This window comes from Sinohyriopsis cumingii, chromosome 2 (assembly GCF_028554795.1).
Source record: "Sinohyriopsis cumingii isolate HCF-2022 chromosome 2, ASM2855479v2, whole genome shotgun sequence".
NCBI classification, from domain to species: Eukaryota; Metazoa; Mollusca; class Bivalvia; order Unionida; family Unionidae; genus Sinohyriopsis; species Sinohyriopsis cumingii.
The window spans coordinates 36,774,995-36,919,173 of record NC_142962.1 but is presented as its reverse complement, the minus strand read 5'-3'; the positions used below and the strand labels follow the sequence as shown (position 1 = coordinate 36,919,173).

The window sequence follows — 144,179 nt, the reverse complement described above, 5'->3', positions numbered from 1 at the left end:
TTCAGAGGAATACGTATTAGAAAATGGTACTCCCCAAGGAAGTGTGTTAAGCCCAACATTATTCAATATAATGATCAATGACATAGACAGCACTGTCAATCTCAGTAAAAACGATTTATTACAATTTGCCAACGATAGTGGCATATGGAGATCAGGCAATCCACACAGTTAACAATTAATTACCGATCTACAAACTAATCTAACAAAACTTGGCAAATGGGCTGCCAAATGTGAGTTCAAATTATCGAAAAGAAAAGCAACAGGAATTATATTCTCTCCGAACCCCAGATACGCGATAAAACCTCCAACCCTGTACATACTATTCGAACCCATCATATTTGAAAAAGTAACAGTTTTGGGGTATGTATTTCGACCAACACGACACACAGAAACACCACATCACTGAATTAATACGCAAATGTACTGGGGACTTAAATCTCCCTAAAAACATCAAAGGATTAAAGTGGGGGAACAGAACAAGACACACTTGTAACGCTCTAGAGGGCCTTAATTAGGTCAAAACTAGACTAAAGATGTCAGATCTACGACTCAGCCAGACCCTTACTCCTCAAACGCCTTAATACAATCAAAGCCAAAGCGCTACGAATATGTACAGGTTCACTAAAAACACTTTCAAAGAAGAACTACAGATCCTTAGGGGCGAAACATCATTAACACTGACAAGAGAAGAACTAACCCTGAGATATGCAGGCAGAACTTCCGTACATGACCCATGTCACCCCGCAAGAGAATCATCAAAAAATGCGACATCCCATTTAGTCAGAGACTCGTCCCCTTTCCGGCAATCCGGGAAAAAGATCCATTCATTATGCAAAGAACTCAAGACTGACTGCTTGCAAGCGGAGTCCATCCGGTATCCAGACCGCGCACCATGGGCAAGCAAAAAACCAAGCATCAACACTTTAGCAATAACCTTTGTCTCCAAACAAGAGCAACCACTTGAAATAGGATCAAAAATCCTGACAATAATTGACATGTCATATAAGGAATTTGTCAAAATTGACACAGACGGATCAAAATCCAATGACCCAGACAGAACTGCTGCATCCCTCAATATCCCGGAATTAGGAAAGGAATTGGGAAGCAGACTCCCGGATAAGTGCTCTATATACACAGTAAAATTTAAGGCCATATTTGAAGCATTGAAATTGGCAAACCATCTAAAATTCCAGAAAACACCAATAATAAGCGCTTCACTCAGTGTTCTAAAAACATTAGAAACCAGAAACTCAAAGGGGCGAGAAAATCTCCTAAAAGAAATGAATCGGCTAGTCAGAACCATGGAAAAGTAACACCAAATTGTAGAATTCATGTGAGTGTCATCCCATATATTAACATCCCCGGCAATGACAAAGCAGACACTGCAGCAAAGAACAAACTCAATGATCCAAATCCAGTCCAGATAGAGTACAGCATGCCAGAATTATACAGCGTGATATCCAAAAATATTATCTACAAATGGCAAACTGAATAGGATTCATGCAACAAATGTCGTACGCTATATTCGACACAAAAAACAGTGAATCGCAAGATCAAAGCCCCGACAACAAGCAACAAGCATAATCAACGGATCATAAACCGGATCGAAACTGGTAAGACACTACATGCAGGTAGTATGGAGAAATATATTCAAGCTAATAGAGAAAAAGGAGCAAGCTGTCGCATTGTCCCACTACTGAGGATCTCCAACATGTATTCTACATTTGCCCTATATATAGAACACCAATAGAAAAGCTAGATAATTCTCTTAAAAGCATTGGTTCTCCCTACACTTATCCCGAATTTTTATACCAGACAGCAGCAGAGGGGGTGAACAGACCTTTGCTTGAAAGGCGTCGAAACGTCGAAAATAAACCTTCCTACGAACGATTGAAAAATAAAAAGCGTCGACAGAGTTAAAAAAAGCGTCGACACTTTACTGAGAAGAATCTCGGAATTTTTCTAATTAATATTACTTTATTGTCGTTGGTGATTTTTTCTAGTTTATTATGCATGCTGTTTACGCAATTACGCCTTCACTGAGGTCATCACCCCCTCTGCTGCTATTAATTTATCCAAATATTTTATCAAGTCCAATACGATATCTTGTTCTAGGATCGTGTAAATTTATTGTTATAAACCCATGCGGAGTAGCTTGCGCTTGTGAAAAGAAATTTCTGAATTTAATTATATCCATGTCACCGCTGCACCAGGTTTGATGAATATTTCGCAACGTATGTGTGTCTACGCCATTAAACACAACTAAAATATTACAGTTATCTCTGATCACTTTTGGTATCTGTGTGTATCGTTGAGTAACATAAATAACGTCGGTATTTTTATGTCTACCTCGAGAAAAAATCCTGGCTGGGTTTGATTGTTTGTCCAGCATCACATCGTCGTATACAACTAAATTATTAATAAGTCCGTCTATGGAATCAACTGATGGTGCTTCATCAATATCGGTTATAAACTCGATAACGTCGTTAGCGTTTTCATTAAAATCCTTAAGCACATTATAACATCGCTGATCATCAACTGACGGGGCTACCAAATATAATTTATCCCATTTTAACCATCTCATTATAAGATTAAGTAACAACTGTGTCTTTCCACTTCCAGATGGTCCTATTATTATCATTCTGATGGAATTTGGTAACGCAGGATGGTGCTTGACAGGTTCTTGTTTTCTTGTCGCTGAGAAATCAATTATATCCATGTTGTATAAAATATCTATGAATTTATATTGCTTGCGCTGTAAAGTTAAAACTCCAACCACTGATTTAGCTACGGTTATAACAAAAAATAAAAAAAATAGCATACGGTGGAAAATGTTCTATATGCGGTAGAAAGAAATTTTCGTTTTTACCTAACAGGCGCGGTGGTGATATTGCAAATTTGATGTCAAAGTTTCCAGGTGCTCCATGGGCTAAATACAGCGGAGAAAAACATCTACCAGGATATAATTATTGCGGTCCTGGTACTCGACTCGATATCAGGCTTGATAATCAGGATCAACCAAAACCCGGCGAGGAACCAATAAACGCTATTGATCGAGCTTGTCATGTTCATCATGTAGCTTATAAAAGTCAAAATCTACAAGATAGACATATGACAGATGTGAAATTAATTCATGCATTAAATTCCATAAAAAATAAAAATATTAGAGAAAAATTAGCTAGTTGGTTAGTAAGATCCGCGATGAAAGGTAAATTAGCGCTAGGTGCTGGTAATTAATAATGGAATCGATTTATTATTCACCAGTTGGATACTGGAAGGGTAAAGCAGCAGTTGGTAAACTCGCTGATGCAGCAGCGGTTAAACATTCTACTGCTAAAGCGTGGTTATCTAAACAGGCAATATGGCAAATTTATCTACCACGTCCTAAGCAAATTCGATTTGCTCATTTTAGTGTCAGTGTTCCTAATGAGGTTCATCAAGCTGATATTCTGTTTTTACCGCATGATACTGTGCGTGGAAAAACATACAAATACGCGCTAACTGTTGTTGATGTTGCAAGTAGATATAAAGATGCAGAGCCGTTAACGACTAAAACAGCAACTGAGGTAGCCGACGCGTTTAAACGAATTTATCAACGTGGTGGTGGATCACAAGGTGGTCTACAATGGTCACAGCTGCTACAGGTTGATCCTGGCAAGGAATTTCTTGGTCCAGTATCATCGTTGATGAAACAACATAATACCAAAATACGACGAGGACATACTGCAATTCATCGTGATCAAGCAATTGTTGAGCGATTTAATCGAACACTCGCTGAGCGGTTATTTGGATATCAATACGCGAGGGAATTTATTCAGGATACGAGATCTCGTGAATGGGTGGCAAGATTACCAAACGTGATAGCTGCATTAAATAATGAGATCACACGAACAACCAACATGAAACCCACTAGCGCAATTACGAAAACAAATATACCAACACAACGAAAAGATGTTGAAAAACAGAAAATATTGGGTGATGTCACAGTCAGGTATTTATATGAGCCTGGTGAACTTGAAGGTGGTAAAGCGAGAGCGACTGATCCTATTTGGAGTGTTACCACACACAAAATATCCACCGTGACAAGATCCTCAGGTAGACCTGCAATCTACAGATTAGATTCAGCTGCTCCTCAACGTGGATTTACACGTGAACAACTACAAATAATCCCCACGGATACACAACTACCACCGCGATCACTTAACTAGCACTAGCGCCAAGGGTGCCAGCACCCAAGGCGCTGGCGCCTCTACGTCGATTACATTCAAGACAGGTCAACATTATATTTTCTCGTGTATGACCAAGATTGTTATTTTTTCTATCTACGGTAAATTGTCTTGGATCATTTTTCAGATACCGCCATAGCATTATACAATTACAACTTGCGCAATGATTATTCTGTTGTTGTTTCAGCGCATTAATAAAATCAACATCAAGATCAAAATTGCGTTTATTTTTTTATCACAATGTTCATAACCAGATAATTTTTTTCTTATTATATCACATCGATATTCATCGAGGTCATCACTAATCACTGACGAGTCCATGACGATTCGTCTCAATTGAGATATTTTCCTAACTCGAGACACTGCGAGATAAACCAAGTTCGACCATTCGATGTGATCATCAACGATCCAAACAACTGTATCAGTAATAGTTAATCCCTGAGATGAATGAATCGTCATCGCGTATCCAAGCGTCCACGGGGATTTATCAGCACGTAGAGCATCTTCAACAACATCAACATCAACTGCAACAATATCATTCAATACAAGATTCTGTTTCCTCTTTGACTCTCCTGGTATATCAACGTCGATATTTTGCCGTCGCGTATCTGCTGGTCGATAACATAACGGAACTGACAACGTTGGAAACTTTTCTCGTTGTAACTGAAACAATTCCCGTTGAAGTTTATCACGAACTATCTTTCTGCTTGCAACTATCAAATCGTTTGGTCGCCACGTTTGCAGAAAGTCTTTCATGGGTGTTTCTGAAATTATTTCACGCATTATTTCACACTGAATTTTATTCGGTTGTAGTCTGATCAATTTTTTAAATTCCTTCAACGCTGCATCAAGTACTCTATGATCATCAGATACTTCTTCAGCGTGGTCAACGAAATTTTTCAGCCAATCATGTGGAGATGGTCCAGCTACAGGTGGTGGTTGACCATGATCGCCGCACATTATCACGGCAGTATTTCTTGTTAACAACCAATCAAGAAATGTTTTTAATGTTTCTAGCGGTACAGTGCATATTTCATCCCATATTATGATCCTTGGAATGTATTTCTCTCCCATCCTTGAAGATGTCCATGCATCACCCTTCCATCGGAAAAAGCTGTGATAAGTACAGGAATTAACACCGCGCTGTTTCATCTCTCTCGCTAGTCTATGTGTAGGTGTTAGTACAATCATATCTGAATTCTGAAATAGTTCGATAGCTCGAGTGGTTTTACCACTGCCGCCAGGTCCGTTTAGATAAACTGTTTTGTGTCTGGTTATTGGATCGTATACCGACGGTAACAACGAAGTTGTCAACGTTTGACATTTTTTACAGTAAATATCTTTAACCGCAACATCAGCGGATTCGGAATAATCGAGCATATATTCATTCTTTATTCTCCACGAACCCCACGATGTATGAGTGCCTATATTTAATCCTTCTAACAGTGCTGAATGTTTTTTATTTATATAAAACGAATCAGTAGCAACTCTGACGGCATGCGTAGAAACCTTATTTGTCATCGATAATAGATTTATTGAAACATACGCGAGCATAGATGATCTTAAATGAGTATACTGAGGTGACTCACCGTCCATGTAGCTCACAATTGTACCTAATTTATTTCCACTTGACAAGAAAACTGTTTCTCGACTTATAAACGTGTTCTTGTTCATTGTATCAACGATTATAAAATCTAACTCAGTATCGTCCATGATCAATCTTGCACAATGTCGCCTGTGATCATATGCTGCTCCTTGTGTAAACTTGCCAATTATTTTTCTACCAAGATCCTTCGAATCGGTTTCGTCCGAATGTGGTAACCAAACCTCGGTTTGTTTTCGATATGATATAATTGCTTCACTTACAATCAACCGTGTTAATATCGTATAATCAAGCATATACCGTAATAGTACTATTGGTGTCCACATTTTTTCTGAAAAATGTTTTCCAAACCAAACATAACAAATTGGATGAAGTCCTTTAGACATTTCGAATGACTCGATACGAGCGAATCCAGTTAGGTCAAAATCCGGTAATGGTCCATTTATCGATACTCGCGTCATTTCATGCGTCGGATGACCGAATCGTTCAAAATGCACAGAACAATCTCCGTATCCAAGAAAACTTCCGGGATAACACGCAACCATATCAACTGAAATAACATCTCTGTGATCGTATTTAGTATTCCACAATCCGCCGTGTCCATATTCGACGCAGCTAGATACTATGTCATTGAGAAAATCAAACCGAGTTGGTTTCCACGAATTTTTCTCCCTAGCAAAATGAGCCGCAACTGACGGAACAGTAAAACAGCTACTCAATAATTCGTCAGCGTCATCAGTATATTGCAGTGCAAGGTTTTTCATTTTCTCGTGAAGAAGATCTGTTCGATAAATAACGCCATTTGGCCTCACAAACTGATCAAATTTCATATCTGATTCGTCGTTAGAACTCTGAAATAACCATACTGACACAGGATCGTTTTTACTTATTTCGTTAATAAAATCAAACATACCTCCGGGATAACATTTAACAGTTCGATTTCGTGGAAACACTGTTACTGCGTTAGTCCACGCGTGTGCGTTATGATCAATAATTGTAATTGAGGCTCCTTTTGATTTATATTTTGATTCATACAAAATCTCCCCTGTTATCGTCGCTACGGTTATTGGAAATTTTAATATTTTTCCTAGCCCAGCTACATCTTTGATAGACGCACCGGTATCTTTAACCATATCTCCCCACGTGTTTATTATTTTACGTCTTTTATCCGTTAGGCCGTTTCCACGAGCCGCGTTTGTAAAATGTTCTGTTACTCGTTCAGCCACACAATTTATTTTTGAAAGTTTCATCGGTGATAGTTTATCAACGCTGGGTTTTTCATTTATCACATAGATTCCATAAATAACCGCGGTCACAGGATATGCTCGTTCATAATACGGTTTGTCAATGCCAGTCAATAGGCCTGGTTTGGAATTTCTACTTAGTACGACAGTTTTTTTATTACCGTGGACAGGATCATATTTGTCACGGATAATCCAATCATCTGTTTCTGTCAACACGACGAATTTTATTCTGAAAAGATACTTGCGATTATCAAGATAGTTAATGATAGTTGCTGCTCGTTTGTCGTTCATCATAGCGTTAATGGCGCCGTTGCGTATAATCTTGAACGTTGACCAGACATGAGATGCACCATCTGTGTGAAATTCTTTCTTGGCGTCGTGAATTTTATTAATCAAACCTCTGTTTTTCGGATCAACCAAATATTTCATCGGTAAGTCAGAGGATATTCTGTCAAGATTAAATCTATTTCCACCCGAGGGTTTTATTCGGGATAATCTATCGAATTCGTTCATATATATCAAACAAATATTTAAATAAAAAATATATGTATACAATGTCTCAATGCAAATGGTTGATGATCGGCTCAGTAAATCGATGCAATAAATCCTGTAGAGGTGAATTTTGTTGGATGCACTTACAGGGCGTACGGCGGGGAAGTCTAGGACCAATACCATGTCTGCAGTGTGGTGTTGGAGTGCGAGACAAAACAAAATTATGTGGAAGGTGCGGGGGTAAACGATTCAGAGAGCTTAAAAGATATTATGACAAAAAAAATAATAGCGGTGAAAATGCTATAAAATCCGTGGAGGATTATATATCAAGATTTCCTGACAAACGATGATTTAAACAAATAATATTATTATAATGGAGCAAAATATATTTATCCCACATCCTGTCATAACAAACTATGAATCAAATATTAATGGTGTCATCAGAAATTGCAGGTTGAAGAGACCAGTTGGTTATATTAATAATACTGGTTATCTAATGTTCACATGCGAGGGAGAAAAGAAACATTATCTGTGTCATAGATTTACGTATGAATGTTTCTTCGGAGTGATCAAAGACGGTCTTGTGATCAATCACACTGATGGGAACACTCAAAACAATAATTTATCCAATTTACAAGCTATCTCTCACAGCGAGAATAATACACGCGGCAATACTGGAAGATGTAAGACAATCGGAAATAGGGCGGTAAATTCCACAAACACAGGAACTGGCGAAGTAATTATATTTCGTTCGATGTGTACTGCTGCGAAATATTTTGATATTCACTCACATTCAGTACAAAAAGTAGCAGAAAATATATATAAAACCGCCTTCTCGAAAAAATATAAACAGAAAATCACCTTTCAGTATTGTTAACTATCATCACCACCTCGAATTAATTTTTAAAATGTCATAGTATTTCCCCCATACACTACTTATTTTTGACTCATGAAGGGAGGTAATCATATACAACATCCAAGGTCTGTGATGCCTACCCGTTTATGATTTCTAACTTACAAAAATGTACAGTTCGTGTATTTTTCTGTTCTATTCGTGAAACATTTAGAACAACACAACACATAGACAGCAACATTACAGAAAACCGTCATGTATATTCCAGCTTACTGAGTGCAGAATCCAGCGTCTAGTCTGTATCGATCGTGGGGTTACAGTACAGCATAGGGATCCTGCGTGCATTTACTCGATTACAGAAATACGTGCAGGAATTAAAAATCAGTTGCATTTTCTTTGTTCAGTGCAGAAATTATGTACGTGTGTGTGATTTGGATTTTTAACGTAGCTTTAACAATTTTTCAGTCATATCGCTACGATGTCTGCAATGTGGCAGTTAGCAACTAAATACTCCCTTGACTATGACACGGATTTACGAGTGGGAAATCTCGTACATATTTCTCCACCGAACAGTTATAGAGAGGACTGAAAATCTCGTATAGTCATAGGAAGGATGAAAACATTTAACAGTTGTATAGTAAATAATCCAGCTTTTATAAATAACTTGTTTGGTGAAAACGTATTTCTTGAACTCAGAATTGTATTGGTTCCTTAGCTATATATTAACTTCCGAAACATATAGTGTTAGAAAAATTCGATAGCTCAGTCAGTATGGTATTGGACTGTGACGCTCGCGGTCCAGGATCGAATCCCATGACTGACAATTGGTCGGGTGGTTACGCATATTAGCGATTTTTATAATTAATTGGGGCACCGCCAGCCTCTCTCCGCGAGAAACACCACCCATATATCAACTGGTGGTTGATACATGTTTTGTACCACCCACGGGTTGATTATTTGGTGGGTTCTCAGCGGAGAAAATGGCCTCTTCATTCATTCATTTCATTTCATTCATTGCATACTTAATGAACCTGCTAAAAGACTCGAATAGAGGTTCATTCATTGTATATATTCATTTCCTTAATTAAGTTATATGTTTGTGCCGTCCAATGCATAATCTGAGCTCGCTAATACACTCGATAGGGGCTCTTCATTCATAATCTGAGCTCGCTAATACACTCGATAGGAGCTCTCCATTCGAAACATCCCGACGAACTCGCTAAAGACTCGATAGGGGTTCAGGGATAATTTTTTTTTTATTTTAAAGATTTATATACTAAATAATGAACCATGAAAATATCAATGATGTAATTATTGCTATCAAAAAATTGAAAAAAGATGGAGTTAATATATCTAATGAACTAAATCCTGAAAAAATAGTTTCTGATTTTGAGATTTTACAAGAACGTAAAAACCAAGGAATACACACACTATCATCTGAATACAAGCTCATGAAACGGATTCAGGCGGCAATGTTTCAGTCGCTAGCTACCGTAGAAGATAATCAGGTGAAGGAATTCATTCCTCTCTCTGCCACAGTAGAAAAAATTAGATCGTTGTTATCCCACTAGTACGAGGAAAAGAAAACAATTAGTACTCGCATAAGACTATTGAGAAAACTTATGTTAGCGAGCAACCCCGTCCAAAGTAATAATTCTGGTGAAAATAACTATCTCTGACCACGTGCAGATTATATTTATTTCTGAAATTATATTTATTTCTGAAATTTTGATGGGTTAGTTGGTACTTAGATTTATGTAAAATGATCAAATTTGTAATTTTGATGGGTTAGTTGGTACTTAGATTTATGTGAAATGATCAAATTTGTAATTTTGATGGGTTAGTTGGTACTTAGATTTATGTGAAATGATCAAATTTGTAATTTTGATGGGTTAGTTGGTACTCAGATTTATGCAAATCAATCACCTTCGCAATTTTGATGGGCTACTTGGTACTTAGATTTATGCAAATTAATCAAATTTGCAATTTTGATGGGTTAGTTGGTGCTTAGATTTATTATTTATTTCTGAATTATTATTTATTTCTGAATTATTATTTATTTCTGAATTATTATTTATTTATTTCTGAATTATTATTTATTTACGTAAAATGATCAAATTTATAACTCTGATGGGCTACTTGGTACTTAGATTTATGCAAATCAATCACCTTCGCAATTTTGATGGGCTACTTGGTACTTAGATTTATGCAAATCAATCACCTTCGCAATTTTGATGGGTTAGTTGGTACTTAGATTTATTTCTGAATTATTATTTATTTCTGAATTATTATTTATTTATAACTCTGATGGGTTAGTTGGTACTTAGATTTATTCTGAATTATTATTTATTTATAACTCTGATGGGTTAGTTGGTACTTAGATTTATTCTGAATTAATTTATATTTCTGAATTAATTTATTTATTTACTGAATTAATTTGTTTTTTTACTGAAACTTAACAAAATTGTACAAATTTCTTAATTTTGAGTACCATTTACCCCATCAAAATGAAGAATTTCTTAATTATTTCACAAAATACAACAAAATTGTGCAAATTTCTTAATTTTGACTACCATTTACCCCATCAAATTTACAAAATTGTACAAATTTCTTAATTTTGAGTATAATTTACTTTATTTTACAAATTATTTATTTACTGAATTAATTTATTTATTTACTGAATTAATTTGTTTATTTACTGAATTAATTTGTTTTTTTTTTACTGAAATTTACAAAATTGTACAAATTTCTTAGTTTTGACTACCATTTACCCCATCAAATTTACAAAATTGCACAAATTTCTTAGTTTTGACTACCATTTACCCCATCAAATTTACAAAATTGTACAAATTTCTTAATTTTGAGTATAATTTTACAAATTATTTATTTCTGAATTATTATTTATTTCTGAATTATTATTTATTTCTGAATTTGATGGGTTAGTTGGTGCTTAGAATAGAAGATTCTTATTTATGTGAAATGATCAAATTTTCACAAAAAAATAAAATATTTTAAAAAAGATGAATTACCTCATCAGATATTTTTACTTATTAATTATTTTTTTAAGTTGATCGACTGTGCCTGATCTCTGTCACAAATGATCTCGACGGAGTTCATCTAACTGTTCTTGTGTTAATAAGAAATCCTCGCTTCTGTATTCATCAATAACTAAATTAACGTTAAATTGTTATGTGTTTTGTGAAAACGCTGTTCTGATGGCGTTTTCAGTGCTTCGTATAAAAACCCTCACGTGCTGGTACATTATATATATTTATTGGATTAATTTAGAATCGAAGATTCTTGATCAAAGATCTAAGACTTTACATATAAATTTATCACAAGCTCTTCTCCACGCAGGTCAATTAAGCGATTAAGGTGGTCTGTGAGTTTGAAATTTATTCGTGACAAATACTGATTATGCGTGCGTAAATAAACAGGATTGGTTGGTACTTGCACGATCAAATTCCCAGGGGGAACTTGTGGTGTAAATGTATATAAAATATATCCTTGTTGAGCTTGATTTGATTTTCCAAGATCTATTTGATAACTGCCTTCTATTACGTCACAAACTAGATTAATCGCGATTGTCGATGTTATATTAACGATTCCCGGAGATACGTGTCTTCCACCGCCGAGTGGATCACTATTATATCTAAGAACAGTTGATGGTGGGGTTATTTTTCTCCACACATCGAGTATTTTAGGAAAATTTTTCGTGATAAGATTCTTGATTAATCTTATCGATTCGCCGGTTTCAAGTGCTGGTAGTGTAAATTTTAATAATTCTGCTTCAGTTATTTTATAATGATCAATATATGCTTGTTTGATAGTATTTTTTCCTACATCTATATAATCACCAGTATTTATTACCTCAATAATGATCTGATTAAAATATTTAAGATCTAATATAATTTGATTTAAATGTTGTATCGTTGCAATGATCTGATGTTTTAGATCGTCATTAGGATACTCCAGGATATAGTTTTTAAACAACTGTGATAGTTTCGTTAATGAAGCTGCGTATTCAGCTCTAATTCCTCTAACATGAAATCTGAGATTTGCTTCGTCAACGACATAAGTTAAAGTTTTTTCATCAATATTGGTGATAAAAAACGATATTGGAAGATATCTTTTACCACCCCATGGATACAAATCTCGGTATTCTGGAGTTGTTATAAAACTGGCTTCGTCAGTAAGAAATTCAATTAATTTTGGTTCTGGTGGTCCTTCATATACCGGGGGAACATCAGGCCAACCTAGTACGGATCTGATTGAAGATTGATAAATATCAACGGCATAATCAGGAGAATGTATCTCTATCGTCGAGGACAGCGTCGGCTCATGAATATTAATCGATATTTTTGCTTCCTTTCCTGTTATTGATTTTATTCTACGTTGAAATTCATCATTGATTTGTTCGATCTCATAACTACTAGTGGGTATTCCAACATCTATCCAGTCAGGTGTTCCATCGGGTTTGTTTTTATCAGCAAATACGAGCGAATTATTTGCTGGTGTACCATGAAATGATTTTGATTTGATATTTGGCCAGCTGTAATATACCCGTAATTGCGCTAGTGCAATTTCTTTTACTGGAATTGCAGTAGGAAAGTTAATACTAAATTCAGGATTAGTTGAACTTGCCGAGATCATCGTTATCTTTGGCGGGGTTGTGTTAGTCACGATCTGCTGGAGTAATTCCGTCATTATTAATACTTGTATCTTTAATACCGATACCTTCGTCGTATATTTTGGTAATCATTGAAAACTCGAAATCAGATATAATTCCATCACTGAGACTTGCTGATAACAACGAGGACAATTTCGAGTATGCTACCGTCGCTGTGTGTAATTTTATTATGAAATCGGATAATTTTTCATTCGTGCAAGTACATATTTTTTTTGCAATGATATTAAGTACACCTGCAATTGTTGTTGCTGCTGAAATACAAATAGTTACAGCTACTGGTGCCATCATTGTTACCGTGGATAATATTATTCCAGCTCCAGCAACAACAGTGGATACTGAATAAACAATCACGTCGACGATAACTAATCGTCGTCGGTATTTTTTTACTTTTACTGTATATTGTTCGACTTGATCCTTTAGCGCCGCCTGCCATTCACGCGCTTGACTGTACCTGTATTGTGCACCGTCCATATATTTTTATGCAGTAACCAATTGAGGTGTTTCAGCTACAAATTCCAAACACCACCAGTAAGATGTTGCGGTTAATTTCTCATCAGCTGCTTCCAGAATAAATACTTCTTCAGTTCCGTTATTTAATATAACAGATGCAACCCCGGAAAACCTGTCGGTGGAATGACGCCATGGAAACGTTGTGAATATTTCAAATTTTGCAGCACTAAACACGGACAACCTGTACACGCCAGTGACTGTTGCGGTATATTTGATAGTATTATTTTGCTGCGACCATGTTGCAAATCCCGATGATACCGTGTATACGATGTTCGTGATATGTCCGGAAGTTATTCCGGCTGGGATTTTAATCAGACTGATTTTATTGACGACCTCAGCAATCCCCGCTACGATGTCTTGCTGTGTTCGTTTGATCGTGTCTAGGTTAGTTTTGATATCAACGAGTTTCATGTCAATGGCGTGCGGAGTGCCGAAGAATTCATCTACGGCATCATCGGTTTTTTGAAAATTTCTTCGAAATCTTCCAAAAGCGCCTACGTGAACATCATACTCGGCCCGTAACGTGGATAATTTACCATCTACGGTGTCGACGTATTTTTTTGTTGCTGCGTCTTCGTCAGATGTTGGATCTCTTAAAACTACTATTTTATTTCCGTTCATGCTAAGTTCACCTGTCATTGTGTCACCGGTATTTTTTACGCGATTAGCAACACTTTTTGCAATTTCATCTCTGATGGTTTTAATTGACATACTTGAATCCCTGATTCTGCCGCTGTCAGTAAACACGGGTATATTATCCGTAACTGCACCAAGTACTCGTCGGATTATATCATTCCATTTGATATTGTTTGTTTTTAGTTTACCATGTCGATCTTGAAAAATAACAACCTCATCTGGGTCAACTCCAGCCAGGTTCATAACGTCAGCGAGGTCATCCTTAGTCGCGTACTTTGACAAATCAACATCGCCGGATGCTCTCTTAACACGTGAGGATCTTCTTCCGTAAATATCAACCATTATAATAAGACCTGTTGTTTAAAACGCTTTACGCGCAACGAATCGGTTGCTTGTATAATCATGCACGATTTTATGTGGCGGTTTGGATGATTTTGATATAGCGTTAAGTACATTAATTACTTCACGGCCGCATATTGGTGGATCTGTCATTATTTGTGTGGGTAACGTTGAATACCAAACTCTGATTGTTGCGTGGAGTGGTGCGACATACTTGATAAATTCAACTGGTGGAGCTAACCCGTACGAATCCACGTGGATCAACCGCGTATGATACCCAATGAGTACCAGGTCCAGAACGTTCATCGAGATTAATAATACCTGTTTCTAGTTTGTTTGGTTGTTTTGGTAATTGATCTCGCATGAAAACACCTCTGAAGTTTTTTATTTTTGATCGTTTAGCAGCATCAAGTAAATCAAAATTTGATGCTGGAGCGTCTAACGTGGAAGCCTCAGACCCTTTCCCCAACGAGATCCTGGCAATCTTAAGCCGCGTCCCTTTTTTTTGTATCCTTGCCCTGTTGCTTTCTTTAGAGCCATTCCAGCAGCTGTTCCAACAGCACCTAACGCGGCTGCTTTTGCTACGGCTGGAGCAGCAGCAGCTATTAACGCTGGAATAGCCGCAAGAAGTGGAAATATGCCACCGGTCTTAACCATGTCTTTGATGGCGCTCGGGGAAAGATGAAATTGAACTCCAGTTTTTGATTCCAGGGCTTTATTGAAATGTTTAATCTGATTATTTGTCAACGATAATTTGTTTGGACCACCACCAATTTGATCTCGTTTTAGTGATATTTTAGTTCCACATTTGTTGGTGGTTTTTGATTGAAGTTTTTTGACCTGACCAGGAGTCAGAGTAACATTAACATGACCATATGACATTTTTATATAAAATATATTTTTCTAAATAATACGATTACAGATTTTCCACCGGTGCATCAACGACCCTCATTCGACCACTACCACCTTCAAGTAACATGGCTTTATCGCTAAGTATGACCGCGATTGCTCTGTAGAAGGCACCACCACCAGGTGGATTAGTAACACGAGCTCGAAAGTGTATATCAACGACAGATTGTTTGGATAAATCAAGATGCTCCAGCGAAAAATAATAAATCGGATATAGACTTGTAAAATCTAATTGTGATATTTGCAAACCAGTATCTATATTTTGATCACGTCTCATGAATGACATTAAACGATGATATGCGCGCGCTACATGATTTTGACCAAAATTTAACAATATATCCTCGGCTGGTTCTTGATGTCCATTTATCCGCAAGAAAACTTCATTAACTCCAAGGTTGTCAAATATCATATGTGAATGTTCTTGATTATTCGTTCGGCCAATATTTTGCAGCGCAATAAAAATATGTCGTGGTGAAGAAACACCCTGTTGTGATGCTATATGCCATGTAAATAAACCATTAACATTACTTTGAATAGCATCTGTGGTTACTGTTAACCATGATAGCAATGATTTACCGCCTTGATCCATAAAAGAAAGTAATTTTTGTTCCTCAGTAATAGATGGAGTCATTACTGGCATCCATAGTGAAAGTTTTGATATATTTACTTTACCATCAGCAACACCAGCACCTCGCCAGATTGCATCATTATCATCACCTTTTCTTACGAGCACAATTGTGTGTTTAGCTCCAAAGATGACCTTTCTAACATTTCTGCAAAATCCAAAGATGTGAGATAATGGAATTGCACATGAAAAATTTCTATCATTTCCTGACAATACCGCTCGACGTGTTGCAAATCCTAGGTTGTAAGTCGCATTAACGCTTCCTATAATATCAAAAGCAGCACCTGGTCTGTCTGCGTGCTCAAAGTCAGCCGGTTGTGGATCAGATGCAGTATCTGCTGGTGTCCGTATTTTAATATACTGAACATGATCAGCGTTGTTGGTAATATCTTTAGCAAACATCATTGTTGGACCGGCTGATCTTGTGTAATCATCAGAATATCTCGCTAGACCAATTATTGTTGTAGCAACATCAACATCCTTCTGAATCGATTCGATATTTTTTCCATCAATCATGTATGTGGCGCTATCAAACAACGCCATAATCCCGTTGTTGACAAAACCAACACGCATTAGCAGCATATGGCGTATTAGCTGCAACATTCGTCACAAGTCTACCTTCTACTTCAATAAACGCCTCAGCGGGCAAGAAATATCTACTTGTATCATGAACCTTTAATTCGATTCTCCCCCGCTGATTTGGTTGTATTGCGTCATAAGAATAAAACTGATAATCACGTATAGATTCATACTTGAGGACAGGTGCCTCCATATCAAATGCTGGGTCTGATTCACGCCTGAACATTTTTATTATAATTACCATTTTTCCAAATGATGATCATCGTCGACGAAGCCCGCTTCCTGCTATTAAATTTGCTGTTATATTTTTTTCCGCTTCTTCAGATAATTCCGCTAGTTTTTGATTTGCAGCTTGATTTATTATTCTGCTGACATCTGCTGGCATCACCTCAGTACTTGCCAGTTTCACAGGTGGTTGTTGTTTTCGTTGCATTAATCGTGCTAGTCTATCTTTGATCGCCGAGATCACCTTACCAGCAACATTGACAATTGCACCAGGAGCTTTTTCACGAACAATATCGATAGCTCTCATCGATAATTGTTTTGCAATAGGTGCTGCTTTTGGAGCTATCCTTGTAAATAATCCCCGCACAACATCACCAAGTCCATCTCCGTAAGTAGCTCTGTAGATTGGTAATCGTGAGTTCACCGCTCTGACCGATACGGATTTACGATGATTATTGTGTATGATCATCTTATTTTATTTACCATTTATCTAATCGCGGTGACTAATCATCAACGAGCTCATCAATAAGCTCTCGGTAAACGCCAATATCCATGACACCACCTTGAAATAATCGCCGACAAATATCAGATGCTTCATTAATTATTTCTGGTGAATTATTTCCGGCACGTTTTCCCCCTATAAGAACTTCTAACCGTGACACGTCATTGAGGATATTATCAGGACAAATAAAATTATTTCCCAGACCACTGCCAGTAGCTCCTTCGTCTGATTTCTTAGATGGTGTCATTCTAAATAGCTTTTTAAATTTTGACAGCGATGAAGAAGATTGTTGTTGTTCTGTTTGTTGCAGAGGTGGAGGAAGTTGATACTGGGAGAGTTGTTCTTGTTTTAGTTGTTTCAGTCTCTCTCTAAGTTTTTTTTATTCCTTTATTAAGATTTTTATATTCTGGACCTCTAGCTTGTCTTTTGTTGTAATATACGCGATATATCCATTTAATAAAATTATCATCATTTATTTTTTCATGACCAGTTTTTAAAATACTAGATTTATTGAGCATACTATTTAATATTACCTCGGGTAATTGTTCTTCTTTAGTATTTCTAATTTCTTCAACAACTCCTTCCTTGAATCTTGCAATCAATTCTAAGTTTTCTTCTGCTGGTTTGGGTTCAGATGCAAGTTCTTCTCTCACGTCGGCGACTTCAGTACGAAGTTTTCCAATGCCTTCAAGTATTTCCTCACCAACAGGTGGAGGTTGAGCTGCAGCTATTTCCCTGGCTATGTCAGGTGGAAGATCTCGTAAAATCTTCCTTGTCTGTCTAGTTCTTCTTGCTATTTTTTTAGTTTGTGCTGCAGTTTGTTTTGATACCGGAAGAAGATCTTCTTTGATGACAGTTATAACTTTCTCAGTAGCTGCAGTGACGGGCTTAAACAGTTTTTTAGTTTCTTCTTCGTACTCAACTTGAGCTTCTTGCTGCGCTTGTAGATTTTTTCTGAATGAGTCTCTGACAGGAAGAAATTTTTTAATTGCTTCTAATCGTTCTCGAGCTATTCTTGCAGTATGAGATTCCGGATGTACCATTTTATTATAAAATAATGATTTAATTATAGCAGCAGAGGGGGTGATGACCTCATTGAAGGCGTAATTGCGTAAACAGCATGCATAATAAACTAGAAAAAATCACCAACGACAATAGAGTAATATTAATTAGAAAAATTCCAGAGATTCTTCTCAGTAAAGTGTCGACGCTTTTTTAAACTCTGTCGACGCTTTTTATTTTTCAATCGTTCGTAGGAGGGTTTATTTTCGACGTTTCGACGCCTTTCAGGCAAAGGTCTGTTCACCCCCTCTGCTGCTCAGACCAACCCAAACCCTAATCTAACTAATGAGGCCATACTAATTTTCCTTAGGGAAATATATAAAATTGGAAAAATCTAATCCTACCTCTCATATTTGGACCAGTTTGACAATTCATCAATCAAATATAAAGCAATGTAATGCAACTATTCTTGACCCCTATACTTTTTCAAATATACCCATAAATATCCACCCTAACCAACCTCACCACCCCACTGCTTGTCTCGATAAATGAGACAACAAAGTAAGTTAAAAGGGTTAATGCGGCCGACCACGATCTATCAGATGCCTTATGGATGTGATTGGGTGGGGAAGTGGTTGCAGGGTAGGTATACGGTTTACCACCCAAGTAGGGGTGTGTTCCAGCCAGTGCGCGGGGCGATACTGCACCTGCACCTATCACCCAATACAGCAACATGGGATGATCGGGGGCATGAACCTCTAAGCAATGCAATGGAGCAATAGGTTAAAAAGGTGGTTTGTAGCCAAACTACACAACTTCTCCACAAACTCCCCATTTTTTCATACAGTCGGACATGAACCTCCCAGACACCCTTGTGGACCTAACTGGGTTAGAAATTGGGTGCAGGGTGGTATACAGTTTACCACCCAAGTGTGTGTGTGTGTGTGTGTGTGTGTGTTCCAGCCTGTGCGCGGGCCGATGCTGCACCTGCACATATCACCCACTACAGCACTATGGATTGACCTGGATTATTATCCACCAAGCAATGCAATAGAACGGCAAGTAGAAAAAGTTGCTGGTAACCGAAATTCCCAGTTTCTCCCCAATACAATTACTAACAGTCTATTACTTCTCTCTTCTACAACTTTTGATAAAGGGGATCATTTAAAAATTAGAAATCACAACTAGCCTATAAACTAGTTATTATAAGGTGGCTTAAATTTCAGCCATCAGGACCTGCTGAACAATACGGAAACAATTTGACTTACTAAGTTTACTGTAGGACCCCGTATTAGTTCTATAAGGTTTCTAAAAGCCCAAAGCCATCGGGCCAAACCGCACAATGTGGCACTCAAAATTTTACAACTAAGATTTAAGACCCCAAAATTAAATATTATAAGGTGGCTAAAACTCAGCCATCAGCCCCCTCCCCGCACAAGGCGGAAAAAAGTAAAAAATATAACTAGATCTCATAAATAATAACTGTCTAAATTAACGAACACAAAAACAGATTAGGCAAATCCACTTTTCTACAAACAGCACAAATAATGAGTTTCAAAATTAATAAATTCGGCAAAATGACACCATTTACAATTCGGAACACTGGGAGCAAAAATAAATAATCCCGGATGTAAACCGCCTCCCTTCTACACGGACAGACAACCCTTGCCTCTGCCAGACATGTATTATATGAATGAGTGCAGGTGATCTACTCCCACTCACCAGGAGCCCGTGAGACAACATTGTCTCGAAAACGGACTAATCAAATAACATAGTGTGTGCAATAAAGCGTTGGGGGACGTGGCAGTATTCCGCCCCTCTTAAATAATGACCAGCCCTCTATGAGGGCAACAACCGGTCGCACATGCCCAAAGGGCGAAAGTGACCTAAATTGAAATAACGAACGAACGAACAGATGGCCACCTCATTCAACCAGGGGATGTCGACCAGTAAACATAGCAGAGCACTACGTTTGAGCCTCCACGTGCGGCCATGGCCATTTAGAAGGGAGAAGATGAGCCAACAGCCCTACAAGGACAGTTGTTTGCCGTGGACAGCAGAGATTATTGCAGAATTAGTTCACTGGAGACAGGGAACGTTGCAGGAAATCTTCACCGGAGCGCTGGGCACTATATCGACAAGGGAGGACGACGGGAGTGGAAAAAACATGCTGCACATGGGCCGTGACTATCCAGTAAAATTGAAGAAAAGGAATCATGGCCATACACATGTGTAGCAGCCCATGGCGACCTATCTACCTACCCATCGAGTCCGAAGACTAAAAGGTTCGGATAACAACAGTGACTGAGTATACCATTAGTCCAGTATTAACACTGAGACCGAAAAGTGACCATGATTGTCAAAAGGGAATGGCGGACTTCATCTGGAAGAGGCGAACCTAAGTTGTCGCCTACGGATTAGGAACACGCCAACCCGTGTAGCAGTGTATACCATTTCTGGACCTGCCTGGACGACGTTTCTGAACTTTATATGAAAAGGTCGACGAATAATCATATTGCCTGGTTGAATGTATATGGTTCTCATTTTTGCTTGATAACCAATTTTGATAATATCTTTATTTTAGTATCCTAATTTGATTCGTTTTGTTACCGCCATCAAAACTTTTATTCTCCAATTTTTAGTATGCGTGATACAAACTATGCATAAGTCATTTTGACTTTACTGATTGGTTTTTAATTAGTTTATCGGATGTACACTCAGTACACTAAATTCCAACTCTACTAATAATCATTTCGAAATTTTGTGACTCAGTTGTTTGGTTAATTGCACACGTGGCTTGCGCACAATTGGTACTTTTATTGTCCATTAAAATAACTGGACTAAATTTGGTTAAGCACGGGCTGAAGTTTCAGGGCTCTGTGCGTTTGCGCCTGCTAACGGGTACCTCTCCTCCCTTGCCTCTCCCGGACAACCTGTACCGTGACGGAGATGTGGAAGCATTTCCACCCGTCTAAACCGTCTAAACCCGCCTTTTAACATTAGTGCATGTTGGGTTCATTCCCACTCATGAAAGCCCTATATTCAGGTTGTTAGGGACTCTAGCCGACGGGTATTAGTCTCACGACCTGATGGATTAATTAAATAGTGCTTTAAGAGCACAGTAATGTCATGGTATGAGGCTCAATTCCTTCCCATAAGATGAATTAAATAGTCCGTATCGGACGTTAACTGTACGCACATGCTCTCTGAGCGAAGGCGTCCTAAATTCAAATAGTCAGTCAGTCAGTCAGCTTGGCTACGCATCAACTTGAAAAATGAGTAAACTCACCAAGCTTCTGGAACTTCAAATGCACCGGAAGTACACCGCCGCCTACTGGATGAGCTGGTCATGTTGGTCATAGACGAACGTGCAAATAGATGAGGAAGAGGTGAAGAGAAAAAAGAAAGAAGAGCAGGAAAAGAAAAGACCTATTTTACCTCACCTCATCCTGAGACAGACAAGCGAAGTCAAGTATGTGGTGAGGACACGCCCCAGCGACAAGCACCACATCCACTACCACCACCAAGACCCGTGGCTCCCCAGATAGAACATTGGGACATAGAATTGGAGAGGCAAAGACTAGAGTAGGAACCTCAGCGACCACAACATCCACGGGTGCAGAATAGACGAAGGAGACAAGAACAGGTCTTCACACTATCCCTCAAACGGAGGAGAGGGATAGTAAAGCCACTCAAGACCCGTCTGCGCTTCCAACCACAACAATCACTTATACAGCTCCACGACTTTTTAGACTGGATTTTCCATTGTCCGAACAGCCCCCTATTACTACTGGTAACACGAGCAGGCGAAAAGATTTCGAGGTCCTCACATTATCGGAATCCTAGGATTCAGCTCCACAAGAAGTGGTAGCAATGGAACCGGACAGTCTCCAGACGCGAGAGATCTTTTGCCTAAACACAACTCTTCAATCGATTCGTATCAAACAACCTCGCGAAGCTTACATTGTCCTATTACCAGTTCTCACTAGAAGAGATAAAGTTGCCCGAAGCACAGGACGAACATTGACCAGAAAATACAATATTGTATGGTATGGCAAACATTTGTATTATGTGCGATGGGGAAGTGGATTATCCAACAATTTCCATGTAACCAATGGGGTGATAAATCATACGCTGGGTCAGTAATACGTGGGGTTACGTATGCCACCAAATGTGTTGTTTCTTAAAAATATTAGTTTTGCTGATGATATGTCATTGATAAGTCCTTCTATCACAGGTTTAAGGAAATTAAGATATCTGAACAATCCGCATTTGAGAATGATATCATATATAATACAAAAAGTCTGTATGCATGGTCTTTCAGCCAACTTCTTTCAAATTACCATCTCCTCCCTCTGTACATCTTAACGGCAATGCTCTTACGTACCTCAACAGTTATACGTATTTGGGTCATATTTTGAAATCCAGTCAGTCAGACAAAGAAAATATGAAACATTACCGATTTTTGTGTACTCTAACAAACATGCTTCTATGTAAATTTAAGAATTGTTCATTGAATAACAAAATTAGATTATTCAAATCTTATTGCTGCCCTATGTATTGTGTTCCTCTGCGGACAAACGTTAGTGAATGCATGAAAAGAAAACTAGTTGCTGGTTATAATAGTCTTCGTTTTCCATTAGGCCATCCTAGATGGAACAGTGCCTCAAACATGTTTGTATATTATAATGTATTCAGTTTTGATGAAGTAATGAGAAAATATGTATTCTCAATGATGACAAGAATATCTAATGGTAAGAACTGTATATTGAAATCTCTTTGGAACTATGATATTCATGTAAGTTCTTATATTGTTAGCAGATGGAATAAATTACTCTTTAAATGTGCCACTTAATTTCATTCTTAACAATGCAGGGCGCATTTAGTTGTGTTGATGTATCTGTATACTTGTACGTATGATATATATGTTCTTTTATGTTTACAGTGTTTTTACTTTATATCTATATTTTAATTTAGGTGTACGGACTATGTAGTCTTAAATAAAGAATTCTTATCTTATCTTATCTTAGCTTAGCTTAGAAAGCTGAACAAGATTATGAAAGTCTCAAACAGCTCGTATTACTTGAAGAGTTCAAAAACTGTGTCCATAGTGACATTAAGACTTATCTTCACGAGCACCAGATTGAAACCTTGGAAAATACTGCTCCTGCTGCTGATGAGTACTTTAACTCATAAAGTTCATTATGTAAATAAGACTTCCACTCAACAGTCTTCTGGCAGAAAAGTATTTCAGCCTATTACAAGCCTGTCTAAATCTCAAACTGGCACAACTTTTAAAAATCAAGCTTCTGATGAGCTTGACCAAAGATCATTGTCTCTTTCTACGTGTACCTATTGCAAGAAGAAAGGACACGTTATTTATGATTGCTACAAATTGAAAAATAGGAATCAGAATCAAGACAGACCTATTCCAAATGCTTTTATTTTTATGAGGTCAAGGTCACGGTCATGTATTGGAAGCAATAGATTTGTTGGGTCTAATGCACCCCAGTCTAATTTTATTATGGAGAATTATGAAACATTCATATCGAAGGGTTATATATCACTCTTGGGTGATTCGGCCAATCCTATCCCTATTAAAATTTTAAGGGACACAGGTGCTTCTGAGAGTCTTTTACTGTTAGGTACTTTGCCTTTTTCTGAGAAGTCTTCTTCTAATGAGAGTGTTCTTATTCAGGGAGTAGAGTGTGGCTTTGTTAATGTTCCTCTCCATTGTGTAAATTTGTCATCAGACTTAGTCTCAGGACCCGTGACAGTCAGCACAGTGTCTGTTTTACCCGTTGAGAGCATTCATTTATTACTAGGCAACGACCTAGCCGGAGACAAGGTTGTAGTTAATCCACTTGTAACGGATAAGCCTTGCTTGGATCAGAAAGTTGATCCAATTTAAAAGATAATTCCCTGATTTATTCCCAGCTTGTGCCGTTACCAGAGCTATGGTAAAGAAAGCTCTTGAGAATGATGTTGATAAAGAAAATATTCCTTTTGCTGACACATGTATTGGTCAGGCTTTTGACGAGGTCACTTTCACTCCTTATTTGGAAGAATCATAGGGTATTGATCACAGTGATCCTCTTTTAACGACTTATTCTCTTTATTCTAATCAGGGTGGCAAACGACAATCACTTGTCGTCTAACAGGAAAAAGATGATGAGATCTGTTTGTTTCAGAGGGCAATTAGTGAAACTGAAGCCACTGAAGTTTCTGTCTGTTTTCATTAAAAATGAAATTCTTATGAGAAAATGGAGACCTCCCGAGGTACCTGCTGGTGACGAATGATCAGTGAACTATCAAAGTGTAGCTGCAAAACCTTACAGAGAGGAAATACTTAGTGTGGCCCATGAAACTCCTTTGACTGGTCATTTTGGGATTAATGAGACTTGGACTCACTTCTACTGGCCAAAAATCAATACCTATTGACCATTATGTGTGCGTCAACAAGGTTTCTAGAGGCAACCCCTTTGAGGAATAGTAAATCTAAAATCATAGTACAATTTTGATAAAGTTCTTACTCAATGTGGCCTTCCCAAATCTGTCCAATCGGGTCAAGGGTCAAAGTTTAGGTCTGCACCTTTCCAGCCTATTATACTTGAATTTGGCATCCAGCAATTCAAGTTCAAAGTGAAATTATGGTTTGACAGAACTGCAATGGAGAGAACTTCTGAGTCTGGTAATAGAGTTATCTCTCTCTCTCTCTCTCTCTCTCTCTCTTGCTCATTCTTCAAAATTTTCTACAGATTAGATATTACGGCCCTTGCAAAGTATAAAAGAAAATGAATGAGTTAAATTATGTTATCAGTGCTCCTGGGATCTAAATAAATTATAGGAGTACCAATATATTGAAAGAGATAGCCAGGTTAAACATGCAATTAATTCAGGTGTACCTGCCCCACTCACTGAAGATTTAAGTGAAGGAATATCATCGGGTTCTTTTGATAATGGAGTGAAAAATCGTCGGAATTCAGAAATTATAAATGATCTGGACCAGAAACTTTCACATTTGCAAGAGCAAGAAAGAAATGAACTTAAAAGTTATTATTTGGATATGAGCACGTATTTCTAGATGTTCGTACTAGAACCAACAACATTTTCCATGACGTTGAAATTGTAAATTCCAAACCTGTGAAACAACACTTGTACAGGATGAACCTTCTCAAACAGGAATGCTTGAAAAAAAGCAATTCAGTATTTACTGGAGAATGGTTTTATAGAACCCAGTAAAAGTGACTGGAGTTCACCAAGCATTCTTGTTCCGAAACCAGATAAAACTTTCCGTATGTGCACTGATTATAGGAATGTGAATAGTGTGACAAAAACAGATTCATTTCCATTATCAAGAATCGATGACTGTATTGATAAGATCGCAAATGCCAAGTATGTCACCAAATTTGACCTTCATAAAGGAATTTGGCAAATCCCACTAACAGAAAAAGCGAAGAAAATTTCTGCATTCATGACTCCAGATGGACTTCATCAATATAAAGTAATGCCGTTTGGGATGAAAGGGTCACCAAGTACTTTTCAACGTCTCATGAATATGATCACTTCTGGTCTAGACAATTGTGATGTTTACATCGATGATGTCATCATCCCTAACGACACCTGGAAAGAAATTTAGCAAAAATTTGGAAATTCTTTGACAGACTCACAGATGCAAGTTTGACAATTAATTTATCCAAAAGTGAGTTCTGCCGTGCTAGTGTAACTTTTCCAGGACATATCTTGGGACATGGACAAGTTAGACCTATATATGCTAAGGTGAAGGCTATCTCTGAATTCCCTGTGCCTGTTAATAAAACGAAACTTATGCGGTTTTAGGCATGGCCGGATACTATCGGAACTTTTGTTTCAATTTTTTATAATTGCTGAACCCCTGACAAATTTATTGAGTAAGTAAAACAAGTTCCTTTGGACTGAAAAATGTCAGGAGGCTTTTGACAAGTTCGAAGCCATACTTAAAAGCGCGCCAGTTGTTACAGCTCCAGATTTCAGTCAGTCATTTAAACTGTCTGTTGATGCAAGTGATGTTGGTGTTGGAGCAATTTTGATTCAAGAAGACGAAAATGGTATTGATCATCCAGTGTGCTACCTTTCTAAGAAATATAAATAAGCACCACAGAAATTATTTAACAATCGAGAAGGAATGTTTGGCTTTGATATCGGCATTAGAACATTTTGAAGTTAACCTTAGCTCAGCTCCTTCTTCGATTATTGTGTTTAGTGATCACAACCCCCTTACTTTCATCGGCAAGGCGAAAAAAAAAATCAAAGACTATTAAGGTTGAGTTTATTGTTACGGGAATATAATATTGACATCAGGCACATCAAGGGAAAAGACAATTTAATAGCAGACGCACATTCCCATGTATAGCAATGTATTATTTCTTGTACAATGTGTATAATTTATAAGAGTTTTTTTAAAACCTCATATATAATTAATATATGGTAAAAAGAAAGCTCTATTATATATATCTTTCTTTTTCTTTATGAGGTAAGTGTTACGTATATTTGATTAAATTTATAATTGATTTAATTTAATTGTTTTTAAGTTTTAAAATCTTTTTATTTTTAATTTCATTACATGTCGAAATAAGGTATTTTTGTTTACTAGGAACTCGATATTTGTTCAGAAAATATTTTGATCTTGACTCTACAGTTGTAAACACCTAAAGCTGACTTAGTTCCCGACTTTAATATAGAAATCAGTGAGAGAAATAAACAGCATCATTTTATTTGTTTTATTCCCGTATTAAAATGATTGGTTTTTATCAAAGTCATACTGGAGCAAAGTTATTTTTAAAAAAATATGTAAACATCCTCCATTTCGCAATTCTTGGCTTTCATAATTGCACATTAGTTAGTTTTCATAGTGATGCTTAGAGAGATTTCTCAGTAGGGCTTTTACACTGGAATGTGAGTGTTTGTGATCAGTTTGGAGTTATATTTTAATTTATATTCAAATTATTTGGATTCAAAAGGATTAATTCTTTCCCCCGGAAATATTTGATTGCTCATACAGAATTCTTGGACAAGGACATTTCATTAAATTTTATTCGGAAATTCAAACACCGGATTATTGTTTGTAAATAACACATAACTGAGAACCTTGCAACACCATAAGGCTACAGTATACGTCATCGCCTTCCATCTTGGATTTTCGTCGGGACTCGAATTTGAATTCATTAGAACGTTTCATTACTAGGACTTCTAAACTTTAATTCATGAATTATTCTTGGATTATTTTTGGATTTGATTCTTCAAACCGTAATTTCTTACTTTTGCATGTTTACAGTGTCTTTTTTCCCCAGGGAAATAAATTATTTGTTAAATTTTACAAAGCTTGTTCTTTTCATTCTTTCTTTTGTTACTGTTTATTCGAGCCTAAACGCGTAACATAAGATTAGTAATATTTCAGATTATGAACCTTCATCCCCCAAAAAGTGTGTTCTTCATCGCAATAATATTATATAATTATATTTTAATCTATGCTATATATCTTGTATAGTATAAAGGTAAATACTAAGACGACCCCTTTGTATTTGTCTTACGAGAGTTACAATTCAGTGTGAAATTTAGGCAATAAATTCAGAAATCACTTAAAACATTTGGCGCCGCTTAAGACTAAATTATAAAATTCGGTGTACTCTTAACGGCACATATGGATAGGAAAGTTACCTGATTTAATTTAACCCGAGAATGATTTATTTGTCCAAGTAGGCTAATAAAATCAATATTAACTGGATTAGAAGGTGGTGGTGGTGGTGGTGGGGACAGAGAAGAAAGGAAAGAAAAAAAAGTAAATGACATTGAAAGAGCAGATTTATCGCAAATTTTGATACTGCGAATAAAAAAAATAGAACGCTACACCCATTCTTACCTAAACATTTCGTCTTGTGTTGTCCGAAAAATAGTCCAAGACGATGTTGTACTTCTGCATTGAAACAACAGGTACCTATTGAATTAAAACTTTATTCATTTGCAGTAGCGTCCCTTTTGTCACAGCTCTACGCAAAACAATGTCGGACTCGGAAGATGATTATATGTCCGAATCTTTCTTGAAAAAAATGTAATAATGACCCCATTTACCATTTGGTTTAGTGCCCATAATATGTTAATGCAAGATATCATTGTGAGAGGGCACGAATCTTTTTTAGACAATGTGTTTAAATTTTGTTTACAAATTTCAGTATCACCTTATTTCGAGGATCGCTTTTTAAACCAAAACACTTGAATTTTAGGTATCCCTTCATAAAATAGTTACGTCTGATGCAAAATGAAAATGAATATATCCATCAAATACTATAATTGGTCAACTTGCTTATACGACACTAGTACTGCAGTGTAAGACATCGACCCAGATATTTATGTTTTGGTGGACGAGGTTTTACTGCCAGAATAATGGTGTTATGTAGAGTGTTCTAATGTTCATTAAGATCAGAATGTCTCACACACTTGGCAGACCATATCAACACTTTTCTACAAATTAAGCCGTAATGTTTTATTCAGACTTAAATGTTTTAGTCAGACTTGACTTACTTTGATGACATTTTTTAAATCCAAATTCGCACACAAACAAATCGGATTAAGTTGAAGTATGTTTCTTTAATGAAACAAAAATGTATTAATATAGAAGAAAGTGTTTAGATAGCTTCATTGCATTCAAGATACTTATCATCCTTTTAACCAAGTTTTGCGTTCCTGAGTTTCATTGCATTCATGCCAACTGAAACGTGGGCCAAAGGAACTTAAAAACACATCCGTTTCTTGAAAATTTGACTTCTTGTTCCAATGTTAGTTGACACTGAAACACACAACACAGTGCTGTTATTTAGGCAGTAAGATCTCGTCCCCCAAAAACGTCTTACATTGTAGGACTTATAGCACACAATCTCTTTAGACATATTAGAGACATTGAGACCAATATATCCTGAATTACCTGGTTTTTGATACACTTAAGCACTTACTTTCACCTTTTCAGAATTATAATTCTTTCACAGTGATATCTTTTATTAATTTGGAAAGATTAGTTATTTTAGCAAAGTTTGGGTAATAAATGACTGATATATTCTCACATACTCTTCTTAATGAAGTTTCATCTGGACAACCCTTTAAAGATCGTGTAGTACATCACTTATTTTGATGCACCACACAGAAGTCTATATTTTCCTTCAACACCATTGTGCACAAGATCCTGACAAAATAATATATTGCAGAGCAACAGCAATAGCTTATACAAAACAAGTTTTAGGAAAAATGACATAAAAAAATTTATTTAGCATCTCTGAACTTTTTTTCTTACATTTTTGATAATCTTGATTTTGTTACAGTTTTTGTTACTAAAGATAAAATAATCAAATTGGGGAAAGTCATGTTTGTATTATAAATTATAATAAATATGTTTACTTATTATTTAAAAAAATTGATTTAGTGTATGGTTGTTTTGCAATCGTTAATTGGCATTGTTAATGTACAGAACCTCAGTCTTTGAATGTACTTTTTGTTAAACTTTAAAGCTAGTTTGGATCCTTCATAACTTAAGTTTCTGAAAGTTCAGATAATGAGAAACAGAAGACATAATGTTATAAGAGCCGTTTTTCATGTATTGTCATTCTTACCATTATCAATTATTTGTAAATAATGGTTCAAATAAGTTAAATATCAAGATAATATAAAAGGCTTATTGAACATCTACTATTAAAGTAAAATGTATTTTTTATTAGATACAAAAATCCTACTACATTGTTTTAAAAAAAGAAATAATATATAGGATGCTGATTTAATTATGAAATATATCATAAAACTATGTTTTATCAGGGTTCCTTGAATCCTATCAGGGTTCCTTGAATCCATAAAAGCCTGGGGGAGGTGGCACCATTCCCTTCCCCAGGAACAACTAGCAGGCTGCGGTGCAGTCAGAAAAAAGTGGCACATGTACAATTGTGCGCATGCCACTATAATTAAACTCAACAACAACAAAACTATGTTTCATGTAAATTTCCACAAATAACAAAGAAGCGCCTCACAATATCACTCATGACAGATCCATATAAAACTTCATCACGTTGTACACCATTCTGAACAGTTACTGATACAGGTATCAGCTGTGAGAAGCATGACTAACATGTTGAGTGGCAAACTGTATACGTATTATGGTGGAGATTTGATTTCCTGGTCAGAATAGCTTATACAGATTAGAAAAAGAGAATTAGTGAAATGCAGTTTTAATGGTATTGATCTTTGTTTCATTTCACAAATGAGAATAATAGGATTTTTGACAAATGTTTCTGTCTGGGTAACTTTATGTTGATCACTGTAAACAAATGTTTCAGTCTGCATGACTCGATTTTGATCAGTGTAACAAATGATGTGTTTGTGACATCAATGAGAGACACGTTCTCTCAAAAATTGTGATTTTATGACATTGTGTCAAAACAGGAAAGTGTCAAATTAGTGTGTTTGATGATACAGTGTATAGGTGACATAGACTTTCTTCATGTTTTACATAGCAGCACAAATTATATGCTCATGATTGAGGCCCATTTTTAAAGAAATTGGTATTTTTAAAAATTCAGCTTAAGAATATATCTTTTGTTGTTCTTATCTGTTTCAACTATTTGCATAAAAGTTTAAGTAGAAAGATTTTGAGTACTGAATCTGCACGTGTAAATGTAATATTTGGCCAAAATAAGCAAGGGTTTGCACAAAATTTCCAAGTGTTCACTTCTGAAAATATTTCTTTTTTGGACAAATGCACAATATTTGGACAACAAGATGCAAAAAGTTTAGTAGAAAAGTACCCAAACTTTGAAGAAATATTGCAGTTATTGTATAGAACAGGTTCTCACTCTTACAGAAAGTGCATTTATTGTCATTTAATATGTTCATTCTTTTAAAAATATTATTAGTGACAATCCTTCTGTGAATTAATTTAAAATTACAAGAGATCAACTTTATATCCTTAGTACAAAGTGTTTTGATATCCTGATGCAAGCAGCTGGGTCAGTACCTTGCATTGACAGTGCCATTATGTACTGATTAAAAAATATTCGTCAAAATCAGATTTAAATATGTACTACAATTCAAATGAAAGAAAATGATGTTGCTTTGGAGTGGAGGTTAGCTGTTTAGGTTAGGCTCACTGTTCACATGTTGGTTTTCTTTTGTTTTGTATATCTAAACTTTTAGTATCTCTTGGTACATGATTTTATCTCATTTTTGAAATTTTTATTCATGGTTTTAAGTTGCACAGATAGTATTTAGTTAGATTTTGCCTGTATGACTAGGGTCTATTTTAGGAATACTAAGAGCATAAAATTACATAGGATCTATAAATACACTGTAGATGCTTAAATATGTGCTGACAATTACTAATAATAAGACTTTATGGCAACGTTTGGTTGATTTCCGATGGGTTGATTGGGTTTGGATGGTCTAGAAAAATTTAGTAACTTCCTGTTGGTTGGGCTAGGTCACATGAATAGGAAATTTCAGAGTAAATTGAGAAGTAAGAACTCTCGTGTGGTTTATATTGTTAATTATAGTCATAATAGAAGGTGTGTGTAAGGAGAGATCTTAGCACTCAGATTCATTTCTATTTCGAAGTCATCCTCATTTCTTGTGTTCCTGTCGTAAGTCTCCAGGTGTATTATGTTATCTTGTACTTAGATATTATTAGAGAGGAAAAACATTCATTTAGACTGTTCAGTGGAAATAGAAATGCTCATTATTTGGAATGTAATATTACTCTGAAATTGTTATAAATTATTCAAAGAAGTTCTGGATGATGCCATCTTGATGACATCACAATTCTTAGCAGACCAGTATATTTCCAGTCTTGAAACTTATACAGAACTTTTCATTCACTTGGACTTTCATAGAACTTCATTAGGATTATTTTGGATTCACTTCATAATACTGTAAATTCCTGTCACATTTTCATTTAAAACATTGATAATTAAATTGTTTGTTAAGTTTTGCAAAACTTGTTGTTTTGCTTTTTTCTTTTAATTAGTTTATGACAATGAGTCATAACACTTTAGTGGGGCCCCGAGTGGCCGAGTGGTCTAAAGCGCTGTCCATTATGGATCACTGCCATCTCACCTCTGTCTTCGTGGGTTCGAGTCTCGGATTTGGCCAATGTGGGTATGTGAGATAGCCTGCCAGTAGCTTCTCGTGGGTTGGTGGTTCTTTCCATTGTTTTTCCCAGGTTCTTCCTCCACCATTAATACTGGCCGCCATGTATTGCCATTCGTGTGTTGAAAAATGGTGTTAAACCTGACAACAACAGCAACATAACACTTTAGCTATTTATAAGTAGGAAATCCATGGCAGAGATGTTAATGACAGTAAAGGCAGTGCAAAATCTTGATTACTATAGCATGTACTTCTTATACTGTATCATGTTGGGAAATTTAATCTGGAAAATTGTACAGAACAAAATATTTAATTGAAATATTTTAGGGGGGAAAAATCTTTTTTATAAAATAGCATGAAAAAATTTATTAAAATTCCCTACATATTTAAATATGATAATTTTATTGAAAGCTTTAAAAAAAAAGTATTAAAAATGCATCATATTCATTTCTTTGATACTTTTGTCATTTTATTTATAAGTGTTAAATTGAAGTTAATATGCATTTGAAAATAAAAAGAAATTTCTTACAAATGCAAATATTAATAATATCAGATATCATAAAAATTGATTATATATCTTGTCCTTATTGTCACATACCAATCTTACATCACATAGCATATTGAAATATTTCTATGACACAAACCAGGGACATACTTCCGAAAATAGACAAATTTTGACACACTTGGAGAAATAGTCACTGGCAAAGAATTTGGAGAGTTTATAAACATTTTTAAACCCTGAATATGTTATATGGCAATCTTTATACTTTCATGCAATATTATAATTGTTGCAAATCGTGTTAAGGGCATGAAACCATGGCATGTAGAGGATACTGATTGGACTTAATTCAGGTTTTGTCCAAAGATGAATATCAGTGAAGTCTGGGTCAATTTGATTCTCAAAACTTTCAATAAATATTTCACTGAGCCATTCCGTTTTTTCAATTGTGAGTTACATTGTGTTTGAATCATTGCCCATTTCTGATCCCAAATTAATGAAAATTTAAAAAATGAATGAAGATTGAACAATCCCAAATTATCTTCATATATACTTGTTTCTTCAATTTTGCAGGTTCTTTGATCCTGCAGTATTGACTATTTCCATTGTAAATTGATCATTGTACCATCTCCTGGCTCATTATAAGAATAGTTTTGTTATTAAGAAGTATTTGATCATAACTGATAACAAATTCTTAAACAATGTTTCCTTTTCTCGAAATAAATACAAAACTAAGGAATCAAGAAAAAATTCATCAAAGATTTACTTTCTTTTCTATGTCACCCCCATCATAATATAAATCTCCAGCATCTCATACCGATAACCAAATCACATCCTGTTGAATAAAGTAATTTAGTCACATAACTGACCATGCTTACATATCCCTTGTCACCAAAAGCAATGGTCTTGGCATTGAAAATTTAACATTGTTCCACTGTGTTTAAATTGTGTATGGATCTTTCTGTTGATATATTTATTGATATGTCAAAATATATAAACAAAATTATTTTAAGTTATTGATATTAATTATTACATTACAAGACAAATTTATAATGAAAGAGAAATTTCAGGCAGAGAAAATCAAAGGGCGTTGTTATCAGAAAATGTAAAAACTGCTTTTAGAAAGTACAGAATCTTACTCTTTAATATCATGGCCATAAATTTAGGCAGATAACAAATATAGTGATATACTAAAATAATGAGGACAAAATTGTGTACAGAAAAACTTTTTTATAAATGAAAACCAAAAATAAAAAGCACGAAATCATCTGTAGAAGATCATGTACCATTTGAAAAAACACAGTAGCAATGTGTATGAGAGCCAAAGTAAGAAGAGTAGAAAGTTGATGATCCAATAGCAATGTGTATCAGAGCCAAAGTAAGAAGAGTAGAAAGTTGATGATCCAGTAGCAATGTGTATCAGAGCCAAAGTAAGAAGAGATGAAAGTTGATGATCCAGAGAAGCTGATCATTGTAAATAAAGGAAAATGTGTTGGACTCGTTAAACTTCAAATTTCAGTATTGATGAGAGCATGTGTTTTTTGGCATCCACATTACTTCTCCAGAAAATTACTGGGTATATATTTGTATAGACTCTAAATGATTGCAAATATTTAATACTGGTAAAATGTGTAATTTTAAGTCTTCTGCTACGGAAGGTGATTTGGTGTGTTGTTGCTGACACTGTGTTCATTTTATAACCTGTTTGGGCCCCAATACAGTGTTTGTAGCATTTGCTGCAAGAATAAAAGACTCATTGTACATGGCAATATACACTGTAAGTGCCATTGGATATTGTTTATTTGTTATATACAGGATTGGAGGTAAATGATAAATAAAAAGTAAGGCAACTTTCATTAGCAGGTAAATTATTGTCTTTTATTTATAATTTGTTTATTGTTTTATACCTGAAATTACAGGTAACCATCCCAAAAATCTCATTAATGCCATAATTTTTTTTATACAGAGAAGATAACAGACCAGGCCTTGTCTCCAAGAGGACACTGAGAGAGTACAAGATAGAGCAGCAACATAAACAAGCACAAGTCAGTAATAGGTTCAAGCCAAAAGCAGAACTAGAGAGAGAACACAGAGAAAAGGGCCTTGAAAAGGCAATATCCTCTGATAACAAGGGCTTTTCCATGCTTCAAAAGATGGGATTCAAACCAGGGATGGCCCTTGGCAAATTAGGTTGGCTTTGCATTTTTTAAAACTTTTTGGTTATTGAAGAATACATGATTAAATACATGTAATTATTTTACAATTATGATGTATAAATTATGTGCAGTATTTTGTCAAACACTCCAGAATGTATTTCCTTTAGAATTGATGTGATTATCTACAGTTAAAAATTTTTGAGCTGTCAGTTATTGTTTATATATGTATGTGATGCATATATACTTTTGTTTAATTTTTTTAAAGGCTTTGATGCAAATGTTGCTGACCCTTGTAATGATTCACAAACTTGGAAATCATGTACTGAATTATCATCTTTTAAAGATATTGCATCTATTGACCATTTGTAAGAAATTTCTTGAAATTAAAATGAAACCAGCTTTTTGTGGACACCTTAATATAAACAGTACCAGGTCATAAAGGACATACTTAAAATTTTCCCTTATCTTAACTCTAATTACATATTTCACTGAAAGGTAGATGTCAGCAAGGTAAATGATCTTAGACTCACTTTGGCCTCTCATTCCATTTTCTGACAAGATTTCAACTGAGATCATTAGTTTTTTATCGCAACTATTACCTTAGAACTTAGTTCAATCACTGTTCAGTAGTGATTAATGTCTTTCTTCCAAATAACTGTGCAGCTGTTATGTAGTTACAACACAATATCAGCAGTAATCCATTCATCCTCAGAGCATCATCACCATTTTGTTTTCAATTCCCAGGTTATATGCCATATTATCTAAACAGCTTCAGTACAAAGTAGTTATGTTTAAATAATTGATGAGAAAATACCAATCTAGAATTGGAGTGGATATCAACAGTGTTGATAAAACTATCAGTACCATATTTACTGTATATATTGGGAAACCCTATAGGTTGGGATACCGTACATTAATTTTAAAGTAATTTTGTGGGGTTTTTTTTAGTTGTAAGCTGTGGGACACCTTTTGTAATCATTGAAAATTACATGTCAGAAAATGCACTAAAACTTAAATTTTATATAAAAAATAATTTACCATAATACTGTGTACTTGAGATAAAACTCTTTAATCCACTGCAGCATCACTTCATCAACCCAACCTTTCTCATTCACACATATGATCCATCTTATTGGTGCATGAATATTTTTTAGCTCCCTCAATTTTCATTGTAGGCTGCACATCTGCTGCAGAAACTGCAAGGACTAAAGTAAGATTTTTATCTGTACCTGTCATGCTAGATCAGCAAGTAGATCTTTGTTTTTTTCCCTGACATTTCTGGTATCAGAAAAAAAAACGCAGAGATATACTTGTTGGTCTACAGTCGTGTGAATTTTCACACTTTTAAACCCCATCTTATCGACATTCTGTCCAGTAATAAGATTAAAGTACACTGGAATTTTGTCCATGTTAATGAACATATTGTCAGTGAAATCATCTTCTCTTCTGGCCTTCTGGAATTCGTCGAATGATTTTAGTGTCTCCTCCAAATCTTATGGGAGACACTGGGTCATTGATGTCCTTGGTTGAAACACTAGATTCTATTGCTTTAAAAACTGGTCCATTTTTTTCAATTTATTTTCAAAATTCCCATGAAAACTGGTAAAAAGGAAACAGAGCTGGCTTCCCTATGTCGGCTGACATTATATGTATAAAAATAAATCCTGCACATTTAAGAGAATCCAAAGTTGGTTTCATAGGTTGGCTTGCTTTGTAATAAATGACCTCTGTCTGTAAGTTCAAACAATGAGTTTGTTGCTTGCTGCCAGTTTTGTTAGTTCTCCAGCTGGGCTTCTGTTTGTTTGCCATCTGTAATCATAATTGATACAAATGGGCATTGATGTTTATAGGGTAAATAGTATACACAGAAATAACTTGCTTTAATAGTACTTTTTGTAACCGATGCTAGAGAAAAGGTTGTAGTTTGCACTAACAGTAAATATATTATCAAATAATGATTTTTATTTGCAAGATACTGTCATATAGTGGATATAATACAGTCATGGTTATTTTGCACCATGTCATATGTAAATGGCAGGTGCCTTAAAGCAATTGGTTGATATTTCCCTCTCTCTCACTCTCGTTGTGATTTTGTTGGATCCAGTATTCAGTTTGATAACATATTCAAACCTTAGAGTATAACCAGGCACGATTCATTTCTCTGTAATTCATGTCAGTGAACAATGTTTCATGTGTTATCTGACGTAAGTGATACACACTACAGTATGAATGCATATGCTGCATATATATAGTTTGTGAATATATATATTTGTCTTTAATAAATTGCTCTTGATTAAAAGGAGGAATAAATGATTTAAAAAAATACAAGGTTAGTTTCTTTCATTTATTATCAAATAAGCAGTTTGTTTATATATTAAATTGCAACTTGCAGTGTCTGGGTTCAAATTCAACACAAGTTTGTTTTGTTTCTGATGTATTGTGACACATGACCCAGGTGAATTTTTTTTGGCCATATACTCTAGGATGGGGAAAAAATTAATTTATCATGTCCCAGTATATACAGTAAATATGGTATAGCAAGCACCTGCCATGTTAATGTGAATATACTATTTAAAGCAAGTTCTGACAAATAAGAAAAATATTTATATTTTAACTTGTCAGCTTTATTTTAATTATAATATTTGTACATATATGCTGCATTTATTGACTTTCATGTTCTAACCTGCCATGGGCAGTTTGTGAACTTGAAATATGATGAAATTGCAAACTTTGAATAATTAGCTCCTCTAAGATTGTTTTAATTTCAGGGTAATAAGGTGATAATGGTTAATAATATAACTTGTGAGATTTTTCGGGACGGGTGTGTTTGGAAATAAAAGGCACTCATCTCTAATGATTAGCAGCCTGGAAATCTCACACCTGTAAGAGGTGTTTATCCTCTAATGTTTATGTGATTATTACAGATGACTGATCCATACTTTGGCAAATAATTAGATGTATGACAATAAGTGTTCTCAAATCAGTCTTGTATGTTGGCTTCTCAAAGATTGTTTAGACGCACATTCCAAATTTCAAGGTGAAAATTGGATCACATTGAAGCAGAAGGTGACATGAGTGGACACAACATGTGGCAGAAATGAGGGATTTTGTTTTACCTTATTTTCTTACTGCAAACTTAGATAAAAGAAAATGAAAATTCAATATTTGTAAAATGAATATAATGCTGTTTTCATGAAACATCCTGTATTTGTGCCATATTTTTTACTTCATTTGTGATATTTTTTGTCCTATTTCTGGGCAAGCTCAAATTCTCCAAGGGCAAATTAAGTTTTCCAGTCTGCTTGCACTTCACTAAAATTTGTATAAAAAAACTTTTCTGCTTGAATTTTATAATTTAGTATGATTACCTTTCTGTCACTAATTCAGACATTTTGCTGCTTGGTCAGAACATCTATCAAAAATCACTCCTCCAAGCAGCATAATTTGACTGTCAAAGAAGAAGACAAAGAAGATAGATATTTTATGGCACAACAATACATACAGTTTGTATTATTTTGAGGCAAGTAAAGAATCTTGTTCAGGGACACAACATGGCAACCAACCCAATATTTGTTTTTCCTTGAAATTTTCTTTTTCTTGTGATTTTTTTCTGCTACTAATTTCACAAATTTTTCTGCTTTGTAAAACATTGTGAAAAACAAAGTAATTTCATAGACAAATAACATTATTTCTAGTTAGATATTGAAGTTCTGTTTGTTAATTGCTTTTCCCTCAATTTATTTCAGCAAAAGTTTATTTTTACATGTTCATCTAAATCAGTGAGTTTTCAATTGTCACATTACCACATTAACATAATTACAATATATATCCAGATAATCCCAATATAGGTAAAATCATCAGTAAACACTGGCCCATCATGGAATCATGTTGCGCACTAAAGTTAATCCTCCCAAACAAACCTGTAGTAGCCTACCGCAGACCAGAAAACCTCAAAGACATCCTAGTCAGGGTGAAGCTAATGCCAATCATGTATCAAGACCACCCTATTAAATCTGGCCCCATATGATAGAGACCAGCATATTTTCTAGCACAACAGCTAGCGAAAAACTTAACATGCAAGGTCCAAACAAAACGTGCAAAACAGAGAATGTAATTTATTGCATGACATGTATGATCTGTAGCCTTCAGTATGTCAGAGAAACTAAAAAGTTGCACAAAAGTATCAACCTCTACAGATCTGATTGGATGACAAAAAAGCTGTACAGAAGTCTAGTCGCAGAACACTTCTCTTCCTGTGGCCACACTTTCAGTGATATAACACTTATTGCAGTTGCTCACAACCCCAACCAGAGTTCCAAAACCAGGAAAGAATAGGAATCTTACATGATACGCTGCCTTAGAACATTGAAACCAAGCAGTTTAAACCGAGAAGACTAGAAAAAGACAGCCATGCACAATTAAAATCATCTGTTTGCAGACAGCACATTTTCTTTTTAATAAATTCTCTAAATTTGCTTATTAGTCACCCAGTAGCCTATTATTTCTACAATAACAATGAAATATCTGGGATATAATTTGCGTATACAGAAATTTACATAAAATAACAAATGACAATATGGCTCATTAATTTCTAGGTTAATATAAAATACTTTTCAGAATCTTCATCTAGTTGAAGTAAATTAGTTGAAAAGTAAAAAAAACATGCCAAGTTTTATTTCTGTAAAAATAGTCATGTAAAATTTATAACCTCATCCATTTTTTGTTTGTTTGTTTGTCTTGTCTCCTTTTTTGTGTTTGCCTTTGAAAAAGACTCTTTTAGAGTCAAAAGTGCTCAAGCTAGTTATAAACTAGTTTTGCACTGTTCATTGTCATTTTATTGCATTTATCTTAATCAATCCCTGACACACATGATCCCTTGCTGGATCCAGTGCACATGAAAGGACTGTTATTTGCCATATGATTTGTATTCTTTGTGAATATATATATATATATATATATATATATATATATATATATATATATATATATATATATATATATATATATGTCATTTTGATATTATGTGTTAGGTATTCAGTATTGTATGTAGTTTTATTTAATGAATTGACAAAATCTATTCATTTAAATGCTTGCAACTGAGGGCAACTTATGAGGAACTCGCTTCATTCATAGGTTTAACTAATATATAAACAACTAGGTTATATGCTTATCCTAGGATGGGAGTAAAAAAAAAAAAGAGTAAAAAAAAAAGTTAATACAAAATTGGGATGAGTGAGATTAAAAGAAGGTTTGATCATAAAAATACAAAGAAAAGTATTTTAAAAAAGTTTGGGATGCCACTGTGAGTTTCGAAGTCACTGCCTCTTGTTTGGAAACCAGGACACACAAAAAAAAAGATGAATGGGGGTGTTTATATATTAAACATATTAAAATTTATTCTCACATACCTTGTTTAGAAGAACAATTCAACAGTAACCTTGTTAAAATCAGTTTTATTGAGTCTGTAAAATGTATTACAAAAATTACCCAATTGACTTTTGCCTTCTGGAAGCCATGGCAAGCAAAAGATTGGTATTATAAAGAAGTGTAATATATTTTGTATGGATTGAGCACCAATGCAAGGTTCTATTTACCACTTACCTGATATTGTTCAATAAGCTGCCAAATAGTTTAGTGACATGACGTTTAAGTATATTTGGATGCATTAGTCATTATGCTTTTGCCTTTTACGATGTCATTAGATCACATGTCATGTCTTGACAGTTCTGATATAAAAGATCTGACACCTCCTTTTAATAATGTCACGTTATGAAATTTTGAAAGCATTTTATTTTTGTGAAAATCTGTATTAAAGGAACTGGTAGATCTGAACCAATTCCACTGGAAGTGAAAACTGGCCGAACAGGGTTGGGACATGAGGCAGAACAGAAACGAAAAAGGGATGCAAAGACAGCAAGGTTAAGTTTTCTGGCAGAAAAAAGAAAGAAAATGGAGAGATATACACAACAGGAGTTCAGTCAGAGACAGAAACAGCGTTTTGGTCAGAAAACTGCCCAGTTGGACCTGCGCAAAAGTCAGAAAGTTTGTGAGCAGTTGGATTCTCAGTCAGTGAGTGTTGTTTTTGAAGGTATTTTGCCGCACACTTGTGAAAGTCTGCAACTTGAGTGTAAATACAAACTCAAACTTTTGAGAGTTGAAACATGGTCCATGTTTTCTGGTGAATTGGATGAAATAGTTGCTGTCAAAATTTGCCCTTTTGCCTCAGAAGCTAAATATGCCAAAGAGCGAAGTTCTTTTTGCCTTGTCTTGACTTTACACCTTTCCCCATTTGTTTCATTACAGTGCATTACCATATTTCATGTAATTTTTCAGACACAAAATTTTTAAAATTAATTTCAGTGTACAAAAATTTATATGTAAAATAAATAATTATCATTTGGTGGTTCTGACCATGTGCGAAAATAAAGGGGTCATACCTGAGCAAGTTCTATGGAACACATGCTACTCGACAACCTAACGGTACAAATGTACAAAGTAAATGTATATTTTTTTGTCTCATTCTGCTCTCAGCTAAGAATCTACTTGCAATACAAATAAAATTACTCATAAAGAGAGAGGAATATGTGTCAGTGTGCAAGTTCGTCTGCATTTAGAGCATACGCAACTGTTATGTTGTGTAATGTTGGCAAAATGATTAAGATGGTTTCAACATGTATTAGTTATGGGTATTATTTATTGGTAAATTGTATGCAATGATATGAGACCACATTGTCAAGAAATTAAGTGCTACTTATACTTTTACAGTAACAATAATCTCATTATCAAATTGCAATACAAAATATAGAACTTAAATTCACGTTTTAGTTGATGCATGTGAGCATGTGTACATGTGGGTGTGAAAGAGAGTGAGAGATGAAACATATTTTGTCAATGTACAAGACCGTATTTATTTAAGGTGGGTTTTATTTGTAGCTTTTGCAAAGAGAAAAAAGACTTTTCAGTTACCTGACGATTGTGACAATCCTCATGTATTATGACCTTACTTTATTCCATTATCAATAGACACCACTAAATCAACAATTCATTCTTGTTTTAATTACGATGTACATTGTCACAACAACCACTTGGCTATTCAGGGTTATTTACATGGTAATTAAACATGCTTAGCACTTTGGTTATTCCAGTGAAAACAGATTGAGGGCAAGAATAAACAGAAAAGGTCATATCAGCGAGACTGCCAGTAGGGAAATGAGGGTCTCTTTAGGGAAATGGAAATCTGTCAATGTGTCATTGAAGCCATTGTCCATACAGCAGGTGTTATAAGGACAAGTGATCACACTCATTACTTATTATTCAAACTCACCAATAAAGGTAATAGTGGGGTATATCATAGAATAGATTCGCAGTAAAATGTTAATTATATCCAAGTCATAACAGTACAAGCACTTAAAAGATGGTATATGTATATGCATGAATCGATTTAACAGAGTTTGTGACTTTCAAATTTATGATGGAAAATGACAGGGTTTTTATATTTTATGTTTTTATGACTATAATGAAACAATAAGACTAGTTGACCAATGGTCTGTGGTCTTCACTTTATCATGTACTGAGATGTAATTTTTGTTGGATAAGAAAACATCTAAGGGCTTCCGAACTTGTTTTAAAATGCACGTGGGTTTTTTGCTGCGGTGATGGACTTGATAAGGAGAACTAATTAATGATAATATTTAAAATTAGGGTTTGTGAAGTCCTTTGTTGATTTATTAATAAATGCCAGTCGATAATGTAATAATAATAAGAGAGCTTATGCACATGGGCATCCACAGGACTTTTTGCAGGGTGGGGTCAATCAGTCACGGTCGGGAGAGTTAGTATAGTAAGCAGTCTGAAACTAAAGCTGATATTTACTAAACATTTTGAACTGAATCTTGTGACATATTTTCAGCTTCATGTGCATGATTAAACTTGTAGGAATTTATATATATATATATATATATATATATATATATATATATATATATATATATTTATATGCAGTATGATTTGGGAGGGTCATGTGACCCCCTCTTGACCTATGCTACAAGCGCTCATGCCTCAATCATTGTATTTTCTCACCAACAATTAATTATTAATTTTTGTTACAACAAAATGGCAATACAGTATTTTTGATCTTTTTTATAAATGTAAGTCTTAGTAAAAATGTAATGTCCGTTAATTTATTGGATTTTTTTCAAAAAATACATAGTAATATGTACAAAAATTATGATACATTAAATAATTATTATTTTGATAAAAGGATTATGTATGCAAAAATAAAGGGTACAAAAAAATACATGAATTATGGTAATAAGCAAAGCAAAGCACTGATTATTTTGTCAGTTTCCATTTCAAAGAGAAATATGGAAGGCTGGAAAAAGAACTTTTATGCTCTGTAGTCAATTTTTAATTTGATAATCACAGAATTGATATTGAAATATTTCACACATGATCCTTGAAAACATTAGTGAAATGTTGAATTGTGTAGCCTACATGGAACTGAATTGTGATTCAGTATACATATTTAGGTCCATTACTAATCAAATTAAATTTTATCCATAATTTCATTCTAGAAGTATGGAAACTTTGCTGATTTCATATCTAAGGTTTCCAGTTTATAAAGTAACTGTTGTACAATGATTTTTGAAGATCGGTCAGAATGGTATTTATACTATTTCATCAGTATTTTAATCATCTCAAGTGAATGTATGCAAGAACAGAAGTTTAAAAGAACCATTTTGAACAGTATAAAGTTTGAACTTTCTTTACTTCTTCCATTTTTTGTCAATTTTGCCCTATTCTGGTGGCGATTTTGCCCAAATATTGGAGCCCAGCATTGACCATGTTAAAATGATCAAATTATTCAGTGCTCATGAGTGTTTTTAAAATTAACAATACCATAATCTTTTAATAATAATCAGATCCCCATTATTTAGAAATTTATACAGACTTGAAATGATTGTAGCATCAGACATGCCCATCTTATGAAATGAGAAACACTTTTTATGAAGTGAAGAATCATTGTTTATTTGGGATAGTTTAAATCATGTAAGTTTGGTGACTGTTATATGTACAAGATACTGTATTTATCAGATGATAGGCCCATGCTTGATAATAGACTACCCCACTGTTATGTGTACAAGATACTGTATTTATCAGATGATAGGCCCATGCTTGGTAATAAGCCTACCCCCACTTTGGTAGAATTGTTGCAGATATTTTATCAATATGACTTTGTTCAGTTTGTGAATATATTAAGCTGTCCTGATAATGTAATTGAGTTTGGGTACACCTTAAAGTTGAGGGAATTCATTTACATTTGGACTAGTGTTCTATTCTTAACAGGAATGCACACTGGACATAAAAATTCATCTGTAATAATACCATTCTTGCTAAATTTGCATACTTCTTGTAACTGGGTTTCATTTTTAATCAAAGTTTTAAAAAAAATTTAGGCACAGAATTTATTGAGTTTGAGTGTGCAATTACATTGAAGAGCTTTGCTAGTGCAAGGATATGCCCTAGTTCTGATACCAGTTTCCACAGAAATTTAATGACAGTCAACCCTAAATCCTTCTAGGCAACTGCAGTAAAACCTGTCAACATTGGCCACCTGTTGGAAAAGGCAGAACTAACATTTGCACACAGGTGACCTCTGTAATAATAATAATAATAATAATAATGACCTTATTTAAAGAGAGTAACACAATTAGCTAAAAACTAATCTACCTTGAGGCCCTCATACAAAGGAATTCATTTATTTAAGCTGCATCTCTGAAGCCACTGGATATATTGGGTTTGGAAGAAGGAAATAGAGTGGGCATTTCTAATCTCAGCTGGAATACTATTCCAGAGCAGAGTTCCAGAGTATTGGAAACTTTTTTTAAATAACTCCTTATTTGGTTTGGGAATTTTATACTGTTTGGTTGACATGGATCGCAGGTGGGGAGTATTACCAGGTAGCCTATACTGGAATAGTGATTGTAAATATTCAGGAGCACTATTCTGAGATATCCTGTACATTAATTTGGCTTTTCTCAAACAGATTCGGTCTTTAATAGGTAATATTTTTAACCTACCAGCTAAACTTTCCTTGCTTTCTTTCTGGATTGATATTAGCCCAAATGCTCTTTTTTGAAGATGTGCCAGCTTTGCTATGTTTTTATCATTTGAATTACCCCATACTGTACTACAGTAGTCCAAATAGGGTTGTATGTAACTGTTATAAAATAGTTTCCTGTGCCTTTCAAGGAGAAAATGTCTTATCCTACTGAGAAGCCATAAACTTGAATTGACTTTTTTACTGGTATGTTTGATATGTTCAGTCCATGATAGGTTATTATCTACCAGAACACCAAGTAGCCTATCATGACAGACTATTTGCAGATTTGTATCCTTCCATGTTCTTACATTGGTTCACCTTTCAGAATTAGATTTTAAACAAATACCATGTATGCATATCATTTTCATTATTTTTTTCAAAATTAATATATTTGCACCATTTAACAAAATCGTAAAATTACAAGTATATACTGTTCTCCAAATATATGTATATGGTAAATTGTATAAATTAAATCTTCACCAAACTAAAGGAATCACTGATCATACTTTGTTTTTGTGCATCACAACAAAACACTTTTTTCACTACTGGTCATTGATGGACAGCATACTTATGACTTTAAAACAGGACTGACTCTTTGGTCAGCCAGCTTGTATAAAGTAGGCTTGGAAACAGCTGTTAATACTTCATAAACAGTATCTGCTCAACTCACTGAGATGAAAAGACAGCTTATGTGAGAGGCCTGTGATGAATAGGTAATCAAAAGACAGCTTATGTGGGAGGCCTGTGATGAATAGGGAATCAAAAGAAGCCATGTATGGATAATTTTGTGACTATGATGCTCTGTGCAGCTCTTATTAGCTCTAGAGTCCTTGTTGGACTCCATTATTTGAATAAAATGATTTCTTTTTATAGGCAAGAAAAGGCTAGGTTGGTGAATATAAAAGCTGTGAGTGTAGAAAGTTCAGATTTTATAATGTTTACAGTAGTCACTTGAAACTTGATTAAAATACTGATGAAATACTATAAAAACTTAAAAAATATCAGAAATTTTCTTATTTCATGTCACCATGATTGTTGTACAGATATTTGATGCATCCATGGAAATAGGTTTATGTCAAAAATTGGCAACTGTTTCCACAGCAGAAATAATTTCATTTGTTTATCGGATGAAATATTTGATAAAGTTTTTAATTTATCAGCTTTTTTAATAATGGATCTGGATACATCTGCTGAGTTATAATTTGCTTATGATTGGGCTTCAGATATACATTTTTTTTTACTTACTTTTCAAGAATTCTGTTAATTTTCAGCAGGAATTTGATAGATAGCAATATCAGTTGTGGAATTTATGATCATCAAGTTGGAACCAAAATTGACTAGAAAACTGTTTAAAATTTAAGTTTAGACCTTGTTCTGATGATAAGCAAACCTCCCTTGCTTCTAGGCTTTTATTTGTTCCTCAATTATTCAGCTTGTATGTGATTATATATCATACTCCTCCTAAATGGATTGTCATGTTAACACAAGGTTTTCACTAAAAGGCTTCTTATGATATCTAGCTGGTTGTAAATGAAAATGGTGCTGATATGACATTCCAGTATGCTAGCCATGGTGGCCATCTTGAAAATCTTGTTATCACTAATCCAGAATAGATGGGTGTATTGAAAAGAGACCTATGATTTCTTGGTGGTCCTAGATGAAAATGGGGTCCCTTTGACATTCATTATGACCACTGTGAAAATTCTGTTGCTACTCCTTGAGAATGGATGGTACTAAATACAAATGGTACCAGTCTGTTGTTTGCAGATATACCCAACTTATAAGCAAATTTATACAAACATCTGACCACTTCATTGGCCTAAGTCATCAGAGCATCCACCTAGGATGGTTGAGGTCATGGGTTTGAACCCCAGCCAAGTCATATCAAAGATTTTTAAAAATGGTACTAGCAGCTGCCTTGCTTGGTGTTTAGCATTAAGAGGTTAGTGTTAGAACTGGTGAGCCTGACGTTAGGATAATGTGACTGGGTTGTCCATGATGCTACATGTCTGCAACATGATGCCCCATTGCTAGACATCACTGTAAACTGCCAAACTGCACACATTATTGCAGTATGACTGAAAAATGTTAAAGCTATTTTAAAATTCCACATTTCTCTCTCTCACACACACACAAACACAAACACACACACACACACACACACACACACACACACATCAGCATTCTAACAGGCAAATGTACCCTTGGTCCAAAATTTTGGTCTGAATTTCTTGTTATTGCAAGTTTTCTAGGGCCCCAGACAAGAGAATGCTTTGCATGGGGAGTGAGTGAAGTTTTACTGTATTGTTGTTGTGCCTATCTTGGTGAAAGTTCAATATACAGTTGTAGCAATCACTTTGATGCTTATATGCATATTCAACCATCCATTTGTCCACACCATAGATTAAACTCAGTATTACTAATAACGATAATAAAAACATAAAAAAGTTGTTTTAGATTAAGCTCAGTTTGTACAGTTTTGCTTTGTCTTTTTGTGTATATCCTTTCTAGTTAAATAAAAGGCAGGCTTGACAGAACAGCTTGGTTTGGTGCATTATGGCACAGCAACACAAGTAGGTTATTTAGTGCCGAGGGAATTGGAGTAAAGTTCTCTGCCCAGGAACATGCTACAGTAGCTGACCCAATCTTGCATGATAAGTAAGATCTGAAAACGCTGTTTCATTTTGTGAGTCTGGCGTGCCAACCACTGAGCCACCACAACTCCCCCCAACAGAAAGCTGACTCTTGTTTTAATGCATAACAATGCAAGTGCTTCATTATTCATTTGTTACCATTATCGTCATGTTCTAACCTGTATTGCAGGGAATCACTGAACCAGCAGAAAATTTCTTCTGGCCAGAGGCTTTGTTGCCAGAGAGGATCAAGTCTGAAGTTCAAAGTGACCTTGATTTTGATGAAACTGGGGATGGGCCAAGTGATCAGCCAGGCTATAGTAACTATGTTTTAGATGTAGTGGAGGATGAGGAGAAGGAAGAAGAGAAAGAGGAGGAGGAGGAGGAAGAGGAGGAGGAGGAACAAACCGAGCTAAGTGTATGATTAATTTTTTCGATTATAGTTTTAAAGGGTGTGGCCATATTCAAAATGTTGTTGTTGTTGTTATGGGGTTTAATGCCATTTTTCAGCACAAGATAGGCTATACGTGGCGGCCAGTATTAATGGTGGAATATTCAAAATGAGATGACATTCTGCCATTATGGTACTGATATCACTGAGTACTCAGTACTTTAAAAACATTATTCATATACATTTACTGTGAACATCATTTAATTTGCACAAGTTTTTTAGTTAATGGTGCATCACTGTAAAATAGGATCTAGTAAATTGGTTATCTTAAAGTTTCAGCCTTGTTATCATTTAGGCCAGCCCCGTACAACTTTATCTGATCAGTCCATTTTTCATTCAGAAATAGTTATTTATTGGATGAGTTTTCTTTTCCTTAGTTATTTTTAACATAGTATTCAATTTTGAATTATCACTAAATTGTCAAAAACATTTTATTTAAGAATTTCCCATATCAGTCATGCACATCATTTGATACTACCACATTTATACATGGTTTCTTTTGTTTCTAAATTTTTTCAAATCTTTGTGAAAATGTATTGTACATTTACATGTATATAGATTCATAAATGAATACAGATAATTGACAAATGAATCAGTTAAATAATGAATTATATAATTGCATTAATTAATCTATAAGTAAATATATTGCTGTCAATACGTGTCATTAAATGAACTGATTACTAAGATATAAAAATCATTTTGCTTATGAAAAAGGAAAAAGTGTGAGATTATTTAGAATATGTTTGTGATCCTTATTTTAATACCCAACGAGATAAATACTCTCAGTATTAGAATTTCATTATATTTCTACATTTTCAGTACAAACCACTGCATTCACTATTTATTTATTGTGAAGTTCTCATTACAATTAAAAAGCAAAGAAAAGATCTAGAGATGATGAAAATACTTTGGACGCCAAGTTACTTTCTCTAATAATTAGTTTATCAAATTGATACATTGAATTAATTGAGTTAGTAATTGTATCGATCATGATTTATTAATCATAAATGACATAAAATAATAATTTAGTTCCTTCCAAAACTTATTATAATGACAAAATACCAAAGCATAAACACATAGTTTTTGAAGAATGTTTTGAAGATAATGCATTCTGATAAGTGAATATTTTCAGTTCAAAAGAAAATGTTGAATATAATCATGATGCCCAAATGCATTGATTTTCCGATGACTTTGGCATTTGTGTCACATTTTTGGACAGATAATTTGTTACGTTTCAAAATTTCACAGTAAGTTACAATTTTTTAGCTTCTTTGAACTATATTTTCAATTTTCATTTAAATTAAAAGGGTCAGTTGGGTTATAGCTACATTTTTTGGCAGGATGATATTTTGGAAATATGGATACAAAATTTTTGTGACTAAGTATCATGACTTAAGTCCCATTGTTAGCTCACCTGTCCTTAAGACTTTGGCAGCTTATGGGATGGCCCAACATCCATTATGCATCATGTGTCTGGCCATAAACAATTGCTTTTTACCACCCTCGAGGCCATATTTCTGATCTGATTTCAATCAAACTTTGAATAGTGGTCTTTGAATAGAGGTTTATCGCTTCAAAATCTTGGATGAGTTCGATAAAGAGCAAGATCATGCACATTTATAAGATGATCTTTCACCTGATTGGCTAATCTTGTTACCACTCAAGAGGCCATATTTCTGACCCTATTTTAAACTTGGAATAAATGACAATATTATTAAGATCAAAGATGAGTTCAGTAATGAGTAAAATCCAAGAATATTAATTAGATGGTCTTGCATCAGATAGGCTGGGCTTGTTACCCTGCAGGAAGCCATATTTTTTATCCAGTTTTAATCAGTCTTGCAATATGGGTTTATATCATCAGGATCTTGGAATGGATTCAATAATTAGTGAGATCTATTTATGTTAATGATTCCAATTGGCTGAGCATGTTACAACTCTGGAGACTGTATTTCTGATCTAATTTTCATCAAACTTGGAATACATGCTTATATTATTATCATCTTGGACAGATTCATTTTTTGAGTGGGATCCACCTACACTAATGAGTGATCTTGCTTCTGATTGGCTGAGCTTGTTACTACCACATTCCTGATCCAGTTTTGATAAAACTTTAAGTTTCTCTTTAATGGGTTTGATAATAAGCAAAATTCACACTTATTAATAACATAATCTGTTTGACAGCTTGTTTCTCCTTCAAGTACGTTCCCCGATCACATTAATGGTAGGATATAAGCCTGCTACCTCTCGAATCCAGCCCTACTAAAAGATGAAAATTCGTCTTTTCTGTCTATCTCATATAGACCAAAGGGCAATAATTCTTGCCCCTTACCTCCCCTTGCCACCGCCAGGTGTCACTAGTTTTTAAGCTTCGCTTGTACTGATAACACGTACATTATACCTCCAAACAATCCAAGCCATCTTAGCGTTAAATTGGACCATCCGAAGTTAAATTTGGATTTATTGCCTTGGACAATCATTCTTCTACAGGCTGTATACATTATTTTAACAATTTTTTTTTTAAAATTGGGTGACTTTGTCACCGTTACGGATTTCGTTTACTGAAGACCATGTTACACACGCTATTGCTGAACTTGTGTTGTCAATTAAGAGTTAACGCGACACTCACTAATTTCGCTTACTCTGTTAGTAACAGTTGTGGTATTAGCGAATTAATAACATGCTGAATTGCTAATTTGTGCTTTGTTTTCTTTTCTTGTGTCGTTTCAGTAGAAATGTCAACCAAATGCATGAAATGCAAAAAGTTCAAAGCAAAAGAAGACAACCATGACTCTTGTATTGTATGTACCAAGTGTACATCATCTATACCATGCAGCGTGTGTAATACTTGGACAGAGCAAATGTGGGCTGATGTAGTCCAGAAGGCAGCAAAATGGAGGGATAGACGGAATAAGTTTGTCGTTTGCAACCGTCAGCCACAGTAACATCAGCGGCAATGGAGGAGAATAATGTTGACAGGGTACAACAGTCCACCTTTGAACAGGTGCGTCGTTTGGTCCAGGAAACGACGACGCAGCTATTGACATCAGGCCAGATATTACACTTATTTCCCTCGCTTGCTTCCACAGCTTTTTCTGACTCTTTGGGGGAATGTTCCCCCAATTTTAGGCTGCCCAGTGGGCGTAAGTCCCCCCGCATGTCTGAGCATGGCCTTCGGGCCTGTAAGTCAGGACGCATGGGGTTTTTACCGGATCTATCGGATCCATTTCATTATACAACCTCTATGTCACCGGCCGTCCAGCTGTCCCAACATGGGGACCCTAATGCTAAAATGGTCTGACCAAATATGATTTACGGGGATCTTAATGATAAATCCGTTCGTCAAGCTGTACCGCCGGCAACGTACCAATACTATGGCGGAGATTTTAGTGAGAAATCTGTCCGTCCAGCCAGGCCATTGGAGCAGCCGGTACCGGTGATAGCAGGACTGTTGCCAACATTCAGGCCGACCACAAACCAGACAAACCAGCCGGCAGGGCCGGCCGTCCACATGTTCAGGGCTTATCCACAAGGGAGAGTTAGTGACAGTGTCAAGGATGATGGAATCGCGTCATCTATGCCACCTGGTATGCTCTATCCAGAAATGCAAGCTATTCCAGAACACGACTCGGCACACAGTGAGGGTGACGAAACTCCTGCAAATCAGCCGTATACAGATCCAGTCATGGAACGGACTGAGTTTGGCTTCAAGGCGGCAGTGGAAGAAATTTATAGGGTGTTGGCAACTTCAGAATGCCCTCCACCTCCTACCGCCACTCAAGACTACAAAGTTAAGGTGTCTGTAGATCTTGACGGGGAGGAAGAGACGCTGTCCTTCTGGCTCCTTCCCCAGTTGGCAAAAATTAAGGAGATCAATGATTGTCTATCAGAACGAATAGGTGATCCGGGGAATGCAAAGCGTTCTTTTCAGAAAGCTAAGTACCAGCGACGTTCTCGTGTCGCTGGTACAAAACTCATTCATACGCCTTCAGTAAGGATCTTCTGGCCCTGGACAAAAATATGGAAGCAGTTCACATGTCTGCTCCACTGTTTTACAAAGTGGACAAAAATGTGTTCCATGCCATGTCAAAGCTAGTCTGGAACATAGTCGCTACGTCTTCATTGTTAGACTGGGCTTCATTAGCCATTTTCCAACTCGCAGAAAAATCCGACAATGACCACGCTTGGGAAGCAACGGCCCGGATTGCTAGAGTTATTAACAGGGCAGCTCACCATTCCATGGCTAATGCGTTGACTGCTTCTGCCAACTTAGACCTGATACGACGTGACGCATGTCTGCGGTCCATGTCGCTCAAGCCCCATCATACTCTGGCTTTACGGATGACTCCGTTTGGGTCGCCTTTACTCTTTGGAGGAAAAATTGAAGAAGTTCGGAAGCAGGCAGCTCAGGAACTGCCCCTCCAACTCGCCGCCCAACCTTTGCAGGCATTTGGAAAAAATCCCCTGCCACAGCAGAGGGATGATTGGCGGACCAGGGACAAGGGATCCTTACAATCAAATGTGCAGTATAGATCCCAACCCAATGCCAGGAGACAAAGTCTAATCAAGCTAGGAGGCAACCATACAGAGGCGGTAAGAAACAAGTTTCTCCGTCTTCAAGCCTCCTAACTCTAAAAGTTGACATACCCTCCCCACCACCCGCGGACAGCCTACCTGTGGGCGGCCACCTCCGGCAATTTCAGGACCACTGGACCACCTTTTTTCCTCAGAACGATTGGGTGATCCAGGTCATTTCGGAGGGGCTTCTGATTTCATTTATTCAACCCCCTCCCCTGTCCTCCTCTCCCCTCTTCACGGACGTACCATCCAATCGGGAGAAGGATACCTTTCTACAACAGGAGATATGGTCGCTCATAGAAAAACAGGCGGTGGTAATTGTGAAGGAAAAAAAAAAAAAAACACAAAAAAACCGCAATCGCTGGGGTTTTATTCCAGGCTGTTTCTTATCCAGAAGGCAAACGGCAAGTTGAGGCCGATCATCGACCTGAGTCGCCTCAACCAATACATTTTACCACCGAAATTCAAGATGGAAACGGCGAGATCAATCCGTCTTTCCATCCGGCGGGACGGGTATGCCGTCAGTCTAGATATGACCGACGCATATTTTCACGTCCCTATCCACCCCGCATCACGGAAATTTCTCCAATTCGCTTACTGCGACATGGTTTATCAGTTCCAGGTCCTACCCTTTGGCCTCAACATCAGCCCTTGGGCTTTTACCAAGGTTATGGATTGCGTCGTCACCCTGTTCCGCTCGACTTCATCTACAGGGACGGCAGTGTACTTGGATGACATCCTCCAGAAACATATGGTAAGTCCTATTCTGCTCAAAGCTAGAAACAATCTTTTAGCTCTTTTAGATCATCTAGGCTTTCTCATGAACTGGAAAAAGTTCGATTGCCATCCATCCCAGCGTTTTGTCCATCTGGGTATGGAGTTTCTCACCGATCTGATTCTGGTACAGCTTCCTCGCGCTCGCGTAATCCGAATCATCGAACTCGTCGAGTCCCTTTCCAACAGGACGTGGATTTCAGCGAGAGAATTCTTGCAACTCCTCGGATTATTCAATGCGGCGGCGGACTTGATCCCGCTTGGCCGTCTTTTTATGCGTCCCTTACAAATGAAGTTACTGGCACAATGGCGCCCCTTTTCAAGTCCCCTCAATCAAACAATAATGATCACGCCCGAGATACGATCATTCCTGCATCAGTGGCACAACCCCGGTTGGCTATCCATGGGGATTCCTCTGGAGATGTCTCAAGCAGAGATAACGGTATGTACCGACGCCAGTACCTACGGTTGGGGTGCCTACCTGTTGCCGGACTTTGCTACAGTCAGCGGCACGTGGGAGCCAGGGGAGAGGCCTCTCCACATCAACCTTTTAGAAATGAGGGCTGTCATCAATGCCTTTCATTTCTGGAAGGATCAACTCTCAGGAAAAACTGTCCTCATTATGTCAGACAACTCTGTGTTGGTGTCTTACCTCCTCAAACAAGGGGGCACCAAATCACCAGACCTGTGCATTCTGATCTGGCAGTTTCTACGTTGGTGCGACAACCTCCACATCAACGTACAAATCAGACACATTCCTGGCAGACTCAATGTCTTGGCCGACACTCTATCCAGGAAAGGTCAAGTCATTCACACGGAATGGTCACTCCATCAATCAGTCTTTCTTCGGATTTGCACACTTTGGGGGCATCCGATGATCAATCTTTTTGCGACAAGGTGGAATAGCAAGTTGCCCATCTTCGTCTCTCCGGTTGCAGACCCAGAGGCTTGGGCCGTGGATGCTTTGTCAATCAGCTGGGAGGGGTTGTGGGCATTCGCCTACCCTCCCACGGATGATTCTGATTGCCCCTCTCAGATGGAACAAGTCCTGGGTCACCGATCTACTCGATCTAGCGATAGATCTACCCAGGAAGATTCCAACCAGCCCAAAATCTTCTCAAACAACTGCGGTCAAGGGTGTTCCACCCCTGCCCAGAACCGTCTTAATCTTCACGCTTGGCTCTTGTCAGGACAGCCTTGCGAGACAAACAATTTAAACCTTTGATTGTGGAGAGAATCTCAAGAGCAAGAAGGCCCTCCACTCTGAAGGCTTATGAGGGAAAGTGGAGTGTTTTCAGGGACTGGTGCCATATCAATAACATCGTCCCTTTGAGTGTCGGAATCCCTCAACTGGCTGACTTTTTTCTCTGGCTTTTCGAGGATAAACAGTTGGCCCCAATTACTATCAAAGGCTACCGCTCCATGATATCAGACACATTCCACCATCATGGTAGATATGATATTGGGCATAACAAAGATCTATCAGATCTTTTAGCCAATTTTGATTTCAATCAACCAAAATCCCTCACCCTGTTTCCAAAATGGAATCTGTCCTGGGTTTTAACATGGCTCAATTCAGACAAATTTGAACCTTTAGCCCACACTTCGTTAAAGCTACTATCATACAAAACATGTTTCTTGATAGCCTTAGCTTCAGCATGCAAGGTGAGCGAGTTACATGCCCTTTCCAGTGACCTGAACTTTCTTCAGTTCAGATCAGATGGTTTGGTGGTCCTCCTGACGCAACCAGGCTTTGTAGCCAAAAATAGGTTACCATCCATTGGCAATCAAAGAATCATCATTCGCTCGCTCTCTTCCATAGATAAGTCAAGAGCAACAGCCATCCAAGATCCTGTTCGTGCACTCAAGCACTATTTAAAACGCACAGGCGTGTTGGGACACATGTAAGCGCCTCTTTCTTCCGGTCAAAGCTGGTAAACGGGATATCACCCCTCAAGCCCTTGCTTCATGGCTGAAGTGGGTTATACGCTCAGCGTACTCTGAGGTCTCAAAAGATCAGAGTCGCCTCATGAAGATTACAGCTCATGAGATTAGAGCAATCTCGGCGAGCCTTGCATTCGAATGCAATGTTTCGATCTGAGATATAATAGAAGCTGTTGGCTGGCATGCAGAGTCAACCTTCTCCAGTTTTTATCTCAGAGATTTGGCTTCGCAGAGGCAAACCTTGAATCTGGTAGGTCCGGTGTCGGCAGCCCAGATGACCACCAGACCCATTTAAAACAATCAGCACAGCCTATCAGCTTCGCTGGATTCACCAGTGAAATTTCATAGGTAAGAAGATTTAAATAACTATCTTCTTAACCGTATATAGGGGTCACATATCACGGGACCCTGGGCTGTGTTGCTGATGAAATTAGGAGAACAGGTTATCATTCAAATGGGGAATCCAGCCATCATTCCCTAGAAGGTACCTGGGGTGGAGGTAGGATGCTCAGCATTCTCTCCTCCTATTACCTATTCTCCTAACGTTAATGTGATCGGGGAACATATTTGAAGGAGAAAGCAAATTTTTTAGTAAATTATGTTTCTCCGAGAATACTTACCCGATCACATTACTTAAAAACCCTCCCAACCACCCCGCTATGCGAGCATCCTCATATAATATATATTGCTCAGCTTAAAAAACTAGCGACACCTGGCGGTGGCAAGGGGAGGTAAGGGGCAAGAATTATTGCCCTTTGGTCTATATGAGATAGACAGAAAAGACGAATTTTCGTCTTTTAGTAGGGCTGGATTCGAGAGGTAGCAGGCTTATATCCTAACGTTAATGTGATCGGGTAAGTATTCTCGGAGAAACATAATTTACTAAAAAATTTGCTTTCCATTCAGAAGTCTGTTACTTATGATCCTATTTTGATTAAACATTAAATATATGCTTATGTCATGAAGATCTTGTACAAGTTTGATAATGAATGAGACACATGATTGAGTTGATCTTGCATCTGGCTTTGCTTCTTATTGCTCTGGAGGCCAAATTTCCAATCCCATTTTGATCAAACTTAAAATATTAGCTGATATCAATAAGATCTTGGATGGGTTAGATACTAAGCAAGAACCATACATTACTGATGTAATCTTGCATCTGATTGACTGAGCTTGATACTACTCCGCAAGTCATTTATGTGATCTGATTTTGTTCAAACTTGTAATATATGCTTATATCATCAAGATCTTGGACAATTTGAATAATGAGCAAGATCAGTGCATTTTAATAAGGTAATCTTGCATCTAATTAACTGGCTTCCTACCAGTATTGAATCCATATTTGGGTTTGTTATCATCATGATGTAGGATGACTTCAGTTATGAGCAAGGAAATGTGCATATCATTAATGCCTTCATTTTTAGAATTTTCATTATGACAGAGTAAAAATAAGTTAGACAACTGGATGGGAAGAAGTTTAACTACTTCCACATAGCTTGCCTCAGAAGACTCCTCAACATCAAGTGGTACGACAGGATTCCAGATACTGAGGTCCTTGCCTAAGCAAGTTTTCCCCGTATCTACACCATCCTGATGTAGTCACAGTTGCAATGGGCAGGCAATGTAGCTCACATGCCAGACCACCGGCTTCCAAAACACTTTTATATTGCTAGCTTGAACAAGGAAAATGCTCCAAAGGAGACCAGAGGAAACACTACAAAGACATCCTGAAGACGTCTTTGAAGGACTTTAGCATTAGCATTGACATGTGGGAGCAGACTGCCCAGGACAGGGGTGTGTGGCGCACCTCCATCAGAAAAGGTGCAGCTTGTGAGGCCAACTGGACAGCTACAGCAACTGAGGCAGACCAGGAAATCCCAAGCCAGTAACCTCATGATCTGCATTGCTGCCATCCCATGTCTACACTGCCATAAAACATTCAGGGCACACATCGACCACTTCAGCCACCTGTGCACCCACAGACCTATCGGTCCCCTTCAAGGATGAACAAAGTGGTCCTCCTCGTCTCGATGGATGAACTCAAAGTTGGGAAGATAGTTTACAAAGGATGTGTTCTTACACTACACACAAGTATGCTTAGTAAAACAATCAACTATTAAATTGTATAAAAGTCAGATGCGCAATATCATGGGCCTCTTGCTTGTTTACTTCTACTCTGATGTAACTATTTGCTCTTGTGTTTTTCATTACCAGTTGGAAGGTTTCTATGAAAATAAAGTTTTTTCATAGTAATAAAGAACATAAAGGGCTTTATCTTTTTTATTCTGTCTTCCCTGAGTCATACATATATCCTATCAATACTCAATACCAATGCCTTAATGGTAGATGTATGCAGTGACATGTAGTGGCCATGGGAGGTAAAAATGGAAGAACTTTCCACTGGAAGGTCTCTACTACTTTTCTATATACATGGCAATATACTAGAACAGTGTTGACTCTAGTATAATCAGTGCAACATTTCCGGATCATGAAATGATATTGCAATGAATATACCATAAATAAGTACATGTTCTTTACAAAATCAGAAAAAGGATTGTGCTTGCTAAGATTTTGTTACCAACATTAACTTACACTTGAAATTGTACGTAAAATTACCCACAGGACTGGCACAAACATGCCTTTATGAGCATGTGACTTTATATTGAAGAATAATGGCAAGTTTTTTAAATTTGTGGTTTATTTTAGGACCATAATTTAATTTGAAAGTAGAGGTTTTATAACATACAGTTTTGGATGTTTGATAACATTAGTAAGTGGTTATCTAGTTCAATAGTTGCTCTAATGTCTAATGGTGTATGATGTTGTTGATATATAATTGTCTAATAAAAGGACAAAAGGTAGTTGAAAATAGCAAAAAGAAACCTAGTCTTTGTTCTGAAATAATGTGTTACATTAATTATCATGAGAGAGAGAATAATAACAGTTTAGCCAGTAATGTCAAAAAAAGCATCAGAGAGATAATTCCATAATAGCTCTCAAATGCTCATTGTGGATTGGTTTAAAAGCATACTGGGATTGTCATTAATCAAAAATGGTTTGACTGTTGTAGTCGGGTCATTTCAGTATGAGGTTTTAATATTAAGACCTTTACTATATTTAAGTTCTCACCAATTTCCAAGAAAAGTTTTCTTCCTTATGGCCTCTCTGTGATATTACCCAACAGTCATGTTTGTGGCACATATCTAGTTGAGCTGTATGTTTAGTGGCATTTTATGATTAAATGAAAATACTTTAACTTATTTTACTTTCTATGCAGGATACAGAGAAGCTAGAAGTCTTGACTCTCTACCTACGAAATAAACATAAATATTGTGTATGGTGTGGAACAAAGTTTGAAGGTATTTGTAAGAATCAAAATTATGATGCACGAAAAATAGTAAAATGATAGCCCACTAGTATATTTCTGTAAAATGTTAGCCAACTACTATATTTCTGGTAATTTTTGTACACAAAGAAGTAAATATTTCGCTAAAACGCAAAAAATAATGTGTACACAAATTGTTTGTCATTTTTTGTAAAATATTCGGTATGCTGTGTTATTTTCTCTGCAGGTAACATATCTGAAGTTTCAATGCATCTATTCTGTGTCCAATCTCAGTACATCCATTAATATTGAACCCATAACAATTACGTTGAAAACATGTACAAAAAAGCACACGTTTGAAGTCATTTAAGCATATCATGTGTGTCTGAATTCAATACAGAATTTTAATTTAAGAAAGTTAAGGCAGTTCAAGAACATTTATGGTTTAGTATGTATGTACATGTACATCTTGAAGTAATTAGATGGGGGCTGTATACATTTTAAAATGCAGAATTTTCTATGCTAGATTCCATACAAATTTGATTAACATTCAGGATTAATTTTGCTACAGTATGAAGAATCGTAATGATCAAATTGGATAATTTTTTGCAAGAATGGATGATATGATTCACTGGTGATGATTGTCTGAAAATCACAACTAAGCAAAGTGCTAAAGATGCTAGCTTTCTTTTGTTCATGTTCTATAAGGCAGTGCCTGATGATTTCAGTGACCTTAAGCCATGAAATTGATAATGATGATTAGCAATTACTTAATTAGGTAGGTGAATTGATTGATTAAGAAATTTAGGTGAGAATTTTGTTTCAGCTACCACATTGTTTGGTGCTTGGCTGTGTATGCTGGTTGGCTGAGCAAACACCTGTTGGCTGTTGTTTACCCTGGACTAAATAACAGTTGTACACGAGGCATTGAAAAAACAAACACAATGAGAACTTAATGGCTTATTGTTGATAGATTAATAATAACTAGATTATTTCTTGTATATCTAAGTCGATACATATTCAGCATTTTCTTCAGTTAACTGACTTGTATGAATATTGTACTATGCTTTACATAATACAGTGGCACATTATGGATCAAGACCATAATGGTATAGTCGGTTCTTGTTTTAGTGGATCAATCATTTCCATGACAATGTGATTAACACAAAAGAAAAGAGTTTGAGTGTCATGTTCTACACTAATTTGTGCATTTTTGGTTTCAATAAAACGATGTGATTGAGGGGTACATACAGGTACTTTCAAAACCAGGAGATTTTTCTGTTCAGACCTTTTGAGACCTGACACAGATTTAAGTTTTATTTAAAAACAAAGATTTTTCTTTGTGTTGACTGTGAATGATCACATCTGTTGCTTGAAAACATAGACTTGGCCATGCAAATATGGTGACCATGTTACTAAAGTAACTCCCATTTAATTCAAAATGCTAACAAGGTGACAGTGACCTAAGGGAGTGGGGGAATTCAAAGCAAAAGCATACATATGCATGGGGGTGGGTGTTTTTAGACAAAAGTACACCATACAATGGGGAGGGGAATGGCTGATTTTTTGCACATTTACTAAATCAAGAACCCCTAGGATGAAGTAAATTCTCTTGTATAATTGATTTATTTATGTTTTTGTCATGTGAAGCATTTTAACTTCATTTTGTTTCTTTTCTGTGTTTTTTATGATCAAACAAATGATTTTTAACTCTAAAAATTCTGAATTGTTTTGCTAAGCTCATTTTCCTTTAGTGAGTAATTAGATGTCTTATGACTTCTAGTTGTGTTGTGAATTTTTTAAAATTTGTTAAGAGTCTTATATTGAAATACTTTTGCAAGCAATGGTGTTGTCTCCCCAGCCAATGACCAACAATTAACATACATTTTTAATTACAGATATCAGAAGCAATGTTAAATCAAAAGGACATTTTTGTTTAATACCAATTCCTTGATTTTCTTCACATATTATTTAAAACAATCCTGAAAGTTAATGCAAAAATTCAATCTGTAACAGGTAAAAAATTTATCTCCAAATTCTTTTTTTGTCAGACCGGAAAGATATGGAAGTCAACTGTCCAGGGAACACAGCTGAAGCACATGATGACTAAATGGAATTCATGCCAACATAGTAATCTCCCCCAAAGTGCTCTTCAGAGCAGCTGAGATAAGACATGGATGGCCCTAGTAGGAATAGTATGTAACAAAAGACAAACACATGATACATGTGCTGCATATTATAGAGACGGACAAGGAGGTGGCTTGTTGAAACTGGCAGATCTATGAGTATCAAACAAGACAAAGCTGGAATTTTTTAAATCAATGAATTTGCAGATTCTTACATGTTCCATTATTGGAGATGGTGCAATCTGGGATAGATGCATATGATGTTTAAGATACTGGTCTTGAATCATTTTGAGTGATTTGTGTAAATGGAAAAGTTCAATGTTTTACATTTTGTAATAGAAAAATTGAGTTATCTCACCCCTCACTATTTTTACAGGACAGTGTAAAAGAAACATTTAATTTGCAGCAAGATCTTGTCATACTTGTTTTTGAAATGTGCAAGTCAGTTAATTTTTGTATAAACATGCTAAAAGGCAGATCATATGTTTGTGATGTCCATCCATATGTACATACGTGTCTGTTACCTTTTTCATTTCCACACAATAACTTTTGTTTAGACCAAAAGTTGTTGATGATTTGCATTTGGGGTAAAAAAGCTCACAAATTTGGGATTCAAAAGGTTAACGGGCAAGATAATTGTGACTGGAAGTAGAAATATAATTTCCTCACAGTAATCTCTGGTTCTTCATCACAGACCTAGACCAGACTTTATGAATGGTTTGAATTTGAAAAAAGCCAGATTTTTTAATCAAAAGGTCAGTTGTCAATGGGTCAGTGTGACTGCAAAAAGAAACATTATTTATGCATAGTAACTTTAGTCCTGGACTAATCTTTGTGGATGGCTTGCACTTGCTGTAAAGAAGCAGCCTATTGAAAAGTCAAAGATCCAGGTTACTGTGTCTAAAAATTAAACACAGAACCAACCATTTACCATCACCATAGATTGTGGATGGCTTACACTCTGATAAGAAAAACCTGTTGATTTTGTGGGTCTTAAGGTAAGAGGTTATTGACATTTTGACTAAAACAAAAAAATGGGTTTTGCTCTGTAGCTTTTGTTCTAGATTAAGTTTGCTGACCAAACATTTTGAATGTCTTGCACTCAGGGTGAGAAAGAATCCTTTGGGGATCTAAAAGGTCAGTGGTCAATGCTGGTCTAATATGACAATATTGGTTTTGTAGCAAGTTTATTTCAAGAATGTATACCTTTACCAGAGGTCCAGGTTCTCGAGACCCACTGATCAATAATATTGAGTAAGCCATACATTACTAGAGGCCTATTAAACACAGTAGCATTTATATAAATTTTCTAATATATTCCTAGCATCATTAAGGCTGTATTCTAAGCCATCATATATCACAGTGCATCTCTAGCAAACAATGAGTTCATTTCTTTGTTAAATAAAACTAGTAGGACGGTGTTGTACTCAGCTACAGATAAAACTGGTGCCGAGTAAGTTGTTCTTTTCTCTCATCTGTGTATTTTCATCATAGGTTACATGACCATCGGTTGTGCTGTCATAGCATGGGCACCCACAGTATAGGTCAATGGGAGTCACGTGACCCCCCACCCACCCTGGAAATCATACAGCAAATAAAATTTCCCATGTTTACGCACTAACTATGCAGCTAACTCTCCTGGACATGACTGCCCCCCCCCCCCCCTTTGCAAAAATCCTGCAGGTGCCCATGTGTCCAAATGTTTTTAAATTTGCAATTCAAATGAAAATATGAAAATGGGGCAGTACGATTCATGCATCTGTAATCTCCTGTATTGACCTGTTCAAATAACAGGTAATAACATAATGTCAGTTGTTTGCTATTTTAATCATGTTCAGATTATGACATAATACTGAAAAAAAGTATTTTTAAAAAACTTGTTGTTAAAGTTGTTACTTTTAGACTGCATATAAAATTTTCTTCTGTCTTCTTTGAATCTTGTACATATACATACACATTAGTCCCAGTTTCCTCAGACCCTTGCTACCCCATTTTTGATATTTGGACATTTATATTGGGGTGTAGGGTCAGAGTCCATTCCCTATTGAAAAGTTGGAATTCGTGACACCATTTGGTGTCAGTGTGGGGTAGCCACTTACTAGCCAGCCCAGCAAACTTGAACGACCTTTCATTTGAGATATACCTGCATGAAATCAATAGGAATATGATTTATTTTCTCAAAAATCATGAGCGTAGCATCTGTCATGTCTTTAATCCACTGACAGACGAGACGAAAGTACATCATTACTAAAATTTTACCTAGATCTGGCCATTTGCATTCTGAGTCACGTAACTATACAAATCTCACCTATATGTCAGTGACGTCAGAGGTCATATAATCACGTGATATGAACATTAAGCAAATTTCCCAAGTTGTTGTACATAGAATCTGGACATATTATATAGAAGTCACTTAATGTTTGTAAATAAATATAATGCACACTATATCTCAACATATTTATTTTGAGTAAAACAACCAGAAACCTGTCGGTATCGCAGCAGGGTGGAGAAAACCATTTTCAAGAAGTACCAAGCACTGATACCATACTATAAAAATGAAAACTGGTTGAAACAATCATACTTCTAAGAATGTATTGTACAAAGTTTGAGTAACATTTAACACAACAAAGAGGATGATGTGAACTGTATCAGCTGTGTCTCAGACAATAGTTCCCAATATATTTGCTGCCACATGTAACAGAATACTGTCCAACACAAATTCCCTAAACATATCTTGCCTCTGCTGCAGTAAAGAACATAAGACATCAAATACTAATTTCAAGTGGCAGAAATATTGTGTAACAATGTCATTAAATGTACATTTAAGAAATCTGACCCACGTAACTTTTCTTTTGCTTTCTTTGCAACCTTTTTTTTGTATGGTAGATCAGAATATGCGTTTATAATTACTGGGCCTATTTCAGGGAAATTATATTCTTAAAATGTTTTGTCTGTATTCTAAAAAAATAATTGCCAGCAACAAAAGTTCCCTGATTATGTTGACATCTGACTACAAGGTTGATTTGTTTTGCTCCTATTCTGATGCATTTATAACATTTTCTTTACATTTTAATATACATTTTAGCTAACCTTACTAAAAGGCTGAGTATGCTTATGGTATTGTTCCATGTCCTTTGTGTGTTCATCAACAATTGTTGTTTTTAACTTCTGAAATAATCACTAGACCAATACTGACCCAATTTGGCAGAGAGCATTTTGGCATAAAGGCCTTTGAAATCTGTACAAAATGAGTCTAATGTGGAATCAAATATTGCCACCAATATTAATAAAAACGAGATCTTAAAAGGAACTGACATGCCACTGGCTGAAAAGAATTGCCAGGAATTCAAGATAAGTACATATCCTTTAACTGAGGAGTGTTGAAACCATCATTGATATTTTTCAGTGATAACAAGTTTTTCAAATTGGCTACTGTGGTAACCCAGGTGGATGTCAGCTGGGCACCATTTTTATTTAGGACTAAAAAGAAGAACAGGTCAAGATGATCAGAAGGAAGAGGAAAAAAAAGAAGAAAACATAGGCTAGGTTACTTAAAATTAGAGGTTAAAATTAATAATTAAATTAAAAGCAAAAGCACCAACTGAGGACTAAAAGCATGCTAAGATGTAGGTTATGCCTTGCTTAAAATGAAAGGAGCTAACAGTTGGGTGGCAACAAGTCACCAGATGCCATGCATGTCAGTACACAAGTTAAATGGTGCTTGTCATTGCTGGTACCTCTAATACGTACCTCTCTTGTCCCGACTTTATCAATTAACTTCCCTGGAACCAGGTCGTAATACACTGGTATTTCGTCCATATTTCCAATTAAATGTTCATCAAATTCCTCCTCCTCTCGCAGCCTCCTTATATATCTGGTAAAGAAGTCTATTTTTTCCTCTAGGTCTCGAGGTAGTTTTTGCGATATTGTAGTTCTGCATCTCAGCGCAAGTCCATTTTGCTTGAAAAAGCTATCAACACATCCTCTTGAGCCCAGAAACTTTGGATTTTCCTCCCGATTATCTGCAGTAGCATAATTTTGCAACATCTCAATTGTCACAGGCACGTGATGATCCCGCATAAAGTAACCAGGATAAAATTTCCTGCTCCTTTTCATGCAAATTTGTCGAGGGTTGGCTGGCACCTGGGATGGATCCTTTGTCCTTTGAATATTTTTCATGGAGTCAATGACTTTTGCATTTATGATTAAAACTGTTTTTTTTTTTTAGTTTTTACTGCATTACTATATTGAGACAATAAGATTAATTGCCAAATGGTATGTGGTCTTCACTTCATCAAGTACTGAGATATTATTTTTACTAGATAAATAAACTCAAATGGCTTCTGAACTCCTTTTCAGATGCACATGTTTCTTAGTTACACTGACGTAATAAAGAGTGCTCATTAACGATGTTGTCCAGCTGTTAATGAATAGCGGTATATATTGTAATGACAACAACAGAACAAAACATCGATCATTATATTTTCTCGCCGATACAGAAGACAAAAGAAGGGCAATGTGACGAATGCAAATATATGTTAACAAAACAGTTGCCTTTTCCGAGTAAGCTGATAATGGGCTTTCTATACACTTATAATTGGTGAATATTTCTTTAGTTTTTGTTTTCTTTTTCATTATTAGATGCCTCAGTTACACATTTACACGAAGATAAACAGATAATTCGGGTTTGTGTTTCACTGAGGAAACAAATATTTATATTTCTCATATGGGATTATACCAAATATACTCAGCAAAGAATAAACTAGTCGTTTTGCATATCTAAGTGATACATATTTTTTCTGACGCCATTTTAAACATGATGCATATAAAAAAATTAAAATATGTAGTGAAATACAATAATAAAAGAAAGAAATTATTGATGACCTACATGCATGATTATAAACAATGATTATAATATTGTGTGAATCTCCTGTTTCTCCATTATATGCCTTAGTGAAAAACGTGACCAAAGTTAGTCACTATTCATAACTTGCTTAGCAAAACAATACTCTGGTCATTTGATGTACCTGAATTGAACTTCGGTATATTTTTGAAGTCGTTTGAAATAGGAACCCGTCTTCAGTTTTATGAAAATGAAATAAAAATAATAGATAAATAAAAATACAACAAAACAATGATTTTTGTCTCTTATTCTTAGCTGTAAAATTTAAAGGGCAGTACTTTTTTTTATCACTTTGGCAAAAGTAAATCTTCACAGTAGATCGTTTTATGTACGAAAAATAATCGGATGAATAAAAAAATATGAAGTTTTGTACACGAAAAAATGAGATAGATTTAATTCATTATTATTTGTATCGCCTGATGGTGTATGAAAAATTAAAAGAGTACAAAAAATAACATGCAATACGGTAGCATATTTCAATTCTGAGATCTTAGCATCATTTATCTTGGAATAATGTAATCAATGCCATCTGTTACATTGGTGCATTACAGTAAATTACTAAAGAGGCAGAATTGTCCTGGATCTAATATATTGCAGATCCTAAGCATGGAAGATGGCCATGGAGTTTCCGTTACACCAACAAACATTGGTTAAATTACAGTATCTCACCTAAGAAAGAGGTTTATTTTTATTATCAGTCAGGTGATTTCAGTCCAACTATATTGGCAAAATGTTTGTTTATTTCTCTGATCGGGAATCAGGGATTGTTATTGCAATCTACCTAAAATTGGACAATCATCAAGCATAGATACTCATGTATAACATGATCTAGAACACGCTTCAGTGTCGGGGGGATTAAATGATTCCATCCATCCATCTGAATGTTCTGTCTGTAAATATAGCTCACTGAAAATTACTGCTGTAAATGCAAATTTATCTCTTATGTTGTTGGTATTGCAAATACATCTAAGAGGGGTATAGATTTTTTGCTGTCTGTCATGGAATCCTGGAGGGTGTGTGTTCATGCAATTCTGTATACAGTATACAAGTTTCAAATAAGAAAATAATACAATGCATATCGATTTGTGATATTGATCTAATGAAGTTGCACTGACCCCTTAAAACTAATATGTTTAATTTTATTTTGTTTGATGCATTTGATATAATGTGCAATTATAACAGAAATGGTGTTTTGGTTAGTTGCTATTTTGTGACAAGTAGTTATACATGTACCTATCTGCAACATAGCAAATCCCTTTTGCCCCCTCCATCTTTTTCAAGCATTATGTTACAAATAGTTTGTTGCCAACTTTTTAGAAATTCTGTTCATTTATGGAAGACATTGCTGTTGTGAAATAATTAGTACCAAAACATCCCTAGTTTAAAAAGTGTTTGTTAATGTAAAAATTTTGTGAAGTGCTGAATTTACCAATGAAACAATGTTAACAAATCAATAAGGACTTTAGAATTTCATTTTTAAAACAAATGTCTTGCTAAATATAACACATTTTTAAATTTTGTATGATTACCATATGACTGAGTAAGAAGATTTTATTATTTTTTTTCAAATTTTTTATGCCTGTGAACAAAGAATGAAAACTATATGAACAATGCTATGTGTTTATTATGTTTCATAAACTGATTAAACATTTTGTATCCTATTTTTTAAAGAAAAAGAAATCACATGCTCTTTAAGTTATTCACATAATCTCTAGTGGTTTCAACAAATTATTTGTTTTGCAGTGTAGGATTTGTAGTATGTATGGGTACATGAATGGCTGTTTTGTAAGGCTAGCACAAAATTATAGAAAAATGTTTTTAATCAGTACTGTTTTCATGCTGACCGTTATTTCAGCGGGGGCTGATGTTGCTAATGTATGTCCATGATTTCATACATATGCATATTGAAAGGTCATAATATGATGTTGGCTTAATGCCATTTTTCAGCACATGATAGGCTATACATGGCTGCCAATTTATCTGGTGGAGGAAGAACCATTGACCCACAGGAAGCTATTGGTAAGCTTTCTCACATACCCAATTGGTCGAGACCAAGCCTTGAACCTATGTAGAGATGAGATGTCAGTGATCTATTAAGGCAAACGCTTTGGACCACTCATCCACCTGGGCCCCAGCCACAATATATAAACAAAGAGAGAGAGAGAAATTTATTACTTTGATTGAGAAGCAATGTACACAAAAAAAAAGCATTCATTAAAAAAATAAAAATTAAAAATAATACTCATTTATATTGTCTAATATTATACAACAATCTTGCAGTTGAGACACAGCAGGTCGGCTCTGAAGTTAGTCATCCATGATTTAAATGTGCATTATTATTTTACATGTTCCCCATAATTATTTTCATTTGGATATCACGACACCCTCTGTTGTCATAATGGGACAATAACCTATTGCGTCTTATGCCATGTGAACAGTCAGTTTCCACTTTCATTTTACTACACTGTAACTTTCCATATGTTTATGTTTTACCTGTGTGTTATATGTCAACTGCACAGAGAAAATTCAGAGTGGAATTAAGAAGGTCAATGCAGGTAATATTAAAAATGCACATAAAATTACATGGAATCTGAAGACATGAAACTGCAGTATTGTAATAGCATCACATAAGAAACTCAGTAATAAATATTGACAGATGTAAAGATGTAATCTAAAATGTATATTCTACACAGAAAGAAAATGAAAATAGAATAATATAAACTAGAATATACAGTACAAAACAGAAAATACAAAAAGAATAATGCAGGATAGAATATAGCATATAATAACAGAAAATACATGCATAGAATTATGGTAGTCATAACCCCTAAAAAAGAAGTCTATCTGTGAAAATCCCCTGCTGATATGACCATTCATTAACGAGAATTAGTAAATTTCCAAAATGGCCACTGTGGCAAGCATATTGAGTCTGAATGGCACCATTAGGACCAAACACAAGTTATTTTGTAAAAACCTCATGTTGATGAGGCCATCCATTTAGCTGGAATATTTTCAAAATGGTCACTGTGGTGGCCATATTGGATATCAGGTTGACACTATTTTCATTTTGGACCAACCAATACATCATATGAAGACCACTTGTGAAAATCCTGTGGTAAAATTGCTTTTCATGTAGAAGGTGTGTATGTGTGTGATTTGGATTTTTAATGTAGCTTTAACAATTTTTCAGTCATATCCCTACAATGTCTGCAGTATGACAGTTTATAGTGATATCTAGTACTGGGGCAACATGCCGCAGACATGTAGCATGATGTCCCATCCAGTCACATTATCCTAACACCAGGCGGAGCAGTCCTAACACTAACCTCTTAATGCTGAAGTCTTTGGTATGACTCGGCCAGGGATTGAACCTATGAACTCCCGCATCTGAGGCGGATGCTCTAACCACTAGGCCACCGGAGCAGTTTCATGTAGACGGATTAGCAATAAGACTTTCAAGACAGCCATGTATGACTTCATATAGGCACTATTTTTATTTTTATAGACATCATAAGAAGTCTTTTAGTAAAAACCTCATGCTGATACAACCATCGGTTCAGGAGGAGCAGCATTAACAAGATTTTCCAGATGACCATATTGGCCAACATATTGGTTCTATTTTCAGTCTGGACTAACTAGACATCATAAAAAGTCTTCAGGTGAAAACTACATCAATCCGGCTTTCTGTTCTGGACAAGTAGCAAGATCTTCAATACGTTGTACACATACTGGACATCTCATTTGGCCCCATTTTTATTTAAGTCCAACTTGACATCACAAGAAGTCTTTTAGTGCAAAGCCCCATGTTGATAGGGGAGGAGTAGTGATAACACGATTTTCAAGAAAGTCTGTGTGTGTTCATGCAGCACCAGTTTCATTTAGGACAAAATTTTCTTTTCCAACATTACTGGTAATACCATATATATTTCATCTTGTGTTACCCAAAATGATGTGGCTTGACCACTCATTAAAATTTTACATTTTTGGTACCACATGACGAAATATATAAAGTAGTACGTTGTATAATAAAATACCCTTTGTGTAGTACTTCACTAAACTGGTGAAATTAACATTTTGGGGGTCACGCCACAACTGTGCTAGATCAAAATTTGTGTTATAAGAAAGCATGTTATAGTGGGGTTTCAGTGCACTGATAATTCCTAAGTCATAATGAAAGGCATAAATAAGGTATTGACTATAACTTCCTCTGATAGAACATCTGATGTCACAGCAGCTCACAATTTACAACTTTTCCAGATCTCTGATACATACATGTAATTAAAGCAAAGTTAAAATATATATGTATATATGAAGTCATTTGCAAACCCAAAATCAAGTCTTCCTTCAAGTTCAAAACTTCTCCATCTTGGGCTTGTAGAGTGAAGTAACCTCTTTAAATTTCTGATGTAACCTGAGCCCTCAATGGGAAAATGTTGTGCAATCAATTATGTTTTAAATTTCTGATGTAGCCCAAGCCCTCAGTGGGAAAATGTTGTGCAATCAATTATATTTATTAATATTTGAAGCCTCAGACTCTTCACTTTTCAGACACCAACTGCAATTAGTTGAAAGGAATCATATTTGCTTAAAATATGGTTTTTTCTTTTGTCAAGACTGCCTTGGTAGAAGTCTGAAATTGTGATCTCTGGTGTCTCTGTGCAGGTCTGTATGTCCATCCAGCCATCCCAGATTAAAGTCAATTTAACATTTTCTTCAGAAAATTATTTACATTTAGCTAAATAAAAGGCAGGCTTGACAACAAAGAAGACTCTTTTGTCTTATCACATTTATTTCATTTTTATATTTTAATGAATCTAACAATTTTAGAAAATACCTTCATTTCAAAACCAACATGCACCATACAAGTCCAAATAATTTTTATTCCTGAAGTTCCTATGCAGTACAAAGTAACATTCATCTAAATGTAAGAAGCTGGCCATACTGAACCTGTCCTGAAGGTTTTAGTAAATTGCTGTTATATACATCAAGACTTATCAACATAGATAACATTACTCCATGGTACCCAAGAAACTGACCAAGTAAAAATCTTTAATACTCAAGTTAATCAAAATGTGTATAGACTTGTGGCCAAATGTACAGTGGATATATGAACTGCCCATTGGTTACTCTGTCATGTTCCATCAAGGTGAGCTTGACAAAAATGGAAAAAGTCTACTTTCAGACCTCAAAGACATACAAACAATAATTTCAATGTGAAAAATCACTGAATCTAAAGAATCGCTTGATGCCCTGATTTTTACTGTCACGATTTGAATCACAATTCACCAACGACTATGACATTATTCTCTGGCATCAACTTTTCTTTGCCACATTTTCTCCATCTACATCGTCTATCTGCACAATTTTCTCTCTGCTTCTCTCTGCTATTGCTTTATTTATTTTATTTGTAGCAATCAGTTGTTTGCTATAGTTGTATCTGCAATAAATCCTGAAATGAAAAGAAATACAGAATTAGGAATAAACAAAGAAAACAAATGACAGGTTTTAGTCAACAAATGAAATTGGCTTCAGCTACAATGTTAAAAGACGCTGTATAATCTTGTTCCATGAACGTGTCAGATTGGCTGAATGCCATTTTTGCAGCACATTAATACATGGCAGCCAGTATATTTATTAGAGAAAGAACCCATGAGGATCCATGCCCCATGGGAACCTACTGGCAAGCTTTCTTACAAACCCATTTTGGTTGGACCAAGACTCAAACGCAGAGAGAGAGATGAGATATGTTAGTAATCTGTAAAAGTGAGTGCCTCAGACACTTTGGGCACCCTGGGCCCAAAATGTGTCTGAGATTACAGTAGCCCTCCATTGTAATGCTGCTTAGTACACCCGTTTCCTGCTTACAATGGGCATGGATCCCAATAAGCTGGTTAAATTCCATATTTTCTGGACACAATACTTTTGACACGGACTTGTACATGGATTTTTTTTATTGAAATTACTTTAAAATTTTCAAGGTTTATCGAGGTTCAAAATCATGTTTTTCAAGGTGTATTATTACATGTATTTTTAAAGGCTACATTAATTAAAATGTACGTAAATAAAAGTGAATACTATTACTTGACATGAGGCATCTTTCTTGATTTTTTAATTTTAAAAAAGCACCACATGCAATCAAGAGTACAATGTAGCTGTTCCCATTAACATCACTCGGCCACTTCTGTCAGGTCATCAAATAACCTCCTAAGTATATGCATGAATACAGACCAATTTTTGATGTGTTTGGTGATTTTCTTTTTTTCCAACATGAAATAAAACAGAGTTCACAATTTACAGACCAAGCAGTACTTTTGGTTATAGCTGTAATTATGCAAAGCATATTGTTTCTGTAAAAAAATTCACCATACCTATTACATTTTATCAACAGGTCCAATACTGTTTAATTTACCAGTATTTTATTTGATGCAATCAAGCAAATACTGGTTCATATTTATCACTGACATATTAATTGATCCTATTTATATTAACGACTCAAATGTTCAATGAATATTTATAAAATACTGTTGATTAAAAATCATATATTCATAACAGTCATATATTCACTGATAATGCCCAATGTAAGTTACAATTCAGAACAGAGATAGACTACTTGTAATTCATCAACGACTTTGTTTTAGTTTTGCATTTCAGCTTAAAATAAAATGTAATGTCAACACATTACCTGTATTCATTGTTAACAAGGTGTATTGCAGGATTTCTTTAATTATAACTGAAGGATTGGTTTTTGGTTTCCAACAACAATCCAAGTCAACTGTTTAAACCCTGAAAATGGCTTTAGGAAATAGAAAATGCCAGTAACCTGTTTACTCTACATGATTAATTCACATCAATTACAAAATTCACAAGCTTGAGTGAATTAAGAACCTAAGGACTATAAGAAATTATAACCCCTCTCTTTTCTGGACTTAAATAATGAACATTATTTGATAACACTGCCATTTAATTATTCATTTTACATGAATTTTCTGTCTTTTATCTTAAATTTTCTTTACATTTTTCATTTCCCTATTGACAGACTCATTTCCCTACTGGTAGCTTCACTAATTTGATCTCATCTGATGAATTGTGCACAAAGACAGGTGTAAACTGAAATAATCTTGCAAAAGCTCCTCGTATAGCACATACATAACAATGCATACTCAAGTGGTTCTTGTAACAATGGATATCATAATTTAAAACAAGAATGAACTCTTTATTCAAAGATGTCAACTAATAATGGAATATAGTAATACCCTTGTATATAAAGAAGGTCGCAATCATCAGGTAACTGAGCAATACAAGATTCCAATTGCCCAGAGACTTCCCCAATCTCCCTTTCCAAAATAAAGTGGGGAAAAAAACATGCTGTCATCTTTGCCTGCATGTTGTTGCCATGGTGTTGATCTGGCTTCATCATATACTCCATGTACATGGATGAACGGTGAAAAATGTACAATATTGGCGAATTTTAATTGTACTACACATCGACTTATGGGCCAGAAAATTGGGTATGTGTAATTACTGTTACTTAATCTCAATCAATTTTAGTTCTTCACTAATGAAAACAATTTATAATAAGGGTTTCTCACCATCAAATACACAATTGCTTGCTTTTATAACCAGTAATGACACTTCTTTGACGGAAGTTACCTCAGTAGAAGGCAATGTCACTTGTAAGAGGGTCACTAGTACAAGTCCCATAATCATCATTACACATGGGAAGCACTGCACTTGATATTTAGAACAGCATTATCTGTACAAATTTCTTAGTCATCACTACCCCTTCATTACATATATGCATAAGTGTTCAGCCCTCTGCAAGATACTGCCCTAAGAGGTTGGTTCAAAATTACAAACTTTATACACATCTTCAAGCTAAAAGGCATGGCAAAGATCCTGAAATCACAACACATTTCTTTTTATTACAAATTACAAAAGTCTCCCCATCTCCACAAGACTGCTTATATCTATCTAATAACTTGTCATGTTTTTCCGATTCTATTTTGTGATCAGATGGGATAAGCCATGTTCTCACAAAACATTTATGGAGTACAGGGAGTAGAATGTATCTGTTTGTCTGGTCCCAAAACACACAAAAGGATGTAAATAAACATACCTAGTCATAAAATACACATATCCTTGAAAATGATTTCCCCCAAACCCTTACATTTAGACATAAACTCATATACTGAAAATTACAAACCATGATCCACAAGCCACCAAAATGAACGTGGTAAACCCATATCTGTGTGACCTAGTGGGATCACCTGAAAAAAAAGTGTAATCAAGATACAAACATTGTACGTTTGCTTCTTGCTGATAAAGATTATGGTTTTACTGGAAACAAAATTCTCCTATCTCCTATAGCAAGTACCTGCCTGATGATGAAAACACTATCTCCTATAGCAAGTACCTGCTTGATGATGAAAACACGAACTCCTATAGCAAGTACCCGCTTGATGATGAAAACACTATCTCCTATAGCAAGTACCTGCTTGATGATGAAAACACTATCTCCTATAGCAAGTACCTGCTTGATGATGAAAACACTATCTCCTATAGCAAGTACCCGCTTGATGATGAAAACACTATCTCCTATAGCAAGTACCCGCTTGATGATGAAAACACTATCTCCTACTTTTGTAATAGTTTGGTCACCTTTAACTTCAAAACCTTCTTGTCTTCTTTTTCAAAAGATTTACATTGTAGGCCATATATACCATCAAAGAAATACTATAAGTAAAGAAAACTACTATTTACTACAGAAATACTATGTTCTACTGATCACTAAAATGTATGCTATTTTGACTCAAATTTTTAATCCTCCTAAGGAAGAATGATTATATATTAATCTAGATTTTACTAACATCTTACTTATATACACTACAGTAAATAATTTTTAATGCCTTCTAGATGAATGCATATTATGAAATACCCACAGAAAATTCATGGAACTGAATGAACACAAGATTAAATTTTGAAGGAAGACTCCTAAAAACAGGAGGCCCAAGACACTGACATCTACAGGCTTAATTTAAAAGATTTTCCTATTTTCAGTAACAGTGGCCATCTTTGATTACAAACATGTACCATTTAAAGTTTCCATGTGAAGAGTATGCTCAGCATAAATAGTTCTGTCCATAATGAAGCAGACCAGATTAAACCCATAAAAGGCATATGCAAGAGCATGAGACCATGCTTGTACCAAATTTCATCAGAATGGTTCTTGAACTACATCAGTTATAAGCAACATTTCAAACAAAGATATGAAACTTGTCAAGGATCACAACTCCACCCAAGATGGAGTTTACAGGACAAAATCCATAAGGCACATCAAAGTCAACAAAATAAGGCAGAACCAAACCACATCAGAATGTCAAATTATTTCTGTGCTACAATGTTACAAGGAATTGCTGTGTAGGAGATTTAAAGTAATCAAAAGAATGCTATTAAAATTAAAGTAATCAAAAATAGGTAAGAATCCTATTAAAATTGAATATGAAAAGATTAAACATTTAAAGGCACATCTACATGACACATGACTACTGTATACATTCGCTTAGAAATTCCAACTGCAAAGACCCAGATCTGCTGATGCATAACGTGATAGCAGATCCAGGTCCATGCAGTTTGTTAGCAATAATCAGTAAAACAAACAACAAAGACCCTGATCTGCAGGCACATTATGCTACAGGAGATTAAGAGCTTTATTGTTTGCAGTCTGACTCGACTTATAAGTGAGTATATATATGGTACTAATTGCATCTGAATATGCATAAGGATTGCTGAGTTCTGGTTAACAATAAACAGAGGATAATTATTAACTCACTCGTTAGGAACAGTGTAACAATAAAGCCTGAGGCACCACCGCCTATCGCATTCAGAAATGTGGACTTAAAACAAGGGATTTGTGCCAAATCTGACTTGAAGAACATCACAGACTGAAAAAGAAAAATGTAGGAAAAGTGATATTTCAACAGAAATCCTCTTCAAGCTGAAATGAGGTTTTCCCCCTTTTTTTTCCCTTCTCAAACTAATATAAAATTAACATTGTAGACCACAATCCCTTAAATCTAAAAAACCCAAACAAATTTGTAGTCTCACCAGAAGAATTACAGTTTCAACACAATAATATGCATCATCAGACTGCATGAAATTAAACATACATTCATAAACATGTTTATGTACCTACATATAAGTACAAACTGACACAACAATCTTATTCTTTTTGCTGAAAATTAATAACCTCTGCCAATAAAAACCTATACAAATGAAAATTATGATTTGGTTCTGAGTTTTTTTTTATCTTGTGAAGTATAAATGCCATTAAAACAAACTAGATCTGGCTAAAATTGGATTTTAAACAAAAGTAATAAAACAGCATTAATAAGGAGATTTGATCTTCTTGAAATGTCTGCTTTGAATGGACAAAGCCAACTAAGAGAACCATGTTTTACTAAAATAATGTCTGGCAGTCCCGAGCACAGTTCAACATTGCCAATCGTTCTCTTTTATTTTGCAAAGAAATCTTGTAATTTAGTGTGTTAATTTTTAATTAGCTGATAATCATAATCATTACCTGTTTCTATTTTTTTTAAAGTTGTGATTGAGTGTACCTATTCATTTAATCCTGATCTTTCATTCTTTACCATTCATTCCCACTTCCTCTGCTATTCTCACAGTAAAATTTTACATTTTTCCCCAATTGTTGTTAATTTAAAATAGTGAACCTAACTTTTTATGGCAACATAGTGTCCTGCAATGCAGTTTTCACCACCATCTCTCTCTTTTTGACATGGAATTATTACATTAATTAGAAAAAATACTCAGAATACAGAATACAATTCACTATACTGTCTTCATACTGGTATAATTCTGCATTTATATGACCTGTAAACATGGGTTGCATCAGCTTTAACATATATAGTATAGATTTTACAGATTTTTCTGAATAGAAATGATATTATTGTGATAAATAAACTGCCTGTAATGCTTGTATATGCATGTAGTAGCAATTTTTGTAGCAACTGCTGGAGGTTCTGCTTGAAGACATCCTCTTTCAATCTAAAAATAGATGACATATGCCCATTATTTACAACACCACTTTTAGAGTCGTTACAAAACAGCTTAAACCACTTACAAACGGAATCACCAAAGTTAAAAGATTGTAAAGCTTCTTCCACAAAGATCCAGTTAATTGAATCAAAGGCTTTTTCAAAGTCTATTAACAATAATAAACCATAACTATTTTCATTCTCAAGTTGGTCCATGATATCATATAATAGCCTGGTATTTTCTCCAATGAATCTACCCTTCATATATCCTTTTTGAGTATCACTGATTATTGATGGAAGAACTTTTTTAATCCTAACTGCAATGGCTCCTGAAGCAATCTTATAGTCAATATTTAAAAGTGATATAGGTCTCAAGTTTTTAAAATATCTTCTGTCTTTTGCTTCCTTTTATAGACATGAGATAACTCCTCAAGTCTGAAAATCTGAAAGTTTTCCTACTACAGTAAAGCCGTAGTTTGTTGATCTACATTTACCCCCCCCCCCCCAGACTTCCAAAAGATTTATAGAACTCTACAGTGAATTGATCGGAGCCAGGACTTTTTCCATCTGTTTTAGAGATGTAATGAATTCATTGACTGTAAGCAGACCCTCACATGATTCTCTTTCCTCTTGACTAAGTCTAATATTGTGATTAAAAAATCTATTTCAAGTTTCTTGAGTAGCCTCATCATCAAACTGAACAATTCTACTTTTGTACAATTCCATATAAAATTGTTTTTGAGCTTCTAAAATATCTATTTGGTCAGATATATTTGTTTCATCATCTAAAATAATTTCCTTTATTTATTGTCTTATTGACATAGTTTCTTTTTTCAAGATTTAAAAAGTACTTTGTGCTTATCCCCCCAAATTCACACCATCTAGATTTAGATTTTAATAAAACACATTCTATGTATTTTTTTTTCTAGATTCCTCCAAGTCTGCTTTTTTTAATCTAAATTTTCCAGTTTCCCAATCTATGTTATTTGACAGCCCCACCCAATTTCTCTTATTTCCTGCTCAAATTTTCTTTAATTTTTTTCCGTTTCTCTTTTGTTTTTCTAATAGAACAACATATAGTTTATCAGATCTTATTTTCATTTTCAAAAAATATTTGATCATTCCAGGAAACAAAAATATGGAGAGAGTCAACTTTATTTTCCCCTACATAATATTCATTTACAGTGTCAGTTATACACGTTTTGACCAAATCAGTATACTCAATGTTCCTCAGCAGTTGGGCATTAAAATTTCCATATCATTTTTCCCATGGACACGAAAAAGCCACACTCAAAACAATTGCTGAATGATCAGTATTATGCCCTGGGAAGGTACACACATCAGCTGTATTTATATGAATGTCATCTGATACAAGAAAGTAATCTACTTTGTTTCAAGGAAGATTTTTACCTCCAGGTATACATCTTTAAGTCTCTACTGGAATTTCGACAGGGATCAATTAATTCCATATCGTTTTTCAGGTCTTGAATCGCTGCCCTAGACTGTTGTTGTTTGTCATGTAAAATATTATAAGTATCCAAATCTAAGTCTTAAACAGTGTTCCAGTCTCCGCACATTATAACTGATGAGTTCTCAAAAAATAAGATTTCCTCCTTTAACTTTCTAAAAAAGCTAGGATTATCGTCATTATAACCATACAAATTCACGAGGGTTATTCTGTTGCCATTAATTGTAATATCTAAAATAATAAATCTTCATCTTTCTCTATGAATTATCAATTTAAACATATTTCTAAAAAATATTGCAACCCAGCCCAGCACTATTACTAGAGCAGTGGCTAAATATATATTTGTATCCACATTCAGCTGCCCAGTATAGAAATGACATACTGTATTTATTTATAATGTATTTTCAGTTCGCCGATGAGAAGGTAGTATTCCATTCAGGGCATTGTTTTTGCATATTAAGCGGGCGCAGTGAGGACCATGTCGAGCAGTACCATGGAAAATGATTTGGCATTCCTTAAAGGTATGATATTAAGTCAAACTTTTGATAGGGATACACAGTTGAATGCCCGAGCTAAATATCGGTACCAAATTTATTAAGCTATGCAAAGTGTAACTTGAAATATCAGCGTTTATTCTTAAATAGGTCTCACAAGGAGAAGTGTCCTCCCTTGTAGTTATTATATAGTAAATGTATATGAGGTCGATTGTAAGCAACAATATGAGCCCCTGTGTTCAGTAATGGGTGTCATTTCTTTAAATTTGATTGTGCATACCTTTAAGCACAGGTGCTCGATGTGAGCTTGATGCTCAGAAGAAACAAAACAATATCTAAAGGAAAAAAATCATTCAGGGTGAGAAAAAATACCTTAGATTACCCCCATGGCCCATTCTGACATAGGACCCTCTCTATCATAATATATAAGATATATAGGGTCCTATGTCAGAACGGGTCATGGGGGTAATCTAAGGTATTTATGTCACTCTGTATGATTTTTTCCTTTAGATGATTGTTTGTTTATTTTAACATCAAGCTTGCATCAAGCACCTGTGCCTTTAAGTGGCAAGTATTCACTCCATTTGAATAAGTATACATATTCCTTTGGAAGGTCATTATATAGACGCCCGGAGAGGTGCATACGGCAAATTCAAAGTAAAAGTATGTAGACAGTTTTGGACGAAATGAGGTGTGATCCAGTACAATCCGAATTGAAAGTCGCGCGCTATGACGTCACAATGAAGGTTACGTAAATTGATAAACGAATTCGTACTACCCTCGATTGTGACTATTCCACTCGACGCGCTCTTACTTTGACCAACGTTTAGTACATGGTCACCCTTTCAAAAGACCAAAGAGATCGATAATTTTCGTCGGGAAGTTTCTTGATGACAGTCGAGTTAAAGTGCAGATCATTCAAAATGAATAAACTGGTTTAAGAAAACTAGTTTAGATTTTCTTAAAAAAAACCTGTATGATAGGATAAAACATAATCTATGCGATGACACGTGTGATAATCAGAACTCCGTCCTTAAAAGGCAGTAAAGAAGGGCTAAATTAGGTAACATCTAACATCTGAATACGGAAATATGTGCCACTGAAATGACCTTGGGTTATTGGACCTACTTGTGTTTGAAAACTGATACATTAGAAATCACCTTTTTCTTTGCACTTTCGTCTCCAGATATCTCAGACATTTTTATGATTATTAAATCAGAAAACAGGTTATATTTTACGAAATATCATTATAGAACTGGACCACCGTGTTTGTTCGTCATCCATGTCGTTTAACAACGGAAACACGCTTCTTAAGGGGAGTTACTCTGTATGGTAGCATCCTACAATAACACAGGTTGTATGGTATTGCGGTATTCTAAAGGACTCACGGAACTAATTCAATATCAATAGTAAACATATGGAAACACTATCATATTCAAAATTCAATAACTTAAAATTTCTGGGTGCTGATGATGAGACATATAATTCTTCATGCACAACTAACATTGGCGCTAGCTTATGTGTGGAGAACACCATATGAGCCGCGGCATTTTGTTTATTTTCATGTGCATGAAACACATGTTATTGATTCTGCACCAAATGAATCAGGTGCTACTTTCATTATTGAGCACTCCTGAGTCAAGCCTGTAAAAATACTAAAATTGCATCAATAGAATTTTGTCTATATTTTTTAAAATTACATAGAGGATAAGCTCTCAAAAGATATTTTTATTACAATTTTAATTTTCATTATTAACCACGTAAGGACCATCAAACCCGTAAATACTCTATTATTACTAGACTGGTTCACAGTTCTTCCGTATAATTAGTACCTTGTGTCCTAAACTGTTGGTATTTTTCCTTCCAGGACAGCGCCACATTTTTTTTCTTCTTCTGCATAGCGCCACCTATCGCGTGTTTATCTGATATATATCGAATGACCATAAGCCACTATTGATTTCTGCAAATTACCGGGAATGTTTACGAACACTGTTAAGAACTGTACACTATAGGTGTAGCGTTAAATAGAGAAATGCGAGCACGCAATAAAGGAATGAATGCATAAAACTCAGATACGGCCCGGGAGGAGGGGGGGGGGGGGAGCAGACAGATACAACGGTGAGAGCAACAACAACAACAACAAAAAAAGATAAAAAGTATGTGTTCCCACAGCGTACATGGAGAACTCGCCCCATAGAGAACTCACCCTGGGAGAAGTCGCCCCAGGTGGTCGGAGAAGTTGCCCTAAATGGTTGGAGAAGTACCCCAACCTGTAAGCCAAATAGCCTATTTAATAATTATCGTTCAAATAAATAAGATATTTAAAAGATAGAAATGTGTACCTTAGAACAATACTGTTAGCAACAAAGATGTCGCCACATGGTGATTACTGCTTTTGTTGATCGCATTTTAAATTGTTAAATACTTTTCATCGGACATTTACGAAAACAATACGAACACTTGTTTAAAAAATAATATTGTTGGCATCTGGGTTTCATTTACGGAAGTGTTTAGAATTGATTCGATTGCATACAAAAACACGAATCGTCATTGTTTTTAACTCTGATATAAACATTTTTGTTCTTAACCCATTTTAACAAATCTATTTAAGTCCCGTGCGCGACAGATTTAAATTGATCGATGTTCAAACAAATGTAATTAATGTTATCAAAGGTACTATTAAGGAGTCACAGTCATTTTTTAGTAAGTAGATGGTTTAGCTTGTCAAATAGATCGTTGAATACCTTTTCCTTGATATAATATGTGCAGACACGTATCCGAATACATTTTTTCCTTTCATCTTCGTAGACAATCCGACGCTTGGTATAGGTTACTGCATTTGTATGGGAAAATATGAACGAATTTTTCGAATGAAAATACTGCACGACCATGGGAATGCGGTATATCCATCCGACAAAACGTGTTCATATTTTCCCATGCAAATGCAGTAACCTTTTTGCTATATGCTAATTTTTATATATTCTAAATAATGCTTAATTATATGAACAAAATACACTACACAAAACAAAGTAACTGAATGTATGCCACATTCCAAACTAAATACACAAGCGCATATTCATCATTACACAACACCAACATTATTACTGCCCACACAAGGGCTCCGAGTGGCCGAGTGGTCTAAAGCGCTCTCCGTTACGGATCACTGCCATCTCACCTCTGCGCCGGTTCGAGTCTCGGATTCAGCCAATGTGGGTATGTGAGAAAGCTTGCCAGTAGCTTCTCGTGGGTCGGTGGTTCTTTCCGGGGTTTTCCCGGTTTTTTTCTCCACCATTAATACTGGCCGTCCTGTATATCCTATCGTGTGCTGAAAAATGGCGTTAAACCCCACAACAACAACAATAACAACAACTGCGCACACAACTCCACCCAGATAAATTTGAACTTTGTCGCGCGCTCGACATAACTTTCGAAAGAAAATGGCGTGTCTAGTTAAGATTGAAATTTGGAGTCATATTGTGAATGAATGCGCATTGCAATTTCCATTTGATCTGGAATTAATAGATTTTTTTTTTTTAATTGATTTTTTTATTTTTATTGTTCGAACTTTCGTGATTATGGACCGGATTTATATGTGACTATTCCACATGAAATATATGGGATTGAAGAAGCGAGGAAGAAACATGTTGACATCTGCATATGTGTTTCTGTCATTGAATGTTTGAAATCATAATGTGGAAAAAAATGAAGTCTTTCAATTGCATTTATCGAAAAGACGCTATGGAATTTAATGCTTATTTCATTTTGAGCGCAGTAAGGAGGATGTAATTGCACTTATATGCGAAATTACAGTACAATTTCGAAATGTGTAATCAAGATTGAGAACCTATGACATGGCTCATGTAATTCGGATTTGCAGAACTAAGAAAGTACATTTTGAGGAAATTCAGGATGTAAAACTGTAAGTATATATATATATATATATATATATATATATATATATATATATATATATAGACAGTTTATCCCTTGTCACTTGTATTTATTTGTAAGGATCCTTTCTGGCGTCAACTGTATAGCGGCTCCAAGGCCACAGGTCCGTGCTCCTAGACTTCAGGGTATCTGGTCTAAATTGACGTCCTACAAAATTTTGAAAAAAATCTGTGCTGTTTTGAGTTTAGAATTAGCTTAAGAGAATTATCTTACGTGACAGTTTTTCGTAAAGTTTGCCACATTGTGTGGCTGGTCCTGATGGTCTGGGACTTTTGAGACCTCCTTATATGAAGGATTATTTTTTTAGGGTCTTACTTGTCTAAATTATCGTTGTTTTATTTTCAGCATTGTGCTTCTGAGCTTGATGGTCGTTGGTGTTTAGACCACCTTATAGATGCTAATTTGGGGTCATTCTTTCCTAAAGTTGTTTAAAGTTTTGCTACTTTGTGTAGCGGGCCCTGATGGTCTTGGGTGTTTGACCACCTTAAATACTCTAATTTTTGGGGCCTAGAATTTCTAGTGGTATAAGTATGACTGTCAAATTCGGCTAGAGAGTTATCAGAGGTATTAGTGGTGCTATGTGCATGCTATAAAGTGGAAAAGATAGGTTAGATTGAAAGGAGGAATAATAAAGAATAATAACAAATAATTTACAAAAATATAAATATCCCCCACCTATTTCTGTTTCCTATTTGCCTTATTTGTATTTTATCTGTTTGGTTTTGTTTGGTGTTATTTTCATTTTCCGGCTAAGTCATTTTACTTAACACAGATATCTTTGCCGATTTACTCGGGTCGCTAGGACGTGTTAAAGACATCTGATCTTATTTTCCCCCTAAATTTGAGTTTTTTTTAGCCTGAATACTAATTATGTGATGTTTATTACCAGGCTATGTCTATTTGGATAAGACAAATGTCCTTGCCTATCAATCGAGTCGCTAATACGAGTCAAGGACATCTGATCTTATTTGTTCCCTATGTTTAGGTTTGTTAGTCTGTACTTGTGTGGTATGTTATTTTCTGGCTAAAATTATTTGGATAAGATAGATTTCTTTGCCGAAGAACTCGGGTCACTTAAGACAGGTCAAATGCATCTGATCGTATAGATCCTAACGTTTTGGTTTATTAGCCAGTCTCCTAGTTGATAACAATTGAATTATGTAATTTTGATTTTATATTTTGTTTTGAAACCCAGATTCATGTATAAAGTTTATTATATTTATATAGGTGCGATTGAGGTTAGGATTGTTATTCATTAAAAATTCTGTGTATGTTTCCGGGGATCCAATCCTATTTTGCTCCATTTTTAGTTTAGTTCTTTCTGTTTTTAAGTTTGTGGCAGGTGTTGAACACATGTGATAGGTCTTCTGGAACCCGGCAGTGGTAGCAATTTATGTTGTTGGGTTGGGGTCCTATGTATTGCCCAAAGCTACTGGCCAGTTTGTTTTTTTCCGGTATAGATCCTAGTTATGGTTTTTTGATCATTGTTGTTGATTTTAGGTGGTTTCTTATTCCTATTGATATCTTTTAGAATCGAGTATAGTTTCCTGCCTTTGGTGTTTTGGTTCCAGTATTCCTGCCATTTGCTTTCAATAAAGTTTTTGGTTATGCTTAGAAGTTCGCCGACACTGTACTTAATGGCTATGAGAGTTGGTTCATTTAGTTTTTGTTTCGCTATTTGGTCAGCTAACTCATTTCCTTGAATGTCAATGTGGAATGGTATCCACATGAATTCGATTTGCTGTTTGTTGTTATATAATTCTTTAATTAATAAATATGTTCGCCTGAAGAAGTTTTCTCGTGATTTGGTATTGTATTTTTGTATAGATGTTATGACGCTTAGCGACTCACTTATAATCACTGCTTTGGTTATGTTGTTGTCCTTAATCCATCTGAGGGCTTCCAGGATGGCCCAGAATTCTGCTGCGTAAATAGTGCAGTGGTTAGGTAGCCTTTTTCCGATTTTAATATTCAGCTCAGGTATTACCACTGCTGCTGCTGTTCTTGAGGGCTCTGATATTTTGGACCTGTCAGTGTATATTTTAACTGAGTTAGGGTATTTTGTCATAATTTCAGTAGTGATAATTGTTTTGAGTTTTAGTTCCGGGTCTTTTTTATTGCCAAATTCCGTGTTTTGTGTGTTAACTGATGGTTTCATATTGGCCCATGGCGTTGTGTCGTAGTTTGTTGTTGGGTCGGCTTGGTAATTTTCAATTGGTAGCTGGTTAATCAATTGGTGTATAAGCTTCCCTGCAGGGACGGTAATTACTCGTTTGTTACTGAAAGGTGTGTTACATATATTGATGGCAATACGGGTGGGGTGTGTGGTAGGGTGCATAGTTACGCTAGCTGCATATCTTAGGGTTAATTCCTGCCTTCTTAAGTGTAGGGGAAGATCTCCAGTTAGGATTTGGAGTTCAGATAGGGATACAGACAGCAGAGCACCGGTGCGCTTTTCTTTGTATCTGGTCTAGTTTTTGAGGTGTCTATGTGGAGCTGAATTATATATTTGACACCCATAGTCCAATTTCGATCTTATTAATGCCCTGTATAGTGTTAAGAGCGTTTCTCGATTGGATCCTGATGTGGTTCCTTTAAGGTTCCTAAATAATTTTATATCTTTATTGCATTTATTTACAAGGTCATTTATGTGGTGTCCCCTATTTAGATAATCATCATAATAGATGCCCAGGAATCGTGCTACTTTTACGAATTTGATGATTTTATTTTGGATGGTGAGTTCAGGGCACTTGAATTTATAACTTTGTTTGGTTCTGAAGAGGACTGCAGTAGCTATATCATGTGATAGGTTGAATCCCCTTTTTATCTGCCCATCTCCCTATATTGTTTAGGCTGTCTTGGATTTCACTTACGATTTTGTAACTTGTAGGGTTACATGCTCTGCATATTCCACTGTCATCCGCAAATTGTAACATTTCGACTAGGTTTGAAGTTATGTTTTGATCCAAGTCATTAATCATGATGTTAAAGAGTGTTGGGTTAAGTACGCTCCCTTGTGGGATACCATTCTCGAGTGAGTATATGCCAGAGTAAGTGTCCCCAACTCTAATTATAATTTTGCGGTCAGTTAAGAAGTTCTTGATGAAGTTAAATAATCGTCCAGTTATTCTGAAGTGGTTAAGTTTAGCTAATACGCGTTTTGTCCAAACGAGGTCGAATGCCTTTTCCAAGTCTATGAATACTGCAATTAGGTTTCTGTCTATCTTTCGTTTGGAGTTAAATGCCAGTTTATATGCTGATTCCAATAGTATGAATTGATCTGTAGTGGACCTTTTGTTTCTAAATCCGCATCGGTTTTCGGATATTAAATCGTTACTTTCCAGGTGGTATTTAAGTCGATTGGTTATTATTGTTTCCATAATTTTGCAAATATTGTTAGTCAGGGAGATTGGTCTAAGATTGGAATTATTAGGTTTCTTTCCTTTTCCTTACAATTTAGAAAATCTGTGGAGTTACCTGATCATTTAAATATTTTGAGTGCCCGTCTTTTTTCTTTATGTGCTTGTTTGCATAGTGGGTTCCACCAGGGTACTGTTTGTTGAGTTTTTGTGCCACTAGTTTTTGATATGTTGATGGTTGCTGCTGGTTGTATAGTATTAATGAGGTTTTCGTAAAATGTTTTCTAAGTTATTGGTGTTTATTTTGGATAACTGTTCCCTAAATGTTCCCCAATCTGCACTGTCATATTTCAATTGTGGGCGTGTTTCTTTTTTATAGGGGATAATGTCGGATTGTCATCTGCAGAGTTATAACGATTGGAAAGTCGTCATTGCCACGTGAGTCAGTTTGATCCACTACCCAGTCAATCATTTGTGCTAAATTTGGCGAGCATATGGTCAGGTTGATGGCAGACATAGTTCCATCCGCCGGGTTGAGGCGTGTATTTGCCCCATCATTTAGAATGGTCAAGCTGGATTCGGCAGCCCATGCCTGAACCAACCCGCCTCTTTTGTCTGTCATACACGCCCCCCCCCCCCCGCTTGTTGTGAGCATTAAATTCTCCGCAGATGACGATATGATCTTCTAATTGGTGTTTAGTTATTTGCCTATAGGTGGCCAGATTGGATACATTAGTGTTTTCCCCCGGGTCGTAAAAATTTAAGATTTGAATATTACCATTTCCTGTTTGGACTATTAAGGACCGACTTTCAAACGCCTCATTGCTACCATCTGTTGGTATTATATCAACTGGTATAATATTTGGTAGGTTGTCAAAGATAAAAATGACGAGTCCCCCTCCTTGTCCGGTGTTGAGATTTTTAAAGTAACCTGTGGAGTATCCTGGTAGTGTTGGTAAATGTCTAGTTTTATTAGATATCTTGCTTTCTTGTATGCAAATGATAGCGGGCAATGGAATCTTGTAATTTTATTTTTAGTTCGTTATCAGTCACTGATGATGAACGCTGAAGTTTATATACTTCAAGCACGGATGTAAATGAAAACATCCCTGACACTAACATCACATATTATCTACTATCCACACAGCTGGGAAGAAACAATTATTATATACTATACAAGAACCTCAAATATACTATCTACACACGAGAAGAGGAAACAACAAACCCAAAATCTACTATCCACACACAGGAGAAGAGGACCCCCCCCCCAATATAATATCTACACAAACACACGCGAAAGCATAAAACCCCAAATATACTATCCACACCAACGTACGTGAATAAATACAAACACACACTCTATTATGCATACAGAAGGGAAGGAGAAAAAACAAAACCCAAATATACTATCCACATAAACGTACGCGAACGCATACAAACCCCAAGTATACTATCTACACAAACGTACGCGAAAGTATACAAACTTACACTCTACTAACCACACAAACGTACGCGATCGCAAACAAATACACACTCTACTATTGTTGTTGTTCCTTCTGTCCTCTGTGCCATACTCGGTGATGCACACGTCTCCTTGTCTCCTGTAGACGCTTTACTCGTTGTTGTGGCTGTGGTTGACGTAGCTGTGGTGGTGCTGCTAATGGTTACGGATGCGGATGCACCTCAGGCTTCATCTCACACAAAGGCCTCAGCATGAAGTGAGACAGGACCACTTTCTTCTTTTCCTTCTCGTCTCCTTTCCTGTATTCCTCTTCATCCTCTTCTATCCTGATACTTCCTGCAATTGCCTCTATGACTAGTTCGTCAAGTATGCGCCTGGCATACTCCAGGTGCATCCGAAGTTGCAACAATTTCGCAATTCTGTTGCTCATGATTCTTATACTTGACCGGTCAACGATGGGTAGCCGGACTGACAAACGCTTCCCTTTATATATGTAAAGCACGAACGTGAAGGAAAATATCCCCCGATACCAAAACTTACAAGACTCATATCAGTATTCGTCAACAAAAATCATAAAACGCACGTATCTAAAAGAAACAATCACTTTTACCTACAGCCACTCACTACAAACACAAACAAAGCAAATATTTGAAAACCTATGGAAACGAAGTGCTTATAGACACACTTCTATGATTTTATATACATAAAACAAAGAAATGAAGTTCTTATAGACACACTCCCATTTTTAAAGTACAGCATGTATTTTATGGAGTATTGGGGTAGCCCTAAAATGGACTGTTTTTGTGTGGACGGGGATTGTGGCAATCTTTTATCGTCCAAGATTGCGTCTCCGTCTGGCGACCGGCTTTCCCAAAGGATAGGGTCTGCTCCTTCGGAAAGAGAAGGAGAACTCTTTCGTGTTTTCTTGCTAGTCGACAAAACCTCTGGTTCCTACTGTTGTTGCTGCTGCTCTCTCTCTCTCTCTGCTTCTGAGGCCTGTATTTCTTTATCCATTATTCTTTCTCCTTCTTGATTTCCTTTCTGAAGACCTCTTTTTTCAGGTCTTCGGTCACATTTAGCATCCTGACATTCTCTGTCTCTTCAAGTTTGGGTATCAGGCTTTGCCTGATACTATGCAAATGCATTTTTGTCTGCCCTCAAAAAAGCTTCTTTCGAGTTTTGTTTGTCAATGATGACATTTTGGATAAGTTCTATGCCGGGTGTGGCGTGACGGGTTGTTATATCGGCACTGCGGTAGGTGTATTATGGTTGGGGTGGGGTGGTCATAATATACACCTAGTGACGTACAAGAGGGTTCCACCTTCTCCGTTGACAGTTGCGGACGCGAGGTTTGCTGGTTTACAGCTTTCATCCTGGTCCTTCCTAGCAGTGACATTCAACTGGGTCTTACTGCCCTTGGGGCAATTGTTTGCAAAATGCCTCGGGCGTTTGCAGCTGTAGAACGTCGGAGGCCCTTACCGTCCTGCAAGACCCGTTTTCATGGGTCAGGCCTGTCCTGGTCTATGGGTGCCATCCTTACATGTAGATCACCTTCCGACCTTCCCGTCGCCCTGACGGTTACGGACAGCCAGCTCTCCGTCAACCACACGGCGCGACTAAGTCGGTCGGGGTCGGTTCGTACCCCTGGAACCTACACTCTTCGAGTGTGTCTGCTTGTACCTCTCTGGCATGCTGGAGATCTCTTCGAGAGTTCGGTGCTCTCTCTTCGCTTTGAATACCAACTCGTGACGGTAAGTAGTCAGGATATGCTCCTTGAGTATAGCCTCGCGTAGCCCGTCGTACGGTCGTTCGACTTCTGCCATCTTTATCCACTTCTCAAATAGCCCTAGAACACGCGTGTGGAGTTGACAGTGGTTTTCCGTTGCATTTTTCGTCGAGTCCCGAAAAACTTACAGTACGTTTCGATGGTTAGCCGATAATGGCATAAAGGGCCTTCTTTAGCGCTTTTAAGTCGCCAGCTTCTTCTGCGGCTACGTTATGGTAAATTTCGCGAGCTGCATCTTGCGAAAAAGCAGAGACGTTAATCGCCTAATGTTGCTCGGAAGTTTTATGAACACACGCGAGTTTATCAAATTGCACGAGGAAATCATCAACGGACTCTACTTTGTCATTGAAACGCGGATTACTTATTTGTACCATTCAGTAGTCGATAATCGGTCGTACGCTCCCTACAGAACTCGTACTGGAGTCGTCCCTATAGGTGGTCCTAGTTTCTACCCTTAATTTCTCCATTTTGAGAGTACAAGCGAGCTCTCTTTTTTTTTGCGGACGCTGATATCCAGGACAGCTCCAGATCCCTCTGTGCTTCTCTGTCCGCTGCCGCCAGCTCCTTCTGTGTCTCTCTCTCCGCTGCTATCTTAGCCAGTTCCAGCTCTTTCTGTGTTTGCTACCTTGGCCAGATCTTTTTCGGCCCTCCATTCTTTGATTCTCTCCTCTATGAACGCTCCTAGGCGATCTCCCTCGTATGTTAGATCTTCCTTGCGCATGACGCGATACTCTTTAATCATCTGTCTTTCTGTAGCCATTTTATGATGATACTAATAGTAAATGATACCTTGTCTCGACGTGCTAAACAGTTGATGGACGTTACACTTTCCTAACCCAGTACATACCTGTTGACAACAACTAACGTCGCTCAGGTAAGCTATTTTGCCCGATATTTGCTTCATAATTACTGAAATTAACTGAAATATGCCAAGCATGCAATGTCAATATATAACATACACAAACTGAAAATCATAACAATTCAAATACACAGGATGGAATATATCTCGCAACTTTTCAATAGTACTTCCTAATGAATAATATTTTAGGTCGTAAAGATGATATTTATGCCTAATTCAGATCCCAAACGAAGCCGCCACAGTGGCCTGTCGGGTTTTTATGTCGCCACTGGTGTAGGTGTGTTATGGTGTGGGTGGGGTGCTCCCATTATTATATTTAAATTATTAAAGAAGTCCCAATCAAGCTAGATTTTGGTTGGAAGTTAAATTAGTGAAGAATAGATGTAAAGCTACAAGCCCCCGATCAGCAATGCCGACGGTTAAATGATTAAATATACAAAAATGTGAAATTCGACGAATAATTATTTGATGATAATTCAATAGTCAAACGATTAAAATTTTCAAAGTATTCTCCTTCCACTCGACTCGGTAATATCATATTCCTCCAATTCCTTCTCCTCCTCGACTTCTCTATACTACTCCTCATTCTCCACTTTCACCTCTTTGAATTCTTTTCCTCCTCCTCCTCGACTCTCTCCACCGACTTGACTTGTTGACTCCAACTGCTCTGCTAGTTTCACTTTCGTCTACCCTCTTAGAGACACGGAACTTACCGAGAAATTACGAGTGGCATCTTCGGAGTAACCCTATATTGCTCAGCAATCTTTCCAGGCGAGACTAAATTTTCGCATGCTAATTAGAAGCTATAATTCGGATCGAAATTGTTATCACAATTCCGATTGGGTTTCGCTTTGATCCAATCCAATCAAACTTAGCGGACACTCCTTCTCTGTCTGTCAACGTGGGGACGGATTTAGAACATGCATCGGTCCTCTCGGATTCCTCTGATCTTAGGACTAAGCTGTAACACAGAGGTAGAAATTCACACGATCAAACGCATTTGTAGATTCAAGATGTCGGGTGTTCTCTCTGGTCAGGGCAACCTTGCGTAAGAGGTTAACTCTAGCCTGCGGCAGTGTTTAGACATCAAACCATGGCTTGCAAGAATACCTTAATTTATACATGACGTAAGAACTGGGGCTGAGCAAATGTGAGACTCCGTGTCAACAGGCATTCTTTCAAAGAGTGTAGTCCTCGTGTCATCATCGGTTTCAAAACGAGGACCACCGAACAAAAAGCCGATTTCAACATATCTCCTAAACCATGTCCTAGCTGTCAAGCGATTCCTCAGTACACTGGATACACAACTTACAACTCGTTAGAGAATCGTTTTCGAAAATGGAGTTTCACCGTCACTTTTCTTATGGAGAATGGAATATTTTCTCCCTGATCTCCTTTTATAGCAATTTTGACAGTGTCGAAATACGGTTTACTGACGGACAAATAATAAGGATGTATAACTTCGCTATGAACATTATAGGTGTTTCCACCTTCCTTGTCAGTGGCAGTGAAAGAATCCACTTTGAAAGGAATGACACACAGTAACGGTACAGATATGTTTTCCACCACGTTGTACTCCACCACATCGGAGTATACAAAGATCAAACTGAGTCCCTCATTTTACAGGGTATCAAAAGCCCTGTAAAAATCCATATTGATGTTGATCTTCGGGCCCAGATTCTTGTCCACCCAAAATTTAAAAAAAAAAACTACCATTAAACCTGATGCACAACGTTTCGCTATCCTGAAATCCCATCAGTAGGCGACGATCCACTTTATGGTACTCAGTCTTAACACATTTTTGGCTCTGTTCAGAGCTTTGCCAAACGCTGCTTCGAACATGTCATCAGCTGTGTCCACCAAATGTTCACCACTATAATTATAGCCTGCCGAAATATTTACAGTATAGATGCTTGATAATGGATTGCTTGCTGACTTTGTGTCTCCAGAAAACCCAATTGTATTCATCTCTTGTTGTACTTGCTGGATTTGTGATGCGAAAATCATTTCCACCAAAGCCATTTCCCAATGAGCTTCGTGATGCAATTTGGCCGTGTAACAAACAGTACAAGGTGTTTCTGGCAAACACCTTCATTGGACTGTCACGGGGTAATGGTAAGTAAAATTGGTTCTTGTTTTTCATAATTCTAGGTTGATGTCTGCTGTCAGAGTGGTCACTCGAAGTGAGATGAGTGTCTAAAGGGGGTTTATTGTAGATGTAGTGTTGACTGCTGGGAGGGTGACTGACGTTTGACACAAGACTCCCGTTGTTCCCGTTAGCGTAGTTCAGGGAAGTATTGGAAAGAAAGTAACGGATGCAACTGCTCAGTAAAATGGCTCACAATTGTTTGTCTCTTTGTTGCAAACTCAAATTGGCAATGGTTTCACCGATAACACAATACACCACAAACATTTGGCAAAAAAGACGTTAGGCAAAGGTTTTCCACATCACACCCACAAAGGTTGCTTTCATAGATCTTATTCTGAAGAAGTGAAGAAGTAGTCAGGGTGGTAGTAGTAGCTGAAGATGTGTCGAAGTGCATGATGGTCACTTGTTTATAATCGATGACTTGCGAAGCGTCGATCCAAGAATCAAAACTGAGAGGATATCCTTTCCAACATACTTTCACGTCTATGACACGTCGTTTTCCCACTTTTCGGGTTTTTCGTTCGAGATGCTTTCGATTTCGCACACTTCGTCTTCATTTTTGGTCAGGCGTTGTAGCTTCGGCAAGTAAAACGTTCCTTTTAACACTCCCCAGTCCATATTTTCCAATTTATAGACGACAAGATGATGGCCACGCATTTGTCCAGTGACACGAAAAAGTTCAGTAGTCCATTTGGGTAAGTAACCTTTTTCGAAAGTGCGTTTGGTTTTGCCAATGGGCACCCAGTCCCCTGTTGCCAACACTCCACTTTTCTTGGGGACTGTCACCGTCGGGGACGTACCAAAAAGGCGCTCAAAAAAAGTCACTTTGTTGTCGGGAGTCACTTCTTGGGAGGCACATCCGATTTTAAAATTGGTTGTACGCTTGAACCAGGTGCGGTAAGATACCGATGTACTTGAGTGTGTTGAAGCGTAAAATATTTCCACATGCGTTCTTTCAAGGTGCGTTGACAACGTCCCACGATACTGGCTTTGGTTATGGGATTCTCAGTGGTGAAACAATGAATATCAAGTTTCTTTAATTCTTTTTGGAAAGCTTGGTTCAGAATTTCGGTGCCTTTGTCGGTTTGCCATCGAAGAAGGTGTTGGCCACTTTGTTTGAAAACCAGTGTTAAGGCTCGCACTAACTCACTGCTCGATTTGGAAGTCAATGACACGAACCAGGCAAAGTAGGAAAGTACGTCGATGACACAAAAATATTTGTAGTTACGATTGTAGATGGCCAAACGAGAGAGAGAGAGAGAGAGAGAGAGAGACAGAGACAGAGACAGAGATCGGCTAAATCGGCTTGCCATTGATGATCGATGCCTTCCACTTGGGTGCGACATCTGGAAAAGTTTCGTCGAATGGGTTTGTGTAAGGTGTACTTGGCTTGTTCTTATAACCATCCTTGCACTTGAGGTTAGACGCAGATTTTTCAGTCTTACATTTCTGGTGAAGTTTGAAACTCTTCTTCCCCTTTTTCTGTCATGGTCACTGGTGGTAGCGGTGGTATTAGTGATGGACTTTTCATCAGTTTAAAAAATGTCAGAGTTGGAAGAGCTGTTTCGCCTGAAGCTTTCTGGTGAAAGTTTCAGTCGTTGTATCACTTGACCGTACCGCTGCGATTATTCCGTTTCTGAACAATCCCTGCGATCCATCAACGATTGTGGTTTGTGTTGTAACTGGGATATCTTGGTCAATGAGTATTGGGATGTAAATGTGGGGTCCGTTGTTCTTGCCACCGATGGTATTTCATCCATCGATTTTAAGGCACTAAAGTCAGTTTTCGTCCTTCAATCGGATTTCAGTGGGTACGCCTGATATTTTTTGATTCCATAGGTCACTTTTATCTTCTGGACCCTTGTAATCTTGGACGAGGATATAAAACACCTTTCAGAAGTCCTCCCAGTATAGCTCCCGCTATTCCTTTGACAAGAGAGCTTAACAAAATCCGCTACGTTGCACCATCATCTTTTTATTTGACGGATGGGTATTTTCTTTTGGACCATTTGTCTGTCGATGTTTGGCTAAGCATTCTTTCTGGTGTTTAGACAAAGGTATCGTTCCTTTTAAGACATTCAGGCAACATTCGCTCACGGAAGCGATGAAATCTTTGAAGGTGGTTTGAATGAGTTGTTTTCGCATGGATGAAGGAGCTTTACACAGGACGGACAACATGTCCCAATGTTTGGCTAAACGAGGAGAACGTCCTTTCCTTTTCTTTCCTTTTTTTTAGCCAGAGAGTGGTGTGCAAGTCTTTTATTAGACATAGGTTTGGTTCAGGAGCAAAACATACACTGAAATATATGGCTTGACATGCGTCCTTTTATCTTACTTGTCTGATAAAGTTTGAACGAGAAAATCATCCTTTTTGGTTGCACGTGTACACGACGGCCTTCCGTCTTGGCATCAGTGGTGAAACAGATGGGTACGAAATCGCAAATAATCGGACTGGGTGGGTTTTAAATCCACGATTAAATAGGCGTGTTGGGTTTGAGTGACATCGTCGTACGCATGAGTCAGCCAAGGAGTTCCTAATTGTTTTGTTAAGACTTGCACTTGCGATTTTCCGCTAGGGTTTTTAACCACGACCACGTAATGAGCGTTGAGACTGATGGTGCGATGAGCTTCACTTTGTTGAAGCAAATTTTATGTGATGTAAATGACACTAGCATTACGATGATGCCCTTTGCGCGTAAACCAGTTTAATTTCTTTTTCGTCTTCTCCTAACATGTCGTCGAAGATGACCATATGGGTTTGACTGAGGTCAGACACGATCCCGTCGTCTTCGCCAGGAAAGGCTTCCACAAACAAGATGTAATCGCCTTGACAAGAGGCTGTACGCTCAATGACACTCTTTGTAACACTCCACGATCCACTGAGGTGGACCATCGATGATGTTTATATTCGATCAAACGTTTGACAAATTCGGTTTTGCCTGAAGTGCTAGGTCGGTAATTGACATGTTAAAAGGATGGCGAAGATACAAGGCCTCCTAAATGGTACGATCTAAGTTTTCGCCGATCACTTTTATAAGTGAAGGAAGAGGAAGCATAGACAGTAGAGGTAGACATAGTGCAGGCACTGTCGCTTTTGACACGATTACAGACAAGTCAAGAGTTTTTATACTTTATTCAGGACACGTTTATAACAAATTAAAATGAAACAACAAGAACGAAAAAATAAATAAAAGCAAAATGGTTAAGTACATTATTAAAATACACATCACAACAATCAAAGTGGAATATAAACAAGTAACTGTACAACATGGTTTTGGAAACAACTGTGTCCTAGGGACAGTGTGTACTGTTTTTACAGTCTTTACATTGGGTACAGTCATACTGGTGGCTTCCCGGAATGGTCTTTCGGGAATGTCCATGACGATCCTGTCCTGAAGGGAGTGGTTGTCTTCGGTGTTGGCTTCTTCTTCTGGCACTGTCGGTCACACAGATTTAAAGTTTTTTTTTTTATTTTTTCACTGGGCGTTTGAATTTAGGACCACAACTCTTGGGCATAACTGGCCACTTCTTTGGTCAAAGCCTCGAAACCCGAACTTTTCCAGTTACGTACATCGGTCCAATGAGGGTGTAATCACAAGATTCGCACACATCGTCGTTCACATATTCATTACATAAGAAATGGCGAATCTTTTTTCCCGTAGAGGTCGAGAAGTATCCAGATGAAAGCACAATGCTTTTAACAGAATGAGTCTCTCGAGGACACTTAACGGGACCACTTTCATGAGGGTTTGTTTGGTGGTACCTCACTGTACAGATCGGACAGAGACCACAAGGAATCGGTTGGTAAAGGAAATCCCAGAAAGGAAGTCACTAAGACACACACTACACGACGACCCAAATTCATGGAATACAGTGCTCGGAATAAGTGTTGGTAATCCTCCATCATTTGAATAGTGTCATTGATATCCTTCCACGGAATGTGCTGTATCACCACTGATAAAGGTCGTGGTATGATAGTCTGTTGTTATGCCCTCTTTCTCGGAAGCAATAAATGTACTTTCTGCACAGAGATACTCCAGAAGCGAATCTAAATGGTTCAGTCACTAACATGCACATCACACACCGTTCAGAAGTTTCCTCTTGAACTACGTTTACGTTGTGCAAAAGATTTTGGTAACTTTTCTTCTGGAATGGGTTCAGTATATCGACCTCTTAGTAAAAATAAATCACTCTCAACAATGCAATCCTCCTTGTCCGCGAATAGTTAACAAACGTCTGACCACTGGAACACTTTCATCTGAATCAGTCCTCTTATAGCATTTATGGGACCAGTGGTTAAACATCGGTGAAGTGACGGATGAAATTGTTCCTTACGTTGAACATATATTTTGACCAGCGCTCGGTAAATGCGTTCTCTCAACTCCACGGGCAAACCACGAATGTTCTCTTGTAAAGTATCCATTCAGTGTCCTCCAAGAATCAGGAATCGCTGGGTCATGGTCAGTAGCCTCGTTTTTATTTGTGACTGAAGTCCTCCCATAATCAGTTTTCGTTTACTTTGGAAACGAGCATAGTTTAAAAATAGAGAAATGATTTTGAGTTTCCATCTCACTTGTATTTTACCAACTCTCGGTAAATGCGTTCTCTCAGTTCCAGAGGTAGATTCTAAATGTCCACTTCTAAACTAGATATTCACAGCAATGTCTTTCTTTTGATTGAGGTAATAAAGTTTACTTATTGCACAGAACTGATCGTACTCCAGAATTTTGATAGTGTAAAATATCCTTGTAATCCTTTAACTCTTCCCCTTGAATTCGTTGTAGTATGGTCACCATGTAAGCAGAAGGACGAGCAGACACCAAAGTCTTTCAGATGGGACGCTTTCAGATGAAACAGTCCTCTCATAGCATTCAGGTACCAGTGGTTTGCACATCGGTGACGTAACGGATGCAATTAATTCTTTCGTTTCACTTGTATCTTGTCCAGCTCTTGGGAAATGCGTTCTCTCAACTCCACAGGCAAATTACGAATGTTCTCTTGTAAAGTATCCATCCAGGGATTAGTGAGGTTTTCTTACTAAAGGTAGGTAGTGACAATCCGAAGACAATCGAGCATAAGCCGAATCGTTCTGCTCCCACTCGTAAAGTGACACACCGCAAATGAAACACTTGACTTTTTCCTATTTGCCCAAGTAGATAAACCAAGCTCTCGCTAATTCTTCGGGGCAGGCCCTCCAGATATTTATGCTATTTTACTTGAAACATTTGGAACCGATTTTAAAAGTCGCAGTATTCAGGCAAATGCACAGGGAACGAATATTCGTCTTTCAATGGTTCAATTCGATGAGGGTAAAGTGACAGGGTTTTACTTGGGGTTCGATGACATCCGAAGGGTGGAAGCTGTAAGGTTTCACGTGGAGGTTGACATCCCCAATGAAAACCAGTAAAGAGTCAACGACAGTGGCATCGCTGTTGCATCCGTCAGGTTTTACACACACACCATCACTTTCCATGGTAGGTGTAGTGGTAGTAGTAGCCATCGCAAAGTTCCCATGATATCCTGTTGAAGTAGTCATAGCAAAGTTCCCATGATGTGGTACTGAATCGCTGAGGCCACAGCGTACAGCATTCCTGCAACCGCAAGGCACAGCATGGCACTCCACTTCAGAATCCCTGAACTTTAATGATGTATGTCTAAACTTCTTTTGTGCTTCTCTGAAAGAATTCATCTTTCTCGCTTGGTGTTGTGGTAGTAACAATGAACTATCGGTCTTGGACGTTTTCTCTTTTTATATGCTGATCAATATCGACGTGACCGTACGGTAAAGTGAAGTGATTGGGAAGCCATACATGTTTCTGGTACACGATTTGATAGACTTTTTCTAAAGTCCGACTGACAATTTGGTGAGTGGCTAAACGTACAATCTTGTGCGGTTCGTAGGTGGTCACTCTAAAATCTCGATCATCTCCAGACTGCAACGCTTCTTTCAGCACGCAAAAGTTCACCACTCGACTGGTGCGATAATTGAGAGTCAATTCTTTTACTTTACACTTGGTGTGCACTTTTTGTTGGTCCCAGTATTCGTAGCCGTAAGTTTTGGGACCGCCACTAGCAAAACATAGAATCTTGTCGTCAGGGTGCTCGTCCGTCCAGGCTCCTAAATGATCTTCGATTTTAGGGTAACAGTGACCCAGGCGATGAATGTAGATGCAACTGTCCGTATCAAAATACAGCACACGATCTCCTAACAGTTCTAAAACTGCGTACAGTTTTAAGCGAGCATGGGCTATCACGTAGGCCGCAATGATGACATTTCCAATTTCGTCTTTTTCTACATAGTTTAGTTCTTCTTTGTAACTGATTAATAGTAAGTCCTCACGAGGGACGTCCATGTGTTTCATGTATTTGTTTTTTTTTCGTGGATCATATGGTAGCGAGAAGGTTCGGACAAATACTCCGTCTTGGGTAAACACGGTCGTTATGTCATTCTGCCCCACAAACAATTCAATATCACTTTGGCAACGAGAGACTTCCTTCGTTTTTCTCGATGTGGTCTAAATTGATACCTTCCTGCTCCCTGTATTTCTCTTTGAATTTCATTTGGTCTTCCGGGATGCGGTACCATGTAGGATAGCCGCTGACTTCTTGCTTCAGTTTCAAAAAGGCATCCACGTAGTCTGTGAAAAATGCCTTTCTGAGTTTCATCGCCCTTGTGGTATTTTTAGTCTTGGGAAAGTGGTAAATTTCGCACACTTCTAAACACTGTTATTCCAGATCCAGAGCTTTAAACATTTCCACGCTGACCCACGTTCCTGTGAAGGCGCATTCTTCCTGAGTGTGCTGACAAGGATGGTCTTGATTGCAAATTTCCGTACAAGGGAAACATCAGTTTTCGTTGGCAATGGTGAGGTAAAACATGATGGCACAAGTCCGTGGAAGGCAAGACTTTGCGTTTAATCAATCCATCGTATTGTCGAATGTTATCCACGTCGATGTGTTCCGTCAGCACTTGTGGGTGCCCTAAGTAAAAGTGACAATATTTGCACACGTAAGGATACAGCTAATACACGTCCAAGTATTTGATTTATTCTCCTTTCTGCTCGTCGGTGTGGTACAGCTAACAATTGTCATTCGTCCGTCTTCCTTACAAATTGTCCCGTGGGTTCAGTGGGTCCACCAGCTTGTAACTTTCCACGATGCGTTTAAAATCGGGATCGGTTTTCAAACGGTGATAGTACTCGTGTTCCCACATTTCCACCATTTGGTATCGTTGCTGTTCTATCTTCAATCGCCGCTGAGAAGTGGATTGGTGCAAGTCTTCCATGGTACGTTGTAAAAACTGATTTTTAGTGCAACGTCGAAGGTAGCAGAAGAGACATCCGTGAAATAAGCAACCGTTAAACTAGTACACTAGCTTGGGGTTTTCTAAGTCTCAACCATCTACCGAATACGTTCCGATGGTCATTTCGCCTCCTCCGTTACGAGCGTATTGGATCCATTTTTCTTCCTTGTTGCACAAGTAATGTAGCCAGCGTAGCGATTTGATCGAGTATTGACGTTTGACAAAATCGGTTGTTTGAGGGCTTATGATAGCCAGGGTGTTTTCGGGCATGAATTGTTTGCGGTACACTAAGGAACACACTTTGGTAATGGTGCAGGCTTCTTTCCAAGGATCGATCCCTCCGTGCTCCATGAACAATTCTTGATATTTTCCACAGCGACGCCGTAAAATGTCCACATCGGAACGACAATACTTTAAGATTTCTTCCTGAAAGTCGAAGTGGTCCGAGGCGTGAGTCTGGTATCAAGCGTAGAAAGCTTATCGTTGTTCATCGCGCATTTTGTCGGGGTCATAGTAGTGAGCCTTAGGCAAATGGGGTAGAACGGCGTGTTGATTATCTTCGTTATTGCAAAAGTGCGGAAAATAGCCCTTGGCCATTTCTGTCATTCCAAACGTTTTTAGCTTTCAGCTCAAAGGTTTGGTATTTTAAAATTCCATGGGCAATATTTCGTTCTTTGGGCTAGGATGCCCGAAGCGTTTTGAATAACAGAAAAGGCAAAATACTGTTTTCCATAATTTTTGGTATGTAAATTCCGAAGTTAATAAACATGTCGTGCTCCCGCCTTTGCCAGAAGTTCACGACTACAATCCTGAAAGCATGGGAACTGAGCAACGCGAAGCATTCTACGCTTGGTACCAAAACCACTCTTTGGACCCATTTGACTTTCATGTATTGAAATAGTGTCGGTTAGATGTGGACATTTTACGACGTTCTAGTAGAAAATGTCGACGAGTATTTATGGATCAAGGAGATACTGATTACTCGAAGGATTTTACCATTGCCAAAGCGCGAGTAGTATTGTACCGACAGAAATTCATGTCCAAGAACAAATTCGCTATCATACCGCTTCAGTGCCATTGACCTGTTAACCGTCGTTATTTGCGTTGGTCGCATTACTTGTGCGAAACTAAAAACTAGAAGACACAACATAATATAAAACGAAGATGGAGAAAGAAAGACTGGATATTTTTCTTCCTAAGTACGATTTTCACAAATACTTAATATTTGGTACATCCAAGTCGATACTTTCAACTTATCAACGATAAAAGAAGACGCAGTAAATACGCGAAAATTATGCCCAAGAGCTGATCTTGTGAATTACGAAGAAGTGCCAGAATTTGCACTACCCAACAATTTCGCAGCGTAGCCATTGCTGCTTAAGTGACAGCCAGTGGCCATTTAAAATTGTACTCCATCTTGGAACCTTTAGGGGACCACTTCTTTCTCTTTGACATCGATAGTTGCACGTATTTCGAGTGCCCTGGATGTTATTACCCTAGCATGGATGACTAAAGTTCATGAGTCTGGATCGACGAACATCCAAAAGAGACTATTTAGAGCATTGCCAGTGTTGAACCTAAAGAGTACACCTACCATTACCGAGACAAAAAGGAGAACTTATACTAAATATAAAGTAAAAGGACTGGCACTGAATTATTGTTACAGTCAAGTAGTCATCTTTGACGTCTAAAAAGCTCGAAATCAGGTCAAAATCAAGACTTTCCTGTCAAAACGGCGGATTCTTACATGACTATACGTTTGTCAGATTATCAAACTGTCAGTGGACTCGTGGAAAAATTAGATCAGATCGTCTGGGACTAACAAGTGAGACAGAAGACAGCTCATGGACAGAAATATGAACCGAGTATAGACGCTGACCAAGAATGATGAATTCGACACAGATTCAAAGTAAGTGACCCATTAAATCCAGTGTCAACGAAGTCGAGTGCGATACTGTACCCTGAGATCAGAGTGGTGCATGACCCTGTTACACCGACTATGTATTATGACGTTCCCATAAATACTTTCGAAACTGTTTCCGTTTACTATGTGTACTTCGATGGATCTCATCTACACACTCACAAACCATTCTAGCACCACATCGATAATCGAAAATAAACAATACACGTTTCCGTTTATTATGTCATGGTATTGTAATTTTGATGAATGGTTCTAGATGTTTTTCAAGGAAAAGTGACCTAAATTATCTGGAGGGACTCAATCCCTAATTTTTAGCTAGAGCAGGAATTTTTTTTACATGGGAGAAGATCAGGTACAGTATCTTTCACTTATGGTGTGAAACTTCACGAATCGAAATATAAAAATACTGCTTTACTTGAGCATTTCAGATGGACTCCAAACAGTCCAGAATATGTTTCTCGTGTACACGCTAGAAAGAGAGATCATACGTATTTTACCTCCAGAGTTGCGAGAACGCATTTATAGAGACTTTAACCAAATTCAGTCGAAACACAAAGAACATAACAGAAAGAAAAACAAAATAAACTTTGAGGTGAGTTTGTTTGTTTTTGCAATGTTAATTGGTTTTTTCTTTGGTACGATGTTTGCAAACACAACGACAAAGGTTTCAGAAGATCGCGGTAAGTATTTCATGTAAAGATTCAATCGAAGAATACGTGAGAAATTTTGTAGCTATATAACTTTATCCCCGAATTTGAGACTGCACCAACTTTAGACAACAGAAGATATCTTTCTGCAAAAAGGGCAGTAAATGTCTTTCTGCAGCAAATTTATTAAATTTCTTTTTGCAGCAAGCTATCAGTTTTTTGTTGTTGCTGTAGCATGTTCAGTAACTTCCTTCCTGTGGCAAGTTCAGTTAATTTATTTCTCTAAGGCAAGTTTCTTGTTGTGTCCAGTGTTGTTCTGCATGTGAACTTATTGGGATAAATTTTTGTTTGAAAGAGCTCAGAAGACAAACTCAGCCAACTTGTTTGGAGAAGATTTATTTAACAGCGTTCAGAAGACAAGTACGTGAACTTTATAACAGAAATTTCTGCCAGATGAAAATTCAGAGATCACGCAAGAACTAAATTAAAGAAATTTCTGTCAATGATCAGAGAACACGCGCAAACTGAATTATAATTAGTATTTGTCAAACTCTGCTGTTAGTAGCACAACAACACAACGCAGAAAGCGAACCAAACAGAGGTAATTTCACATGGATTACATCGTGGAAACCATTCTCGATGCGGAGTGGTCCAGACATATTCTCCGTAATGACACACTTCAGCTGATAAATATGGCGGCCTAGCATTAGGTGGGAAGTCACAAAACCCAAACCAAGGAATAATGTTTTGACACCAGAACCAAATCGTATTAAGGGACGGCTACTTTTGTTATTTAAAAGAAGTTAACGATAGTTCTAGCGTCAGTAATATTATTTTTCATGTTTTCATTTTGGTATCATCGTTTCGGCTCAGCTGCTCCTCGCCACCCCACCCCATTCGCCTCAGCATTTATCAACTGTAATTTGTTCGGATACTAGGACCAAAAACAAAATATTTACGATCATCAGAAAGATAATAAAAAGGAAGGCTGTTGCTAAGCGTGGTACTCTACTTATAATTTGCAATTAAGAAACTTGATGACCTTACCACAGAACAAAATGTGTTGTACTTGCCGCAGAAAACGAAGATTATTGAACTTATCGCATTAAGAAACGTGTTGCATGTCACGCGCAAGGAGAGCTATCTATAAGATTACACATCGTCATTTGAAAGGTTTGATGAGATTAATTTGTCACTACAAGAAGAATTCCACAGCAAATTGGTCGGCTCTGATATCTCTGATGCAGATTACGACCCTAATGCCAACGCCTGGAGCTAATTTTAAACAAAATTTCTGCCTGATATCCTGATCTGTATCTGAAAACGGACGTGCTGCTTCTCGCTGACGGTTGTGAAAATTTTTGAGATCTTTCTTTACGAATAAGATCCTGCTTGGTATTTTTGTTGCCCTGGGATCGCTTGGAATTCTGCTTTAAAAATGACTGGAATTAATCTAGAAATTTTGACTGACGTTGATGTGTTCCACCCCCCACCGCCCGCCTTCGAGCGACCGCTCCGGTAGCCTAGTTGTTAGAGCGTCAACCTCGGATGCGGGAGGTCGTGGGTTCGAACCCCGGCCGTGTCATACCGAAGATTTATAAAAATGATACTTACAGCTGCCTCGCTAGGCGCTCAATAAGTGGTTAGTGTTAGGACTGGTCGGCCTGGTGTCAAGATAATGTAACTGGGTTGGACATCATGCTACATGTCTGCAGCATGATGCCCCAGTGCTAGTCATCACTAGAAAGTGTCACACTGCAGATGTCGAAGCGATATCACTGCAAAATTGTTAAAGATATGTTAAAAATCAAACACACACACACACACCAGAAAATGAAAGGAGATAATTCCCTCCCCAGTAGTATATGGGGATACTTTAGCCACAATGGACCTTAATGTTAAAACCGGGGGGGAGGTACTTTGGCGACAACGGGACTTTAACATAGGAATAGTACTTGGGGGGCAATGGAAACAGAACATCGGTGACTTCATATGGTTTATAGGGTCAAAACTATTTACAGGGTGAAATGCATTTATAGCGATAAAGGTGGATAGGAACAAACACAGACATTCAGAAACAAACAAGTACACATCCGAACAAAGAAGATGGAAACACACAGAAAAGAGGACAGAAATGTTCCAAAGAAAGACTCACAGATAGAATAGAGACTCCATAAAAAAAGTCCATTGTATGCGTAGAAAACATTTTTTCAAGTATATACATGGGTTCTATGGCCTGTGCTTTGGTCTAAGCAAGATCCATTTAATACATAAAAATTTGGACATGAAATAATCCTATGTACAAGTTATTTAGTTCTTGGTTCTAGTAAACTACTTTTTATAATTAAAGTTCATGCCTTCAAAAAGCACATTATACAACGTATTTCCATTCATAAAAGAATGCCATTTTTTTACGCTACATTAAATGTTCATTTTTAAGAAAAAACTAGAACAAAGCAGTCAAATAAGACAAAGTTCATGTTTCTCTCTTTATCCGTCACACAGGTTTTTTAAAATCTGGTCAGCTACCACTTGTGTCACAGTGTAGATGTTTTTAATCACTTACCCCCTTTCATTCCTAAATCTTCTGTTGTGTCCATCGTGCTAGGTACACTTATCGCTGAGCAGCTCAAGTGCAGTCACTATCTTCTTCCTATGGTCACTTTTCCATCGGTGATGCCAAATTTATTTTCTCATCGATTGCACTTTTTCAATAGCCCTCAAAAGTTTGGAAGAAGTTAATTCTGAAGGTGTACTAAACCCGAGACATACAGGAGAGTTCAAGCTGTCGTGATACATAGATAGGCTCATAAGACCTAGATCTTTGATTTGGCACCGACGTTTAAGTTCCTCTAACAGTGAATCAAATAAGTCCGTAATGAAACCTGCTGATTCCAGGTGTCGTCCTAAATTTTCTTGAAGTCGATGTCTGAGCCATTTGGATGCTAAAATACTCCTTTACGTCTACCGAATTCTGTTCCTTCTCGGATGCACTTTGTTGAGACGGTATGGTGGTGAAAGAGGTCAATGATGTTTTTTTCTTTCTCTTTTGTCATCTGCGTAGAGGGATTCATCTTTCTCGACGTTTGTCTTCGCAATGAAGTGTCGCTCTTTGAAGTCGTCCCTTTTGTATACTGGGTGATAGCAGCGTGTCCATAAAGTAAAGTCTTGTAGTCTGGAAGTCGCACTGGTTGCACATAGTTTTCCATGGCGTTAGTAAATAAACAACTAAAATATGGTACTGCATTGGTGATGTGATCGTGAGGCACAGCATCGCACTCAAGTTTCTCATTGGACTTGAGTCTCTCGCTCGATACTTGCTGTGTGGAGTGATTAATCTTTATAGCATGGTGTTTGGAGTCACAATGATGTGTAGGTCTTGGAATTTTTCCCCTTTATATGATGGCCAATATCGGCGTGTCCGTACGATAAATTGAAGTGGCTGGGAAGTCGCACTCGCTTCTGGTACACAATTTGATACAGTTTTTCCAAGGGTCGATTGACGATTTGGTGTGTGGGTAAACGTACAATCCTGTGCGGTTCGTATGTGGTCACTCTAAAATATCCATCCTATCCAGACTGCAACACTTCTTTCAACACACCAAAGTTCACCACTTGACTCCAGAGAACTCATGTATATACTTGAATATACAATAGACTTTTCTTTTTGGAGTCTCTTTTCTATCTGTGAGTCTTTCTTTGGAACAACTCTGTCATCTTTTCTGTATGTTTCCATCTTCTTTGTTTGGATGTGTATTTTGTTTGTTTCTGAATGTCTGTGTTTGTCTCTATCAACCTTTGTCGCTATAAATGCATTTCACCCTATTAAATAGTTTTGACCATATAAACCCCATGACGTCACCAATGTTCAATTCCCATTGCCCCCCCCTCCCCCAGGTGATGTTCCCATGTTAAAATCCAATTGCCGCCAAAGTACACCCACACCCTGTTTTAACATTGTCACTAAAGTATGTCAATATACTACTCTCCTCAGTTGTTTTAAACTTTTTAAACCGTCTGAAATATACTGACCTGTTTTGAAACGGGATTGGGAAAACAATAAATGTGACGTATCATCAATATACCTAACCAGGGCCGGCCTTTGCCCAATTCGACCAATTTGGTCCCGCGCTCACAGGGGCCCCGCGCGTTAGTAATTTAAAAAAAAATAATCTCTAGAGAAAAAGTAATTTTAAAGCGATGGAAGAAAATTTAAGTTCAATATCATATAAAACTTGTTTTGAAAGTTTATTTCCAAATGCTGTGCTCAATGGGGGCTCTGCGCGTAAATCGGGGGGTGCGGTGGGTGGGTGGGGCGCCAAAATGATCTTAATTGGGTCCCGCGTTTGCAGTACTGCCGAAACAATACCAATATAGTCAAATACAGTAAACTCGGTACTTGTGAAAGCGATATGACAAAACACATGGGCATACAGTTAGTTATTAGATCAAAATGATCATTATTGCATCTTAATCCCCATGTCTGTTTGGATCTAACATCTAACCCGCACACTAAACGTCTTATCTACTGAAGAAAAACGGAAACAAAACTTCAGTGGGTTGAAATCGATACACAAAAATGTATATTTGTGATGTTCTGTAAAGTTTAAAAAGGGATAACCTTAGATTGGGGGAGGGGATTATGACATATCTTTCATGATGCGTAGTGGATTTTGTCCAATGGGGGATACGTCCTCTGGGAATTTTGTTCGGGGAAAGGGGTCCAGGGTCCTGGGTGAATTTTGTCTTTTAACCCTGACAAGAACCCATTGGGCGGAACGACTCTTAAACAAATAACCCCGGAAGTTAAATGCTATACTACGTGGCGTCGAAAAACAACCATGCCAAGTTTTGAGGATATGAATAATCTATTTCGAACGTACAAGTTACAGATATGTTCAGTTGTTGTTACAGGTTTGCGAAACAGTGACGGTATTAATTTAAATGGTTTTATTTTGTTATTAGTCCAAAAACAGGGTTGCCAAAAGTCCTCCTTTTAACTGACATGTTCTCCATTTCAAACAGGATAATACTATCCAACAAGAAATATCAGGATGAGGTCAAAGGAGGTCAGAATGTTTAAAAGCGAACTTTGTCTAATTCATATCCATGCATGGGCGCCCGCATGATTTTTTGTAGGGGATGGGGTGGGGTTAGTCAATCACGGCCATGAGAGTTTGTTGCGTTGTTAGTACAGTAAGCAGTCTGAAACTAAAGCTAATATTTACTAAGCGTTTTGAACAGAATCTTGTGACATTTTCAGCTTAATTTGCATTATTAAACTTGTCGGAATATATATATATATATGTATAATATGTATAATACATACTTTTTTCATCCCCCCCCCCAATCATAGATCAATTTAATGAAATAACACCTCTTGCTTTATCAATAAAGGGGAAAAATATTTTAAAAACAAAATACTGTATGTGCACAAATGTGTAACAGAGATATTTCATTTTCTCTTTCTGGGAGATAGAATATTTTAAAGGCATATTAGCACAAACATGACTATTTAGCGTGGAGGCAAAGGGAGTAAAGTGCCATGCCACAGACACATACTTGTATCTGACGTTTGTTGATCTGAGTGTAACCCCAAACCGCAACCCATTTATTGGAAGTCCAGCACACTAGAAGGTCTGCATAAATTGCCAGATGGAACTGTTCGTGACGTAATAATAATACATGTAATTAATAGTAGTATTTATTCAGGAGGTGATCATAATATACATTGTTATTGATAATAGTTAATTTCATTATTTGTTCACCATAACTAGAGCATTGTTACATTGGCAATGATGCAAATTAAAATATTTCTCACAGCAGAAACATTTCAAAAGCATATTCATGATTTTGTGCAGAAGCTTTGGATAGTTGCAGAAGAGAAAAAATATTTTTATTTCAATGTTTAGTTTTCCCTCCTCACATCCGAAATGATTGCACACAATAAAAATATGTATGCATTGTGCAGGCAATGGTTCTCTGTGGCAGCTATTGCTGACTCTCTAATCAAAAATGCAATCAAAGTGAAATGGTTACTGATGGGTGTGCATTAACCACAATACCTGATATAAAATATTTGGTACTTTTAAATCTCAAATATTATGTTTTATATACTAAATTTCATTTTTTATGTTGTATATTTGAATACATGATACAACTAATTTGTTTGTATTGAAGATATTTTGTGATATCATATATTAAGCTTTTGTTGAATTTATAAAATGTAGATGAATCGTCGCCCTCTTAGTAAGAGGGCTGGTTAATTGGATTTGGCCGGCGTTGTCTAGAGGATGACCTCATCGATGTTACAGCCCGGTGGGAGTGGAAAGATAGATTTTCGACAGAGAAATGAGCAAGAATATTGGGAAGAAATGTTAGTTAGCCAAGTAAAATAACAAATTTAATCAAAACAAATTAATAGTGCCAATGCCAATTCAATCTAAATTATGTCAGCAGAATTTAATAGCAGTGTCTACTTTGGATTTATTTCATCATAATAATGAGTGGTGAAAAGAGTGCAATGTCCACGACTGATTGTATCACCTTCCACCCGTGACCGTGTATCAACGTCTTCCTGTTTCCTCGAGCCTTCCTATTATCTATGCCTCACCACTTCCTGGACTTTCTAGTCCTCTGTTCTGAATTCGTCACTTCTTTCTTTGGACTTCCGTCTTCGGACTGTCCCGTCTACTACCCCCCCCCCCCAAGCTGTTCCTTAAAGGACAGAATTACCCTAAATCTCTGTATGTACCACTTTCTACACGGACATAAATTCCCTCATTTACGTTACTCAGAAGCATACTAGCTATCCACACTATATAAATTCTGAACTAATCCGATTGAACATCACCCTCACTTCACAGAGACAAGCCATAATTACCACGTTATTGGTATATCGTTCATTAACGTATCTCTTTACCTACACTACCACATGTTCAATTACTATTGCATGAAATTCACAAAATTCTAGTTCACGGCAATCCCTAACTTACAAGATTATTTAAATATTACAAAATCAGATATAAATATGCGATTATCGTTAACTCACGATAATCAAAATCGTCCTAACAGATCAAGAAAAGTATTTCATATAACCTTATGAAATCCTACACATATGAAAACTTGGATAGCATACAATCGTCAATACTATCAATGAACTAGTAACTGTAAAATTAAAGAGATAAATTGCTTAACATATCTATCATCAACAAATTTCCATGAAATTGAATAAACGATACATAATATGAATCCTATTCCTATCAAACACATTTGCATAAAACAAACAATCGAAAAATAGAAAATTACGTGGGAAATTAAAATTGCGTACCTTAATGCTGTTCTCTTTCAGAAATTCTGCATCTTTGTACTAAACCCTGTCTTTTCTTACAAGACAGCCATCTGGTCCTCTTTTCTTGTTGAACGAGGAAAGCACTATTCTTTTTAGGCGTCCTCGGATCCACCTCTCCTCTTTCAGGATTTCAGACAAAAGAATTTCGACTAAGGTCGTCACTTCAGATTTGCATTACTTTCAAAGTGTACGCCTTAATTTACTCTGGCCAATTGTTCCTAAATGTTTCCCAAGATAATCATTTGTTTTGTCGGATCACAGACAAATTAGAATCTGTGAAGTCCGTGGTATATCATTCCCTTTGAAAATGATAGTTTGACATGGGTTCCTATCAAGTTTTTACGGTTGGTAGCTCAAATCTTTACTTTCTCAGGACGGTGTAGCAATGCAGTGGTCGAATCTCACTCAGTCATAAATTCTAGCTTTTCAAATTTTAACACTGACGCAGGGGGAGAAAAGAAGAAAGATCGAAGTGACCTTTCACGAAGACTTTTCTGGCTTAAATGTGATAAAATTGTAATGCTCAATGCGTTCAACTTTAAGGTTCAATACAATTTAAAATTCGACACTTTACAGTAGAATAATTAGTAAATTGGTACCCCATAATTTCCAGCTATTACCTGATTTTGTATGCAAAATGTTAAAAATCTTTAACACTTTCACAGCTTCATTAGTTGTAAGAAATTATAGTCAGGCCCAGCCTTAGGGCAAGGCGAATGAAGCAACTGCCTTGAGCCCTGCACCTTCAAGAAATCAGCTCTGCAATGCAATTTTTTTGCTTGGGGCCCCGCTCATCGTTTGATGCATTGGGCCCCTCACATCCTAGGGCTGGGCCTGATTATAGTAGTTGAAATAAAAATTTGATTAATAAGGACCAGATGGGACAAACAGACACAAAAGACATACCTTCCTTGGAGCTAATGGCACAAAAAATATTAAATAATTTCAATGTTAATTTTGTTTCAAGAAAATGCCTGCATCTAAATTCAGAATGATTTGAAGTCAGCCATACACTTTTGTTAAAAATGAATGACACTCTGACAAAAAGTTCGAACTAGAAATTGAAACCATGATAAATTTTGGCACTCCCCTTCCCCTCCATTTAGAGGTTACATTGCATTTAGGATTCCAAACATTTATTGTTGTTTCAGGGTTCGAATTTAATGCTTACATACTTGCAAAATGTGAGTTAATTGTGGAAAAATTAAGTTGAGGTTTCAATTGCCTCATTTTGCAAATGCTAAATTTTCCAGAAATATATAGGAAATCAATAGTAAACTTCTTAAAGTATATACATTTAGCAAAATACGCATGCATAATTCCAAAACATAAAATAAAGCTTGTTTTGGTATCAATTTCTTTACTGGGTGATAAGTCTTTTAGGATGTAGCCCAGTAGAGCCCAGACCATACATGTGATTACTGATAACACATGTACACAGTGGATTAGGGTACATTAACCATTATGTTTCAAGGGATGGCATTTGATCCCAGCATCTATTCTTCCTTCTGGAGCATCATGCCAAATAGGAGTACCCTCCCGAAGTGTAGAAAGAGTTAAGGATAAAATGTAGAGAGTTGCTAGATTAACGACCAAAAAGTGCATTTGACTCCTAAAATTGGGTAAGCTCAGGTCAGTTATCATAATATGCCTTTGGGGAAGAAAACTGGTTTAGCACAAAAATCCTTCTGTTTCCTTTACTGTAAACACTAAATCAAATAAAACAATAGTAGTTAAAATATATATAACCGTTCTGCACCACCATTTACCAGGGTTCCCTCCATAATCTTAAACCTTCCATATCATACCTCTGAAACTTATACCAAATATGACCAATCTTCCTCAGTAGGTGTACAGGAAACTCAGGTTACAAGGATAACATGGTGATAGATGGATGGCCAGACAGACAAGTGGACTGACTGACAGATATAACTTATCACAATCTGTGAAAAGCAGACATAACAAAAGTGTGATATATATTCAGTATTCATGTGATACTTGATTTACAAAAGAAGTTGCATCAAAGTTTTACAAATTGTTACTGATCTATGCTGATTACAATGTGGATTGATAGATTAGGAGGTACAACAGTTTATTACAGCACTGAAGCCTTACTGAAACAAAATTAATCATGCCAATGCTTTAAGTTAATTGAATTATAGTATTTTATAGGAGCCGGATTCATTGTCTTGAGACGTTACCTTGCTGGAGGAGTGTGTCGCAGCCAGCGTAACCTGACTGGGAAGACTGTGCTGATAACAGGAGCTAATTCTGGGATAGGAAAAGAAACTGCTGAAGACCTGGCTCGCAGAGGTACTGACAGGACTGAAGTATTGCCAAAAGAAATTTTTATTAAAGTTACACAGGCTACCTTATCATTTGATATTTGTAAATCAAAATCAATCATAGAACAAAATTCATACAAAATAATAATAAACAGACATTGTTTTTCTGAGTACATGATAGCAGTACCTTCCACATGGGATTTCCTAATCTCACATCCGAAAGTATCATAAGAACCTCTTACTTTGCAGTATTATATTTACTAAGGAATATGTCTCTTTAGTCACACCATATTCTCTTTCTCATCATTATAAACTGTATATTATTTTCTGATTGAGTCTTCTAACAACTTCACATTTTATATCCTTGCATGGAGTAGATGTGCAGGCAGTGCACAGAGAGACGTGTAATTCAGTATGAAGTAGATGCATAGGCAGTGTACATAGCACATGTGTAATTTAGTATGAAGTAAATGTATAGGCAGTGCACAGAGAGACATGTGTAATTTAGTATGAAGTAAATGTATAGGCAGTGCAACGCTCCGGTGGCCTAGTGGTTAGAGCATCCGCCTCAGAAGCGGGAGGTTGTGGGTTCGATCCCCGGCCGAGTCATATGAGAGACTTAAAAAATGGTACTAACAGCTGCCTCGCTTGGCATTCAGCATTAAGAGGTTAGTGTTAGGACTGGTCGGCCTGGTGTCAGGATGATGTGACTGGGTGGGACATCATGCTACATGTCTGCGGCATGATGCCCCAGTGCTAGACATCACTATAAACTGCCACATTGCAGACATCATAGTGATATGACTGAAAAATTGTTAAAGCTATGTTAAAAAAATCAAAATCACATCACATAGGCAGTGCACAGAGAGACATGTGTAATTTAGTATCAAGTAGATGTATAGGCAGTGCACATACAGAGCACAATGTGTAATTTAGTATGAAGTAGATGTATAGGCAGTGCACATACAGAGTACAATGTGTAATTTAGTATGAAGTAGATGTATAGGCAGTGCACATACAGAGTACAATGTGTAACTTAGTATGAAGTAGATGTATAGGCAGTGCACATACAGAGTACAATGTATAATTTAGTATCAAGTAGATATATAGGCAGTGCACATACAGAGCACAGTGTCTAATTTATTATCAAGTAGATGTATAGGCAGTGCACATACAGAGTACAATGTGTAATTTGGTATGAAGTAAATGTATAGTCAGTGCATAGAGCACATGTGTAATTTAGTATCAAGTAGATGTATAGGCAGTGCACATACAGAGCACATGTGTAATTTAGCATCAAGTAGATGTATAGGCAGTGCACATACAGAGCACATGTGTAATTTAGTATCAAGTAGATGTATAGGCAGTGCACATACAGAGCACATGTGTAATTTAGCATCAAGTAGATGTATAGGCAGTGCACATACAGAGCACATGTGTAATTTAGTATCAAGTAGATGTATAGGCAGTGCACATACAGAGTACAATGTGTAATTTGGTATGAAGTAAATGTATAGTCAGTGCATAGAGCACATGTGTAATTTAGTATCAAGTAGATGTATAGGCAGTGCACATACAGAGCACATGTGTAATTTAATATCAAGTAGATGTATAGGCAGTGCACATACAGAGCACATGTGTAATTTAGTATCAAGTAGATGTATAGGCAGTTCACAGAGGACATGTGTAGTTCAGCATGAAGTAGATGTATAGGCAGTGCACAGAGCACATGTGTAGTTCAGCATGAAGTAGATTTATAGGCAGTGCACAGAGCACATGTGTACTTCAGCATGAAGTAGATTTACAGGCAGTGCACAGAGCACATGTGTAGTTCAGTATGAAGTAGATATGTAGGCAGTGCACTTAAACATGTGTAATTTAGGATGAAGTAGATGTATAGACAGTGCACAGAGGACATGTGTAATTCAGTATGAAGTAGATATATAGGCAGTGCACAGAGCACATGTGTAGTTCAGTATGAAGTAGATATGTAGGCAATGCACTTAAACATGTGTAATTTAGTATGAAGTAGATGTATAGGCAGTTCACAGAGAGATGTGTAATTCAGTATGAAGTAGATGTATAGGCAGTTCACAGAGGGCATGTGTACCTTAGTATGAAGTAGATGTATAAGCAGTTCACAGAGAGATGTGTACCTTAGTATGAAATAGATGTATAGGCAGTTCACAGAGGACATGTGTAATTCAGTATGAAGTAGATGTATAGGCAGTTCACAGAGGACATGTGTACCTTAGTATGAAGTAGATGTATAGGCAGTTCACAGAGAGATGTGTGCCTTAGTATGAAGTAGATGTATAGGCAGTTCACAGAGAGATGTGTACCTTAGTATGAAGTAGATGTATAGGCAGTTCACAGAGGACATGTGTAATTCAGCAATAAGTAGATATATAGGCAGTGCACAGAGCACATGTGTAGTTCAGTATGAAGTAGATATGTAGGCAATGCACTTAAACGTGTACTTTAGTATGAAGTAGATGTATAGTCAGTGCACAGAAACATCTGTAATTCAGCATTAAGTATGTGTATAGGCAGTGCACATATATGTTTAATTCACTCAGTCATTTCTCAAAAGTAGAGAACATCAAGATGCTTTGTTTTCTGAATTATTTTAACAAAATGTTCTCACTCATTAGCTTGGTCCAACTGCAAACTGCATTGAACCAGATCTGCAGATCTGCTAGTACATTATATTGACACAGATCTGCTGTTGCATAATGCACCAATAGGTTTGGGTCTATGCATTTTTATAGGGGTAATGAGTAGACCAAACAACTAAGACCATGATTTTCTGGCACATTATGCAATGGTGGATCAGGGTCTTTGTTGTTTTGCAGTTAGGCTTGTATATATGCATATGCCAATTAAGTACTGTTATGTATATTGGATTTAATTTATATTTGATTTAATTTACTTGTTTGTAAGTTTCAAAATCTTTTTATTTTTAATTTCATTACATGTCAAAGTAATGTAATTTTGTTTACTAGGAATATACAATTTTCCAGAAATTAGTTTGACCTGACTGTTATCAGTAAACACTGAACTTTGTATCTTATGCTGACCTAGTTCCTGACCTTGATTGAGAATAAAGTAAACAATTTCTTTTTTTACTCCATTCTTAATGTATAAAATCGAGGCTGACTGGGATTTTGTGGCTTTAGACATAAATACTTCTATGCTATTCTTGAAATTCTGGAGATATGACCCTCATCCAGGAATCTGTTTTTTGTCTCATGTTACTGTACAACCTTTGTCTATAGAGAAATTAATTAGTTGGGCTTCTAAATACTGGGACGTAAGGTGTTTGTTTTTTTGTGACTAGTTTGGAATTGTATTTTAATTTTTATTCAAATTATTTGGATTCTAAGAGATTAATTCTTTTTCCTGCAAATATTTGAGTGCTCATACAGAATTCTTGGACAAAGACATTTCTTTATATTTTATTCAGAAATTCAAGCATCAAAATATTATTGTCTGTGAAATAACAATGAACTGTAGACACTACAGCACCATACTGACTATAGTATACATTATCGCCTTCCATTTTGGATTTCTCATTGGGACTCAAATTTGAGTTCATTAGAACATTTCATTACTAGGACTTCGAAAATTTAACTCATGGATTATTCTAGGATTATTTTTGGATTTGATTCTTAAAACTGTAAGTTTTTACTTTTTTTCGTCTTTACATTATTTTTCCAGGGAAGTAAATTATGTGTTAAATTTGTTAAAGCTTGTTGTTTTCACTCTTTCTTTGTTACTGTTTATTTGAGCCTAAACATGTAACATAAGAAGTTCAAGTATTCGTAGTGATACATTTGTAATAACTGATTTAAGACTGAGGAAACCGTGAGTAAACCTGAGAAACAGAGTAACTTATATTACTCTTATTGGGAATATTGAAGTGTATAAACATTTTGTATTTAATTGCTCAATGAGAGAACGAAGTTGCAATCATATAATTTACATATTAACCTTAGGACTTATAGCATTGTGATATGCTTAGGTGTTGTCTTACCAAGCACATAATACTATAATGACTTCTCATTTTAAAGTCAGTAGCAGACATTGATGTTACAACAGCAAAAAGCCTTATATCGTAATGATTATTAATGACAGCATAATAGTGCAAAAGCTTTTGATACTACCATTACATATGTGTTGTACATTTAAATATCACAAATTCTAATATTCTACTAATGAAATCATGTGTTATATTGCATCTATTTTAGATGTCTGATTTAGTGACAATGACTAAAGCAAATGTCAGCCTGGTCATGTAGGAGCCATTACTCATCTTCAGTTAAACATCAATTGGTATTGTAAAGACTATTGCTTATACAGTTCAACCAAAGTCTGTTCAGTCCTGATTATTGAGTGCACTGTCCCTTAACTATAATAAAAAAACTTCCAAACAAAAATGAGTGATTGCTGTAGACTAGCTTTTACAATGGTAGTCAAGATACTAAACTGGGTAAAGAAAAGAGGATATAAAGTCTAATCATAACAAATAACAGGGTAGAAGAAATTAATTTCAATACCTACAGCTTCCTTTGAGACATCACAGTACATAACATTCAATCCAGCTTGTATCGGATGGCCCCTTTAGGTTCAAGCATATTCATATACTTTAACACTGATTTGCCCTTACGTATTTCTTGGTACATGTATATATAATAAATTTTCAAGGACTATAGATCAAAATAAAGTGAAAAATCACCATTCAAAGGTATACATAATCAAATTCTAAAAAATTACTTTTTTTTACTGAAATAGTTTGTACTGAATACCTACATGTCCTGTATGACTTCTATTGTATGTTTAAAGAACAAATTATATACCAGGGTTCACAACAGTGCCCTCAATGGTTTTAAAATATAAAAATCTGCATCATCAAAAAAGGTATGTTTAAAGACAGTAACTTAATTTTTTTTCTTTATAGTTTGAGAAAATTTTAATTTACTGTATCCAGAACTTTTAAAAATTGGCACAAGTTTTACATTTTATTATCAAAACAGAATACAGCATCTAAAAAAGACGCTATGTATTTAAAACCTATTGTTTTCAAAAAATACAATTTGTCATCAAGTCAGCATGTTAAAATGCAGATATCAACAATTCATGAATTACTAATTATATATATTATCAAATAATAACTTATTAATCCACCAGATATATTAATTAAAAATTTATCTTACGATTTCTCTGTGCTGTGCTCTTAAGCCTTTTAGCTCATTAAAATTCAAAATGGAACATATAAACATCAGCAACACACATTCAAGTAAATGATTAAATCCTGTAATAGTTATCTCCCTTGCATACCACTTCATAACATGGTAGTAGAAAATGCTCTTAAAAGCAAATCGTCAAATTTTAAAATGAATTCTCTTGTTACATGTAAAGAAAAGGATTATGAATTGATAAAAGTTTATTGAAAGCAGCAGTTTGATTGGAATAGTAAACTAAAATACTAAACATTATCTCTGTATACTTTCCTTTCATCTTTAAATTAGCATCACTTTAACCCTAAATCCATCCGTATTTTCAGTACTTTTATTTCAACTATACATCCATGAAGTTACAGTATGTGTACTCAGTAGACATTATGTTATTTCAGTTCTTTAATATAGAAATTCTATGATTTGGTAACTACAAAATAATTTGATATCAGTGATAAATCATACTACTGTATTATGAAACAAACACAATAATTTAAAGGATTTTTTAAACACAAATTTACATTTATGGTGATGTGATAAGAAAGTGGTTTTTTGAAAGTCTTGAATAAACATTACTGATATATGTTTACCATACTAACAATAAATTTACACTGTCTTTATAGGGGCAAAGGTACTTCTTGCTTGCCGTGACATAACAAAAGCTGAGAGAGCTGCAGAAGATATCAGTAAGACCACAGGAAACCCAAATGTAAAGAGTTATGTTGTTGACCTAGCATCCCTTCAGTCTGTCCGAAAATTGGCAAAAGAAATAATGGAGAAGGAGAACAGGTTGGATATCCTGGTAAACAATGCAGGTAAGATAGAGGTGGTGATGGCCTTTAGATTAAGACAATGGCTTCTGGAGCTCATAAGTCTGTGTTTGAATTACCTTGGTGATAGAAGAAGTTTTGTTTCCTAGCACCTCCATTGACAGGTAGTGTGGTTATCTTTTTGATGAAGTTATATTCATTTATTCATCCTAAAGTATTTGGAGGATTACCTTGAAACTTGAAGCAAACACATTCATCCTATGATCCAGTTGGTCTTAGATGAAAACGGTGCTGCTAGCAAATCCAATATAACGATGTTGTTGGCCATCTTGAAAATCTTATCGCTACTCTTTCTGAATGGATGGTCATATAAACATGGAGTTTTCACTAAGAGACTTTTATTATGTTGAGTTGGTTGTAAAGATAAATGGTGCTCATCTTGGTTTAGTATGGCCGTCACAGTGGCCTTTTTGATAATCTCCTTATAGCCTAAATAAAAATGGTATACTTTCTGAAGTTCAATATGGCCACCACAGCAGTCATCTGAAAATGTTATTGCAACTTCTCATGAACAAAAAGATGCAAAGGTTTAAACAAAATACTTCTTATGATGTCCAGGATAGCCTTAATTGAACATGGTACTAATGTGAAATCCAATATGGTCATCACACATCAGCCATCTTGAAAATGTTGTTATTGCTACTCCTTTTATATAACATGAGGTTTTCACTAAAATGACTTACTTATGATGTCTACTTGGTCCCAAATAAAAACGGTGCCAATCTAATGTTAAATATGGCCACCACAGCAACTATCTAGAAAATCTTTTATCACTACTACTTCTGAACAGAAAGTGATATTGACTTTTAATTTTCACCAGATGACTTTTTTATATCTGCTTGGTCCTGATTGAGAATGGTGCTGAAACATATTGACTAAAATAAAAGTACCATAATAATGGATAGGAGCAAAATTTATTTATGGTTTAGTAAAGTCTGTTTGATTCTGCAATAAAGAATTTAACTAAGCAACTGTCCATCATTGAATTTTTGCTGTTTGATGATATCACACGGGAATTAAAAATTATTGTCCGAATTTTCATGAAAATTGTTATGAGTGTCTGTAGCCAAATTTCTATAGTGGCCTGTGATAGGAGAATAGTGCGATTTATTATGATATGGTGTTCTATTTTTGTTATTGAAAGTGACCAATAACTGGTACGGATTTTAGGATTCATATTTGAATGTTCTTGGACAACAGTGTATGCTTTAGTCCATCCGACTGTAATACCCTATCATCGAGAGTGTTTCAGTGACAGGCATCATTAATATAGTCAAACCTGTTCAGTTTTGTCACTAGACCACAACAACATTCTTATTTTCCCCGGCAGATTTCCTATATAAATGAACTATATTTAATGGTCGCTTGCTTTCTGTGGTTAGCGGTCAGATATTTCCTAATCAACCAATGGTTTCACCCTGCCTTAAGCAGTCAGTGGAGACTCAGCAATGACTGTTCCAAGTATGCAAATTAAACACTTCTTTTGTTTGATGAGCAAATTTGTTTCAATAAAGTATATCATGTGAATCAATGTTTAAGCATTTTAAAGCTTGAATGTACTTACTGTACTCCAGTCACACTGTTAGTCAAATTCAATGGTGTGAACATGTTGGTTTCAACAAAAGGCAGTTTTATTCTTCCAGGATAGGATTGAAGCAAATTATTGCAGCATAAAATGGAAGTCATCTTTTGTGCCACTGTGACAGGTATTGTTAGATATCTTCTTTTTCATGTGAATTTAATAAAACTGTGTCTGAAGAAAAAATGTCCATGTTTGAAAAGAGATATAAGTTACATCCCTTTTTGTTAGGGTAAGGGGTCATTTAGTATTCAGAATGTGTCTGTTAAGGTAAGAGTAGTTTCATTGAGTAGACACATAAGGCTTCTTTTGATTTTCTGTTCATCACATATGTAGACTGTCTTTTGATCTCAGTGATATGAGCATCCAACTAATCCAGATATTGTTTTATAGCATGAACAAACTAAGATTGGTCTATATTTTTAAGTTGTTGATGATTTCGTTTCAAGGATGGATTCAAGTGAGCAAGATTTTGTAATCTTGTGTGGAAAATAAATTTAGGAGAGAACAACATAAATCCATAATTGTTAGTTTTGTTGTGCAGTACACATGAAATAATCTTGATATTGTAATAATAATAATAATAATAAGAAGAAGAAGAAGAAGAAGAATAAATATGATATTTAGTGCATGTTTTTGTTTAAAAGTAAATTTAACAAGGTAAACCTGTGTAGAGCAGTCACCTGTGTGCAATGGCCAGTTTTACCTTATCCCATGGGTGACCACTATTGACAGGTTTGACTGTGTATCCAAATACTGTAAATAGGAACATATATGATTTTTTTATTGTTTTCTAATTCAGATATCAAAGATATATTCCACTGGTCCGTCTGAGATGTATTTCCTTCATTTATTAATTAAATATCAAAATCAAGTAGGTACAAACAATATTCCAAATGAGATGAGACCTTCACTAAAAAGTCAGACAAAGTATTTTTTAAATAAGTATTCATAATCCATACTTTCATTTCAAACTTCATTTATGTGACAACTCTGACTCGTCCTTTGGGTTGATGAAGAATCTGTATTAATAAACTGACTAAAAATCAAGGAGGAAACTTGTTGTCAATCAATGTCATTCAGAATCCATGACATTGATGAAAGATTTGGATTGATGAGGCTTTGCTGTATTTATGAGATAAAAGGACAAATTTCATTTTATGTTTCACTGTAAATTTGGAAGGGGTATATATCATTTTTCTTGCATTTCGGCCATTTTCTCCATTGAATAAGTTCTCCAATGACATTAATGTTAGGATGAAACTCTGCTGCCTCATAAATCCAGTACTCCTGAATAATTTGCCCTGACTATCTAAATATCATGTAGACAAATAGAACAAAATGGCCAGTTACCTCCCCTTTTTACAACTATGTTGTTACTGTTATGCTGGATTATTTTCCATCAGAAGCTTTCATTGCAGTAGCATTGCATTGCATCTCATATATCTTCAGTTATCCTACCTGTTCACACTTGATGTCAGTAAAGTATTGTTGATTAAGGTTCCTGCAATTGGTACCATTATTATTGAAATATTGTTTGATAACTGTGCATAATTTTGACAGTTTGTGGACTTTGCTTTTATGACATGGGAAATCTCACATGGTATCACTGATACTTGCTGTTTTATACATTTACTTGCATATACTGGAGGAGTTTCCCACTAAAATTAAGTCACTATGACCTATTTATATTCCTCATTGATTGCATTTAACTTTTGCATTTTGGTCCGTTTCTTAGGCATTGTTCATTGCAACACAATATTGATATACCCTGATGAGAAAACAGAATCATGCAGCTTTGTGTGGGTCACCATGACCTATATATTTTCTATGTCAGTGACATAATGTCAGGTTTGCATTTAAGTCAGTTTCTTAGGCTTTACTGGGTCAAATTCTGATAAGGCATGCGTGTTCCATTAACACATTTCTATGTACTGTACATGTATCAATTCTTGATTGATTTCAGGTATTATGGCCTGCCCTCAGTCTAAATCTGAAGATGGCTATGAGCTCCAGTTTGCTGTCAACCATCTTGGTCATTTTCTATTGACCAATTTGCTACTGGATTTGTTGAAGAAATCAGCTCCAAGTCGAATAGTAAATGTTTCTTCACGAGCTCATCAATGTTAGTATTTTATTATCATGCTTTCTAATGCATCGGCAAGATGTATATACCCTTCTCATCAATATTGCATTAAATATGTACCATATATATTCACTTATATAATCAAGTCTGACTGCAAACAACACAGACCCCGAACTACCATTGCATATTGTGCCAGCATATCTGTGGCAATGTTGTTAATTCTACTGATTACTTCTAACAACGTGCACATAATCCAATGCATTGTGTGATGTCGGATCTGGATCTGTGCACTCTGATGTTGGACTTGATTTTTTTAGGGGTTATAAATGGCAAGGTTATGCCGCATAGCCGTTAGTTTAGTGACTTTTATACAGACAGCGAACAATCTCTTGCATATGACCAGGGATTTTTTTAATGTGCAATTCATGAGTATCATTTTGCACAAAAGTTTCCTGATAAGATGTCTTTGAAGGCAGAAATTATCTTCATATTTGAGTATGAGTGGAACTCTGAAAATGACCACAAAAATAGGGAGCATTTTCCACTGCATCTGTTTATTAACGATTGTAGTTACTGGTAGAATCTGTAATATCATGCAGCTAAATACCATTAATGTCAGTTAATATTTAATGTGTAATTAATTTTTATTGTGTAATTAAGTTCTAGTATTGTTACCATTATGGCATGGATCAAATTTATAAATTTTTATAATTGTGTAAACAAATACTTGAGGTACAGAATTTATGATAAATGTTAGTTCACATTTCATTTTTCTTTTTTCCAGTTGGAAAGCTGCATGTTGCTGACATCAACCTTGAGAAAGGTTACAATCCCTATGTAGCCTATTCTCAGAGTAAATTAGCAAATATTTTGTTTACCAGGGAATTGGCAAATAGGCTTCAAGGTACCATCTGCGTAACTGATACTTATTATTATTATTAGCTCACCTGGTCACCTGGTCATGTGGCCAAATGAGCTTATAGTATGGCCTTGCATATATCATCCATTTTCATATCTGCCATACTCCCAGACAATGTGTGTGTGTGTGTGTGTTTGTGTGGGGGTTGAGACTGGAAAAATGTGTTTCAAGGTCCCAAGATGAGTCAGTGCACATGAAGCCTCCCAAAAGCATGTCATCCAATAGAGAATAAGCTATCTTTTCATATAAGCACACTTATTTTCCAGAAAAATAAGAGAATTAATCCTTTTGAAATCCAACTGATCTGAAGAAAATTATAACTCAAAATCTGGCTACAATAAAATAACTTAACATCAGTGTAAAAATCCCAAAACTGAGAAATCTCTCTCTACGCATCTCTATTAAAACTAACAGATGTGCAGTAATGGAAAAACCAGAATTGCAAAACACATATAACCATGTTTACATATATATAAAAATAATGTACACAGAATATGGCCTTGATTAGACCAATGATATGATTTTACTCTGAGGATAAAAAAATAAAATTGTTTACATCTTAAATCATAACCTTGACAACAACCAATCATTTTAAAATAAAAATAGAACTTATTTATGGGGTTGCTACTAAGGTCCGGATCTAGATCAACACCTGGTGTTTACAAAAGAATGATTCAGGTCAACTGATTTTGTGGAAAAATATCATCGCCAGTGAATAAATTTACATTATAATAGCATATAAAAGAACAAACAATTTAAAACTGACAAACAGTTAAATTTAAAAAAAATATGAATTAAATCAGATATGCATAACAGCTGTGTTATTAAGATATTTTCTGCTTGAAAACATAAAATTTGAAATGACCACTAAAATTTTTAAGTAGGTCACCAAATGACTACTGAAGTTGGAAAGGTAGACTATTGCACTGTGGGTGATATGGAATAGTAGTCAGGTGCCTAATGGAAAGAATGGATTTCAGGCTATGCCCCCGAATTACCATCAGGAGATGGAGTGTAAACATTATGCTGTGTTACATGAAGCAAAATGTAATAAAGGTGTGAAGTTTTGCAATGTAAAGGAATCAAAGTTGCCCTTTATGGCATTATCATTATTCTGTTGTTGTTGTTGTTGTTGTCATTATTATTATTATTATTATTATTATTAATTAGAAAACTGAAAACAATGTTTCAGATTATTCCATACTTGTGTATTGTAAGCAAATTAGAAATTTAAAAGTTACTGTACATACAGTAAATATGTCAGTTTCTAATATTAGTATGGGAGATTATGTGATTAAAAAATATAATTGTTATATTCAGTGCTAATAACACTGAAAATTTTAAAATAACAGTATTTTGCCTTGGGAGCTGCAATGGTTAGTTTACCAGACTGAAGATGAAAGGGCTATAGGTTTGAGTCCTGGCCCAGACCAGGACAGGCTGGGTGCTTTAATAATATGCCCCTTGGCAAGGTACTGTACTCCAATGGCTTCAGCACAATATATAACCTTTTAAAGGTTGAATTACGTTAAATAACCAAAAAACAGCTGTATAAATACCAAGCCTCCATGATGACATCAATCTATAATCTTGAAAATCTTCAAGGATTTTCTCACAATGAAATAACTGGTATTATGACAGGGATAGTTTTATCTTCATTTCCACCATGTCTTGCAGGTACTACTGTAACAGTGAATGCCCTACATCCAGGAGTGGTACAAACAGAATTGTTCAAGTTCATATTATCATCATGGAAGACCGTACTCACTCCATTGACTTATATATTTTTAAAAACTATAGAACAAGGAGCTCAGACTTCTATCTACTGTTGTGTTGCAGAGGAACTGGAAGGTGTAACTGGTAGATATTTCAGGTGACAATCTTTTCATTTTCTAATGATAAAGGGGGTGATTGCCAGGTCTTGGTGTTGTTATGCTGGTATACAAGGCATGATCTTGGAAATTATTTTTTGTGCATTAGTCAATTAAATTACTACATGTGACTGAACTGGTCAGTTCAGCTTAGATCAGGAGATTTGCAAAATTTGGTCATGAGTTTTTACTTCAAAAGAGGAAGGATTTTCATTGAACCCAAATTTTTGCATGCAAATAGACACAAATTGCAACTATTTAAAATATTTCCATTTTTTGAAACAATTAAAATATACGCATCATCTAACCCAGGAGCCAAGACTAAACAGAACAAGGGGCTTGAATTAAAAATTGTCTACACCAATCTGCTCATATAACATGACTATTATAAGTCATGTGATCAGCATTAGTTGCTGATGAAGGCAGTGTGATATTGCCAGAAATGTTGAATTCTTAAGATATTTATGCTCTGAGGATGAGAATTTACAAATGATTAAGCTATTCCCATGTCTTTGATGCTGCTAGTTTACCTGATAAAGGCAATATAAAGTAAAATCTAAATGATCAAGTCCAGTAAGAGAATGATGACCCACCCAGATAACTCCTTGACACATTGTTCCAGGTAGAAGTTGATATTGGATTTCAGCACCTTTGATAATGTAATTAAATTACATTCTTGCTCTGGAAGAAGGTGCAAAAACCTGATATCACCTTTTACCAGCCTTTTTTGTTAGTTATCCCCTTCTACTGGAAAAGATATGATCATCTATCAACATATATCAATTGATACTATTCTGTATTCAAAGCAAAGTATTATATGGTGTGACAGGTTGTTATGCTGCCACTGTTGTAGGTGTGTTATGGTTGTGGTGGGGCACTCCCATTATTCTATTTAAATTTTTATAGAAGTCCCACCAAGGCTCAATTTTGGTTGGAAGTTAAACTAGTGAAAGACAGATGTAAAGCTCCAAGCCCCCAGTCAGCAATGCGGATGGTTAAATGATTGAATATACAAAAAGTGAAATTCAACAAATAACAATTTAATAATAATTCAATAGTCAAGTGCTTCAAATTTCCCAAGTACTCTTCTTCTGCTCAACCCTGTGATAGCCTGTTGCATCATTTGATTAGTAGTGTGAGATAGCTTTCCACCTGTAATTGTGTTCGACTCATCTGTGTATTCTTCTTTCCTATTCCTCCAATTCCTTCTCCTCTTCCTCTTGACTTTCTCCAAATTCTTTCTCCTCCTTGACTTCTCTATACTCCTCCTCCTTCTCCACTTCTCCTCCTCGTCTCTCTCCACTGACTAGACTTGTTGACTCTGACTGCTCTGCTAATCTCACTTCCATCTCCCCTCTTAGAGACTCAGGACTCAGGACTCAACTGGACCGGAAGTTCTGTCCCCCAAAAACCTTCCTGTGAAAACACAAGGACAGTACAATATTTTCCTTAGCCCTCTCATCTCACACTACACCCAGCCTATCATCAGATAACGGCTATTAAATTTCTTCAGTCATGAATTCATTCACATTGAAATACTCATACATACATCAATAAATTGCATCACATCAGCACATATTCCTAATCCCATGATACTAAACAATATCACAGCAATCAGATGCATTTCTTTACATTACAACTCATACAAACTCATACAAAGTACACAAATATTCAAATATCTATGCATCCATATTAACTCATCTTGCACACCAACCATTTTCCAAATTCACAATTCAAACATGAGTAAATTCTAACATAATGAATATATGCACTAGTTTACTACAAAGTAACGTAATAGTGAATTACAAAATTAATTCTGACTACAAACTAACGATCTACATAACTCTCTATATAATATTCAAATATGCCTGTAAATAAACAGTAGAAAGATAATTCTATGTACTAAACAAGCCTAGTAATTAAGTATATATACTACACTTAATTACAATTACAATGCTGTAATATTCTGCAAAAATCAAGCAAATAACTCACTGACCTTTACAAAGTTTTGTCTTTCCTTAGAATCTCCTCTCTAAGTTTTGCCACCAAATTACGAGTTTCTTCCTCGGAGTAACCCTACATTGCTCAGCAATCTTGCTAGGTGAGACTAAATTTTCACTTGCTAGTTAGAAGTTATAATTTGTTTCTAAATTGTTATCACACCCTCTATCTCAATTCTGATTGGGGGTCACTTTGATCTGATCCAATCAAACTTAGCAGACAATGTCCTCACTGTCTGTCCACATGGGGACAGATTTAGAACATGCCTATTTCCCCCTTGCAGTTCCTCTGATCTTAGGGCAAAGCTGTAACACATAGGTGAGAAGTCAGTCAATCTAACACCTGTGTCAATCAAAGATGCCGGTCTTCTCTCTGGTCATGGTAACCTTGCATACGAGATTCCCTCTAGCCTGCAGCATTGTTTAGACATCAAACAATGGCTTGTAACAATACTTTAGTTTATACACGACTTACAAACTGGGGCTGAGCAAACATGACAATTATAGATTGGTAAATGATAATTTTTACCAAAAGGAAAGATGAATCACCAATTCAGAATATGACACTAACTCAGTTTTCAACAAAAATGCAGATAACACCTTTTACCTTCAACCCTCGATGTCATCAGTCCCTCAGAGTAACTTGATGCCATTCATACTCTACTTATGTGTCATACAAACATTTCTGGCATCTTTTAGGAGGTCATTTTCAGAATAATATTTGTGGCAGTCCTCATCATTGTTGATCTTAACATTAAGGAAATTATGTATTATTACATAATCCAGGTTTCTTGTGAAGTCAGCCTGCATTTTCCTTAGCATGGAAAATGGTATTTCAGTGTCTGCACTGCAATGTGGCATTGTGTTAATACAGCTAAACTGAGTTTGACAAAAAGTTAAATTTCTTTCTGCTGGTGGGTAAATTCATGTTGCAGATTACCAGCCAGAATTGTTCTCAAGGTTGGTATTATCTGGGTTTGAATTTGGAAGTTCCTCAGTAAATTACCTCTTAAGGAATGGCAGAATGCATATTCATGTCCCTTTGAACTAGATTCCAAACACTGAGAAATTGTGTTTTCAGCCATTACTGACCTTTGTGTGATATTTTGGTTGTTTAAATATTGGTGTTTTAGGATTGGGAGATCATGAATGCTTAGATATCGATTAACGTTAAATACAAATTTATGTCACCCAGGCTCTTTAATAACATCTGATTCAGACAAAATCCATTAATGTCTTTAATCCTTACCAAAGTGCCACTTAATCCAGCTATTTGCATTTTTAACATAGCTTTAACAATTTTTCAGTCATATTGCAGTGTGTGCAGTGTTGCAGTTTAGAGTTTTGTCTAGCACTGGGGCATCATGCCGCAGACGTGTAGCATGATGTCCCACCCAGTCACATTATCCTGACACCAGGCCAACCAGTCCTAACACTAACCTTTTAACGCTAAGTGCCTAGCAAGGCTGCTGTTAGTACCATTTTTATAAGTCTTTGGTATGACTCGGCCTTGGATCGAACCTGTTACCTCCTACATCCGAGGCAGACGCTATAACCATTAGGCCACTGGAGCAGTCTATTTTAGTAGTAAAAAGTCATAATTAAAAATAAACAAATTTTCAGTTAATATTGCATTTTTTTATATTTTGTTTTGCTCTGTCTTTTAGAAAATTACTCAATTATTTTTGTAGAGATAACTATTATCTGTGAAAACAAATGGTTTGCTCTCCAAATGGTTCTGAGGTCGATTACTCAACACCTGTTGAATTGTTCATCTCAAGCACATATGGGATCAGTGTCTTTGACCTCCTGTATGAAGTTCAATTAAAGTATTATTTAAAGCCTAAATAGAATTTTCAATTTAGAAACTCATAGCGTCTGAGTTATACATCTTATTGTCATTTAAAAAATCATACCCATTGGACTTGTACAGCAAATTTGAATATTTCTGAACATACAGTGTTTCATAAGTTAGTGTAAGTGTAATAGCAAGAAATAAATTATTTGAATTCAAATTAAATCTAGCAGACAATTTATAGAAATTATGCTTCTTTGTGCAAATTTTCGATGAAATCACTAATGTAGATATGAGAACAGCTGATGAGTCCATTGTACTCTTTTTACACTTCATTTGCTAATTTTGTTGTATATGTGTCTACCAATTAATGGTTATCTGCCGCTTTCCCAATATTTTAATATGTAATAACTATTTTATTTGTTTATTGTTTTAATTGCATCAGACTGGTAAATGCATCACTAAACTCTGCCATCTTAACCTTTGCACCCACACCCCCAATTTTGTATAGCTAATACACATGCAGTTTTCAGTTAACTTGTTTAGATATTGCATGATATGGTACATAGCTTGATTGCAATTTGTGTATAGAAATATTACACTTTACATCAGTAATCACGAGTTAATATTAAATATTTCAATAGGAAATATTTCAGTGGTTTGCATCTTCCATTTTCAGTGATTGTAAAGAGAAGAAAGTTGCACCCCAGGCATGTGATGATGAGGCTGCCAAAATTCTGTGGGATTTATCAGAGAAGATGGTGGATCTCAAATCATCATAGTCATACATGTGATTGTGAGACTTTTTTAATTGACCATGGAACATTAGTTATTAAATAAATAAATATGGTAGAATCCTTAAAACATATTGCTAATCCATGCTACACTATTAGGACTCAAACATTATGTGGGAAATACTAATGATGCAGGACATTGTATTGTAAATGAATTTCCAGCAATAGCTTTTAATTGGCACATTCTGCCAGTCAGTCTTGTCGATTGGCTGGTGCAACATTGTTCATCCCATCAAGATGATTTCTTAGATAATAAATGAAACACTGTAACTTCTTGATTTGCCAGTCAAGAAGTTATTATTTCTCCACTGAATGCATTCCTTGATTATATTAATATTAGTAAACAAAACTCCACTATCTCCAAAGTCGTATAATCTTAGAAAGACAACATATTTTCTTTCCAGTCTATATAGCATATAGAAAATGAAAGAGCATCTTCCATAATCACCTCGTCCCCATGTCACTAACATGTGGCTACCCAAAGTTTACCTGTTTATGCTTTTGCTGTGGTATCAATTATTGAAACACATCACCTCTTGATATCCATTAAGGTCATATTTAGTTCTACCCATTGATTGAAATGTGTGGTACAGTATTATGAATTCAGCAAGTTATTGGTAGCCTTAAATGTGATTCTTTGGTGATATTTCTGAATATTTTCCTCATTTTATGGACTTCATTTTTTCTGATCAATATAAGTCATACATGTTATTATTAATTGTATTTGTCATAGATAAGGAGAGCTTGTGGGATGGTCTTTTGCCCATCATCCATTGTTTGACATACAGTGATATTTTTGTCATGCTTCTGAAGTAGCCATCTTCAAAATCATGTTATTTCTGTTTCTTCTGAATGAAATGTCATATCAGCATGAAAAGACTTCATATCATCTTTAGTTGGTCATAAATGAAAATGGTGAAAATCAGACATCCAATACAGCCACAACAGCAGGCTTGTCTAGTTTGACCTAAATAAAAAAGGTGCTAATTTGGCCTCCAGACTGACCACATAGTGGCCATCTTGAAAGTTTTCTTGTCACTATTTTTCCTAGATGACTAGTCATATTGACATTATGCTTTCCAAAAGATTTCTTGTAATTTTTTGGTGCTAAAAAACATGGTAATAATCGATCACCCAATATGGCCAACATTGCAGCCATCCTGAAAATCTTGTTATCAATAATCTTTGTAATAGGAAAGTTAGTTTGACGTGTGGTTTTCACCAGAAGAGTTCTTATGGTGTCTGGTTAGGGCTATATAAAAATGATGGAAACTGACCCTCAGTATAGCCATCTTGAAAATATCATTATCCTCCTAAGTGGATGGTAATATCAACATGGGGGTTTACCAGATGACTTTTCATGATACTTAGTTGTTCATATATGAAAATGGTGCCAATCATACATCCATTATAGCTGCAGCAAAATGTTACTTGAAAATCTTGTCACTACTTCCCCTGACAGGTCCTGTCATATTAACAGTGGGCTTTCACCAGAAAGACTTGTAATGATGTAACTTAGTCCTAAATGAAAATGGTGCTACTTTGGCAACCATTATATCTGCCACAGCAACTAATTTTAACATTTTTTTATCACTGATGAATATCAGAGTTGGTTTCAACACTCAGCAGTTAAAAGGATGAAATGGTCATATCTGAATTCCTGGAAGATCTTTTCAGCCAGTAGAGTATCAGTCCTATTATTAAGTGCCTCTTGTTAACTAATTATAATACCTCCAGTTTTATATCGTAGCAGGCAAAATTATTTTCTTTTTGTTAGCTGTACTGGTCAGAGACAAGAGGACCATATAGGATAGCTATCATCTGTTGTGCAATGTTCATCCATTCATTGTACAAGTTTCTAATCACTACTCCTCATCTGCTACTTGGAGGATTGACATGGAACTTCAAATTAAAATGGTGCTGCTCTGACATCCAATATGGCCACCACAGCAACCTCTTGAAAATCTTCATCTTGCTTGTCATCCTGAAGACAGTCAAGTCAACATGGGGTTTTCACCAAAAGACTTCTTATGATGCCTAGTTTTAACTGAATGAAATATTTTCACATGGGCTTTCAATACAAATACTATTGTAGCTATGTTCAAAATATTGTTATCACTACTCCTGAGGGGATGTCACTAAAAGACGTGTTGTGATGTCTACTTGGTCATACAAGAATATTAATGGCAGTTTCTTCTGCATGGCCACCACAGTAGCCTTCTTGAAAATTTTGTTACCGCTACTTTTCTTGAAATGGAAGGTCATATTTTCATCAGAAGGCTTTTTATTATTGTTAGGTGTACTGAAAGAAAATGGTGCCAACCTGACAATTTAATATGGCCACCTTGGCAGCAATCTTGAAAATCTTGATATTACTACTCCTCCTAGATGGAAAGTTAGATCAACGTGGGCTTTTTACCAAAAGACTACCTATTATATCCAGCATAGTTTGAATGGAAGTGGTGTTCATCTGACCTCAGATGGCTGCCACAATGAGCACATTGAAAATCTTGTTGCTAATCATCCTAAATAGATGGTCATATCAATATGGGGTTTTCACCAGAAGACCAGTTTTGCAAAATGAAAATGGTGCCAAGTTTACATCCAATATGTCTGTCATGGCAGCTAATTCAAGCGTCTTATCACTCAAGATTATCAGAGATGGTTTCAGTACTCAGCAGTTTAAAAAGTTTAAAAAAGAACTGGTCTTTTCTTGAATTCCTGGAAACTCTTTTCAGAAAGCAGAGTATTAGTCACTTTGAGCAACATCTATAAGTAAGCACTGGTTGAATGTCTCACTTATTTTATAATGAGTGCATTTATTGGTTTTTTAAACATACATTTCAATTGTCATTTCCCATTTATTTGATGTTTTCTTCTTGTCATTTCAGGTATAAAATTGCAACTTAATGAATAAAAACATTTAATGACAACAAGGATAATGATGACACACACACACACACACATTGCCTGCAAAAAATGTTGCATCAAAATTACCATGCAGTTCCTTATCAGTGGTAACATTGTACATGGTGCTGTGGAATGTCGGAAAGGAAGACAGAGATGGGTAAAGCTGGATACCATGATGGCAACTTCTTCTCCTATGATTCTTTGAGCCATGCCATCAGTGACTGTTACGTCCAGCCAGCCAGAGACACAGAATCTGTTGGCATCAGATGCATTCATGTTACACCTGTCCCAAGCAATACTTAACTCTCTGATATTCAGGAGATGAGTTAACAGTTGATATCTTTGGGTGAATTTCTATCCCTTTGTTTATTAGGTCATCCCAATACAGGCTTTAAGTTGCCACTTGATTTTTCTCCCAATTTTCAGCAGCTTAATGGGCAGAAGTTCCTACAGCAGTTCAGTCACCTGGGGTTTTATACGGTCTGTTGTACTGTCAGGCTGTCCATATGGTCATTCATCACAGCCAACTTACCTTGCTGATTGCCCAACAGCCTAACTAACCACTGTGCCCAATGTTCTTGGTATATCTGGTGGAGAAATACCATGCTATGCCCATGTGTAATGGAACTACCTCTTTTATCCCACCAAATATATTATAAACAGACATAGAAGTGATGTTAGATGAAGACAACCCCCACTGTGAGTGTACAGATTGCCTTGATATGCTTCCTCACTTCAATTCAGTGATGGAACAGAATGATGGAATTTAACTTTAAAGCTACAATTAAAGAGATTTTCCAGATCTTGTTTCCATCTGAGTGTCTACTGCTGCTAAGTCAATGTTTATATAAATGTTCAGGATGTGGATGAATCTATCCTCTTGTCTGATCAGTGAAAATAAACTGTTTGGACATCTGTTGGACCAAATCAATGACCTGGGAAATTCTAAGGTTTACTTGTCTGAAAGTCTAGTACCAGCTCCTATTTTATTATGCTGGTACCTCACACACTCAGACAAATTCAATGTGGACATTCTAAGCATAGAGATGAAATTGCAATTGTAAAGATGTTAGGTTCTATGTTAAGGTCAGTTACCATGCTTTTGATGCATCTTCCAGACTGCTCAAAGACAATATATTAAATGGAACATGAATCAAAGTTTCTCCTGTGCCATGCCTCCCAACAGTTTTCATAATTTATTACCCTGACTGCACACAGAAAATCAAGCTCTAAAGGTACCAGACTTCTTTATTTTCAATAATCATGGCTAGTCTTTTTTTTCTTCCTGCAAAACAAATGTAATAATGATCCAAGTTGTTTCAGAGCAGATTCAATTCAAGTGTTTGGATTCCATGATGGAGGATTCCAGGCAGTCAGTTCGGATGTGTTTTGACACTATGCTTTCCTTTTAACTGTTCTAGTTCTAAGAGTAATTAAAAAGGATTGATATCCAAAAAGGTAGATACCTTCAGAATACAATGGTTTTCTGACAGTCTCCATGTGGGACAAATCCTGATTGAACAGCATATTCATTCCAGCAGTGTCTCTTGGAAAATCTCAGTGAAGTCCAGTAAGCACAAACAACTCTGGTCACAGGTGTTGCATCCCTGCCAGGACAGGCTTCTTTCAAATGCCATGGTCTTTTTATTGGGGTCTCATGAAGTAAGAAATTAGGACCTTCAATAGTGGAGAGAATTTAAAAAGCATCTTGTGAGTCTTATGTTCAAATGCAACATTTTAGATCCACAGTACTGAAGCTGTTGGTTGCAATTAATTGCACATTCAATGTCTAGACTTTTTGTCTCCAACTTCTAGCATCACATACATCATATAGACACAAATTGAATCTGGTGGCTGCAGCATAGACAGTCAGTAGAACCAGTTGACACCAGCAGAACATCTTCATGGGTGTGGGTTTAAAGCTTTTACTGGATTTGCTTAGATCTTGTATTGGTAAGAAAATGTCATTCCTTTCTCATTACAATTGTATATCAATGTTGTGTGTTACTTGATAGTCTGTTGTCCTGCCTTCATGCTAAGGAAAGTGTTTTATGCTTCATTAAAGAATTCCAGTCATGTTTCCTTCAAAGGATGCTGAGCATAGAGGTTGAATGCTCCTGCATTTCTCCACCTATTACTTATCTGATGGTGTTAATGTGATCATGGAATAGATTCACTGAAGAAATTAAATTTGTATGGTTTTATATATTTCTCCAAGAATACCTAATCTGATAACAAATCTTAAGCTCTCTCTCTCACCTCCTAACACTGTGAGTATCCTTGTTGATGTTTGTTTTACACTTAAACTGGTAAACATCCAGTATACTGGTAGCCACCTATTGGTGAAAAGGGGAGGTAATTTTGAAGAAATTCTATCCATTGTTAATATGTTGTATGAACAGAATGAAATATTTCAATTTGAAAGGTTGTGGGGATATTCTCCTAGTTTTAATGTATTTATTATCTGAGAAAAATCATTTACTAAAACATTTCCTTTCTTTTACTAGCTTTGGAATAAGCAGGCCGAACAGTATTTGTTGCGTCAACCAGCGGGCAAGGCTGATTGTAAGGGTATACCAGTTTAAAAACTTTTAGAAGAAATTTTGGTATGATGAAATGAGAGTATTTTCAGTAAAATGTTTGAGCCCTCATTGTTATGGCTGTATAATGCATCATGATTTCTAATTAATTTACTAATGAGATGCTATAAAAATTGGTGAATTAAGCTTTATTTACCCCACCAGGAAAGTTTTGCATATGTATACTCTCCACAAAGAACCACGCAAGGTAACTCAAATTGTGTCCCAGACTGTATACAAAACAAATATGATTGCAAAGCATAGTAGTGGAGTTACTTAGTGATACTTGTTATTTATGGGACCTTATCATATTAGAAACTATGCAATATGAGCAATCTGGGATTCCTTTTAAGATTTTATTATGGCATCGACCTTAACACTAACACTGGACAGCCAAATCAAGCAGTCAAAAGATAGGTGTTAACTGCTATGGTACCTTCTGGTAATGTTAGAATATACGTGTGATTTTAGAGATGGTACATGGTTTGAAGAGCAAATTAAGTGCTTGAGCTGCAAGGTGAAATCTGCAGATTTAAAGTTGTTGCTGAATACTGGCCAAATGTTTGGCAGATCTCAAGAAAGGGTTTCAGCCGGAAGGCAGCATATTCAAAGTCATTCTTAAGGGTTGGCCAAAAGTTTGAGCATATTATAATTGTCATTCTAGCATATTTTGTAGCCAGATAAATTATTAATTTACAAAATTCCACCACACAGAGGTTTTTAAAATACCGGAAACCCTGCACTCATCTAGTATGTACAGCTTTTATGTTGAAGTACAACTGAAAGAAACAATTGCATGTATCAAACCACTATTTTTTTATATTAAGAAGTGGACACACAGAGTACAAGTTTCTTTATAATGCCCATTATTCCTTCAATCATCATTTTTTCACTAGAATTTTATAAAGATTGTTAGAGTTTTCTACTTTTTACAAATTTTATCTTGGTCTTTTGTCAATGAAAATGCCTTGATATGTGTCATGTTTTACAAGGCTGAATGATGCAAAAAAGTTTTACTTGTTTTCAATATTTCATCTTGGACATATTCTTTGAACTATTTGCAGAAGAATCAAAGAGAAATATATTCCTTTTGTAACTTTTTCAAAGAGAATGTTTCATAAATATTTGTGTTATTTTCTCAAAGTATGATAAGCACAACTTGTTATTTTTTGCTTCAAATTTTTTGCTTCGAATTTTCAGCAAAATGCTTAATGGCTTTTGGATATTTGGATATTTTGGATATTTGTCCTGACTGATTTTGATGATTGTTGACTGTGTTTGTGACCAATGTAGACTTTTAGATGGGTTATTTTGTGTTTGTGAGTAACATACACATTTAGATGGATGTTTGTGTGTTTGTCACCAATGTAGACTTTTAACCAATAATCAGTATGCATTTTATGATGTAAAATTCTAACTCTTAACTTATAGTGACAATAGTTGCTGTTGGTAAGTTACTTGAATTTCAAATCACAGAAAAGAATGCTAAAACATACTTTAAAAAAATGATTTCTTTGAAACACATAAAGTGGATATATAAAAATGAGTTTGCATTGATATAGTCTTGATGCTTTATAACTGGCTGATGTTTCAGGATAAGTTTGCAATAAAAGATGCAACAAGTAGTCTTGGAATTTGTCATTTTCAGAGATTAATTTTGTTTACAGTGTAACAATTTATTTTAGCTATGCTTTTGAACAAATCATTCCAACAGGAAAACTGATGCAAAATAATGCCTATTCTAGGCCAATCAAAGACTATTAAAACTATGGTAAAATTAGGTCTTTATTGATCTCACAATCTCATATTGCCTTTTTTACAATTGCTTATTCTAGGCAAAATTTGTAAAATTGGGTCTTTATTGATCTCATGATCTCATATTGTTTTTTTTTACAATTGTCTCAGTCAATCTCATGCTGATGGACATTATTGTTTGACTACATGCACCTTAATGATCAAGAGCTATATGTCATATCGTGGAAACTATCAACCAGTATCTTTTCATTCCTTGTAAAAAATGTGATCCTTGAAACAATGTGTATGAATAGTAGTTATTATGCTTGGATATTTTGAAGACCAGATCTCAAAGCTATTCAGACTGGCTTCTGCCTTTATGTAATAACCCCATAAAACAGCTGATTGTGAGAGGAATAAGATTCCTTTCTCAAATGATAATTTGATAGACTATTATGGAACAGTAAATAAACTGATGCTACACAGACAGAAGGGGTCCAATAACTGTTTTTCTGTTTGCATAGGCTTTGAAGAATCAAGGAATATTTACCAGCTAACAAAATTAGATATGCAGATGCCTTATATGTGATTGTAAAAGAATCTATACAAAGCAATTAAATGCTTGTTTCAAATTAGGCATGCATATACCAAGCAACATTTGTCAACCATGAGCTGTCATGCAATGTTGTTTTGCCCAACCACTCCCTTCCAATCCATGATTCACCCTGTCTAGAGAAAGGTGTGTGGGACCTCCCTCTTGATAAGAAAATTTCTGGCAGTATAACCGATGATACTGGGCTTGGGAGTATTTTGTGACCTGTATGTTATGGACCATAATAACATATCCCAAAACAGACATATTTTCATTTTTTAAAAACAAGTTTCTTGCACTCTATGAAACAAAATTAAGATCTTTTTTAAATAAAAATTAACAACTCTTTACTATCATATTTGCTGAAACACAACAACAATTTGACAAACAGCCTTATTTTCATTTTCATAAATCAACACCCTACATGCAAAGACAAAATATATTTTATAAACAAAGATCCAACCACTAATGATACATACACTTTTATATGGTGTACTTCTTAAACCATTCTCAGATCACCTTATTTTCCTTTATAGTTGATCTAGCCATAAGGTTAGTTGAGTTTATGGTGTGGCCCTGCATCCAACATACAGCTGTCTATTGACAGGTAATTGTACCACTCTGGATTCCATATTTCTGATCTGATTTCAGTCAGACTTGGAATATGGGATAATGTCATCTAAATCGCACAAGTCTGATAATGAGTAAGATTTACACATATTAATGAGGTAATCTTGCATCTGGTCGACCTTGCTACAAATGAAAAAGTCAAAATAGCAACTTGCATATAAAAGTAATAGCAATACCTATGATCGGACTTGTTGTGAATTATAGGTTTTGTGTAGTGAAGAGACTTATCTCCCTTATGAAACATTTAAATCACAATTTTAAAATACATGAATTTCAATATTAGCAAAATAATATGCCTGATGGATTAAATTGCATAATGTATCAATTGAAGCTGTAGAAACATATGAAATAAAAATATAACATGAAAAGAAAACAAATGAAAATCTTGAAGTGGACTAATATTTTATGCATAATGTTGGGAATTAATTTTTTGGTGTTGACGTTAAAAAACAGGTCAGTATTGTTTGTGGATTTTTTATACACACCAGACATTTTGTATCGTTAGGGAGGACATTTTACTCTCATTGTCAAACCAAAGGACAAAATAACATTAATAAGAACAATAAACCCAGCACTTGGAGTATAACATGTACTGCATAAACCAGTAGCCATAACGATGCCATGCATGCTTGCAAGCAAAATCTCTGTGAAGACCAGACGTGCAATCAGTTTTTTAGATACCATTAAGGTTATGCACAAACAACCAGCTGTTGCTTTATTTCTGAAATTTATAAAAGTTAAAAGCACATACAAAATTAATATGGCATGGCTAGACTAACACTGATCAAATTACAAAATTACACACACACACACACACACACACACACACACACACACACACATATATATATATATATATATATATATATATATATATATATATATATATATATATATATATATATATATATATATATATATAAAATACATTTACTTTACACATATATAATATATGTTTAGTATGTATGCTTTATCAATTATATACCATGGGATATATACATTTTTCCTTTGCAAGCCTCATTTCCTTGTAATGAAAAATATATACATCTTGTATCATTGATAATCATATATATATATATGCATGCATGCATGAATTGTAAAACCAGCTGTCTGTGAAATTCTAATATATACATATTGTAAAACTAAGCTTAAGTGTCAGTACTTACAATCTTGTTTTGGATGATTCATAACAACATTATTAATACAACTTGACAGCAAAAAGCAGGCTCATGTGCTATAGATAAGTTTTACAGATTACTGCTATTTGTTGAACATGTACAGTGGACTATATGTATATAATAAAAGTCATACAAGTAATGTATAGACATTTACTCATATTAAATTAAATATAAATTGTTGTTTTAAAATTTGCTACTAATTTTGTTTAATGGAAGTCTATTCAATCCTAATTATTGAATACTCTGCACTTTAACAGTCATCAAGAAACTTCCAGAGGAAATTATTGATTGCTATGGACTTTTACAATGGTGGCCAGATACTAGGTCGAGAAAAGAGCATGTTATGTCTACTCGTCACAAAAAGCATGTATCGTACCTTTAATACCACATTATTCTTGTATTGGTAAACTATTCATTTCATCAACAACTGTCTTCTTAGCAAATGATGTTCAATATATGCTATTATTAGCATAATTGCTTGTGCCCTGAAATTTTATAATTTCTTGATATCATTGTAGAAATTTTCTTATTCAACATTAATGCAGACAGGATATCTATCGGTCGTTAAAAGTTGCTTGTTGTAGTAAAAGCAACTTACTTCTAGCATTGTAAAGACACCATATACTGGATTTGAAAATTGAATTTCCTTGTTCATGAAAACAGCTATTACTTTATTTTTAAAAATCTATTTTGTTTCTTTATACACTGAAAAATTCTTTTGAAATTTGAAATATTTATTTTCCTCAGTACATATAAAACATTAGTTCATAAATTTGTCAAATATTTTCCAACAACATTAATATTAATTAACTTTAAGAATGTCTTTTTCAAGTTCATTAGATGTTTGTTTTTGATTTTTTTTTTGTCGCAAAGATGTATTAAGTTCTGCATATGATTTAAGACAGGGTTCTTCATCGAATATAACTACTATCGGAATTATTTTTAGTTGTATTCCTAAATGAAAATATAGCTTCAAAATTTGGAAAATAAATAACATATTTTTCGTGATTCTTAAACAACATAATAATCTTCGTGCTGAATCTTCGTGCTGAAAGAAATTTCTTTTGTATTAAAGATAAATTATCCTTACTGGAGAAGAGCTCTTCAAGGATAATCTTTAAGAAAGTCAAGAAATATTTTGGTACTTCAAAATCTACTCAGAGAATTCCACGAAATTAATTATTAATCACTCCAAACATTAACATTTTTATTTATTCTTTGTTATAACTGGAATTGGGTATATGGTCTATGGATACAAATTGTTGATGGAATGTACCAATTATATGACCTTGCCCTTGAAGTATAGCATTCTTTACCATCATGCACTTGATTTACTTTAGTATTCTATTAGACATCGTACTTATTTCTCCTTTGATATTCCAGATTAAAATATTACAAAAGTAATTGCTTAGCAATTTTAATTCTATCTTACTTTATTTTCAAGCTAAATTTGTGAGTTAATCCTGATACAGTAACATAGTGTTTTAGTCTGCTTTGTAATCATTCATGCATACAAAACCCAATTCGTCAAAATTATCATCTAAAATTAAACCTTTCACGACGTCGTCCTATTTAAGAACGCTGAGAGAATTCAGTTTGGAATGTTTCATAACGATATTTACATAGAGGTAATACCATGCACAGATTTCTGATCCAGTGCATTTTCAATAAGAGTTGGCAGTTTTAGTTTTATTCAATCTTTCAAATGAAACCACATATAGGTATTGATAAATTTGATTCCTCAAAAAGCTAGAAAACGTGAGAACTTTTTCGAATCCGTCAGCATCTTTCTCCTCGAAATATCGTATTGTTTCAGTGCATTTATCATGGTTAAGAGTTTCGGCAACTTGCTTAGTGATTGACCCACGAACCGCTACTTATAAAAGATCTTATTGTTTATTTCTTTAAACTATAAGAAAGAAACAAAACAATATCCTTACTGAACGATATATATATATATATATATATATATATATATATATATATATATATATATATATATATATATATATTGCTTTTTCTTCTTTACTAAGTCTCAGATAATGAGACGAGAACGAGAATTGTACCAGGACAAATAAAAAAATAGTGGGGCGTGTTTAGGAGATTTATCATTTCAGTTCCTCTTTGCATATGCTGGACCTATATATTTTCCGTTAAGAGATCATAATCTCTTACTAATATGTTGACTTCGCCAGATCATCGATTCCAGCGCCCAATAAAGAGAGAGAAAGTAACTTTAAGAGATGGAAAGACATTTTAAAATCAGTATCACATAAAACTTGTTTAAAAATTTAATTCCAAATGCCATGCTCACAGGAGGCAACGCCAAAATGATCCAAATCGGGGCCCTGCGTTTGCTAAGGTTGTTTATATATATATATATATAGTCTTACTCCTTTGTCGGTATTCTGTGCGATTGATCCAATTTTTTCCACAAATGAAACTCTACTGTCTTCACCTCTGTGAATTATTGCTTCACATTCCGTATGCTAAGATCTAGATAAGGCAAAATTCTGCTGGCTCTGCTATTTTTATTGTCCATGACCTGTTTGACCCCTGACTCTCAGTAGCCTCCGTACTTACGGGTCCAATTATACTTCCAAAGTCCAAATAAACAAAGAGCCCTTTATTGTTCTTAGTAGTTTTTACAAAACTCTAATTACAGGACCTTATTTCGACATTGTGCCTATTTTGTTATATCTGCTTAATTTGTTGTATTCTTGGAACTTTAATTGAGACTAAAATATCATGAACTTCTACCAAAGTGTTGTCATCCTGTATTTTATCTATTTCAGATGAAACAGATTTGGTAAATTCTTTATTTTCTAAATTAATTTGATAACTGTCTCCTGCAAAAACGAGTTGAAATCTACATGTCTTTCTTCCCGTTTATTAAACTGAACTTAGAGTTATTTTCTACTGCTTTATTGCAATTTCGTTTTGAAATTATTCTGTATTTTGCATACCTATAAACACATTTTTTAAACCAATGTTTATATTTTGCCATGGTGAAATTTTTGCATTCTATACGATCTAGGTGAGTTTAAAATAGACTCTCATGAACATAACGATCAAGATATTCTCCGGCATTATATATTTCCGTTTTCACGAGTGAAATCCATAAATCTAGCTTGACCTTTCCCGAATCTGAATGCAAACTTTTATAGCTATTTTATCCATAAGTCTGGCTCAACGTCTTTAAAAATAATAAATCCCGGTTCCTTCTTCTCTCGCTTTAAATCTGTTTTCAGCTAATGTTTCTCTTTTTTGGTCTAAATCAATATGGTAGTTTCTTGGAAAAGCAACTTTTTAAAACTTGTATTCACAATTCTTTCATTTTACACCCCTGTCTTTAGATGAATTAGATGAAGCAGTGATCACCTCCTTTCAGATTTTGTAAAGAAGAAAACTTTGTGCCAATTGCATATTATTATTTTCTTTCAATGAAAACCTCTTTGAATTTGTTTTAGCCTACTTCAAAATCTTCCTAACAAAAAAATTATCGTCAAATCGACAATTTCATGATATTACATCGATCATCTTTTAATCAATTTATCTACATTAACATATAATTTTCTTTTGATTGTTTTCTCTAATTTTCTTATCTCCTCCAGTATAATACGGTTGAGATTTCATGACATTTTCACGATACTTACGTCATACGAGTGAGTATGTCGGCTTTCTATTTCATCAATAGACTTAATTTGATATCACGCGGATCATATAATACTTCCAAGTATACAGTATAAATTATTTACATATAACTACTACAATGCTTAGAACGTCAGGATTGCCTCGGTAGTGAGACGTTTTCTTCCGGCCCTCAAATATTAATAGAATTGTCTTATCCTTTCAATTTTACAAGCAGATATTGTTGGACAATCGTTTGTTTCCTTTTCAAATTTTCTCAATCATAAAGATATAATCTTGCGAGTCGTATAGAGATAACTCCTCTTAGTAACACATTCCCTCAATGTTCAATTTAAGTCATCTAATTTAAATACTATAGGATCTCCTAACATTGCTTTTTCTGATACTAAAGGTATCTTCTGAGAAATTAGAAAAATAGCCATCATCAAAAATAGACTTATATATCAAATGTGAAAAACGACTCGATCTAATTGAAGAATCGTAAAAGAAATTTTGCTGGATCGAACTATCGTTGGCATATTATTATTGGTGGTGTGCCTTAATAACGGAAGTAATCAACGTATAATGCAAAAATGAAAAAACCCAGCCTACTAAAAGGGAGCTCTGATAAAAAGAAAATAAATGAACAATCCTAACTTTACTGTAAACGTATGAGACCCATGGCATAAATATGTCATAAGCAAATAGAAAACATAATACGGGATATGCCAATCGGTGGAGTTTCCTCCTCAGAGCCGGTGGGTAGATGGGGACGTCCATTAATTATGTCAACAATTTTTAGGCAATTTTTTACCTCCATCCCCCTCTTGTCAACAACTGTCAAACTTTCAGTGACCCCTCTAATAAAATTTTACCCCCCCCCCAAACTAACAATATTTTATACGGCTGGCTTTTATGCTAAATATAGAATTATGGAAATTAAAAGGTCTACAAATAAGTTTTCATACATTTTTTTTTACTTGTTTAACAGATTTCAAATTGACTATAACACTTATAATTCATGAAAAAATCGAGAGTTTATATTCTAGCACATGCAAATTGGGGGTGGGCATTTGCCTGAAATGAACAAGAGTCTGTTATCAAAGTGTACAGTATTTGTAAGGCACTAAGGTTACTGCATCTGGTTGAAGAAGTTGTATGCTTGTGTAGGCTACATAATTTATTTTATGTATTATGTTAAAGATGACTGTATAATAGTCAAGCTCTCAAGTTTCCTAGGCTCAGTTATCCATCCTTGGAGGGATAGCTTATGGACTTCAATATAAATAGCATTTATACATATAACATAGATGCTATTTAATAGAAGTCCATGGATAGCTATACTATTTAGATGTCTGTGGCTCAGTGCAGTCTTTGAATTTAGTAACAGCTTCCCTTAAAAATCTGTCTACAGTCTACAATCTACATTGAATAAAAACAAAATATGATGATGCAAGACTATGACTTCCTTGGCAAGAGCTCAACCGGTTTAGGATTAAACTGGTGGGCTGTTGACGGGCGAGCGAGTGTGTGCCATACCAACGCACCGACTAATTTCCTATTTTTTGATTTATTAAATTTATTGTAAAAAAATAACATTGTTGACGTCAATTTATCTTGAACTCCTCCCTTCCCCATGTCAACAA

At 36.0% G+C, this 144,179-nt stretch overlaps 3 protein-coding genes across 7 annotated transcripts; 2 read left to right on the top strand and 1 right to left on the bottom strand.

Annotated features, from left to right (window-relative positions):
* Nucleotides 1-28,440: 28,440 nt before the first annotated feature.
* On the top strand, nt 28,441-66,313 carry LOC149804648 (G patch domain-containing protein 11-like). The gene is made up of 6 exons (XM_089942801.1): nt 28,441-28,522; nt 35,055-35,278; nt 41,060-41,313; nt 48,170-48,397; nt 59,004-59,085; nt 61,103-66,313. Exons 1-6 carry the CDS (start codon nt 28,473-28,475, stop codon nt 61,159-61,161), a joined length of 897 nt encoding a protein of 298 aa, XP_089798927.1. The 5' UTR covers nt 28,441-28,472; the 3' UTR covers nt 61,162-66,313.
* Nucleotides 66,314-68,233: 1,920 nt separating this feature from the next.
* Nucleotides 68,234-80,407, bottom strand: LOC149804647 (cytochrome c oxidase assembly protein COX20, mitochondrial-like). 2 transcript variants are annotated; one of them, XM_089942813.1, is made up of 4 exons: nt 80,257-80,407; nt 75,910-76,021; nt 74,284-74,347; nt 68,234-71,529 (listed from the first exon to the last, which is right to left on the bottom strand). In XM_089942813.1, the coding sequence occupies exons 1-4, from the start codon at nt 80,293-80,295 to the stop codon at nt 71,394-71,396; spliced, it is 351 nt and encodes a 116-aa protein (XP_089798939.1). In that variant the 5' UTR covers nt 80,296-80,407; the 3' UTR covers nt 68,234-71,393. The 2 variants fall into 2 exon arrangements, with proteins under 2 accessions (XP_089798939.1, XP_089798947.1); XM_089942821.1 differs by lacking the exon at nt 80,257-80,407 and adding an exon at nt 80,225-80,246.
* A 26,937-nt stretch (nt 80,408-107,344) lies between these two features.
* Nucleotides 107,345-136,394, top strand: LOC149804646 (retinol dehydrogenase 13-like). 4 transcript variants are annotated; one of them, XM_089942791.1, is made up of 8 exons: nt 107,345-107,447; nt 112,057-112,197; nt 118,030-118,221; nt 121,782-121,940; nt 122,686-122,805; nt 124,498-124,693; nt 129,166-129,282; nt 134,698-136,394. In XM_089942791.1, the coding sequence occupies exons 1-7, from the start codon at nt 107,375-107,377 to the stop codon at nt 129,266-129,268; spliced, it is 984 nt and encodes a 327-aa protein (XP_089798917.1). In that variant the 5' UTR covers nt 107,345-107,374; the 3' UTR covers nt 129,269-129,282; nt 134,698-136,394. The 4 variants fall into 4 exon arrangements, 3 of the variants coding, with proteins under 3 accessions (XP_089798917.1, XP_089798909.1, XP_089798901.1); XR_016416295.1 differs by lacking the exon at nt 134,698-136,394 and adding an exon at nt 128,073-128,162 and having other exon boundaries at nt 107,360-107,465; nt 129,166-129,268; XM_089942783.1 differs by having other exon boundaries at nt 107,360-107,465; nt 129,166-129,276.
* The last annotated feature ends 7,785 nt before the right edge of the window (nt 136,395-144,179 follow it).

Bases quoted from the DNA above. Each gene is read 5' to 3' on its own strand.
- LOC149804648 (XM_089942801.1), top strand. From the start codon at position 28,473: ATGTCGGACTCGGAAGATGATTATATGTCCGAATCTTTCTTGAAAAAA. The intron at 41,314-48,169 runs GTGAGTGTTGTT...CCTGTATTGCAG, and splicing joins AGCAGTTGGATTCTCAGTCA to GGAATCACTGAACCAGCAGA. The intron at 59,086-61,102 runs GTATTTGTAAGA...TTTTTTTGTCAG, and splicing joins GTGTGGAACAAAGTTTGAAG to ACCGGAAAGATATGGAAGTC.
- LOC149804647 (XM_089942813.1), bottom strand. From the start codon at position 80,295: ATGTCTGAGATATCTGGAGACGAAAGTGCAAAGAAAAAG. The intron at 76,022-80,256 runs GTGATTTCTAAT...TTTCTTTTTCAG, and splicing joins ACGAAAGTGCAAAGAAAAAG to TCTGTGATGTTCTTCAAGTC. The intron at 71,530-74,283 runs GTTTGTAATTTT...TTTTCATTTCAG, and splicing joins TTGGTGGCTTGTGGATCATG to GATTTATTGCAGATACAACT.
- LOC149804646 (XM_089942783.1), top strand. From the start codon at position 107,375: ATGCCAAGTTTTGAGGATATGAATAATCTATTTCGAACGTACAAGTTA. The intron at 112,198-118,029 runs GTACTGACAGGA...CTGTCTTTATAG, and splicing joins TGAAGACCTGGCTCGCAGAG to GGGCAAAGGTACTTCTTGCT. The intron at 121,941-122,685 runs GTTAGTATTTTA...TCTTTTTTCCAG, and splicing joins TTCTTCACGAGCTCATCAAT to TTGGAAAGCTGCATGTTGCT.